The sequence below is a fragment of the Coregonus lavaretus genome, assembly GCF_964263955.1.
Source record: "Coregonus lavaretus genome assembly, chromosome: 10".
In the NCBI taxonomy this organism is placed as follows: domain Eukaryota; kingdom Metazoa; phylum Chordata; class Actinopteri; order Salmoniformes; family Salmonidae; genus Coregonus; species Coregonus lavaretus.
This window is the reverse complement of record NC_139997.1, coordinates 13,652,412-13,796,590: the sequence shown is the minus strand read 5'-3', so window position 1 is coordinate 13,796,590 and position 144,179 is coordinate 13,652,412. Positions and strand designations below refer to the sequence as shown.

The window sequence follows — 144,179 nt, the reverse complement described above, 5'->3', positions numbered from 1 at the left end:
TCATGCTGAAACATGAGGTGATGTTGGAGGATGAATGGCACGACAATGGGCCTCAGGATCTCGTCACAGTATCTCTGCGCATTCAAATTGCCATCGATAAAATGCAGTTGTGTTCATTTTCCGTAGCTTATGCCTGCCCAAACCATAACCCCACGGCCACCGTGGGGCATTCTGTCACAATGTTGACATCAGCAAACCGCTCGCCCACACGACGCCATACGTCTGCCATCTGCCTGATACAGTTGAAACTGGGATTTATCCGTGAAGAGCACACTTCTCCAGCATGCCAGTGGCCAGCGAAGGTGAGCATTTGTCCACTGAAGTCGGTTACAATACCGAACTGCAGTCAGGTCAAGACCCTGGTGAGGACGACAAGCATGCAGATGAGCTTCCATGAGACGCTTTCTGACAGTTTGTACAAAAATTATTAGGTTGTGCAAACCCACAGTTTCATCAGCTGGTCTTAGACGATCCCGCAGGTGAAGCAGCCGGATGTGGAGGTCCTGGGCTGGCGTGGTTAAACGTGGCCTGCGGTTGTGATGCCAGTTGGACGTACTGCCAAGTTCTCTAAAACGACATTGGAATCGGCTTATGGTAAAAAATATATGAACATTCAGTTCTCTGGCAACATCTCTGGTGGACATTCCTGCAGTCAGCATACCAATTGCACGCTCCCTCAAAACTTGAGACATCTGTGGCATTGTGTTCTGTGACAAAACTGCACATTTTAGAGTGGCCTTTTATTGTCCCCAGCACAAGGTGCACCTGTTTAATGATCATGCTGTTTAATCAGCTTCTTGATATGCCACACCTCTCTGGTGGCTGGATTATCTTGGCAAAGGAGAAATGCTCACTAACAGGGATGTAAACAATTTAGTGCTCAAATTTTTTGAGAAATACCCTTTTTGTGCGTATGGAACATTTCTTGGATCTTTTATTTCAGCTCATGAAACATGGGACCCACACTTTACAGTGTAGGATGAAAAATATTTTTTAGGTTTCTACGTGGAATTCAATGCAATTTCAAGGTATACATACAGTGGGGAAAAAAGTATTTAGTCAGCCACCAATTGTGTAAGTTCTCCCACTTAAAAAGTTGAGAGAGGCCTGTAATTTTCATCATAGGTACACGTCAACTATGACAGACAAAATCAGAAAAAGAAATCCAGAAAATCACATTGTAGGATTTTTAATGAATTTATTTGCAAATTATGGTGGAAAATAAGTATTTGGTCAATAACAAAAGTTTCTCAATACTTTGTTATATACCCTTTGTTGGCAATGACACATGTTTTCTGTAAGTCTTCACAAGGTTTTCACACACTGTTGCTGGTATTTTGGCCCATTCCTCCATGCAGATTTCCTCTAGAGCAGTGATGTTTTGGGGCTGTCGCTGGGCAACACGGACTTTCAACTCCCTCCAAACATTTTCTATGGGGTTGAGATCTGGAGACTGGCTAGGCCACTCCAGGACCTTGAAATGCTTCTTACGAAGCCACTCCATCGTTGCCCGGGCGGTGTGTTTGGGATCATTGTCATGCTGAAAGACCCAGCCACGTTTCATCTTCAATGCCCTTGCTGATGGAAGGAGGTTTTCACTCAAAATCTCACGATACATTGCCCCATTCATTCTTTCCTTTACACGGATCAGTCGTCCTGGTCCCTTTGCAGAAAAACAGCCCCAAAGCATGATGTTTCCACCCCCATGCTTCACAGTAGGTATGGTGTTCTTTGGATGCAACTCAGCATTCTTTGTCCTCCAAACACGACGAGTTGAGTTTTTACCAAAATGTTCTATTTTGGTTTCATCTGACCATATGACATTCTCCCAATCCTCTTCTGGATCATCCAAATGCACTCTAGCAAACTTCAGACGGGCCTGGACATGTACTGGCTTAAGCAGGGGGACACGTCTGGCACTGCAGGATTTGAGTCCCTGGCGGCGTAGTGTGTTACTGATGGTAGGCTTTGTTACTTTGGTCCCAGCTCTCTGCAGGTCATTCACTAGGTCCCCCCGTGTGGTTCTGGGATTTTTGCTCACCGTTCTTGTGATCATTTTGACCCCACGGGGTGAGATCTTGCGTGGAGCCCCAGATCGAGGGAGATTATCAGTGGTCTTGTATGTCTTCCATTTCCTAATAATTGCTCCCACAGTTGATTTCTTCAAACCAAGCTGCTTACCTATTGCAGATTCAGTCTTCCCAGCCTGGTGCAGGTCTACAATTGTGTTTCTGGTGTCCTTTGACAGCTCTTTGGACTTGGCCATAGTGGAGTTTGGAGTGTGACTGTTTGAGGTTGTGGACAGGTGTCTTTTATACTGATAACAAGTTCAAACAGGTGCCATTAATACAGGTAACGAGTGGAGGACAGAGGAGCCTCTTAAAGAAGTTGTTACAGGTCTGTGAGAGCCAGAAATCTTGCTTGTTTTTAGGTGACCAAATACTTATTTTCCACCATAATTTGCAAATAAATTCATAAAAAATCCTACAATGTGATTTTCTGGATTTTTTTTCCTCAATTTGTCTGTCATAGTTGACGTGTACCTATGATGAAAATTACAGGCCTCTCTCATCTTTTTAAGTGGGAGAACTTGCACAATTGGTGGCTGACTAAATACTTTTTTTCACCACTGTAGTTCTGCTCATTATGTTGAAATTAGATTGATGTAACAACCTGTTAGTCATGTTAAGCCATTGTATTTAAGTTGAAGTTTGACCCTAATTTCAGTGTTTACGCCGGTGGAAATGAGATGAAAACAGTACTGGTTGATTACTTTTTGCAGATCCAAATGTGTTTTCCACGTTGAAACAATGTTGATTTAACCAGTGTGTGCCCAGTGGGAGCTCTTACACCAAAACTGCATTTTCATCATTTTTACAATTTCACAGTTTTATTCCAACCTCATAATGTGGAAATGTATTTAAAACACAGGAAAATCATGTCATGACTGCACTGGGCCTTTAAAAGGTGAACAGTAAAATATCTAACTAATGTAATGGAGAATCATGGTTGGTTGAGCAATTTCATTTTGTCAGATACATTGACTAACAAGATCACTCTTTCCCAACCTGACTGTTGCATCCAGGGTGGTTCACAGTATGGTAATGTGGTAAGCCTGAGGTAAAAGAACAGTGTAAAATTGATGATCAGTGACTAGACACTCTTGTTACACACAATGAAACACAGTACTGTTTTTGCACAATGTATAGCATAACAAAATCAAATACTCAAAAGAGGCAGATATATTTGAATTTCATATGTATTTGATTTCACTGATTACTCTTCTTTTATATATTTGGAGGATACAAAACTCAGATATTCAGGGGTATTGCCTTAGGGGCCTTACAACAGAATAAAAACAGTTGAGAATTCTAGAGATCAGCACTACAAAGTGAACACTAATCCCTTGGGACCCTATGTTTCTACAGAGATACTACACCAATCATCTCTCTTTAGGAGAGTTTCTTCCAAGACCCAAGGTTGATGACAAAGGGGGGCATGTTGGTGCCACTGAGGTATGGATAGTGTGTGTACACATAGGCTCCCATAGGGTTGCTAAGAGGGCTAAAAGGGTTATAACCATAAGGGTTATAGCTATAGGGGTTCAAGTTGTATGGGTTAATGGCGGATGGGTTCAGGCCGTATGGGTTAACACCTAATGGGTTAAGACTGATTGGGTTCAGGCCGTATGGGTTAACACCTAATGGGTTAAGACTGATTGGGTTCAGGCCGTATGGGTTAACACCTAATGGGTTAAGACTGATTGGGTTCAGGCCGTATGGGTTAACACCTAATGGGTTAAGACTGATTGGGTTCAGGCCGTATGGGTTAACACCTAATGGGTTAAGACTGATTGGGTTCAGGCCGTATGGGTTAACACCTAATGGGTTAAGACTGATTGGGTTCAGGCCGTATGGGTTAACACCTAATGGGTTAAGACTGATTGGGTTCAGGCCGTATGGGTTAACACCTAATGGGTTAAGACTGATTGGGTTCAGGCCGTATGGGTTAACACCTAATGGGTTAAGACTGATTGGGTTCAGGCCGTATGGGTTAACGCCTAATGGGTTAAGACTGATTGGGTTCAGGCCGTATGGGTTAGCGCCTAATGGGTTAAGACTGATTAGGTTCAGGCCATATGGGTTAGCGCCTAATGGGTTAAGACTGATTAGGTTCAGGCCATATGGGTTAGCGTCTAATGGGTTAACTCCGAAAGGCTTCCTTGTGCATAGGGTTCAGTGGAGGCTGGTGAGAGGAGCTATAGGAGGATGGGCTCATTGTAATGGCTGGAATGGAATATTTAGAACGATATCAAAGGGGGAGCGGGGGTGCAGCAACTCAATATTAGGAAGGTGTCCTTAATGTTTTGTACACTCAGTGTATGTATGCTATCCTGCTTTTATCGAACCCCTAATCTTACCCCTTAAAGCACTCATAATCTTACCCCTTAAAGCACTCATAATCTTACCCCTTAAAGCCCTCATAATCTTACCCCTTAAAGCACTCATAATCTTACCCCTTAAAGCCCTCATAATGTTATCCCTTAACGCACTCATAATCTTACCCCTTAAAGCACTCATAATCTTACCCCTTAAAGCACTCATAATCTTACCCCTTAAAGCATTCATAATCTTACCCCTTAAAGCCCTCATAATCTTACCCCTTAAAGCACTCATAATCTTACCCCTTAAAGCCCTCATAATCTTACCCCTTAAAGCCCTCATAATCTTACCCTTTAAAGCCCTCATAATCTTACCCCTTAAAGCCCTCATAATCTTATCCCTTAAAGCCCTCATAATGTTATCCCTTAAAGCACTCATAATCTTATCCCTTAAAGCCCTCATAATCTTATCCCTTAAAGCACTCATAATCTTACCCCTTAAAGCCCTCATAATGTTATCCCTTAAAGCACTCATAATCTTACCCCTTAAAGCACTCATTATCTTACCCCTTAAAGCCCTCATAATCTTACCCCTTAAAGCCCTCATAATCTTACCCCTTAAAGCCCTCATAATCTTACCCCTTAAAGCCCTCATAATGTTATCCCTTAACGCACTCATAATCTTACCCCTTAAAGCACTCATAATCTTACCCCTTAAAGCACTCATAATCTTACCCCTTAAAGCACTCATTATCTTACCCCTTAAAGCCCTCATAATCTTACCCCTTAAAGCCCTCATAATCTTACCCCTTAAAGCACTCATAATCTTACCCCTTAAAGCCCTCATAATGTTATCCCTTAACGCACTCATAATCTTACCCCTTAAAGCACTCATAATCTTACCCCTTAAAGCACTCATAATCTTACCCCTTAAAGCATTCATAATCTTACCCCTTAAAGCCCTCATAATCTTACCCCTTAAAGCACTCATAATCTTACCCCTTAAAGCCCTCATAATCTTACCCCTTAAAGCCCTCATAATCTTACCCTTTAAAGCCCTCATAATCTTACCCCTTAAAGCCCTCATAATCTTATCCCTTAAAGCCCTCATAATGTTATCCCTTAAAGCACTCATAATCTTATCCCTTAAAGCCCTCATAATCTTATCCCTTAAAGCACTCATAATCTTACCCCTTAAAGCCCTCATAATGTTATCCCTTAAAGCACTCATAATCTTACCCCTTAAAGCACTCATTATCTTACCCCTTAAAGCCCTCATAATCTTACCCCTTAAAGCCCTCATAATCTTACCCCTTAAAGCCCTCATAATCTTACCCCTTAAAGCCCTCATAATCTTATCCCTTAAAGCCCTCATAATCTTATCCCTTAAAGCCCTCATAATCTTATCCCTTAAAGCCCTCATAATCTTACCCCTTAAAGATCTCATAATCTTTGACCAAGTGCTTTATGCTAAAAGGATTTAGCTAATCCTATAGAGCAGAGTTTTCCTAACTCGGTACTGGGGCCTCCAATGGGTGCACGTTTTTGTTTAATCCCTAGCAATACACAGCTGATTGAAATAATCAACTCATCAACTCATTAAACCATAATTCCTGATGAATTTGGGCCCACAGGTGATTGGATGTTATGGTGCTACTGAAGCGTTTATATTGATTTATGTTGAGAAGACTCAAACATACAGATGTAGGATCTTAATTTGATCACTATTTGGTTGTGGAGAAATTAGGCTTCCAAAGTTGGTAATTTCTACTTTAAAATGTCAGACTTGATTTCCTGTAATAAAAATATTATTAACAGCTACAAAAAATGTCCATTAATTATAATCAACATAATTATTTTACATTTCCTGTTGCTGCATGGTTATTTTTCTGCTGTATCAAACTGGCTCAAATTAACATCCTACATCTGTAGGCTACTGTTGTTGATAGCCAGCTAATTTAAGCAGCAAACTTGTCCAGCAGAAGTAAGATACCCTACCTTTTATATAAATTACTTTTTATATGTACCTCTCACTAAATCATAAAGGTGTATAGCAATCAACAGATAATTGTCACTAAGTCTGTGTCATTTTGCTTCTCACAGAACAAACTTACTGAAGAAACAACATGAGAGCACTAGCTTCTGTGCTTGGTGTTCTCAGTCTATGTCTTGCTGCTCCTGTAAGTCTCATGAATTCTGTATAATAACTACAAAAAAATTACTTAGTATTGCCATCTGTCTGATACCAAGGAACACACGTGTATACAGATGTAGGATCTTAATTTGAGCCAGTTTGCTACAGCAGGAAAATAATCCTGCAGCAACAGGAAATGTGAATTATTATTTAGATTTTTTGTAGGGGTTGATACATTTTTCGTAAGGGGAAATCAAGTCTGAGATTTTAAAGAGGAAATTACTAACTTTATGTGACCGGTGTAGATTGCCTCTGTGTTGTGTTATGATTGGCTTACATATGACCAAAGGATCAGGGTTGGTGTTGATCTTGTATTCTCTGATAATGACAGGAAAAACTTCCATAAACAAGCGCTGTGCTGCCCTTATACGCCAAAACTCCTCTCTTCCACATGGGTACAATAGACAGGGCAATATAACAATAATCTTGTTTCACATTACAGTACAATATAAGGTCAATGCAATGCACAGTATGAAATAGAAATGTACAGTATAGCCTATGGACCTAGGCTAGCCAAATTTCTCAATGACAGCGAGGCGTTATGTACAGTACGTGAGGTGCACTTGCAAACTACTAAGAGTAAAATATCTTCAAAATATCTTAACAAACAAAAACACACTGTGAGTAAAATATCTTCAAAATATCTTAACAAACAAAAACACACTGTGACCGGTGTAGATTGCCTCTGTGTTGTGTTTTGATTGGCTTACATATGACCAAAGGATCAGGGTTGGTGTTGATCTTGTATTCTCTGATTATGACAGGAAAAACGTACATAAACAAATGCTGCGCTGCCCTTATATGCCAAACTCCTCTGCAAAGTAGAAATGAATGACAATTTTTCAGTAACTTACCTCTTCGACATGGGTACACTAGACAGGGAAGAGGTAAGGGTGCAGGGGATGTTTATGACTGCAGAAGGAGAAGGACGTGTGCAACATTAAAAAGGGCACTTACAATGACAAAAGGAATGTACAGTAAGGCATGGAACTATTCAGATGTGTTGTAATTATACAACATCAAATCCAACACTTGTAACATTTAGAAGCCTTTTTGAACCTTGAATACACTACAAGTTTGCATTTCCTGCTGTGCAGGAAAATTATCATCAACAAAAGAGTGATCAAATTAAGATCCTACATCTGTAAGATAAATATTATGTTTAGAATATTATAGGTGGATCAACAAGACCCTGAAAATAGTTAAAAGTTTGAGGTAAAAGAACATTGCCATGTCTTCTTCTTCATACAGTCTATAGTTACATGGCCATAGTTGTATTATCTTTTAGGAGGAGAGGGTGTTGGGAAAAGTATATTTCTCATATAATTGATGATGTCTTCTTCTCTCCCAGAGTCCGGCCCAAACCAGTAGCGCTACAGCTACCACCCGGACCATCTACTACCCTGTGCCCAGATCAGATACTGTCTTCAACAACCCCTACAAATCCTACTACATGTACCCCATCTACTACAACCCTTACAACATGTTCAATAAGTTGGGAAAAGATCATGCAGGAAAAGATCATGCGACGTCACAAAGTTCACTTCCACTGCTACAGTATGCAGATGACACCCATCTCTACCTCTCCACCAAACCCACCACTCCCCTCCCTCCCGCCTCCCTCATCAGCTGCTTCCAAGACATCCAGAGCTGAATGAGCATGAACCTCCTAAAACTTAACAGCAACAAGACAGAGATCATGCTCATCGGCTCCAAATCCACGCTCTCCAAACAGCAGAACCTCAGCATCACCATAGATGGTTTCCCAGTCCCTCTGTCAAAACAAGTCAAAAGCCCAGGTGTCACCTTGGACAGTTCAGTCTCATTCGAACTCAACATAAAATCCATCACCAGAACAGCATTTATTCACCAACGCAATATCTCCAGACTCCGCCCCTCATTGTCACACTCTCACTCCGCCCCTCACTGTCACATTCTCACTTCCTGTTTGGACTATTACAACAGTCTCCTCACTGGTATCCCCACCAAACTCACCAACAGACTTCAACTGGTCCTCACCTGCAGCAGATCAACCGAACACATCACACCAATCCTAATCAACTGGCTGGCTCCCTGTGCAATCCCGTATTAACTTTAAGACCCTCCACAACCTGGCACCCACCGACCTCTCTGACCTTCTCCCAATCTATGCCACCTCCCGCTCCCTCCGCTCCTCCTCTGCTGGTCTCCTTGTCTCCACCCCATTCAGCCTCTCCATCATGAGTGGCCGGGCCTTCAGCTGCTCTGCACCCAGGCTCTGGAATGCACTCCCTCCACACATACAACATGCAGACTCAGTCAACTCATTCAAAACCTCTTAAAAACACACCTCTTCAAGGATGCCTATAACCTATAGCCTGTGTTCTATGATTGACTCTGTCCTAGCCCCCCCCCCCCCCCCCCCCCCCTTCTGTGCATTCCCAGTATACCTATGTGTCCCCCCAACCCACACCCTTACCCTTACCCTAAACCGGGTCCGTATCCTATTCCCAACCCACACCCTTAACCTTTACCCTAAACCGGGTCCGTATCCTATTCCCAACCCACACCCTTAACCTTTACCCTAAACCGGGTCCGTATCCTATTCCCACCCCTACCCCTTTTACCTAAACCCTTCACCTATACTGGGTTTGAATCCTCTACCCAACCCCTCCATCCTCTTTTATCTGTCCTTTTTTGTCTGGTCCTTTGATTAAAATTGTACTTTGATTGATGCAATTGATTTTATGATCGTATGTACTTCGCTGGCTTTTATGTAGGCCTACTTTTAATGTAGGATGTCCTTGAGTAGCCTACCCTGAAAGGTGTCCGCCAAATAAAATGTATTATTATTATTATTATTATTATAACTATGGCTTGAACCCTAGTCTTAACAACCTTCTCCTCAGTGCCTACACTCTGCCCTCCATCATCATCAGTCTGCCCAAGCTTACCAGCTGAGGGGATAGTACTAGTAGTACTGAATTTAACCATCATGTGCAAGTCTCATGAGCTGCAAAGCACCTGGGGCCAATCACTTGGTATCAAAGTATGTGAGCTGTGTTAAGCGATCGGAAATCCCGCTCATCGTTCATGGAGCGGTGCTTGCTTACAGCTCTTGCACTTCACGTCATTTCCAACAGCTCCGTTAAAAACAGCTCTGTGCTCACAGGAAAAAAAACTGATGCTCCAAATTCGCTCCATTCATTAAAATCACAATTGAACCAACACCCATCTATTTTTGTGACTACCTGGACCTACCATTTGGTTTTGTAGTATTGAAACCAAACCATATTATTTGAATGAAAAGTATTTTAATAAATATGAAAAGGTGAATGTAAGAAGCGCTCATCATGTCATATTAAACAGCAAACACTCTAAATAGGTCAGGAGCCAGACAGGAGGCCTAAGAAGGAACGGAAATGAATTATTTAGGCTATATTATTTATATTATTTCAAGGCTATAGCCTACAAATAAATACTTTCGGGATATGTGTCTTTTCAGATTCAACAATTATTATTTAGTTGTGGACATTCCATCACCGCACTCCCTCTCTTGCTCTACATCTTTGTAAGTCACCTTGATTTTGCACCTGTGTGTTTTATCAGTTTCTTTATGGAGCGGGCAAGAAGGCCGAAGCTCCAGCCTTTCGCTCCACGCTCCAGTGAAATTGGTCAGGCTCCGGATCCAGCTCTGCTCCCGCTCACATACTCTGCTTGGTATCTCTATATGTAATTTCGGCCATTTCTCAATCCAATAAATACTTCAATCTAAATCCACATGAAACATGTAGTTGCTTCATTCTAGGGGCAGGGAACTGACACTGGAGAGCAGTTCCTGCATGAGTCAGGTCCACTACATGGCCAAAGGTATGTGGACACCTGCTCGTCGAACATCTCATTCCAAAATCGTGGGCATTCATATGGCTGCTATAACAGACTCCACTGTTCTTGGAAGGCTTTCCACTAGATGTTGGAACATTGCCGCGGGGACTTGCTTCCATTCAGCCACAAGAGCATTAGTGAGGTCGGGCACTGATGTTGGGCGATTAGGCCTGGCTCGCAGTTGGCGTTCCAATTAATCCCAAAGGTGTTCGATGGGGTTGAGGTCAGGGCTCTGTGCAGGCCAGTCAAGTTCTTTCACACCAATCTCAACAAATGCTGAAACAAGAAAGGGCCTTCCCCAAACTGTTGCCACAAAGTTGGAAGCACAGAATCATCTAGAATTTTATTTTAATTGTATTTTACCTTTCTTTAACTAGGCAAGTCAGTTAAGAACAAATTATTATTTACAATGATAGCCTACACCGGCCAAACCCGGACGACGCTGGGCCAATTGTGCGCCGCCCTATGGGACTCCCAATCACGGCCGGTTGTGATACAGCCTGGAATCGAACCAGGGGGTCTGTAGTGACGCCTAAAGCACAGAGATGCAGTGCCTTAGACCGCTGCGCCACTCAGGAGCCCAATGTCATTGTATGCTGTAGTGTTAAGATTTCCCTTCACTGGAACTAAGGGGCTTAGCCCGAAAAATGAAAAACAGCCCCAGAAGTTATTCCTCCTCCACCAAACTTTACAGTTGGCACTATGAATTGGGGCAGGTAGCGTTCTCCTGGCATCCGCCAAACCCAGATTCGTCCACCGGACTGCCAGACGGTGAAGTGTGATTCATTTCATTTCATTTACGTCATTTAGCAGACGCTCTTATCCAGAGCGACTTACAGTTAGTGAGTACATTACATTTTATTTTATTCTTACTGGCCCCCCGTGGGAATCGAACCCACAACCCTGGCGTTGCAAACGCCATGCTCTACCAACTGAGCTACATCCCTGCCGGCCATTCCCTCCCCTACCCTGGACGACGCTTGGCCAATTGTGCGCCGCCCCATGGGTCATCACTCCAGAGAACCTGTTTCCACTGCTCCAAAGTCCAATGACGGCGACGCTTGGCACTACGCATGGTGATCTTAGTCTTGTGTGCGGTTGCTCGGCCATGGAAACCCATTTAATGAAGCTCCCGATGAACAGGTCTTATGCTGATGTTGCTTCCAGAGGCAGTTTTGAACTTGGTAGTGAGTGTGGCTGAAATAACCGAATCAACTAATTTGAAGGGGTGTCCACATACTTTTGACCGTGTAAATGTCACTGTTAGTGTATATTACTAGTGGCTAACGACATCTAGTGTTTGAAAAGTGTATTTACTAAAAGACAAACCGTTCCGGGAGGAAGTTTCTGTGAACAAGAACTGAAGGAAACAGGCGGGGAAGGTTGAACAGCAGGTTAGATATGTAGGTACGGTATGTCCAAAAACACATGTAGTCCTGAAGATCGCGCTTACCCCTATACATAAAAACGAGTGTATACATACCATCAGAGCACTAATGTCCAAACAAGCTCAACAGCGTGCACCATGGGTATTGACCTCAAGGAAACAAAAAAGTGAATTTGTTGCTATTGAGAGAAAATCTGTGTGTGTTTCTGTGTCTGTATGTCTGTGTATAGGCGGCCTACAAGCAGACAGTTATGTGGACAGGTGTGTCCCATAGGTGTGTCGGGGCATGACAATAATACTACACTACCCACAACACCATGCGTTAGACAGACACAGCCATGTTGTAGGAAATCCGTTTGTGGTGGATTAGCTACAGTAATCCGACAGCAATCTGGACGATACATTTGATCACGACTAAAACCCAAACCTAGAGGCCTGGATCAGATTAGGTACAGCCAAGAACAAACAGATGAAAGTAAGACATGAACTGAGGTGCGGTGTGTAAACCTGAGCAAAGTGGCTAACAGTGAGATTGGTTGGAAATCGTTTCCTGGACCGGAGCGGTCTATTCATCTGACAGAGAATTTGACAGCAGTTGGCTAACTAGCTACCTCAGGCTCCGCAGCGCAGGGCAGGGAGACAAGGCTGGAAGAAAGCTGTAATTTAGTGGTTAAAGTGATCTTCCCCTCCCCTCCCCCCTCGCCACATCTAGCTAGCTAAATTACGTTCCTGCCCAGTTGATCTGCGCTGCCCCAGTGTGCTAGCCCGCTGCCGGAGAGGACGGCTGCGGATTCAGAGGTGTTGTTGGAGCTAGCACGGCTAGCTCATTTCACTAGCTAGCCTGCTAGCTACGCCGAGGAATTCACACCATTAGCTAGCTGTTTCCTGCTGGGGCAGATACACCGAGATGTCGGTGACGAAAGACCAAATACCAACCAAACTGTCTACCACGGAGCGGCCCATTAAAGGTAGCTATGCAATCTTATCTCTTAATTCAGCAAGTGGTTGCAGGAAGTTAGCTAGCTAGCAGCTAATACACGATGATTACAGCTAACTAGTAATCAAGCTAACTAACTAACTAGCTAGCTTGGCTGTAGATGCACCAGTAAGGAAAATATGCTTCGTGCCAACTAACTAGCTACTTAGATCGTTAAGTTGCTCATTGTATTTGGCTTGATTGGAACAAGTGGGATAATGTTAATGGTATTTGTTCATTTCCTAGTTAGCTTGTTAGTATGCAGTACTAGGATGACATGTCATGATAAAATGAAGTATACTAGACAGCTAATAAATATTTTACACCAAATAACTTAGATTTGGCCATCAATCTTGTAGTAACAAACTAGCTAGGTAGTCAGATGTTTTTGAGCCTCCTAGCTAGATTAAATTTTTTGTTTTATCTGACTGTCACACGTGTGTGTTCTCAAGTGTCTGTCTTTTATGTGTGTCTGGCTCAGTAGACCAGGGAGGTGTGAGAGAGAAAGAGTGTGTGTCAGTGGAGGATGGCTCATAATAATGGCTGGAAGGGAGCAAATGGAATGGCATCAAACACATGGAAGCCATATGTTTGATGTATTTGATACCGTTCCACATATTCTTCTCCAGCGATTACCACGAGTCCATCCTCCCCAATTAAGGTGCCACCAACCTCTTGTGGTGGGTAATACCACAGCATGCACACACCCAGGGTTCCTGCTGCATATGCTGAATGACTGTCAGTGGATTGAGTGGCATGGAGAGGGTCTTTTGATTTACAACCTGGGCGACCTATTGGGGGGGGGGGGGGGGGGGGGGGGGGGGGGGGATAGCTACCAACTTGCAACAGTTGCTTTTGAAATATAGGCTTCTATTTGACATTTGTAATGGACTTGTACAGCATGCAGATGGCAAGCCTAACAGTGCATAACTACAGCTCTGTCTCAACTGTAGCAGGTATTTATGAATGGTAGCAGGTAGACTTACTGTATGTAGCCTGATCTAACCCTAACTGTAACCCTGTTATGTTATGAAAACAACAACAGGACTGAGGGTTTGGACTTACGCTCCACAGGGAGTGAAGAGGACCAAGTAGGATTGAGGAGCTCCAAGAACTGTGATGACCTCTTTCAAGTCAAATGTTATTTGTCACAGGTGTTGACCTTACAGTGAAATGCTTACTTACAAGCCCTTAACCAACAATGCGGTTTTAAGAAAACGAAGTGTTAAGTAAAAAATAGATAACAAAAAAATTATTAAAGAGCAATGCAAATAGTCCGGGTAGCCATTTGATTAGCTGTTCAGGAGTCTTATGGCTTGGGGGTAGAAGCTGTTAAGAAGCCTTTTGGACCTAGACTTGGCGCTCCGGTACCGCTTGCCGTGCGGTAGCAGAGAGAACAGTCTATGACTAGGGTGGCTGGAGTCTTTGACAATTTTTAGGGCCTTCCTCTTTAGGGCCTTCCTTTCTTTATGACAATGTCCTTTGTTGTGGACCCAAAGTGTGTGAGTGTGTGATAGGTTCAGTGGGTTAGTGAGGCTTAGGAGCATCAAGCTGATGAGGTCATTAAACCTGCCTCTCTCAGATGCCGCCAGGTTAACCATCCTACAGACAGCACTGGGCTACACACACGATCGATCACAATGCTAGCCTACACACACACACACACACACTCACACTCACATAGGCCTACAGTTTGACTCTATGACCACTGACCTCCCTGGCTGTGACTGACCAAGATACTCTCCTCGCCCTGGCTGTTACTGTGACCAAGATACTCCCCTCGCCCTGGCTGTTACTGTGACCAAGATACTCCCCTCGCCCTGGCTGTTACTGTGACCAAGATACTCCCCTCGCCCTGGCTGTTACTGTGACCAAGATACTCCCCTCGCCCTGGCTGTTACTGTGACCAAGATACTCCCCTCGCCCTGGCTGTTACTGTGACCAAGATACTCTCCTCGCCCTGGCTGTGACTGTGACCAAGATACTCCCCTCGCCCTGGCTGTGACCAAGATACTCCCCTGGCTGTGACTGTGACCAAGATACTCCCCTCGCCCTGGCTGTGACTGTGACCAAGATACTCCCCTCTCCCTCCCTGGCTGTGGCTGACCAAGATACTCCCTTCTCCCTCCCTGGCTGTGGCTGACCAAGATACTCCCCTCTCCCTCCCTGGCTGTGGCTGACCAAGATACTCCCCTCTCCCTCCCTGGCTGTGGCTGACCAAGATACTCCCCTCTCCCTCCCTGGCTGTGGCTGACCAAGATACTCCCCTCTCCCTCCCTGGCTGTGGCTGACCAAGATACTCCCCTCTCCCTCCCTGGCTGTGGCTGACCAAGATACTCCCCTCTCCCTCCCTGGCTGTGGCTGACCAAGATACTCCCCTCTCCCTCCCTGGCTGTGGCTGACCAAGATACTCCCCTCTCCCTCCCTGGCTGTGGCTGTGAATCTCCCTCCACCAATCAGACTGGTCTACCTCCATTCTTTCAGACTGGTCTACCTCCATTCTTTCAGACTGGTCTACCTCCATTCTTTCAGACTGGTCTACCTCCATTCTTTCAGACTGGTCTACCTCCATTCTTTCAGACTGGTCTACCTCCATTCTTTCAGACTGGTCTACCTCCATTCTTACCTCAACTCCCTGACGTTTAGATTTTGTTGTATCTTATTCATTGAAAATGTGTTTATTGTATGTGTTTCTGTAATTCAGCTTTTAGCTGCCATAGTACACATGAAATTAAATGGAAAAAAACATGAAATGACACACACGTCACTTGTGTAACAAGTCAAAATCATCTTAATCTGCTGACATTACCGGTAGAATAAAAAAAGGATTCCTGGGGCATTTAGTATTTTATTGGGATCCCCATCAGCTGCTGCCAAGGCAGTCGCTACTCTTCCTGGGGTCCAAACAAGAACAAAACAATAGTCTACATCATAGTCTACATCAGACAAGACATTGTGCACTGTACAAAATGTACACTGCTCCACCATTACACATTTACAATATAAAATGTACAGTATTACAACAGTACAATATTACAGTCTTTGTGTGTGTGTCCAAAGTACGTTTTTTATCTATTATTTGGGGGGGGGCGGGGATTTTACTGCTAGCTTGAGTTACTTGATGTGGAATAGTTGTATGTACAGTCGTGGTCAAAAGTTTTGAGAATGACACAAATACTAATTTTCACAAAGTCTGCTGCCTCAGTTTTGATGATGGCAATTTGCATATACTCCAGAATGTCATGAAGAGTGATCAGATGAATTGCAATTAATTGCAAAGTCCCTCTTTGCCATTAAAATTAACTTAATCCCCCAAAACATTTCCACTGCATTTCAGCCCTGCCACAAAAGGACCAGCTGCCATCATGTCAGTGATTCTCTCATTAACACAGGTGAGAGTGTTGACGAGGACAAGGCTGGAGATCACTCTGTCATGCTGATTGAGTTAGAATAACAGACTGGAAGCTTTAAAAGGAGGGTGGTGCTTGAAATCATTGTTCTTCCTCTGTTAACCATGTTTACCTGCAAGGAAACACATGCCGTCATCATTGCTTTGCACAAAAAGGGCTTCACAGGCAAGGATATTGCTGCTAGTAAGATTGCACCTAAATCAACCTTTTATCGGATCATCAAGAACTTCAAGGAGAGAGGTTCAATTGTTGTGAAGAAGGTGTCAGGGTGCCCAAGAAAGTCCAGCAAGCGCCAGGATAGTCTCCTAAAGTTGATTCAGCTGCGGGATCGGGGCACCACCAGTGCAGAGCTTGCTCAGGAATGGCAGCAGGCAGGTGCGAGTGCGTCTGCACGCACAGTGAGGCAAAGACTTTTGGAGGATGGCCTGGTGTCAAGAAGGGCAGCAAAGAAGCCACTTCTCTCCAGGAAAAACATCAGGGACAGACTGATATTCTGCAAAAGGTACAGGGATTGGACTGCTGAGGACTGGGGTAAAGTCATTTTCTCTGATGAATCCCCTTTCCGATTGTTTGGGGCATCCGGAAAAAAGCTTGTCCGGAAAAGACAAGGTGAGCGCTACCATCAGTCCTGTGTCATGCCAACAGTAAAGCATCCTGAGACCATTCATGTGTGGGGTTGCTTCTCAGCCAAGGGAGTGGACCCACTCGCAATTTTGCCTAAGAACACAGCCATGAATAAAGAATGGTACCAACACATCCTCCGAAAGCAACTTCTCCCAACCATCCAAGAACAGTTTGGTGACGACCAATGCCTTTTCCAGCATGATGGAGCACCTTGCCATAAGGCAAAAGTGATAACTAACTGGCTCGGGGAACAAAACATCGACATTTTGGGTCCATGGCCAGGAAACTCCCCAGACCTTAATCCCATTGAGAACTTGTGGTCGATCCTCAAGAGGCGGGTGGACAAACAAAAACCCACAAATTCTGACAAACTCCAAGCATTGATTATGCAAGAATGGGCTGCCATCAGTCAGGATGTGGCCCAAAAGTTAATTGACAGCATGCGAGGGTGGATTGCATAGGTCTTGAAAAAGAAGGGTCAACACTGCAAATATTGACTCTTTGCATAAACTTCATGTAATTGTCAATAAAAGCCTTTGACACTTATGGAATGCTTGTAATTATACTTCAGTATACCATAGTAACATCTGACAAAAATATCTCATAACACTGAAGCAGCGAACTTTGTGAAGACCAATACTTGTGTCAGTCTCAAAACTTTTGACCACGACTGTAGTCATGGCTCTATGTAATACTGTGCGTTTCCCAGCCTCTGTTCTGGACTTAGGGACTTTGACGAGACCCCTGGTGGCATGTCTTGTGAGGTATGTAGGGTGTCTGAGCTGTGTGTTAGCTGTTTGAACCGACAGTTCGGTGCTTTTAACACATCAATACCCCTCACAAAGTAGTAATGCAGTCAATCTCTCCTCTACTTTGAGCCAGGAGAGTTTGACATGCATGCTCTTGATATTAGCCCTCCGTGTACATTTTAAGGGCCAGCCGTGCTGCTCTGTTCTGGGCCAACTGTAAATTCAATAGATCTAGCAAGCCTGCGCTTGCTTAATGTTGTATAGGCCTAGGCCTGTTGCACCAAATGTTGTTCTGCCAACTTTTTAAGGGAAATGAGTCAGTGTGGAAGCCTGCCGAGGCATGTCAGATCTACAGCACTAGAAGATTCACACATTTTCCCACCAATTGTTTTGTTTGTCATTTACACTAACCGGGTAGTTAGGCCTACTGGTCACAAAAACAACTTATTTCTATCCCATTCCCTACAATCAAATTAAAATGGCCAAAATGTTGTCTTATTACTTTCAACCATATAACAAACTGCTTTTTAGGCCAATAAGGTTTACCCAAACTTCTGTGTACCAAAACAGTGGCAGCATGGAGGTGATGATAAATTGGTATTACAATAGAATCCATAAATTTTTGCAGAACACATCTCATGCTAATATTGTTGATTAGTTACACACTGTTGTTTGTCAAAAGAAAGCAACCTATGCCGCAGTATGGGGAAACGACGCCACTGGCCGACCCCACCACCGTTGTTATTGTTTTTGTAGCCGAGCTGAGGAGTGTCGCAAAAATGTTTATTTTTTCAGTATATATTGTGTGCAATGATGTCCGAGGGGGAAAAACAGTGTTCGTTGTTTGCAGTAACTTCTTTGTTGTTGTAATATTCCAAATGGACGTGGAAGTTTCACCATTAAGGATTCCATCTTTAAATGTTTCTAGTACCAGGCGAGCATGCATTTTAAAATTCTTTTTTATTTTAAAGAGTTACAGTTCATATAAGGAAGTCAGTCATTTGAAATCAATTCATTAGGCCCTAATCTATGTATTTCACATGAATGGGAATACAGATATGCATCTGTCGGTCACAGATGCCTTAAAAAAAAAAAAAAAAGTAGGGGCGTGGATCAGAAAACCAGTCAGTATCTGGTGTGACCACCATTTGCCTCATGCAGCACGACACATCTCCTTCGCATTGAGTTGATCAAGCTGTTGATTGTGGCCTGTGAAATGTTGTCCCACTCCTCTTCAATGACTGTGCGAAGTTGCTGGATATCGGTGGGAACTGTTACACGCTGTCGTACAGGTCGATCCAGAGTATCCCAAACAGGCTCAATAAGTGACATGTCTGGTAAGTATGCAGGCCAGAACTGGAGACATTTTCAGAACTGGAGACATTTTCAGCTTCCAGGAATTGTTTACAGATCTGTGTGACATGGTGCCATGCATTATCATGCTGAAACATGAGGTGATGAATGGCACGACAATGGGCCTCAGGATCTCGTCACGGTATCTCTGTGCATTCAAATTGCCATCGATAAAATGCAATTGTGTTCGTTGTCCGTAGCTTATGCCTGCCCATACCATAACCCTACCGCCACCATGGGGCACTCTGTTCACAACGTTGGCATCAGCAAACCGTTGGCATCAGCAAACTGTCTGCCATCTGCCCGGTACAGTTGAAATAAGGATTCATCCACGATGAGCCCACTTCTCCAGCATGCCAGTGACCATTGAAGGTGAGCATTTGCCCACTGAAGTCAGTTATGACGCCAAACTGCAGTCAGGTCAACACCCTGGTGAGGACAACAAGCACACAGATGAGCTTCCCTGAGACTGTTTCTGACAGTTTGTGAATAGCTGTCCGGGTAGCTGGACTCAGACGATCCCGGAGGTCCTGGGCTGACGTGGTTACACGTGGTCTGCGGTTGTGAGGCCGGTTGGACTTACTGCCAAATTGTCTAAAATGATGTTGGAGGTGGCTTATGGTAGAGAAATGAACATTACATTTTCTGGCAACAGCTCTGGTGGACATTCCTGCAGTCAGCATGCCAATTGTATCTGTGGCGTGTGACAAACAGCACATTTGTGGCCTTTTATTGTCCCCAGCACAAGGTGCACCTTTGTAATGATCATGCTGTTTAAGCAGCTTCTTGATATGCCACACCTGTCAGATAGATGGATTATCTTGGCAAAGGAGAAATGCGCACTAACAGGGATGTGAACAAATTTGTGCACAACATTTGAGGGAAATAAGCTTTTTGTGCGTATGGAACATTTCTGGTATCTTTTATTTCAGCTCATGAAACATGGGACCAACACTTTACATGTTGCGTTTATATTTTTGTTAAGTGTCATTTGCTGCGATCAATAATCAGTTTTGGTCAGAGACGTGTGTGTTTGTTGTCAGTGCTCTGTGAGGATTGACGTTTTGACCTTTTGGCTTAGTTACCGATGGCAACCTGATCAGGCCAGCCAGCTGCATCGCTCTGCCTGTGTAATGACACTGGCTTCATACATGTATGGAAATGGGCCCTGTCGAGGAGCTCTGCCCTGTGCCCCATCGTATACAGGAGCTCTGCCCTGGGCCCTGTTATATACAGGAGCTCTGCCCTGGGCCCTGTTATATACAGGAGCTCTGCCCTGGGCCCTGTTATATACAGGAGCTCTGCCCTGGGCCCTGTTATATACAGGAGCTCTGCCCTGGGCCCTATTATATACAGGAGCTCTGCCCTGGGCCCTGTTATATACAGGAGCTCTGCCCTGGGCCCTGTTATATACAGGAGCTCTGCCCTGGTCCCTATCGTATACAGGAGCTCTGCCCTGGGCCCTGTTATATACAGGAGCTCTGCCCTGGGCCCTATTATATACAGGAGCTCTGCCCTGGGCCCTGTTATATACAGGAGCTCTGCCCTGGTCCCTATCGTATACAGGAGCTCTGCCCTGGGCCCTGTTATATACAGGAGCTCTGCCCTGGGCCCTATTATATACAGGAGCTCTGCCCTGGGCCCTGTTATATACAGGAGCTCTGCCCTGGGCCCTGTTATATACAGGAGCTCTGCCCTGGGCCCTGTTATATACAGGAGCTCTGCCCTGGGCCCTGTTATATACAGGAGCTCTGCCCTGGGCCCTGTTATATACAGGAGCTCTGCCCTGGGCCCTGTTATATACAGGAGCTCTGCCCTGGGCCCTGTTATATACAGGAGCTCTGCCCTGGGCCCTGTTATATACAGGAGCTCTGCCCTGGGCCCTGTTATATACAGGAGCTCTGCCCTGGGCCCTATCGTATACAGGAGCTCTGCCCTGGGCCCTGTTATATACAGGAGCTCTGCCCTGGGCCCTGTTATATACAGGAGCTCTGCCCTGGGCCCTGTTATATACAGGAGCTCTGCCCTGGGCCCTGTTATATACAGGAGCTCTGCCCTGGGCCCTGTTATATACAGGAGCTCTGCCCTGGGCCCTGTTATATACAGGAGCTCTGCCCTGGGCCCTGTTATATACAGGAGCTCTGCCCGGGACTAGTGTGTGTAGTGTGGATATGATGAACCAGTATGTGGCGTATGGGTTAGATAAGATTAACCTTTTTGTTTGACATGATTGGCTCCGTCTGTCTGTGTGACCTGCTTCTGTGTTGAAGTTTTACACTAACTGGGCCGATAGAGGTAGAGAGATGGAGAGAAGAAATACACTATATAAACAAAAGTATGTGGATACCCCTTCACATTAGTAGATTTGGCTATTTCAGCCACACCCATTGCTGACAGGTGTATAAAATCGAGCACACAGCCATGCAATCTCCATAGACAAACATTGGCAGTAGAATGGCCTTACTGAAGAGCTTAGTGACTTTCAATGTGGCACCGTCATAGGATGCCACCTTTCCAACAAGTCATTTTGTGAAATGCTAGAGCTGCCCAGGTCAACTGTAAGTGCTGTTATTGTGAAGTGGATACGTCTAGGAGCAACAACGGCTCAGCCGCGAAGTGGTAGAACACACAAGCTCCCAGAACGGGACTGCCAAGTGCTGAAGCGGATAGTGCATAAAAATGGTCTGTCCTCGGTTGCAACACTCACTACCGAGTTCCAAACACCCCTTCAAATTAGTTGATTCGGCTATTTCAGCCACACTCACTTCCAGGTTCCAAACTGCCTCTGGAAGCAACATCAGCATAAAAACTTCATCGGGAGCTTCATTAAATGGCCGAGCAACCTCACACAAGCCTAAGATCACCATGCGCAATGCCAAGTGTCGGCTGGAGTGGTGTAAAGCTCGCTGCCATTGGACACTGGAGCAGTGGAAACGCGTTCTCTGGAGTGATGAATCACACTTCACCGTCTGGCAGTCCGACGGACTAAACTGGGTTTGGCGGATGCCAGGAGAACGTTACCTGCCCCAATGCATAGTGCCAACTGTACAGTTTGGTGGAGGAGGAATAACGTCTGGGGCTGTTTTTCATTTTTCGGGCTAAGCCCCTTAGTTCCAGTGAAGGGAAATCTACAGCATACAATGACATTCTAGACAATTCTGTGCTTCCAACAGCATGACAATTCCCCTGTGCACAAAGCGAGGTCCATACAGAAATGGTTTGTCAAGATTGGTGTGGAAGAATTTGACTGGTCTGTACAGAGCCCTGACCTCAAACCCATCGAACACCTTTGGGATCAACACCCACAAGGCAGCGGGCCCTTACGGTATTCCAGGGCTCGTTCTCAGAGCATGTGCAGAACAGCTGGCAGGCATATTCACTGTAGTTTTCAACCTCTCCTTGTCCCAGTCTGTAATCCCCACATGTTTTAAGATGACCACCATCATCCCTGTTCCTAAGAACTCCAAGGCTTCATGCCACAATGACTACCGCTATGTAGCGTTCACTTCTGTAATCATGAAGTGTTTTGAGAGGCTGGTTATGGCACACATTCACTCCACCATAGACCCACTCCAATTTGCATACCGCCCCAACAGATCCATAGATGACGCAATCTCTATTACTCTACACACTGCCCTCACCCACCTAGATAAGAGGAATACCTATGTGAGAATGCTGTTCATTAACTACAGCTCAGCGTTCAACACCATTGTCCCATCCAAGCTCGTCACCAAGCTTAGGACTATGGGTCTGAACACCTCCCTCTGCAACTGGATCCTGGACTTCCTGACGGGCCGACCCTAGGTGTTGACGGTAGGCAATATCACCTCCGCCACGCTGACCCTCAACACGGGGGGCCCCACAAGGGGTGTGTGCTTAGTCCCCTCCTTTACTCCCTGTTCACCCACGACTGCGTGGCCACGCACGACTCCAACACCATTATCAAGTTCGCTGACGACACAACGGTGGTGATCACCAGTGACGATGAGTCAACCTACAGGGAGGAGGTCAGTGACCTGGCAGTGTGCTGCCGGAGCAACAACCTCTCCCTCAACGTCAGCAAGACCAAGGAGCTGATCGTGGACTACAGGAAAGCGGGGGGCGAGCACGCCCCCATCCACATCGACGGGGTGGCAGTGGAGCAGGTAGACAGCTTCAAGTTCCTCGGTGTCCAAATCACTAAAGACTTAAAATGGTCCAAACGCACAGTCGTGAAGAAGGTGCGGCAGTGCCCCTTCCCCCTCAGGAGGTTGAAAAAGTTTGGCATGGGCCCTCAAATCCTGAAAAGGTTCTACAACTGTACCATTGAGCGCATAAGTCACCCAAGTCATAGACTGTTCTCTCTGCTACCACACGGCAAGCAGTACCGAAGTCCCAAGTCTAGTACCAAACGGGTCCTTAACAGCTTCTACCCCCAATCCATAAGACTGCTGAACACTTAATAAAATGACCACCCGGACTATTTACATTGACCCCCCCAGCCCCCCCCCCCCCCTCCATTTGTTTTTACACTGCTGCTACCCGCTGTCTATTATCTATGTATAGTCACTTTACCCCTACCTACATGTACAAATTACCTCGACTAACCTGTACCCACGCACATTGACTCGGTCCCGGTACTCTTAATAATATAATAATATGCCATTTAGCAGACGCTTTTATCCAAAGCGACTTAGTCATATGTGCATACATTTTTACGTATGGGTGGTCCCGGGGATCGAACCCACTACCCTGGCGTTACAAGCGCCATGCTCTACCAATTGAGCTACAGAGGACCACCCATACTCCCTGGATATAGCCTCGTTATTGTTATTTTATTGTGTTACTTTTTATTATTTTTTACTTTAGTTTATTTGGTAAATATTTTCTGTTTCCATCACTGCTTGGCATGGCAATAGCACCGCCCTGGATCACATGGCGCTACAGAGGGTTGTGGGGACAGCCCAGTACATCACTGGGGCCGAGCTCCCTGCCATCCAGGACCTCTATATCAGGACAGCCCAGTACATCACTGGGGCTGAGCTCCCTGCCATCCAGGACCTCTATATCAGGACAGCCCAGTACATCACTGGGGCCCAGCTCCCTGCCATCCAGGACCTCTATATCAGGACAGCCCAGTACATCACTGGGGCTGAGCTCCCTGCCATCCAGGACCTCTATATCAGGACAGCCCAGTACATCACTGGGGCCCAGCTCCCTGCCATCCAGGACCTCTATATCAGGACAGCCCAGTACATCACTGGGGCCCAGCTCCCTGCCATCCAGGACCTCTATATCAGGACAGCCCAGTACATCACTGGGGCCCAGCTCCCTGCCATCCAGGACCTCTATATCAGGACAGCCCAGTACATCACTGGGGCCGAACTCCCTGCCATCCAGGACCTCTATATCAGGCGGTGTGAAAAGAAGGCCTGGAAAATCAAAGACTCCAACCACCCAAGCCATAGACTATTCTCTCTGCTGGCGTACGGCAAGAGGTACCGGTGCATCAAGTCTGACACCAACAGGCTCTTGGAACAGCTTCTATCTCCAAGCAATACGGCTGATAAATAGCTAACAAAATAGCTACACGGACTATCTGAGTTTACCTTGTATATTTATTTACCTTTTATTTCAATCTTTGCACTGTCTATATGCACACTCACAGGGCCCTACACATACACACTGTCACGTCAACATACACGCACACAAACACTCACTCACCGCATAATTTGCTCACTCGCACATACATTTATACTGACTCTACACACTCACATGCAAGCTGCTGCTACTCGGTTTATTTTATCCTGTTGCCTAGCCCCCTTATCCCTATACATATCTACCTCCATCTGACTTTTTAAAATATTTCCTGTATATAGTATGCTTACTTACTTAATTGTGTATTTCATATTTCCTGTTCTTATTTCTCGTGTTTTTTTCTAGTAATACATTGTTATTGATTATTGCATTGTTGGGTTTTGTGTTGGCAAGAAAGGCATTTCACTGTACTTGTGCATGTGACATTGACATTTGAATTGGAACGCCAACTGCAAGCCCAGCCCTAATCGCCCGAAACATCAGTGTCCGACCTCATTAATGCTCTTGTGGCTGAATGGATGCAAATCCCTGCAGCAATGTTCCAACATCTAGTGGAAAGCATTCCCAGAAAAGTGGAGGCTGTTATTTTTATTTATTTTATTTCACCTTTTATTTAACCAAGTAAGCCAGTTGAGAACAAGTTCTCATTTACAACTGCGACCTGGCTAAGATAAAGCAAAGCAGTGCGGTAAAAACAACAACAACACAGAGTTACATATGGAATAAACAAAACGTACAGTCAATAACACAATAGAAAATATATATACAGTGTGTGCAAATGTAGCAAGTTATGGAGGTAAGGCAATAAATAGGCTATAGTGCAAAATAATTACAATTATAATTTAGTATTAACACTGGAGTAATAGATGTGCAGAAGATGATGTGCAAATAGAGATACTGGGGTGCAAATGAGCAAAATAAATAACAATATGGGGATGAGGTAGTTGGGTGGGCTAATTACAGATGGGCTGTGTACAGGTGCAGTGATCGGTAAGCTGCTCTGACAACTGATGAGTAAAGATAGTGAGGGAGATGAGTGTCTCCAGCTTCAGAGATTTTTGCAGTTCGTTCCAGTCATTTGCAGCAGAGAACTGGAAGGAATGGTGACCAAAGGAGGTGTTGGCTTTGGGGATGACCAGTGAAATATACCTGCTGGAACGCATACTACGGGTGGGTGTTGCTATGGTGACCAATGGGATTTGCCTAGAAATGATTTATAGATGACCTGGAGCCAGTGGGTTTGGCGACGAATATGTAGTGAGGGCCAGCCACAATGGTGGGTAGGATATGGGGCTTTGGTGACAAAACGGATGGCACTGTGATAGACTACATCCAATTTGCTGAGTAGAGTGTTGGAAGCTATTTTGTAAATGACATCGCCGAAGTCAAGGATCGGTAGGATAGTCAGTTTTACGAGGGCATGTTTAGCAGCATGAGTGAAGGAGACTTTGTTGCGAAATAGAAAGCCGATTCTAGATCTAACTTTTGATTGGAGATGCTTAATGTGAGTCTGGAAGGAGAGTTTACAGTCTAACCAGACACCTAGATATTTGTAGTTGTCCACATATTCTAAGTCAGACCCACCGAGAGTAGTGATTCTAGTCGGGCAGGCGGGTGCAAGCAGCGTTCGATTGAAGAGCATGCATTTAGTTTTACTAGCGTTTAAGAGCAGTTGGAGGCCACGGAAGGAGTGTTGTATGGCGTTGAAGCTCGTTTGGAGGTTTGTTAATACAGTGACAGTGTCCAATGAAGGGCCAGATGTATACAAAATGGTGTCGTCTGCGTAGAGGTGGATCTGAGAGTCACCAGCAGCAAGAGCGACATCATTGATATACACAGAGAATAGAGTCGGCCCGAGAATTTAACCCTTTGGCACCCCCATAGAGACTGCCATAGGTCCAGACAACAGGCCCTCTGATTTGACACATTGAACTCTATCTGAGAAGTAGTTGGTGAAGCAGGCAAGGCAGTCATGTGAGAAACCAAGGCTATTTAGTCTGCCAATAAGAATGCGGTGATTGACAGAGTCAAAAGCCTTGGCCAGGTCAATGAAGACGGCTGCACAGTACTGTCTTTTATCGATCTGGGTTATTATATCATTTAGGACCTTGAGCGTGGCTGAGGTGCACCCATGACCAGCTCGGAAACCGGATTGCATAGCGGAGAAGGTACGGTGGGATTCGAAATGGTCGGTGATCTGTTTTGTTAACTTGGCTTTCAAATACTTTGGAAAGGCAGGGTAGGATGGATATATGTCTGTAACAGTTTGGTCTAGAGTGGCACCCCCTTTGAAGAGGGCGATGACCGCGGCAGCTTTCCAATCTCTGGGGATCTCAGACCATACGAAAGAGAGGTTGAACAGGCTGGTAATAGGGGTTGTGACAATTTCGGCGGCTAATTTTAGAAAGAAAGGGTCAATATTAATCCCCATGATTTTGGAATGAGATGTTCGACGAGTTGGTGTCCGCATACTTTTGGTAATGTAATGTATTTTAGCTATTTTCAGAGGGAATTATGGATGCAATACCTGGCACCACCCCGACGGTAACATAAAAGACTGGGTTCTGATGAATGAATGGTAGACTATTCATGTGGCTAGGACTTAATATAGCCCAGAGGGAGGGAGACCGATACAGATGTTTTTTTGCCAGTCAAATCTGATCTTCCTGATTCCTGCCAGTCCTCATGCAAATATGATTCTCTATTTTTACCCACTCACTCAGCCATGCAACACACTCACACACAGTCTATCTCTAGAGCCACCACATCTTCATGTGAAAGGATGGGCACCCTGAGGCCTCCAGAGGGTGTGTCCTGAGCACAATTGACCAATAGATGCTAGAGGGTGTGTCCTGGGTTTTAATGAACCAATAGAGCTGCTAGAGGGTGTGTCCTGGGTTTTAATGAACCAATAGAGATGCTAGAGCAGGGGTGTCAAACTCATTTTAGCTCAGGGGCCACATGGAGGAAAATCTATTCCCAAGTGGGCCGGACCGGAAAAATCATGGTATATATAACTTAAAAACAACAACTTCAGATTGTTTTCTTTGTTTTAATACGATCAACATACAACATAAAGCTGGAGCCTGAGGACAGTGTGTCCAAAATAGTACAAGCACAACATCACTATTAATCATAAAACACATCAAGTTTATTTGAAAATTCTAAAGAAAAAGAACACACAAACACACAATGCCTCAGTGATTAACAGAACTGTTTCACAGATCACAGAACTATATCAGGGTGTCATTTCTCAGGCAGAAATGTAGATAAAAATAATGAAATCCTGTTCCCCAAACAAGTGCAAGAACCACAGAGTCAAGAATAGGTTAAATATACAAATAAAATAAAATCAATTAAAAACAATAGCACATCAACATAAAAACATATAAACATAAAGCTGGAGCCTGAGGACAGTGTCCAAAAGCACAACATCACTATTAATCATAAAACACCTCAAGTTATTTGAAAGTTCTGAGGACAAAGAACACACAAACACACAATGCCTCAGTGATTCACAGAAGTATATCACAGATCACAGAACTATATCAGGGTGTCATTTCTCAGGCAGAAATGTAGATAAAAATAATGAAATCCTGTTCCCCAAACAAGTGCAAGAACCACAGAGTCAAGAATAGGTTAAATATACAAATAAAATAAAATCTATTAAAAACAATAGCACATCAACATAAAAACATATAAACATAAATCTTGAAAGCGTTGCTCAAACTCCCGTAACAGTCCCGTTATTTTATCTTTGAACCGCTTCATGTCTGCCACATGGGTCGCGCACACATTTTTCAGACAGGGGAAGTGAGCTGCATCACCACCGGCAAGTTGCGTCTCCCACAATGACAGCTTCAACTTGAAAGAACGTATGCTGTCATAATACTGCGTGACAACTTTGTTGCGCCCTTGCAGCTGTTTGTTCAAGTTATTCAGGTGCTCTGTAACATCCACCATAAATGCAAGGTCCTGCATCCATTCTGCGGAATGAAATTCTAACACTGGTTTGCCCTTTTCTTCCATGAACTGTTCAATTTCTTCTCGTAAATCAAAGAAACGCCTCAGCACAGCACCTCGGCTTAACCATCTTACCTCAGTGTGGTATGGCAGGCCATAGATGTGGTCTTGCTCTCTGAGAAGGCTGTCAAACTGACGGTGATTCAGGCTTCTGGATCGGATGAAATTAACAGTTTGGATGACCACCTTCATGACGTTATCCATCTTTAATGACTTGCAACACAAAGCCTCCTGGTGCAAAATACAGTGAAAAGTCAAAAAATCACGTCCTCCATATGCAGATTGCACTTTCTCTCTGAACTTTGTCACAACGCCTGCTTTTTTCCCGATCATTGAGGGCGCACCATCTGTAGCCAGGCTGACAGCGCGGGACCAGTCCACTCCGACCCTGTCCAGCGCGCCGACGAGTGCGGTAAAAATATCAGCTGCTGTCGTTGTATCTGTCATCGGCACCAACTCCACGAACTCCTCGGTGACGGTCAATGTGTCATCAACTCCGCGGATGAAAATTGCCAGTTGTGCAACATCTGTAATGTCCGTGCTTTCATCAATTGCAACCGAAAACGCAATAAATGACTTTACTTTTTGCTTCAACTGGCTGTCCAAATCCACTGAAAGATCGGAAATCCTGTCTGCAACTGTGTTTCTTGTCAGGCTGATATTTGCAAAATCCTGCCGCTTTTCAGGGCACACAATCTCCGCTGCCTTCATCATGCATGTTTTTACAAATTCACCCTCACTAAATGGTTTTGAAGCCACTGCGATTTCATTAGCAATGAGGTAGCTAGCTTTCACTGCAGCGTCACTGATGTCTCGGCTGTGAGTAAACACAGACTGCTGTTTCTTCAGACCCGCCAACAGTTCATTCACCTTCTCTCATCTCCGCTGTCCTTGAAAGTTGTCATATTTGTTGGCATGAAGACTCACATAGTGGCGCCGAAGGTTATATTCTTTCAGCACTGCAACATGCTCTGAACACACCAAACATACAGCTTTCCCATTCAATTCCGTGAATAAATAGGATGACCATTTTTCTTTGAACACTCTGCACTCTGCGTCCACTTTTCTCTTTTTTGACAGAGACATATTGGGGCAATGAGGGTGCCAAAGCACATAATGTTAAAAGTAGAAGCCGTAATAAATATCGCGGGCAAAACAAAGTAGCTCATTGGCTGCACGTGCTTGACCTACTTGCTCTGCCCCGGTATAAACAGTTTGCTTGCTTAACACAATTGCTATTGCGCCATCCAGTGGACGCAATTGGAACAGCAGTTTATTTAATTGAAAAATTGCAGCGCATTTTTATACTTTACAAAATGTTTTTTTTTTTTCTTCATTTTCTTTAAATCATCTCGCGGGCCGGATTAAACCCGTTTGCGGGCCGGACGTTTGACACCCCTGTGCTAGAGGGTGTGTCCTGGTGTTTGATAGATCAATTAGTTAGTGTTAGTAGTGTATATTCTGTATAATAATGTTGTATTGTGTTGTAGCGGTGCCCTACCCCCCTGGCTCCAAGCTGACGGTAAAGGACCTGTATGTAGACGGGAAGCCCAGTGTTGAGGTGCTCAAGACCCATCTCGTTAAGGAGGGCCGCCTGGAGGAGGAAGCAGCTCTACGCATCATCACTGATGGAGCCAACATCCTGCGGCAAGAGAAATGCATGCTGGAGGTGGAAGCACCTATAACAGGTAACCTCTGACCTGTTACTAATCCCTAACATCCTCCGACAGACGGACCTCTAACTCGTGTGTGTGTGTGTGTGTGTGTGTGTGTGTGTGTGTGTGTTGCAGTGTGTGGGGATGTCCATGGCCAGTTCTTTGACCTGATGAAGCTGTTTGAGGTGGGCGGCTCCCCCAGCAGCACCCGCTACCTGTTCCTGGGGGACTACGTGGATCGAGGATACTTCAGCATCGAGGTCAGTGTGTGTTTCTGCATCTGCTGTTTCATCTGACATTTAGAGCCGTGGCCTGTTACCCGGGGCTTAGGAGCACGTCTTTAAATAGTCAGCAGCAACCCCCACACACACACACACAATATTGGGTTTTGTGTCCCACTTTTAAAATATTGTGCGAGGGTTCTGATTTAAGCCAGTGTATTCTAATGATATCATTACATATCCATTGGCCTTTATCCTAGATGTCGTGATCATAGCTAGTGTTAGCAACATGAGGGATCTCACACTCTCTCTCTGCAGTGTGTGTTGTTCCTGTGGACTCTGAAGATCAACCACCCCACCACTCTGTTCCTACTCAGAGGAAACCATGAGTGTCGACATCTTACAGAATACTTCACCTTTAAACAGGAGTGTGAGTGGTCTTGTGTATTTAGTGTGTGGGTGTGTGTGGGTGCCTGTGTGTGTGGGGGGGGAGGGGGGGAGGGTGTGGGTGCTTGTGTGTGTGTGGGGGGACCTGTGGGGAGGGGGGGGGGGGCTGTGTGGGTGCCTGTGTGTGGGGGGGGGACCTGTGGGGAGGGGAGGGGAGGAGGAGGGGGGGGGGGGGCTGTGTGTGTGTAATAGTAATAAAGATGTCCTCTTTGTTGTGTTCTAGGTAAGATAAAGTACTCTGAGCGTGTGTATGATGCGTGTATGGAAGCGTTTGACTGCCTTCCCCTGGCTGCACTCCTCAACCAGCAGTTCCTGTGTGTCCACGGAGGCCTGAGCCCCGAAATCACCTGCCTGGACGACATACGCAAGGTACGACCCCTGACCTGCTTTGGGTTAACTCTCTCGAACTCTGTCTTAAATCGTTTTAACTGGTTAAGCTGACTATGTTATTAAGGGTTTTGACTGGTCTAAGGAGCGCCTGGCGTTATTTAACTGTGTTTAACCGGATTAACCCTGTAGATTAACTGTTTTTTAACTTTGTGTTGACCAGCTGGACCGGTTTAAGGGGCCCCCAGTGTTATTTAACTATATTTAACTCTTTGTTGACCAGCTGGACCGGTTTAAGGAGCCCCCTGCATTCGGACCCATGTGTGACCTTCTGTGGTCGGACCCTGGAGAAGACTACGGCTCTGAGAAGTCCCAGGAACACTTTGCCCATAACTCCGTTAGAGGTTGCTCCTACTTCTACAGTTACCCAGCAGTATGTGACTTTCTGATGAACAATAATCTGTTGTCAGTAATAAGAGCACATGAAGCCCAGGACGCTGGGTGAGTATTATTAATGACATTAATTAATTAATGAATAATAATATTAGTAGTAGTAGTATGATACTGTTTTAAGAGCACATGAAGCCCAGAACGCTGGGTGAGTATTATTAATGATATTAATTAATAATAATATTAGTAGTAGTATGACACTGTTTTAGGAGCACATGAAGCCCAGGACGCTGGGTGAGTATTATTGATATTAATTAATAATAATAATAGTAGTAGTAGTAGTAGTAGTAGTATGATACTGTTTTAGGAGCACATGAAGCCCAGGACGCTGGGTGAGTATTATTAATGATAATAATTAATTAATAATAATAATAGTAGTAGTAGTAGTATGATACTGTTTCGTGATATAAACTGTGTATTTCCTGTATAATGTGTATTTCAGGTATAGAATGTACAGGAAAAGCCAGACGACGGGTTTTCCTTCTCTGATCACGATCTTCTCTGCTCCGAATTACCTGGACGTGTACAACAACAAAGGTAAACAAACACAAAGGTTACCCACATTTCAAACCATGACAACAGGGTAGAAACCATGGCAACACAGGGTAGATAGATAATGTGTGTGTCCTTGTAGCGGCGGTGCTGAAGTATGAGAACAATGTGATGAACATCCGTCAGTTTAACTGCTCCCCCCACCCCTACTGGCTGCCCAACTTCATGGACGTCTTCACCTGGTCTCTGCCCTTCGTAGGCGAGAAGGGTGAGTGTGTGTGTTATACTGGTGTGTATGATAACTTTGGGCTTCATGTTACCTTTGCAAAACTGACCTCCATGTGAGATAATGTGAATGTGTGTGTGATAACTGTGTATGTGTGTGTGTGTGTGTGATAACTGTGTGTGTGTGATAATGTTGTGTGTGTGTTCCTACAGTGACAGAGATGCTGGTTAACGTGCTGAACATCTGCTCTGACGACGAGCTCATGTCTGAAGGAGACGACACCTGCGAGGGTAAGAAACACACACTCACACACAACTCTTTTATATTGACTTCCAATGTATGAAAATTATGATATAGCAGCAACGTGTTTCTTCAAAGAGGAAATTAAACCTTTAAGGAAGTGAAAGTTGTTTTTGACTGAAGTGCAGTGTAGCTCACAGAAAACAGAGCAAAAATAGATGTGAAGAGGTGATGGAGTTAACACCCGTAACGGATCCAACAACAGATACAGTGGAGGAAAAAAGTATTTAGTCAGCCACCAATTGTGCAAGTTCTCCCACTTAAAAAGATAAGAGAGGCCTGTAATTTTCATCATAGGTACACGTCAACTATGATAGACAAAATGAGAAAAAAAATTCCAGAAAATCACATTGTAGGATTTTTAATGAATTTATTTGCAAATTATGGTGGAGAATAAGTATTTGGTCAATAACAAAAGTTTCTCAATACTTTGTTATATACCCTTTGTTGGCAATGACACAGGTCAAATGTTTTCTGTAAGTCTTCACAAGGTTTTCACACACTGTTGCTGGTATTTTGGCCCATTCCTCCATGCAGATCTCCTCTAGAGCAGTGATGTTTTGGGGCTGTCGCTGGGCAACACAGACTTTCAACTCCCTCCAAAGATTTTCTATGGGGTTGAGATCTGGAGACTGGCTAGGCCACTCCAGGACCTTGAAATGCTTCTTACGAAGCCACTCCTTCGTTGCCCGGGCAGTGTGTTTGGGATCATTGTCATGCTGAAAGACCCAGCCACGTTTCATCTTCAATGCCCTTGCTGATGGAAGGAGGTTTTCACTCAAAATCTCACGATACATGGCCCCATTCATTCTTTCCTTTACACGGATCAGTCGTCCTGGTCCCTTTGCAGAAAAACAGCCCCAAAGCATGATGTTTCCACCCCCATGCTTCACAGTAGGTATGGTGTTCTTTGGATGCAACTCAGCATTCTTTGTCCTCCAAACACGACAAGTTGAGTTTTTACCAAAAAGTTCTATTTTGGTTTCATCTGACCATATGACATTCTCCCAATCCTCTTCTGGATCATCCAAATGCACTCTAGCAAACTTCAGACGGGCCTGGACATGTACTGGCTTAAGCAGGGGGACACGTCTGGCACTGCAGGATTTGAGTCCCTGGCGGCGTAGTGTGTTACTGATGGTAGGCTTTGTTACTTTGGTCCCAGCTCTCTGCAGGTCATTCACTAGGTCCCCCCGTGTGGTTCTGGGATTTTTGCTCACCGTTCTTGTGATCATTTTGACCCCACGGGGTGAGATCTTGCGTGGAGCCCCAGATCGAGGGAGATTATCAGTGGTCTTGTATGTCTTCCATTTCCTAATAATTGCTCCCACAGTCTTCCCAGCCTGGTGCAGGTCTACAATTTTGTTTCTGGTGTCCTTTGACAGCTCTTTGGTCTTGGCCATAGTGGAGTTTGGAGTGTGACTGTTTGAGGTTGTGGACAGGTGTCTTTTATACTGATAACAAGTTCAAACAGGTGCCATTAATACAGGTAACGAGTGGAGGACAGAGGAGCCTCTTAAAGAAGAAGTTACAGGTCTGTGAGAGCCAGAAATCTTGCTTGTTTGTAGGTGACCAAATACTTATTTTCCACCATAATTTGCAAATAAATTCATTAAAAATCCTACAATGTGATTTTCTGGATTTTGTCTGTCATAGTTGACGTGTACCTATGATGAAAATTACAGGCCCCTCATCTTTTTAAGTGGAAGAACTTGCACAATTGGTGGCTGACTAAATACTTTTTTCCCACACTCTATTTATCAACACCTCTATTGTTGCCACATGGCAGCTGAGTATCAGCTGAGCTGTGTGTGTGTGGGTGCATTCGACATTGCAGCAGACTTTAAAGTCGACTGACTGATCTAAAAATCACCTTTCATCATAAATAACTACTCAATATTATTTACTCGATTTGATTTGTAGATCAGTCAGTCACAATTTACCCATAATACATCACGGTTTTGGATGCTCTCGAACACGGCCGGTGTGTGTAATGTGTGCTGGTAGTTTAGGGTGAGTTTCACCAGTCCCTTACCTCTCTCTCCCCCTTCTTTCTCCCTCTCTCCTCCCTTCTCTCGCCCTTTCTCTCTCTATCCTTCCTTCCCTCTCTCACTTTCTCTCTATATATATTTCTCTCTCTACCTTTCTCTCTCCCTCTCTCACTTTCTCTCTCTCCCTTTCTCTGTCTCTCAGCTGGAACTTCTGCTGTGAGGAAGGAGGTAATCAGGAATAAGATCCGAGCGATCGGGAAGATGGCCCGCGTCTTTTCTGTGCTCAGGTACATGTGTGTTTGACTCTCCCTGGTTTCATTGATTAGATGTTATCAACCTCTGTAAAGGTATTGATAAGAAGACCTGTATACAGATTCTATCTGGACTTGGTTATGTTCAGCTTCCAGTCCAGTCTTTGTACGGTGCCCCCCTTGTAACAACCATGCTTTTGACAGAGAGGAGAATGAGAGCGTGTTACAGCTGAAGGGGCTGACCCCCACCGGGGCCTTGCCTGTGGGAGTTCTGTCTGGAGGACGGCAGACCCTGGAGAGCGGTACGTATGCATACCTACACACACACACTCTAACCTGAACTACTCTGGCATCATGAGAGAATTGTTTTATCCTTTGCCTGCACTCAAACCCACCAACAGACTTAACCCTCCTCACACCCCCCTCTCTCGGGCTCCCTGACTCACACACCCACACTACTCTCTCGGGCTCCCTGACTCACACACCCACACTACTCTCTCTCTCTCACTCACTCACACACCCGCACTACTAAATCACCCTCTCTCTCTCTCTCACTCACACACCCGCACTACTAAATCACCCTCTCTCTCACCCGCACGACTAAATCACCCTCTCTCTCTCACTCACTCACACACCCGCACTACTAAATCACCCTCTCTCTCTCTCACACACACACTCACCTATCCCTAATCCACATTCTCATTTAACCTGCAAAATTCTCTTTAAAACTCAATCAATCTCTTAAACCCAGAACATTCCTGCACCCCTTTCTGCACTAATCACAGTCATGTGTAACTCCTGTGTCAGGGTTGAGAGGGAAGTGGGTTGGGGGTGGAGTTGAATGATCTTATGACTGACTGCATTGATAACAACTCACTGACTATAGATGATGTTTAACACTCTGAATACATTGATAACACAACTCACTGACTATAGATGATGTTTAACACTCTGAATACATTGATAACACAACTCACTGACTATAGATGATGTTTAACACTGAATACATTGATAACACAACTCACTGACTATAGATGATGTTTAACACTCTGAATGCATTGAGTACTCACTGATCTGGGTCTGTTGGTAATGTTAACTCTCTCTCTGTATGTTTTGGGCATGGCTCTACTACTCACGCTTACACAGCTACCGTACAGGCAGAAGAGGCACGAGGTACGCAAGTCATTTCTCATCTCTCTGTGTCTCTGTCTCTGTCTCCTCCCTCTCCAAAGTTAGTGTATTATTGTTGTTTATATACATATTACTAAGTTAAGAGGAGTTTTGTGGACATACCATGTTGCCCATTAGTCAGTATTGATCTCCAAAACCACTATGTAAACAGGGTTTCACATAAGCACATAGGAACATGCTAGCTGAAAAGTTAGCTTAACTAGCAACACAAAATATCAGGCTATTGACCTTAAAGTATCAGACTGTTTATGCCAGTTACCAAAAAGTCAGACTTCGTTCCACTCCCTCTCTCTCTCCTCCACCTGTTCTCAATCGCTTTCTCTCGTTTGTTTGCCCATGCTGCCTTGATGTTTTTGAAGTAAGTGTCTTACGTCTAACCACCAAAACCTTCTAACAACCAAACCTACATTGTATTAGACTAAACATTACCATATTATACTTATATTACCCCTACCAACCACTACCTAGTACCTACTAGACTGTAGACTAGAGCCTAAACCTTCCTCTTCACCCCCATACCTCCCTGAGGTGTGCTGTATTCCTGCACTGATGCTAAACTCTACATCTCTCTCCTTCAGCCATCCAAGGGTTCAACCCGCAGCATAAGATCCAGTCCTTTGAGGAGGCCCGAGGTCTAGACAGGGTCAATGAGCGGATGCCCCCCCGCCAAGACGCTCCTCCCCCTCCCAACAACCTCCCAGCCAGTGGCCCACCCGACAAGAACGGGACCAACACACAGGCCTAGGCACCTGGCTCACCTCCCTCTCTATCCCTCTCTCACTCTCTGTATCCCTCTCGCTCTCTGTATCCCTCCCTCGCTCTCTGTATCCCTCTCGCTCTCTGTATCTATCCCTCTCGCTCTCTGTATCCATCCCTTGCTCTCTGTATCCATCCCTCGCTCTCTGTATCCATCCCTCTCGCTCTGTATCCATCCCTCGCTCTCTGTATCCCTCTCGCTCTCTGTATCCATCCCTCACTCTCTGTATCTCTCTCTCGCTCTCTCTCTGTATCCATCCCTCGCTCTCTCTCTGTATCCATCCCTCGCTCTCTCTCTGTATCCATCCCTCGCTCTCTCTCTGTATCTATCCCTCGCTCTCTCTCTGTATCCATCCCTCGCTCTCTCTCTGTATCCATCCCTCGCTCTCTCTCTGTATCCATCCCTCGCTCTCTCTCTGTATCCATCCCTCGCTCTCTCTGTATCTATCCCTCGCTCTCTCTCTGTATCCATCCCTCGCTCTCTCTCTGTATCCATCCCTCGCTCTCTCTCTGTATCCATCCCTCGCTCTCTCTCTGTATCCATCCCTCGCTCTCTCTCTGTATCCATCCCTCGCTCTCTCTCTGTATCCATCCCTCGCTCTCTCTCTGTATCCATCCCTCGCTCTCTCTCTGTATCCATCCCTCGCTCTCTCTCTGTATCCATTCCTCTCTCTCTGTATCCATTCCTCTCTCTCTGTATCCCTCCCTCTCTCTCTGTATCCCTCCCTCTCTCTCTGTATCCCTCCCTCTCTCTCTGTATCCATCCCTCTCTCTCTGTATCTCTCTCTCTTTATCTCTCTCTCTGTATCCTCTCTCTCAGCGTTTTCCCCTCTTCTCCTGCTCTGCTCTTTTCTGCCTCTCTCCTCTTCTCCCTCTCTGCTCTCCTCTCTTGTGCCTCTTCTCCCTCTCTCTGCTCTCCTCTCTTGTGCCTCTTCTCCCTCTCTCTTCTCCCTCTCTCTCCTCTCCCCTCCTCCTCTGTGAAGGACAGTAGGATGGGTCTTTGTTACTTGGCCTCCAGAGAAACAGTCCTAACATCATGTTTATTTATTTCATCATCTAGAATGAATCTGTCATCGGAGTTTAACAGTGGATCTGAACAAATGACACATGATTAAATCTACAGTGTACATTTCTATAAATGATACATGACGATTGAATCTACAATGTACATTTTTGTTGACTGTCCCTAGGCTGGCGCATCACTGCCGTATTAAATAAAAGGCAAATCCATTTTGTAATTTTGAGTTGATATTTGGGATAATAGTCAGACCACCTTTTTATCTATTACCTGTTTGTGTGCTTGGCAAAGGAAGACCTACGCTGCAACTCATAAAGGTCTTTACTAAGATATAAAGTACCTAGGCTATGGTATCTAATATATAAAGTACCTAGGCTATGGTATCTAATATATAAAGTACCTAGGCTATGGTATCTAATATATAAAGTACCTAGGCTATGGTATCTAATATATAAAGTACCTAGGCTATGGTATCTAATATATAAAGTACCTATGCTATGGTGCCTAAGATATATAGTATATAAAGTACCTTCGCTGTGTCTGTTTGTGTCCCACCCAAAAAGAGCAAACAAGAGCACTTGAATAAAAAAAGAGAAATCAGTTGGAACCACCATTACATTAAATCCATCCTTTCTAATGCCAACGATAGTGTGATGAGTATTGACATTTATATTATATGTACATTATAAATGTTCCCGTCTCTCAATGTGATTGACAGTTTGTTTTATTTTTACGAAAAATAGAATTAGGCTTCATACCTAGATCAGCGAGGGAAGAGGGGGTGAGGGATGAGGGGGTGGGGGAGGGAGAGATGAGTTCTCTCTCTCTGAAGATGTTAGTCTGTTACCAGTGGAGAAGTAGAAGCTAGATGGTGAGTGTGTGAGGAAGAGGTATGAATGAAAGGTGTTTGAGTGTGTGTGTGTGAGGGGAGAATGGTGATAGTTGGATGATGACTAAGTGGAGGCTGTTTGGAGTGTGGGTGTTTGCATTGGTGGTGGTATTGAGGGTCAATAGAGAATGGGGTTGACGTGTCGTGGAAGTGTATGTGAGCGGGGATGGGGCCTCGTCTTGTTTCTGACTTCTGTTCCAGCTCCTCAACATATCTCACAGAATGTACAGAGATTGTGTAATCAAGGTTTTTCTTAATAGCTGAATTTCAAAACTTTTTTTTGTCAAGTATTTGTACGGCGAGGCCTCTGATTTATGTAGATGTAACCATTCAATAAAAAACTGAAAAGAAACACCTTTGTTATCTTATAGAATTTGTTGAATGCCAATGGACAGTGTTTTTTATACAGCTAGATTTTTTGTAGTATGCAAAATGTATTTAAAACATAAAATACAACACTTATTTTATTCATTTTCCAAATTCAGCATATACACTAGGGTTGGGAGGTAGGGGTTACGGTTCTGGGTTGGATGTGGGATTTGGAATGTTAATCATTTCTGCTGTTCTTGACGCCAGGCATGTCCTACTGGTCACAGAACGTTTTTCTGATTTGAGAAGAACCACAAAAAGAAAAGAACGCTCTTCTCTTTTGCAGGACTAAGAGAGAATCATTTTCAAATAAAAATAATAAACCTCTGTCAACCTCAGTCATGGTTCACACCAAGAAATACATTAACATTAATAAAAAGCTGTACTTAATACATGACAATATTTCTATAAAACATGAACCACGGTTGATCATAAATCATGTAAAAACATATCACAGTGATAATGTGAAGTTTGAACATACAGTGCATTCCTAAAGTATTCAGACTTTCTCCACATTTTGTTACGTTACAGCCTTATTCTAAAATTGATTAAATTGTTTTCCCCCCTAAATCTACACACAATACCCCATAATGACAAAACAAAAACAGGTTTTTAGAAATGTTTTCAAATGTAATAAAAATAAAAACAGAAATACCTTATTTACATAAGTATTCAGACCCTTTGCTATGAGACTAGAAATTGAGCTTAGGTGCATCCTGTTTCCATTGATCATCCTTGAGATGTTTCTACAACTTGATTGGAGACCACCTGTGGTAAATTCAATTGATTGGACATGATTTGGAAAGGTACACTCCTGTGTATATATATATATATATATATATATAAGGTCCCAAAGTTGACAGTGCATGTCAGAGCAAAAACCAAGCCATGAGGTCGAAGGAATTGTCCGTAGAGCTCCGAGACAGGATTGTGTCGAGGCACAGATCTGGGGAAGGGTACCACAAAATGTCTGCAGCATTAAAGGTCCCCAAGAACACAGTGGCCTCCATCATTCTTAAATGGAAGAAGTTTGGCACCACAAAGACCAATCTGAGCAATCGGGGGAGAAGGGCCTTGGTCAGGGAGGTGACCAAGAACCCAATGGTCACTCTGACAGAGCTCCAGAGTTCCTCTGTGGAGATGGGAGAACCTTCCAGAAGGAAACCATCTCTGCAGCACTCCACCAATCAGGCCTTTACGGTAGAGTGACGGAAGCCACTCCTCAGTAAAAGGCACATGACAGCCCGCTTGGAGTTTGCCAAAAGGCACCTAAAGGACTCTCAGACCATGAGAAACAACATTCTCTGGTCTGATGAAACCCAGATTGAATTATTTGGTCTGAATGCCAAGCGTCATGTCTGGAGGAAACCAGGCACCGCTTATCACCTGGCCAATACCATCCCTACGGTGAAGCATGGTGGTGGCAGCATCATGCTGTGGGGATGTTTTTCAGCGGGAGATGGGAGACTAGTCAGGATCGTGGGAAAGATTAACAGAGCAAAGTACAGAGAGATCCTTGATGAAAACCTGCTCCAAAGCGCTCAGGATCTCAGACTGGGGCGAAGGTTCAGTCTGTAGTAAGACATGGCAGCTCTGCTTCTAGCTCCTAAGCAACTTTGCAGTATTTTGTTTTTTTGTGTGTTATTTCTTACATTATTAGCCCAGAACGTTTTTTGTGTTATTACATACAGCCGGAAATACGTTTTGGATATCAGAGCAGCGGTAACTCACCAGCATTACGACCAGGAATACGACTTGGATCCTTTGTTCGTACCCCCCAGGGCAATTGAGCTTATCCCAGAGGCTGCTCCAAGTCACCGCCGGCAGAGAAGAGGTAATCGGAGTGGACTTCTAGTCCGACTAAGGAGGCGGGCACACCATCCACCACTTCAGAGTATATTACTCGCTAATGTTCAGTCTCTGGACAATAAAGTAGCCCTCAGGACCTCAGACTGGGGCGAAGGTTCACCTTCCAACAGGACAACGACCCTAAGCACACAGCCAAGACAACGCAGGAGTGGCTTCGGGACAAGTCTCTGAAGATCCTTGAGTGGCCCAGCCAGAGCCCGGACTTGAAACCGATCGAACATCTCTGGAGAGACCTGAAAATAGCTGTGCAGCGACACTCCCCATCCAACCTGACAGAGCTTGAGAGGATCTGCAGAGAAGAATGGGAGAAACTCCCCAAATACAGGTGTGCCAAGTTTGTAGCGTCATACCCAAGAAGACTCAAGGCTGTAATCACTGCCAAAGGTGCTTTAACAAAGCACTGAGTAAAGAGTCTGAATACTTACGTAAATGTGATATTTCCGTTTTTTTATTTGTAATACATTTGCAAAAATATATATATATTGTTTTGTCATTATGGGCTATTGTGTGTAGATTGAGGGGGAAAAAACAATTTAATCAATTTTAGAATAAAGGCTGTAAAGTAACAAAATGTGGAAAAAGTGAAGGTCTGAATACTTTCCGAATGCACTGTAGATTTACTATGAAAATAAATATATTTGAAATTTCTAGGTGTATTAAAAGCTGTGATAATTATTGTGTGGCCAGATAGTGTGTGAATGGGGTGGGGAGGCAGTAGATACTAGGAGATTCTCATTGCTTATAATAGGGTCGATTAGGGTTAGGATCAGGGGTTAGAGTTGGGTCAGGCTTGTCTCTGTACTGATGCTCTATATCAAAGCCAGTGAAACTAGGGCCTAGATTCCATAAGATCAAGCATTAACCGGCGATAGCCGACACCCGCATAGCTGATATTTTGGCAGTGTCGGAGGTGTAACCACGTTGAAGCTGCCAAATTGGTGAGCAGCTGCTCTTGATCATTGTCACGAAGCCACACCCGTCCCACTCGCGTTAGAAGTTCAGAATGAGAAAGTGCAGGCTATATAGAAATAATGCTCAAATTGAAAATCATTAAACAAAATAATGAGGATTTCTATCAGCCTAATGGAAGTGTAGATTACATCTCACATTCCAGTGTTCCAACTTGTAAACAAGGCTACATGGGATTTCTCTTAATGCGACTCCGAGCAGCCAATGGCAATGTCCGCTTTAGGTATAATGCCAGGAGCCGCTTGTAGATTTGACAGCTCTAGCGCAGTTCTACCTCCGACACCGCCAAAACAACCACTATGCAGATGTCGGCTAAAGCACATCTGATTGAATAGAGCCCTAGAGGACACGACGGAACATACAGGTAGAATATGGCTACAGTGATATAGGATTAGAGTTAGGATGTGACATGGATATATGGTTAGTTCGGGTGTGATAGTTTGGTGTTGTGGGGTATTCTTCGCTAGGCAGTGCAGCGGTTCCTGTTTCCTCAGACAGATAAGGTCACTTTCTGCTAGAAAAGTTGAACGTTCTTCTTCAAATTATTTCGTTTCCATAGTGACAGACGGTCGAACTCGGCGATGGGCATTCCGAACAGACGCTCAAAGTCCTCAGGAGACAGGTGTCTCTGAGGAGAAACACAGGCTTAGTAACACATTGGCACACACACAGATACACACATACATACATTTGAGTAGTAACACACATATGACATCGTATGTACACACACACACACACACACACACACCTCCAGTCTGGTACGGTCCACGCCCGGCGGCAGCTTGCAGCGCCCTCTATGGGTGACTATGAGCATTTCATATGGGTAGATCTGAGGAGAAAACAGTGCAGGCTGGGTCTTTATTTGAAATGATAGGTTTTTTTGTTTTTTTTGTTTACATGCCTGTGTGCATGCGTGCATGGTGCGTGTTCACCAGTGCTCACCTTCTGTTCCAGCATACTTGGCAGTGAGTTTCCTCTGTCCATCCTTTCCCGCTGTGCCTCTCCGTTCTAGACACACACACACACACCGTTAGTGTAATCAAATTGCCTTGGAGGTAGATAGATATGACTTGAGCAGAGGGAAGAATGGGTATGAAAATAAGGCCGGGATTCAACCTGACTGCGCTTGTAGACAACACAGATTTTTTAAAGGCAATGTTAACGCTTTCGTGGAGATCGCATGTCAAGGCTGCAGATGTCGGCTCAGTTAGATATTAACGCGGATCTAGTGCTGATCGGAATGAATCCTGGCCTAAGAACACCCTTACCTGTTCAGCTGCACAACAGGGAGAGACAAGAGAAAATAAGATAATTAAATAGTTATATTCAACATATAAAAGGCTGCAGATACAGTGCATTCGGAAAGTATTCAGACCCCTTGACTTTTTCCACATTTTGTTACGCTATAGCCTTATTCTAAAATTGATTAAATAAATAAAAATCCTCAGTAACTCATAATGACAAAGCAAAAGGTTATTATTATTATTTTTTTATTACATAAGTATTCAGACCCTTTGCTATGAGACTCGAAATTAAGTTCAGCTGCATCCTGTTTCCATTGATCATCCTTGATGTTTCTACAACTTGATTGGAGTCCACCTGTGGTAAATTCAATTGATTGGACATGATTTGGAAAAGCACACACCTGTCTACATAAGGTCCCACAGTTGACAGTGCATGTCAGAGCAAAAACCAAGCCATGAGGTCGAAGGAATTGTCCGTAGAGCTCCGAGACAGGATTGTGAAGAGGCACAGATCTGGGGAAGGGTACCAAAACATTTCTGCAGCATTGAAGGTCCCCAAGAACACAGTGGCCTCCATCATTCTTAAATGGAAGAAGTTTGGAACCACCAAGACTCTTCCTAGAGCTGGCCGCCCGGCCAAATTGAGCAACCGTGGGAGAAGGGCCTTGGTCAGGGAGGTGACCAAGAACCCAATGGTCACTCTGACAGAGCTCTAGAGTAGAACCTTCCAGAAGGACAACCATCTCTGCAGCACTCCACCAATCAGGCTTTTATGGTAGAGTGGCCAGACGGAAGCCACTCCTCAGTAAAAGGCACATGACAGCCTGCTTGGAGTTTGCCAAAAGGCACCTAAAGACTCTCAAACCATGAGAAACAAGGTTCTCTGGTCTGATGAAACCAAGATTGAACTCTTTGGCCTGAATGCCAAGCGTCACATCTGGAGGAAACCTGGCACCATCCCTACGGTGAAGCATGGTGGTGGCAGCATCATGCTGTGAGGATGTTTTTCAGCGGCAGGGACTGGGAGACTAGTCAGGATCGAGGCAAAGATGAACAGAGCAAAGTACAGAGAGATCTTTAATGAAAACCTGCTCCAAAGCGCTCAGGATCTCAGACTGGGGCGAAGGTTCAGTCTGTAGTAAGACATGGCAGCTCTGCTTCTAGCTCCTAAGCAACTTTGCAGTATTTTGTTTTTTTGTGTGTTATTTCTTACATTATTAGCCCAGAACGTTTTTTGTGTTATTACATACAGCCGGAAATACGTTTTGGATATCAGAGCAGCGGTAACTCACCAGCATTACGACCAGGAATACGACTTGGATCCTTTGTTCATACCCCCCAGGGCAATTGAGCTTATCCCAGAGGCTGCTCCAAGTCACCGCCGGCAGAGAAGAGGTAATCGGACTGGACTTCTAGTCCGACTAAGGAGGCGGGCACACCATCCACCACTTCAGAGTATATTACTCGCTAATGTTCAGTCTCTGGACAATAAAGTAGACGAGCTCAGGGCGAGGATCTCGTTCCAGAGAATACAGGGACTGTAACATACTCTGTTTCACGGAATCATGGCTCTCTCGGGATATACTGTCTCCGTCCACACAGCCAGCTAGGTTCTCAGTTCATCGCGCAGACAGGAATAAAGAACTCTCCGGGAAGAAGAAAGGCGGGTACACCCCGTATGCTTCATGATTAACTACTCATGGTGTGATTGTGATAACATACAGAAACTCAAGTATTTTTGTCCACCCGACCTAGAATACCTCACAATCAAATGCCGACCGTATTACCTCCCAAGAGAATTCTCTTTGGTTATAGTCACAGACGTGTATATTACCCCTCCAGCCGATACCACGACGGCCCTCAAGGAACTACAATGGACTTTATGCAAACTGGAAACCACATATCCTGAGGCCACATTTATTGTAGCTGGGGATTTTAACAAAGCAAATTTGAGGAAAATGCTACCGAAGTTTTATCAACACATTGACTGTAGTACTCGCTTAGGGAAAACACTAGATCACTGCTACTTGCCTTTTTGAGATGCCTACAAGGCCCTCCCCCGCCCTCCCTTCGGCAAATCAGATCACGACTCCCTAGCCACGTCCTCAGAGCATGCGCAGACCAGCTGGCTGGAGTGTTTACGGACATATTCAATCTCTCCCTATCCCAGTCTGCTGTCCCCACTTGCTTCAAGATGTCCACCATTGTTCCTGTACCCAAGAAAGCAAAGGTAACTGAACTAAATGACTATTGCCACGTAGCACTCACTTCTGTCATCATTAAGTGCTTGGAGAGGCTAGTTAAGGATCATATCACCTCCACCTTACCGGACACCCTAGACCCACTTCAAAGTTGCTTACTGCCCCAATAGATCCACAGCCGATGCAATCACCATCGCACTGTACACTGCCCTATCCCACCTGGACAAGAGGAATACCTACGTCAGAATGCTGTTCATTGACTATAGCTCAGCCTTCAACACCATAATACCCTCCAAGCTCATCATTAAGCTCTGGGCCCTGGGTCTGAACCCTGCCCTGTGCAACTGGGTCCTGGACTTCCTGACGGGCCGCCCCCAGGTGGTGAAGCTAGGAAACAACACCTCCACTTCGCTGATCCTCAACACAGGGGCCCCACAAGGGTGCGTGCTCAGCCCCCTCCTGTACTCCCTGTTCACCCATGACTGCGTGGCCACGCACGCGTCCAACTCAATCATCAAGTTTGCAGACGACACAACAGTAGTAGGCCTGATTACCAACAATGATGAGACAGCCTACAGGGCGGAGGTGAGGTCCCTGGCAGAGTGAGGCCAGGAAAATAACCTCTCTCTCAACATCAACAAAACAAAGGAGCTGATTGTGGACTTCAGGAAACAGCAGAGGGAGCACGCCCCTATCCACATCGACGGGACCGCAGTGGAGAAGGTGGAAAGCTTCAAGTTCCTCTGCGTACACATCACTGACAATCTGAAATGGTCCACCCACACAGACAGTGTGGTGAAGAAGGCGCAACAGAGCCTCTTCAACCTCAGGAGGCTGAAGAAATTTGGCTTGGCCCCTAAGACCCACAGAAACTTTTACAGATGCACAATTGAGAGCATCCTGTCGGGCTGTATCACCGCCTGGTACGGCAACTGCACCGCCCGCAACCGCAGGGCTCTCCAGAGGGTGGTACGGTCTGCCCAACGCATCACCAGGGGCACACTGCCTACCCTCCAGGACACCTACAGCACCCGATGTCACAGGAAGGCCAAAATGATCATCAAGGACATCAACCACCCGAGCCAAGGCCTGTTCACCCTGCTATCATCCAGAATGTGAGGTCAGTACAGGTGCATCAAAGCTGGGACCGAGAGACTGAAAAACAGCTTCTATCTCAAGACCATCAGACTGTTAAATAGCCATCACTAGCCAGCTACCACCCGGCTACTCAACCCTGCGCCTTAGAGGCTGCTGGCCTATATATATATATATATATAGACATGGAATCACTGGCCACTTTAATAATGTAATACTAGTCACTTTAATAATGTTTACATACTGCTTTACTCAACTCATATGTATATACTGTATTCTATTCTACTGTATTTAGTCAATGCCACTCCGACATTGCTCGTCCTAATATTTACACTGCTCAAAAAAATAAAGGGAACACTAAAATAACACATCCTAGATCTGAATGAATGAAATAATCTTATTAAACACTTTTTTCTTTACATAGTTGAATGTGCTGACAACAAAATCACACAAAAATTATCAATGGAAATCAAATGTATCAACCCATGGAGGTCTGGATTTGGAGTCACCCTCAAAATTAAAGTGGAAAACCACACTACAGGCTGATCCAACTTTGATGTAATGTCCTTAAAACAAGTCAAAATGAGGCTCAGTAGTGTGTGTGGCCTCCACGTGCCTGTATGACCTCCCTACAACGCCTGGGCATGCTTCTGATGAGGTGGCAGATGGTCTCCTGAGGGATCTCCTCCCAGACCTGGACTAAAGCAGCCGCCAACTCCTGGACAGTCTGTGGTGCAACGTGGCGTTGGTGGATGGAGCGAGACATGATGTCTCAGATGTGCTCAATTGGATTCAGGTCTGGGGAACGGGCGGGCCAGTCCATAGCATCAATGCCTTCCTCTTGCAGAAACTGCTGACACACTCCAGCCACATGAGGTCTAGCATTGTCTTGCATTAGGAGGAACCCAGGGCCAACCGCACCAGCATATGGTCTCACAAGGGGTCTGAGGATCTCATCTCGGTACCTAATGGCAGTCAGGCTACCTCTGGTGAGCACATGGAGGGCTGTGCGGCCCCCCAAAGAAATGCCACCCCACACCATGACTGACCCACCGCCAAACCGGTCATGCTGGAGGATGTTGCAGGCAGCAGAACGTTCTCCACAGCGTCTCCAGACTCTGTCACGTCTGTCACATGTGCTCAGGGTGAACCTGCTTTCATCTGTGAAGAGCACAGGGCGCCAGTGGCGAATTTGCCAATCTTGGTGTTCTCTGGCAAATGCCAAACGTCCTGCACGGTGTTGGGCTGTAAGCACAACCCCCACCTGTGGACGTCGGGCCCTCATACCACCCTCATGGAGTCTGTTTCTGACCGTTTGAGCAGACACATGCACATTTGTGGCCTGCTGGAGGTCATTTTGCAGGGCTCTGGCAGTGCTCCTCCTGCTCCTCCTTGCACAAAGGCGGAGGTAGCAGTCCTGCTGCTGGGTTGTTGCCCTCCTACGGCCTCCTCCACGTCTCCTGATGTACTGGCCTGTCTCCTGGTAGCGCCTCCATGCTCTGGACACTACGCTGACAGACACAGCAAACCTTCTTGCCACAGCTCGCATTGATGTGCCATCCTGGATGAGCTGCACTACCTGAGCCACTTGTGTGGGTTGTAGACTAAACGTCTCATGTTACCACTAGAGTGAAAGCACCGCCAGCATTCAAAAGTGACCAAAACATCAGCCAGGAAGCATAGGAACTGAGAAGTGGTCTGTGGTCACGACCTGCAAAACCAGTCCTTTATTGGGGGTGTCTTGCTAATTGCCTATAATTTCCACCTGTTGTCAATTCCATTTGCACAACAGCATGTGAAATGTATTGTCAATCAATGTTGCTTCCTAAGTGGACAGTTTGATTTCACAGAAGTGTGATTGACTTGGAGTTACATTGTGTTGTTTAAGTGTTCCCTTTATTTTTTTGAGCAGTGTATATTTCCATTCCATTCTTTTACTTTTAGATTTGTGTATTGTTAGATACTACTGCACTGTTGGAGCTAGGAGCACAAGCATTTTACTAAATCCGCAATAACATCTGCTAAATATGTGTATGTGACCAATACAATTTGATTTGATTTGAGGTTTACCTCCCAACAGGACAACGACCCAAAGCAGACAGCCAAGACAACGCAAGAGTGGCTACGGGACAAGTCTCTGAATGTCCTTGAGTGGCCCAGCCAGAGCCTGGACTTGAACCCGATGGAACATCTCTGGAGAACTGAAAATAGATGTGCAGCAACGCTCCCCATCCAACCTGACAGAGCTTGAGCGGATGTGCAGAGAAGAATGGGAGGAACTACCCAAATACAGGTGTGCCAAGCTTATAGTGTCATACCCAAGAAGACTCGAGGCTGTAATCGCTGCCAAAGTTGCTTCAACAAAGTACTGAGTAAAGGGTCTGAATACTTACGTAAATGTGATATTTCAGTTTTATATTTTAAATAAATTAGCAAACATTTCTAAAAACCTGTTTTTGCTTTGGATTAAATATATTTTTTTCACCCATCTACACACAACACCCCATAACGACAAAGTGTAATACAATGTTTAGAATCTTTTGCAAATTCTGTGAGTCAATCAATACATGTTAGAATAACCTTTGGCAGCAATTACAGCTCTGAGTCTTTCTGGGTAAGTCTCTAAGAGCTTTGCACACCTGGATTGTACAATATTTGCACATTATGATTTATAAAATTCTTCATGCTCTGTCAAGTTGGTTGTTGATCTTTGCTAGACAGCCATTTTCAAGTTTCAAGTCTTGCCATAGATTTCCAAGCTGATTTAAGTGAAAACTGTAACTAGGCCACTCAGGAACATTCAATGTCGTCTTGGTAAGTAACTCCAGTGTACACTGGTATCAAAGGACCTAACGTGTGACAGGAAAACATTCCCCACACCATTACACTAGACAGGATGGAGCTATGGATTCATGCTGCTTACGCCAAATTCTGACTCTGCCATCAGCAACAGGAACCAGGATTCGTCGGACCACGCAATGTTTTTCCACTCCTCAATTGTCCAGTTTTGGTGATTGTGTGCCCACTGGAGCCGCTTCTTCTTGTTTTTAGCTGATAGGAGTGGAACCCAGTGTGGTCGTCTGCTGCAATAGCCCATCCGTGACAAGGACCGACGAGTTGTGCATTCCGAGATGCTGTTCTGCACACCATTGTTGTACTGCACCGTTGTTTGCCTGGGTGTATATGTTTTAGGTTATTGTCCTGCTGAAAGGTGAATTTGTCTCCCAGTGTCTGTTGGAAAGAAGACTGAGACATGTTTTCCTCTAGGATTATGCCTTTGCTTGGCTCCATTCCGTTTCTTTTTATCATAAAAAACTCCCTAGTCCTTGCCGATGACAAGCATACCCATAACATGATGCAGCCACAACCATGCTTGAAAATATGAAGAGTGGTACTCAGTGATGTGCTGTGTTGGATTTGCCCCAAACATAACGCTTTGTATTCATGACATTGCCTTTTTTTTTTGCTGTTTTACTTTAGTGCCTTATTGCAAAAAGGATACATGTTTTGGAATATTTGTATTCTGTACAAGCTTCCTTCTTTTCACTCTGTCATTTAGGTTAGTATTATGGAGTAACAACAATGTTATTGATCCATCCTCAGTTTTCTCCTATCACAGCCATTAAACTCTGTAACTGTTTTAAAGTCACCATTGGCCTCATGGTGAAATCTCTGAGCGGTTTCCTTCCTCTCAGGATGCATGTATCTTTGTAATGACTGGGTGTATTGATACACCATCCAAAGTGGAATTAATAACTTCACCATGCTCAAAGGTATATTCAATGTCTGCTTCTTTTATTTTTACCCATCTACCAATAGGTGCTCTTCTTTGCGAGGCATTGGAAAACCTCCCTGGTCTTTGTGGTTTAATCTTTGTTTGAAATTCACTGCTTGACTGAGGGTCCTTACAGATAATTGTATGTGTGGGGTACAGAGATGAGGTAGACATTATGGGGTATTGTGTGTAGGCCAGTGACACAAAATCGTAATTTAAACCGTTACAAATTCATACCGTCACACAACAAAATGCGGAAAAAGTCAAGGAGTGTGAAAACTTTTTGAAGGCACCGTATATGTTGGCAAAACTGATTGTGTGGGTCCTACTTCACTACTACAACTGTTTTTGTAATACATGATGCCTGTAACCTACCTGTTTTGCCCTGCTCTCCCTCTGTAGTGAACTCTGCTGACTGCATCTGCACAGAGGTAACACATATAAATCATCACGCGCACCCACACACACACACTTAATGCAACACATGCAAACACACATACTGTACACTCACCCTGGCTAGACCTGAGCGGGAGGACGACTTCAAGGAGAAACCTGTAGACATCAGAGCAACCAATCAGAATCAGGTTCTAACACACACACACACACACACACACTGGACTGTTACTTACTGGTGTGCATGTGTGTTCTGTCTGGCAGTGACTGAGTCTTCCTGCGGCCAATGCCAAGTAGAGCCTTCTCCTTCTCCTCCTTCAGGATCAGCCTGCCCAGGTTAGACTTGATCTGGCACACATGCCCCACACACACACCCACACACGCACCCATGTGCATACAGACACATACACACCATCAATCGATAAATATTGATTAGTGAAGACGGTAACACTTCCTATGATAATATACTTTATATACTGAATAAGCATTATAAAAGCACTTATAGAATACATTATGAAGAAGGTATCCATGGCAAGAGTTACCTTGTGGAGCTCCAGCTCCTGCAGTGTCTTGGAGTCATCAGTCAGGTTTTCAAACTCATCTTTCCCATCTTCATCTTCCTCTTTCCTCTTCCTCCACTCGATCTCTATGGCAACAACAGGAGAGATCAGACCACACACTACCAGTACCTATCCAATCACCTGTGTGTGTGTGTGTGTGTGTGTGTGTGTGAGTTTGGTTTAACTATCCTTGTGGGGACCAGAAGTCAGAAGGATGGTAAAACAAGGACATTTCGGACAAGTGGGGACATTTTGCCGGACCCCACAAGAAAAAAGGCTATTTGAGGCTTAACGCTACTACAAGCTTCACTCCATTCAGCTACGTGCGTGTGGGTGGAGTGGGATTTTTGGAGAAGCAGACACCTTTTGGTAACATGATATCCTCACCGGTCCCACTCCCATTCAGAAGGAGGTGATAGGAAAGTTTTTTCTTTTTCTCATTTCATTTTGTGGAGTCGCCTTCCCTTGCTAGTAGTAGCTAGCTGGTAGCCTGGCTAAAAACATAGCAAGCTAGCTGGGATACACTCTTTTCACGCCACTTCGATACAAAGTGATTTTCGTAGCAGGTTAGGAGAGCATTTTTGTTTACCCTAACCCTTTTCCTAACCTTAACCTCAGTCTCCTAACCTGCTACGTTAATTCTCCTAACCTGCTACGTTAATTATCCTAACCTGCTACGTTAATTGTCCTAACCTGCTGCGTAAGTTCTCCTAACCTGCTACGAAAAAGTCACTTCGGTTTCGAAGTGGCGTGAAAAGAGTGTTTCCCCAAGCTAGCTAGCTTCATGAGAAATAATCAGATTTATCATTTTAAAATATGCCTTGGCAAATGTACTTATACTTGCCAGTGTAACCTAAAACATTCTCCCAGTTTGATATGCTGCTTGTGTATTCATTCTGATATCAGCAAAAAATAGAAAGACATGTTTTGGTCACAGAGAAAAAAGCATATGGCTAGCTAGTTGGCTACAGCAGGTTATACCATTTCACAATAGCCTGGAATCACTAGTTATTACTTCTTAACAAAATACATTTTTGGGTGGATTCTTATTGTTTGGTTTACTGTTTCAACAGTCGGTGAGATTACTACTACACTGATGAATAGCCTATGAATACTATTTTGATGAATAGCCTATATAGCCTATAGATCAGATCAAGGAACCAAGCGACAACACTGCCCCCATGGCTGCGGAAGGAATGATAGGGCGTGTCTCAATTTTCAGGTAGTACAAAAGTAAGTTGAATGCAGGAGCGTATTCCAAGAAGCCGGCCCATTTGTGACTAAAAACGACATTGCAACACTGCGCTACACTCCATACCTTCCTTCTTATTAGTGTGTGAATTTACCTTTGGAGGTTTAGGGTTAGAATTAGGGTTAGGTTTCGGGTTGGGAGTTTGGGGTTAGGGTAAGGGTTAAGGCTAGGGTTAGGTATAGGTTAAGGGAAAATAGGATTTTGAATGGGAATCAATTGTTTGGTCCCCACAAGGATAGTAAAACAAACGTGTATGTGTGTGTGTGTGCGTGAGTGTGTCCGTGTATCTTACCCATGGCAGCCAGTGAGGGAGGACAGGGCCAGTACTCGGTCTCTATCTTTGAGGGCAGGTTGGGGTCTGGTTTCTGAGCTGCTGGGAACTTAGATGACTGGATGATGCTGCCCATCACCTTCTGCTTGCTGACCTCTACAGACAGGGAGATAATTATACACACACATACATGTACACACACACCCTTACACACATCACACACTCTTATGCACACACACACACACACAGACACACACACACACAAACAGACATACACGCTTACACACATCTCACACCCAAACAAATATACTGTTCAGTACCCTGTTTAAAATTAGGCAGCTTCTTGTAGATGTTGGCACCATTATCTGAAATAAAACACAGAATTAGAAAAGTATGTGTGTGCGTGTGCGTGTGTACCCATACATAAAAATGTATGCACGCATGACTGTAAGTCGCTTTGGATAAAAGCGTCTGCTAAATGGCATATTATATTATTATATTACCTGGCCTGTGGAAGTGCTGCTGTATGGGGATGGCTGTCTTTCGGAGCTGCAGTGTGGAGCCTCCTGGAGACCCTCCATCCTCCCTACACTCCTTCAGCTGAGAGAGAGAATAGAGAGAGGAGAGATAAATATATGGAGAGAAAGGGAGAGAGAGAGAGTTAGTACTGCTGGGTAACTGGATGAAGAGAAACTCCTACCCAACGCAACACAGAGAAATAAAGGGAGGAGAGAGGGGGAGAGAAGAAGGGGAGATAAGGAAAGGAGAGAGGGCCTGCAGAAGTGTCTTACCTCAGGAGAGGGAGGAGGAGAGATGGAGGGAGGAGAGAGGGATCTCTGGAGAAGGAAGAGGAGAACAGTCACATCACACTTCTCCCTTCCTATACAGCCTTTACGAGTTACTTACTGTAACATGAATTGTGTGTGTACCTCTCTACAGGGCGTACGCACTGCATCTAGTGCTGAGTAGGTGAAGTGAGGTTGGTAGGTCATGAGATCTGGTCTCTCCACCTGCAGAATAGCACAGTCAGTGGTGAATCACAAACACGCATGCTCCACACACACACACACAACCCCCACAGAAACCACACACACACACACACACCAACCTCACCTGAAGAATACTTTTGTCTCTGGGCAGAGCAGCCAGATCCCTGTACTCCACCACCTCATCATTCACACGGGCCTGGAGGGATAGAGAGAAAGAGCATGTTGGTGTAGTGTGCGTGTATATGTGTGTGTGTCACAGGAGGTTGGTGGTAATGGCTGGAGCGGAATCAGTGGAATGGTATCAAATACATCAAACACATGGTTTCCATGGTTTCCATGTGTTTGATGCCATTCCATTCGCTCCGTTCCACACATTATTGTGAGCCGTCCTCCCCTCAGCAGCCTCCACTGGTGTGTGTGTGTGTGTGTGTGTATTTTACCTTGATGCTGGGTGAGCCAGGAGCACTTGGACCCCGCAAGGAGGAGGATATTCTGCCCGGGGCTGGCCGTCCCTCCACCTACACACACACATCATAGTCACACCTAACCCTAACCCCTCCCTCCATATACACAGAGGAAGACGTACAGTGCCTTCTGAAAGTATTCATATCCCTTGACTTATTCCACATTTTGTTGTGTTACAGCCTGAATTCAAATTGATTTAAAAAAAAAAATAATCTCACCCATCTACACACAATACCCCATTATGACAAAGTGTACTAAATGGTTTTAGACATAATTCCACTTTTACATTATGGGGTATTGTGTGTAGGCCAGTGACACAAAATCTAAATTTAATCAATTTTAAATTCAGGCTGTAACACAACAAAATGTGGAATAAGTCAAGGGGTGTGAATACTTTCTGAAGGAACTGTATGTGTGTGTTTGTGTGTGTGTTACCTTCTGCATGATGGTGAAAATCCTTCCTTTGGCTTAAACCAGATGGCTTTGAGAGAGGCAGGGAGGAGGAAGAACAACTCAGACGTAGAACAGTGATGTAGATAAGGAACAAGGTTCATAAAGCCCATCTTTCTGATGGAGGATATTGTTGCCACTGTAAACTGTGTCCATATGCTCCTCACAACATCAATCACACTAACCAACTCACACTAACCACGTTTCCATCCACAGTTTTTATGTTATTAAAGTCACACAAAAAAAAATCAAAAAAAAAAAATCAGGACAGCTATGGAAACAGGAAGTTTCGGTACAATTTTATAAACGCCAACAGATAATTTGTTCGTTCAACATGGTGGGATCTTTTTGTGTCGGTAAAATTAATTATGCGAGAAATGGCAGTGGAAACACCTTTAAGTGCAAATATTGATATAAAAACCATCATATTGAAGTAAACTTGGAGTTACGCAATGATATGGTGTGTGGTCCTCCCACTGCAACTCGGGAAATCATGCAGTTTATTAGGCTACAGATGAAGTCAGTTATGATGAACTTCACAGGGTGGTGAAAGTGCACGGTGATGAGCTTGATGCTCCATTCCAATAAATATCAAAGGTCTTATTCTGGTGACATGATCATCGATGCTTGACTGCCGGTTGACAAATAAAAATATTCTTGCTCTTATCCATAATAATCTAATTATGTTGACCACCCTACCCGCACTGTAACTGCAAGCTGTTGGCAAGAGCGCACGTGCCAAGACCAGAGTAGGCACATTTGCTATTTAACTCAACAGTTTTTGTGACAAAACTATCCGTAGAGTTGAAAATGTGATGGAAACACATTGAACTTTAGATTTTTATTCAGTACAGGAAAACTTAAGTGAAAAAGTAATCATGCACTGATTTTTATTTGCAACAAGTCAGTTTGGTGGAAACACCACTGGTGGGAAAATGCTTATATTTTCTTTGTGTAGATTTTAAAATATTTTCATGAAAATCTGTCACCAATTGGATGGAAACCTAGCTAGTGTCACACACACAGCACAAAACCACTGCCTTCAACAGTGTCACACACTCTACGTGGTGTGTGACACACACATACAGACAAGTGCATGGAACTCCCTTCCATCTTATATAGCGCAAGTGAACAGCAAACCTGGTTTCAAAAAACGTATAAAGCAACACGTCACGGCACAACGCCTCTCCCCCATGTGACCTACCTGTTGTGTGTATGTACTAACATGTATGTGTAACTGATATATGCACACACACACACACACACACACACTACATGTTCATGTTTTCAAATGTATGTAAATGGTAAAGTATTTTGTTTGTAATGTCTTTTTCGTTATGTGTCAGATCCCAGTAAGACTAGCTGTCGCCATTGGCGTCGGCTAATGGGGATCCTAATAAATAAAATAAAATAAAAACACACACCCTCTGTCTGTATGTGATGAAAACAAAGATCATCTTTAAACCAATGAGAAAGTCAGACTATATGATAGTCTTCACATGGGTGTTAAAGAAAGAGAGGGAGGGAGAGAGAGTATCTCCTCCCTCCTCCTCCCTCCTCCCTCTCTTCCTTCTCCCTCTCTTCCTCCCCTCCTCCTCCCTCTCTTCCTTCTCCCTCCTCCCTCTCTTCCTCCTCCTCCCTCTCTCCCTCTTTTCCTTCCTCCCCGTCTCCCTCTCTTCCTTCTCCTTCCTCCCCTTCTCCCTCCTCCCTCTCTTCCTTCTCCTTCTTCCCCTTCTCCCTCCTCCCTCTCTTCCTCCTCCCTCTCTTCCTTCTCCCTCTCTTCCTCCCCTCCCTTCTCCCTCCCTTCCTCCTCCCTCTCTCCCTCCTCCCTCTCTTCCTCCTCCCTCTCTCCCTCCTCCCTTCTCCCTCTCTCCCTCCTCCCTCTCTTCCTTCTCCTTCCTCCCCTCCTCCTTCTCATTCCTCCCCTTCTCCCTCCTCCCTCTCTTCCTTCTCCTTCTTCCCCTTCTCCCTCTCTTCCTCCTCCCTTCTCCCTCTCTTCCTTCTCCCTCCTCCCTCTCTTCCTCCCCTTCTCCCTCCTCCTCCCTTCTCCCTCTCTTCCTCCTCCCTTCTCCCTCCTCCCTTCTCCTTCCTCCCCCCTCCCTCTCTTCCTCCCCTTCTCCCTCCTCCTTCTCTCCTCCCTCTCTTCCTTCTCGCTCCTCCCTCTCTTCCTTCTCCCTCTCTTCCTTCTCCCTCCTCCCTCTCTTCCTTCTTCCTCCTCCCTCTCTTTTTCCACCTCCCTCTCTTTTTCCTCCTCCCCCTCCTCCCTCTTTTTCCTCCCCCTCCCTCCTTTTCCTCCCCCCTCCCTCTCTCTCCCCGGCTAGGTTGATTCTCCCCACCTTCTCCCTAAAGTACAGATTTCGTACACCAGTCCATTCCTTAATGATTCAATAGCCCTCCCAGGCGCCCACCTCCCTCCCCCTCCTCCCCCTCTATTTTTCTCTCTAACTGAACTGTTTATCAGTCCAGCCAGTCAGGCTGACGCCCAGCCAGCCATCACCATGGTTACACTCCCCCCACTAGGGAACATCACTTTGGAGAGGCCTCCTCTCTTTCGCTTTCTCTCCCTCTCCCTATTTGCTCAGTACATTGTTTTCACTGAGGAAATGTACGAGTCTGCTGTTAATGATAATGCAGAGGATTTTCCCAAGGTTACTGTTGACACATATCCCACGGTAGTTATTGGGGTCTCTCTCTCTCTCTTTCTCTCTCCCTCTTTTGCACCCAGTCCCTCCTTCCACCTTTCTAAGACACACACATTTATTAAATGTACATTATCCAGAGCGACTAACAATTGTGCATTCACCTTAAGATAGCTAGACATACACACACACACACACACCACATTGGTACAGTGTGTAACCAGCAGTGTGTGGCAGCTCTGAGCTCTCTGCCAGCTGTGCGAGTAGATTCAAATTGATCTCCTGGGATCTAGCCTGGGATCTGTTTCTCTGAGAGTAGTTCCTGGGTTAGGAGATCTATCGGGAGCAGACAGGCCACAGACACTACAGTAAAATATAGATCTAGTCTAGTGGGTAATAGAAGGCAAATAGCTTCACCTTGCCATTTTATATGCAAGTGGGATTGTTTTTGCAACATTGCTTATACCTATTCAATCTGTTCAAATTGTATTTGTCACATGCACAAGTACTGTGAAATGTTTAGCTAGCAAACTCTTACCTAACAGTGCAGTATTCAATATCAACAAATTATAACTAATAAGAAAATAAAAACATTTAAAAACACGAGAAATAAGAAAGGAAGCTACATACAGGGTAAATGTACAATGTGCAGGGATACTGGAGTATTTGAGGTAGATATGTGCATGTAGGCTGGGATTAGGAGAAAGTGACCGGTACCAGGATAAATAATAATAATAATAATAATAATAGTAAACAGTATGGCAGCATCTTAAGTGGTGGGTGGGTGTGTATGGTAGTGAGTGTGTGTATGTAAGTGTAAGTGTGTGGGTGTGTGTGTGTAAGAGTTTCAGTGTAGGCGTGATAGGTGGATATACACTTCCAGTCAAAAGTTTGGACACACCTACTCATTCAAGGGTTTTTCTTTATTTTAACAATTTTTACATTGTAGAATAATAGTGAAGACATCAACACTATGAAATAACACATATGGAATCATGTAGTAACCAAAAAAGTGTTAAATAAATCAAAATATATTTTATATTTGAGATTCAAATAGCCACCCTTTGCCTTGATGACAGCTTTGCACACTCATGGCATTCTGTTAACCAGCTTCATGAGGTAGTCACCTGGAATGCATTTCAATTAACAGGTGTCCCTTCTTAAAAGTTAATTTGTGGAATTGATTTCCTTCTTAATGTGTTTGAGCCAATCAGTTGTGTTGTGACAAGGTAGGGGTGGTATACCTATTTGGTAAAAGACCAAGTCCATATTATGGCAAGAACAGCTCAAATAAGCAAAGAGAAACAACAGTCCATCATTACTTTAAGACATGAAGGTCAGTCAATACAGAACATTTCAAGAACTTTGAACGTTTCTTCAAATGCAGTCGCAAAAACCATCAAACGCTAAGATGAAGCTGGCTCTCATGAGGACCGCCACAGGAATGGAAGACCCAGAGTTACCTCTGCTGCAGAGGATAAATTCATTAGAGTTACCAGCCTCAGAAATTACAGCCCAAATAAATGCTTCACAGTTCAAGTAACAGACACATCTCAACATCAACAGTTCAGAGAGGACTGTGTGAATCAGGCCTTCCTGGTGGAATTGCTGCAAAGAAACCACTACTAAAAGGACACCAATAAGAAGAAGAGACCTGCTTGGGCCAAGAAACACGAGCAATGGACATTAGACCAGTGGAAATTTGTCCTTTGGTCTGGAGTCCAAATTGGAGATTTGTGGTTCAAACCGCCATGTCTTTGTGAGACGCGTGTGGGTGAACGGATGATCTCTGCATGTGTAGTTCCCACCATAAAGCATGAAGGAGGAGGTGTTATGGTGTGGGGGTGCTTTGCTGGTGACACTGTCTGTGATTTATTTAGAATTCAAGGCACACTTAACCAGCATGGCTACCACAGCATTCTGCAGTGACACGCCATCCCATCTGGTTTGGACTTAGTGGGACTATCATTTGTTTTTCAACAGGACAATGACCCAACACACTTCCAGGCTGTGTAAGGGCTATTTTACCAAGGAGAGTGATGGAGTGCTGCATCAGATGACCTGGTCTCCACAATCCCCCGACCTCAACCCAATTGAGATTGTTTGGGATTAGTCGGACGGCAGAGTGAAGGAAAAGCAGCCAACAAGTGCTCAGCATATGTGGGAACTCCTTCAAGACTGTTGGAAAAGCATTCCAGGTGAAGCTGGTTGAGAGAATGCCAAGAGTGTGCAAAGCTGTCATCAAGGCAAAGGGTGGCTATTTGAAGAATCTCAAATATAAAATATATTTTGATTTGTTTAACACTTTTTTGGTTACTACATGATTCCATATGTGTTATTTCATAGTTTTGATATCTTCACTATTATTCTACAATGTAAAACATAGTAAAAATAAAGAAAAACCCTTGAATGAGTAGGTGTCCAAACTTTTGACTGGTACTGTACATGTAAACAAGGCTGAAAAGTGATTGGTAGCAGGAATATATAAATACTTATAGTAATATACTAATGATAATATATACATGTAAAAGGGAGTAATACTGACCAGTATCAGGATAAAGATAGATACTAATGGTAATGTTAATCAATAATTAATGAACAGCAGCGTAGTGGTAATAATAAATCTAATCAATAATCATTTTAGCAGCAGCGTAGGTGTGAGGGGGAGCAGTAGTTATTAGCCATTTAACAGATTTACATAATGTAAGTGCCTATGGGTTAGGGGTTAAGGGTTGTTTGTCGACCGTGCCCTAGTCACGGACTCAAGTCCCCAACTTTGCTCACAGAGGAATTTCCTTTAAAATAGCATCATTTCATGCACTGCCACCAAAACAACTCTCTCTCTCTCAATTCAAATAAATTCAAAGGGCTTTATTGGCATGGGAAACATATGTTTACATTGCCAAAGCAAGTGAAATAGATAAACAAAAGTTAAATAAACAATAAAAAATGTACAGTAAACATTACACTTACAAAAGTTTCAAAGGAATAGAGACATTTCAAATGTCATATTATGTCTACAGTGGCTTGCGAAAGTATTCACCCCCCTTGGCATTTTTCTTATTTTGTTGCCTTATAACCTGGAATTAAAATTGATTTCTTGGGGGTTTGTATCATTTGATTTACACAACATGCCTACCACTTTGAAGATGCAAAATATTTTTTATTGTGAAACAAACAAGAAATAAGACCAAAAAAATGAAAACTGGAGCGTGCATAACTATTCACCCCCCCACAGTCAATACTTTGTAGAGCCACCTTTTGCAGCAATTACAGCTGCAAGTCTCTTGGGGTATGTCTCTATAAGCTTGGCACATCTAGCCACTGGGATTTTTGCCCATTCTTCAAGGCAAAACTGCTCCAGCTCCTTCAAGTTGGATGGATTCCACTGGTGTACAGTAATCTTTAAGTCATACCACAGATTCTTAATTGGATTGAGGTCTGGGCTTTGACTAGGACATTCCAAGACATTTAAATGTTTCCCCTTAAACCACTCGAGTGTTGCTTTAGCAGTATGCTTAGGGTTATTGTCCTGCTGGAAGGTGAACCTCCATCCCAGTCTCAAATCTCCCTCAAGAATTTCCCTGTATTTCGCGCCATCCATCATTCCTTAAATTCTGACCAGTTTCCCAGTCCCTGCCGATTAAAAACATCCCCACAGCATGATGCTGCCACCACCATGCTTCACTGTGTTCTCGGGGTGATGAGAGGTGTTGGGTTTGCGCCAGACATTGTGTTTTCCTTGATGGCCAAAAAGCTCAATTTTAGTCTCATCTGATCAGAGTACCTTCTTCCATATGTTTGGGGAGTCTCCCACATGCCTTTTGGCAAATACAAAACGTGTTTGCTTATTTTTTTCTTTAAGCAATGGCTTTTTTCTGGCCACTCTTCCGTAAAGCCCAGCTCTGTGGAGTGTACGGCTTAAAGTGGTCCTATGGACAGATACTCCAATCTCCGCTGTGGAGCTTTGCAGCTCCTTCAGGGTTATCTTTGGTCTCTTTGTTGCCTCTCTGATTAATGCCCTCCTTGCCTGGTCCATGAGTTTTGGTGGGCGGCCCTCTCTTGGCAGGTTTGTGGTGGTGCCATATTTGTTCCATTTTTTAATAATGGATTTAATGGTGTTCCGTGGGATGTTCAAAGTTTTTTTATAACCCAACCCCGATCTGTACTTCTCCACAACTTTATCCCTGACCTGTTTGGAGAGCTCCTTGGTCTTCATGGTGCCGCTTGCTTAGTGGTGTTGCAGACTCTGGGGCCTTTCAGAACAGGTGTATATATACAGTGAGGGGAAAAAAGTATTTGATCCCCTGCTGATTTTGTACGTTTGCCCAATGACAAAGAAATGATCAGTCTATAATTTTAATGGTAGGTTTATTTGAACAGTGAGAGACAGAATAACAACAAAAAGATCCAGAAAAACGCATGTCAAAAATGTTATAAATTGATTTGCATTTTAATGAGGGAAATAAGTATTTGACCCCCTCTCATTCAGAAAGATTTCTGGCTCCCAGGTGTCTTTTATACAGGTAACGAGCTGAGATTAGGAGCACACTCTTAAAGGGAGTGCTCCTAATCTCAGCTTGTTACCTGTATAAAAGACACCTGTCCACAGAAGCAATCAATCAATCAGATTCCAAACTCTCCACCATGGCCAAGACCAAAGAGCTCTCCAAGGATGTAGACCTACACAAGGCTGGAATGGGCTACAAGACCATCGACAAGCAGCTTGGTGAGAAGGTGACAACAGTTGGTGCGATTATTCGCAAATGGAAGAAACACAAAAGCACTGTCAATCTCCCTCGGCCTGGGGCTCCATGCAAGATCTCACCTCGTGGAGTTGCAATGATCATGAGAACGGTGAGGAATCAGCCCAGAACTACACGGGAGGATCTTGTCAATGATCTCAAGGCAGCTGGGACCATAGTCACCAAGAAAACAATTGGTAACACACTACGCCGTGAAGGACTGAAATCCTGCAGCACCCGCAAGGTCCCCCTGCTCAAGAAAGCATATATACAGGGCCGTCTGAAGTTTACCAATGAACATCTGAATGATTCAGAGGAAAACTGGGTGAAAGTGTTGTGGTCAAATGAGACCAAAATCGAGCTCGTTGGCATCAACTCAACTCGCCGTGTTTGGAGGAGGAGGAATGCTGCCTATGACCCCAAGAACACCATCCCCACCGTCAAACATGGAGGTGGAAACATTATGCTTTGGGGGTGTTTTTCTGCTAAGGGGACAGGACAACTTCACCGCATCAAAGGGACGATGGACGGGGCCATGTATCGTCAAATCTTGGGTGAGAATCGCCTTCCCTCAGCCAGGGCATTGAAAATGGGTATTCCAGCATGACAATGACCCAAAACACACGGCCAAGGCAACAAAGGAGTGGCTCAAGAAGAAGCACATTAAAACCCTGGAGTGGCCTAGCCAGTCTCCAGACCTTAATCCCGTAGAAAATCTGTGGAGGGAGCTGAAGGTTTGAGTTGCCAAACGTCAGCCTCGAAACCTTAATGACTTGGAGAAGATCTGCAAAGAGGAGTGGAACAAAATCCCTCCTGAGATGTGTGCAAACCTGGTGGCCAAGTACAGGAAACGTCTGACCTCTGTGATTGCCAACAAGGGTTTTGCCACCAAGTACTAAGTCATGTTTTGCAGAGGGGTCAAATACTTATTTCCCTCATTAAAATGCAAATCAATTTATAACATTTTTGACATGCGTTTTTCTGGATCTTTTTGTTGTTATTCTCTCTCACTGTTCAAATAAACCTACCATTAAAATTATAGACTGATCATCTCTTTGTCAGTGGGCAAACGTACAAAATCAGCAGGGGATCAAATACTTTTTTCCCCTCACTGTACTGAGATCATGTGACAGATCATGTGACACTTCATGTGATCATGTGATCATGCACACAGGTGGACTTTATTTAACTAATTATGTGACTTCTGAAGGTAATTGGTTGCACCAGAACTTATTTAGGGGCTTCATATCAAAGGGGGTGAATACATATGCACGCACCACTTTTCCGTTATTTACATTTTAGAATTCTTTGAAACAAGTAATTTTTTTCATTTCACTTCACCAATTTGGACTATTTTGTGTATGTCCATTACATGAAATTCAAATAAAAATCCATTTAAATTACAGGTTGTAATGCAACAAAATAGGAAAAACGCCAAGGGGGATGAATACTTTTGCAAGGCACTGTACATACAGTGTTGTAACGATGTGCAAATAGTTAAAGTACAAAAGAGAAAATAAATAAACATAAATATGGGTTGTATTTACAGTGGTGTTTGTTCTTCACTGGTTGCCCTTTTCTTGTGGCAACAGGTCACAAATCTTGCTGCTGTGATGGCACACTGTGGTATTTCACCCAATAGATATGGGAGTTTATCAAAATTGAATGTGTTTTAGAATTCTTTGTAGGTCTGTGTAATCTGAGGGAAATACGTGCCTCTAATATGGTCATACATTTGGCAGGAGGTTAGGAAGTGCAGCTCAGTTCCACCTCATTTTGTGGGCAGTGTGCACATAGCCTGCCTTCTCTTGAGAGCCAGGTCTGCCTACGGCGACCTTTCTCAATAACAAGGCTATGCTCACTGAGTCTGTACATTGTCAAAGCTTTCCTTAATTTTTGGTCAGTCACGGTGGTCAGGTATTCTGCCACTGTGTACTCTTTGTTTAGAGCCAAATAGCATTCTAGTTTGCTCTGTTTTTTTGGTAATTCTTTCCAATGTGTCAAGTAATTATCTTTTTGTTTTCTCATGATTTGGTTGGGTCTAATTGTGTTGCTGTCCTGGGGCTCTGTTTGTGTTTGTGAACAGAGCCCCAGTACCAGCTTGCTTAGGGGACTCTTCTCCAGGTACATCTCTCTGTAGGTGATGGCTTTGTTATGGAAGGTTTGGGAATCGCTTCCTTTTAGGTGGTTGTAGAATTTAACGACCCTTTTCTGGATTTTGATAATTAGCGGGTATCGGATGAATTCTGCTCTTCATGCATTTTTTGGTGTTTTACATTGTACACGGAGTCTCAATTTGGTGTTTGTCCCATTTTGTGAATTCTTGGTTGGTGAGCGGACCCCAGACCTCACAACCATAAAGGGCAATGGGTTCTATAACTGATTCAAGTATTTTTAGCCAGATCCTAATTGGTATGTCGAATTTTATGTTCCTTTCGATGGCATAGAAGGCCCTTCTTGCCTTGTCTCTCAGATCGTTCACAGCTTTGTGGAAGTTACCTGTGACACTGATGTTTAGGCCAAGGTATGTATAGTTTTTTGTGTGCTCTAGGGCAACAGTGTCTAGATGGAATTTGTAGTTGTGGTCCTGGTAACTGGACCTTTTTTGGAACACCATTATTTTTGTCTTACTGAAGTTTACTGTCAAGACCCAGGTCTGACAGAATCTGTGCAGAATATCTAGGTGCTGCTGTAGGCCCTCCTTGGTTGGGTACAGAAGCACCAGATCATCAGCAAACAGTAGACATTTGACTTCAGATTCTAGCAGGGTGAGGCCGGGTTCTGCAGATTGTTTTAGTGCCATCGCCAATTCGTTGATATATATGTTGAAGAGGGTGGGGCTCAAGCTGCATCCCTGTCTCACCCCACGGCCCTGTGGAAAGACATTTTAGTTTTTTGACAATTTGAACCGCATACTTGTTGTTTGTGTACATGGATTTTATAACGTTGTGTTTTTCCCCCAACACCGCTTTCCATCAATTTGTATAGCAGACCCTCATGCCAAATTGAGTCAAAAGCTTTTTTGAAATCACCAAAAGCATGAGAAGACTTTGCCTTTGTTTTGTTTGTTTGTCAATTAGGGTGTGCAGGGTGAATACGTGGTCTGTCGTACGGTAATTTGGTAAAAAGCCAATCTGACATTTGCTCAGTACATTGTTTTCACTGAGGAAATGTGCGGGTTTGCTGTTAATGATAATGCAGAAGATTTTCCCAATGTTTCTGTTGACGCATATCTCACAGTAGTTGAGGTCGCTATTTTCAAATCAAATCAGATTTGTCACGCGCCGAATACAACAGGTGTAGACCTTACCGTGAAATGCTTACTTACAAGCCCTTAACCAACACTGCAGTTTTAAGAAAATAGAGTTAAGAAAATATTTACTAAATAAACTAAAGTTAAAAATATATATATACAAAAATAATAATAACACAATTAAATAACATTAGTGAGGCTATATACAGGGGATTGTCATGCCCTTTTCACTACTTTCTTGGTGTGTTTGGACCATGATAGTTTGTTGGTGATGTGGACACTAAGGAACTTGAAACTCTCGACCCGCCCCACTACAGCCCCGTCGATGTGAATGGGGGCGTGTTCGGCCCTCCTTTTCCTGTAGTCCACGATCATCTCCTTTGTCTTGCTCACATTGAGGGAGAGGTTGTTGTCCTGGCACCACACTGCCAGGTCTCTGACTGTCTCATCGTTGTTGGTGATCAGGCCTACCACCGGTTTCATCAGCAAACTTAATGATGGTGTTGGAGTCATGCTTGGCCACGCAGTCGTGGTTGAACAGGGAGTACAGGAGGGGACTAAGCATGCACCCCTGAAGGGCCCCCGTGTTGAGGATCAGCGTGGCAGATGTGTTTTTGCCTACCCTTACCACCTGGGGGCGGCCCGTCAGGAAGTCCAGGATCCAGTTGCAGAGGAAGATGTTAAGTCCCAGGGTCCTTAGCTTAGTGATGAGCTTTGTGGACACTATGGTGTTGAACGCTGAGCTGCAGTCAATGAATAGCATTCTCACATTCACTGTTCCTTTTGTCCAGGTGGGAAAGGGCAGTGTGAAGTGCGATTGAGATTGCGTCATCTATGGATCTGTTGGGGCGTTATGCGAATTGGAGTGGGTGTAGGGTTTCCGGGATGGTGGTGTTGATGCGAGTCATGACCAGCCTTTCAAAGCACTTCATGGCTACTGACGTGAGTGCTACGGGGCGATAGTCATTTAGGCAGGTTACCTTTGCTTTCTTGGGCACAGGGACTATGGTGGTCTGCTTGAAACATGTAGGTATTACAGACTCGGTCAGGGATAGGTTGAAAATGTCAGTGAAGACATTTGCCAGTTGGTCCACGCATGCTCTGAGTACACATCCTGGTAATCTGTCTGGCCCGCGGCCTTGTGAATGTTGACCTGTATAAAGGTCTTGCTCACATCGGCTACTGAGAGTGTGATCACACAGTCGTCCGGAACAGCTGGTGCTCTCATGCATGCTTCAGTGTTGCTTGCCTCGAAACGAGCATAAAAGGCATTTAGCTCGTCTGGTAGGCTCACGTCACTGGGCAGCTCGCGGCTGGGTTTCCCTTTGTATTCCGTAATAGTTTGCAAGCCCTGCCACATCCGACGAGCATCAGAGCCGGTGTAGTAGGATTCAATCTTAGTCCTGTATTGATGCTTTGCCTGTTTGATGGTTCATCTGAGGGCATAGCGGGATTTCTTATATGCGTCCAGATTAGTGTCCCGCTCCTTGAAAGCGGCAGCTCTAGCCTTTAGCTCGGTGCGGATGTTGCCTATAATCCATGGCTTCTGGTTGGGATATGTACGTACGGTCACTGTGGGGACGACGTCTTCGATGCACTTATTGATGAAGCCGGTGACTGAGGTGGTATACTCCTCAATGCCATTGGATGAATTCCAGAACATATTCCAGTCTGCGCTAGCAAAACAGTCCTGTAGCATAGCATCCATGTCATCTTATGAGATATGGCGCCAGAGAAGATGGCTGCCGTTTTACAGCCCTCTAACCAATTGTACTATTATGTGTGTTTTTCTGCGTTATTTGTAATTTATTCTGTACATAATGTTTCTGCCATCGTCTCTTATAACCAAAAAGAGCTTCTGGATATCAGGACAGCGATTACTCACCTCGTATTGGACGAAGATTTTTTCTTCAACAAGTCGGACGCGAAGGATATCCTACAGACACCCGACAAGGCCCAAATCCCCGTCATTCACATGAGAAAGAGACAGAGATATCGTGGACGTAGGTCGGGGTGCCTTGTAAGAATCTGACGGCGAGTGAGTAAACTGCCTTTTCCATCAATCCTATTAGCCAATGTTCAATCATTTGAGAATAAATTAGATGACCTAAGATTACAGTTATCCTACCATCGGGACATTAAAAACTGTAATATCTTATGTTTCACTGAGTCGTGGCTGAACGACGACATGGACAACATACAGCTAGCGGGCTATACGCTACATCGGCAGGATAGAACGGCTGACTCCGGTAAGACAAGGGGTGGCGGTCTGTGTATATTTTTAAACAACAGCTGGTGCACAAAATCAAATACTAAGGAAGTCTCGAGATTTTGCTCGCCTGAGGTAGAGTATCTTATGATAAGCTGTAGACCACACTATTTACCAAGAGAGTTTTCATCTATATTTTTCATAGCTGTCTATATACCACCACAAACCAATGCTGGCATTAAGATTGCACTGAATGAGCTGTATAAGGCCATAAGTGAACAGGAAAACGCTCATCCAGAGGCAGTGCTCCTAGTGGCCGGGGACATTAATGCAGGGAAACTTAAACTTAAATCCATTCTACCTAATTTCTACCAGCATGTTAAATGTGCAACCAGAGGAAAAAAAACTCTAGACCACCTTTACTCCACACAAAGAGACACATACAAAGCTCTCCCTCGCCCTCCATTTGGCAAATATGACCATAACTCTATCCTCCTGATTCCTGCTTATGAGCAAAAACTAAAGCAGGAAGCACCAGTGACTCGGTTAATAAAAAAGTGGTCATATGACGCAGATGCTAAGCTACAGGACTGTTTTGCTAGCACAGACTGGAACATGTTCCGGGATTCTTCAGATAGCATTGAGGAGTACACCACATCAGTCACTGGCTTCATCAATAAGTGCATCGATGACGTCGTCCCCAAAGTGTCTGTACGTACATACCCCAACCAGAAGCCATGGATTACAGGCAACATCCGCACTGAGCTAAAGGGTAGAGTTGCCACTTTCAAAGAGCGGGACTCTAACCCGGACGCTTATAAGTCCCGCTATGCCCTCCGACGAACCATCAAACAGGCAAAGAGTTAATACAGGACTAAGATTGAATCGTACTACACCGGCTCTGACGCTCGTCGGATGTGGCAGGGCTTGAAAACTATTACAGACTACAAAGGGAAGCACAGCCGCGAGCTGCCCAGTGACACAAGCTAAACCACTTCTATGCTTGCTTCGAGGCAAGCAACACTGAAGCATGCATGAGAGCACCAGCTGTTCCGGATGACTATGTGATCACGCTCTCCGTAGCCAATGTGAGTAAGACTTTTAAGCAGGTCAACATTCACAAGGACGCAGGGCCTGACGGATTACCAGGACGTGTACTCCGAGCATGTGCTGACCAACTGGCAAGTGTCTTCACTGACATTTTCAACATGTCCCTGACTGAGTCTGTAATACCAACATGTTTCAAGCAGACCACCATAGTTCCTGTGCCCAAGGACACTAAGATAACCTGCCTAAATGACTACCGACCCGTAGCACTGACGTCTGTAGCCATGAAGTGCTTTGAAAGGCTGGTCATGGCTCACATCAATACCATTATCCCAGAAACCCTAGACCCACTCCAATTTGCATACCGCCCCAACAGATCCACAGATGATGCAATCTCTATTGCACTCCACACTGTCCTTTCCCACCTAGACAAGAGGAACACCTACGTGAGAATGCTATTCATTGACTACAGCTCAGCATTCAACACCATAGTGCCCTCAAAGCTCATCACTAAGCTAAGGATCCTGGGACTAAACACCTCCCTCTGCAACTGGATACTGGACTTCCTGACGGGCCACCCCCAGGTGGTAAGGGTAAGTAACAACACATCTGCCACACTGATCCTCAACACGGGGGCCCCTCAGGGGTGCGTGCTCAGTCCCCTCCTGTACTCCCTGTTCACCCATGACTGCATGGCCAGGCACGACTCCAACACCATCATTAAGTTTGCCGATGACACAACAGTGGTGGGCCTGAACACCAACAACGATGAGACAGCCTATAGGGAGGAGGTCAGAGACCTGGCCGTGTGGTGCCAGGATAACAACCTCTCCCTCAACGTGACCAAGACAAAGGAGATGATTGTGGACTACAGGAAAAAAAAGAGGACTGAGCACGCCCCCATTCTCATCGACGGGGCTGTAGTGGAACAGGTTGAGAGCTTCAAGTTCCTTGGTGTCCACATCACCAACGAACTATCATGGTCCAAACACACCAAGACAGTCGTGAAGAGGGCACGACAAAGCCTATTCCCCTCAGGAGACTGAAAAGATTTGGCATGGGTCCTCAGATAATCAAAATATTCTACAGCTGCACCATCGAGAGCATCCTGACTGGTTGCATCACTGCCTGGTATGGCAACTGCTCGGCCTCCGACCGCAAGGCACTACAGAGGGTAGTGCGTACAGCCCAGTACATCACTGGGGCCAAGCTTTCTGCCATCCAGGAACTCTATACCAGGCGGTGTCAGAGGAAGGCCCTCAAAATTGTCAAAGACTCCAGCCACCCTAGTCATTGACTGTTCTCTCTGCTACCGCACGGCAAGCGGTACCGGAGCGCCAAGTCTAGGTCCAAAAGGCTCCTCAACAGCCTCTACCCACCAAGCCATAAGACTCCTGAACAGCTAATCATGGCTACCCTGACTATTTGCACTGCCCCCCCACCCCCACCCCATCTTTTTACGCTGCTGCTACTCTGTTAATTATTTATGCATAGTCACTTTATCTCTACCCACATGTACATATTACCTCAACTAGCCGGTGCCCCTGCACATTGACTCTGCACCGGTACCCCCCCTGTATATATAGCCTCCCTACTGTTCTTTTATTTTACTTCTGCTCTTTTTTTCTCAACACTTTTTTCTTCTTTTATTTTACCTTTTTATTAAAAAATAAATGCATTGTTGGTTAAGGGCTGTTAGTAAGCATTTCACTGTAATGTCTACACCTGTTGTATTGTTCAACCACCTGCACATGTGGCCAATAAAATTTTATTTTATTTTATTTGATCTGACCCCTTCCGTATTGAGTGGGTCACTGGTACTTCCTGCTTTAGTTTTTGCTTGTAAGGAGGAATCAGGAGGATAGAATTATGGTCAGATTTTCCAAATGGAGGGCGAGGGAGAGCTTTGTACGTGTCTCTCTGTGTGGAGTAAAGGTGGTCTAGAGTTTTTTTTCCTCTGGTTGCACATGTGACATGCTGGTAGAAATGAGGTAAAACGGATTTAAGTTTGCCTGCATTAAAGTCCCCGGCCACCCAGCCATTTTGTGCAACCTAATTCAGTGATTGCCATGAATTCTGTTTGGGTTGACAATTAGACTATAGTTGCTATATTTTACTGTCAAAATAGGACTCCAGAGAGATTAATTACATACATCTTTATGTGCACTAACTAATTTAATAGGCTAATTAATCACCTGAGGGAGTGGAAACTCAAAACACATCAACTAGATCGCTAACTATAAATATAATACCCACTGCTAGTGGCCATGTATTCATCCAACAGTAAATGTAATGTCCTAAAAAAACTTTGCAGTTGTAGGCTACTACCCATGAGAACTATAGGGCTATGCCCTCGCGCACGCCACTCCATATCTCTAAGCCATATAAAATATATTGGTTGTAAATAGTTGCTATTGAGCTGAATATTGAGAAATCAATGATACCTACAGAAAGCTGAGGCCCTCCTCTCTTCGATAGGGACAAGCGGATGAAGCTTCCAAAGCCGTGTTTTTCCCGCAATTGCATTTTGAAACATTATACGATCAGAACACATTTTTCTCTTGAGCGCATAGTGTTTTCACGATACCAGTATTGCGATACTACGATAGCAGATGTCTTGAAAATAAATAAAAAACAAGAAGCAGACTTCACTCTATGAACCTTTAAAACCAACTGTTGTACAATATTGTGTGCTAAACCTTCAAAATAAACAAATGTGATTCTGGGTGGCAACATAAGGCTTTTTTTCCCTACATGAAGACTGTTTTCCTCAAGAAATTAGGTCCGCTTCATGTTTTGTTTCCTTTTCTTCCTTAATTCTGAGTATTTTGATCCTGGTATCGTGACAACCCTATGAGTGCATGGGGGAGAGGAGAGTGGCTCGCTCATTACAGCAGCAGGCCTCAGCAAAGCAGGGCACACATTACAGGAATCATAAGGATAATGCACTTTACTGTTTGACCAAATGTAGAATGACCAAATGTAGAATGTACTCTTTGTACGTTAATAGGCATCCTTTCCGTTTTTTACGATCCATGATCTTGGCTGTCTAAATGATGACAGAGTCGGAGCAGGTCTCTTTGCTGATGCCACTTTTGACTTTGAATGTGAGTTTGCGTGACATCAGCTCAGCCTATCAGAAAACCGTTGCCCAATGATCAGCCAAAGGCTCGTTATAGATTATTATAACATAGAAATTGCGCAAAAATCGTACAAAATCTAAACAGGTCCATGGGCCACCGACCATGTCACCTTTTTATTATTTTTATATATATAAAAAACATTTTGTGTGTGTCAATTCCGACCAGCCCACCCACCAAAAAAATGGTCCAGCCTATCTGGCCTTTGTCAGAATTGCCAGATGGCCTATCCCACTCTGGCTTGTTATTGGTGTGGCTTTCATGGAGACATATTTGCTTTATTGTTATGATAAAGCTTTATAACAATATAGCCTCATAATAGACAAACATCGACGCACCAGATGAACATAGGCTCATATAGGCTATAGCCAATTTATTAGTACTACATCACATACTGTTCAAGCCTATCATATTATAGCCTCCCTATCCAATAGGACTATAATAACCACGTCATGCGGCTTTCCATCGATAAATTCGCACGAGGGGGAATGAGAGGCGGTCTAGAAGACAAGATCTTGATAATAATAATAATACAATAAAATAAAATGATCTGATCTTACCTACCAATCAATCCGATCGTCATCAACAAAATAACACTCCAGCTAGTGACAGCAACAGATCGAGCATGCCGGAATCACATCAGTCGCGTGCCATGGGCAGGAGCCTGTCAGTTTTAGGGCGCTCCTAGATATCGAGGAGACTGGAGGAAGGGAGGGTGTGCGCGTGCGTGCGTTTGAAGACGGTGCTTGGGCTGCAGAGACTGCCTGTTGTCTGCATTTCCATAAAGTAGCTTCCTCCTCTCCTCTCCTCTCCCCAATTTAATCTCCTCCTCTCTTTTACTCTCCTCTCTCCCCAGCTCCATCCCTCCAATCCCCTCCCCTTTCCTAGCCTATCTGTCAACAAGTGGATAAGAAGAAGCAACATGGTGAAAAATGAATATCACCATTTAGCTTTCACCAGTCCCAGATGTCACAGCAGATGTAGGAAAGGAGACAAGACGTGGGCCCTTTAAGCAGAACGATATGACGTCATCAGGTCAAAGTTTACAGCATGGCGTCGGGAAATGGACTTGCTTCTCTGGTGAGAATCCACACGGTTAAATAACTGTATTTGAACTTAATGTACATGTCATATACGGGTAGATTGTAGCTGTATATGTAAATTAATTCTTAAAGTATATGCTGCATTTTTTATTTGTACAAATGCCTCTGGCTATACGGGAACAACATTGATTGAACTAAACATGTTTTAATACCATTGTTAGACTTCAGCAATAACAGTAATATTGAATTGATAATGCCAATGACAACATTTCGTCGTGTTATTTAGGGTGTGAACTGTGAAGTAGCTTTTGGACACAACATCGGTAGACTGTGTATTAGTGGGACTCCCTGAGTTGTGAATCGTTCTGGTGGGTGGCGATGGAAAATAACCCTACCACAATATAGAGCCCCACAGTGGATGTGTCATAATACCCATAAAACCTAGCGGTCAAACAGGGAAATGGTTCCAATCGTTTTTCCACAATTTTTCCCAAAGGGAATTTTAGAAACACTTAAAATAAGGGCTGTGTTTCTTGTAGGCTTACCCTGTCGTGATGGTTTGATAACCATGTAAATCTCTCTCGGACAAGGTGACTTATCAATATATATTCGGCTCTATTTACTCTGATTCGAAAATGCTAATTAGCATCAAAGTAGACATGCAAAACTACAAATCCCTGCAAGCTCCTAGTCATCTCTAGCTGACATTTGCTAACAGGTGTTGTCACATTAAAACTTGCACAAGACAGTTTGCAGAATTTAAAATAAATATTGCCAACATATTACTACATTTAGCTAACATTATATAGTTAATCCAGAGATTCTTACCTTTGCCTCAATTCTGTAGTCTCGTCCAGATCATCATGGCATTTGTAGTTCTTTATGATAGCAGCTAATTTGCATTTCAAATACAGGTAACTATATTGATAAAAATCACCTTGTCCTAAAGCGATTTACACGGTTATCAAAACTTCACGCCAGGATAAGCCTACACGAAACACACTAAAATCCTCTATGGGAAGAATTAATTGTGGAAAACGATTGGAACCATTTCCTTGTTTGACCGCTAGGTTTTATGGATATTATGACTCATACTGTGGTACTCTATAGCTGGCTTCACCAAGACAACGTTTCCTGTCAGCAAAGGCATATGTATAATCTCTTGGAACTCTTATTTACCAGATGTAAAGTGAAATGTGTCCCTCGCTATCAAATAAATGTCTGAATCAAACTTTTATTTCGGTTGAGTTAGACAGTGGGCTGCCATTAGATCACGCACTTGGTGTGGTTCGGACAAAAGTTGGATTCAGACGTTTATTTGATAGCGAGGGTCACATTTCACTTTACGTCTGGTAAATACAGTTCCTAGAGATTATATGCTTTTGTTGACAGTAAGTGTTTTTTTGGTGTAGCCGGCGATATTGTGGTAGGGTTATTTTCCATCGCCACCCACCAGAACGATTCACAACTCAGGGAGTCCAACCAATACACAGACTCCCAATGTTGTGTCCCAAAGCTACTGTGAAGGAGCAATTGTAATACTCTAATGATTCTGTTATATGTTATTCAGGGCGTGGAGGGAGCTACAGCAGCCGCACAGGCTCTGTCTCTACCAGCTGAGGCTTATGGGAATGATGTGAGTAGCCAACACACACACACACACTGTCTATTGAGGTTTTCCATCTTCTGACACACACTAACACAGTATAATTATAGTGTCAGTTAGCTAACCTGTGTGTGTGCATGTGTTTCAGCCTCAACTGGAAGTGATGTGGGCAATGAAAGCTTACAATCACGCAGAGATCTACTTCAATGTGAGTATCTCTTGCTCACAAGTACTTGCACCAGGTGGAGCATATTATCAATACTAGCAGCCACATTGCACTGATCTAGTCCTCTCCCCTCCAGCTAATCGTGTGTGTGTGTGTGTGTAGCTGATCTCATCAGTAGACCCCAGTAATCTGAAGCTGACCAAGGTGGATGACCAGATCTATACATCCTTCAGAGAATCCTTCTCAGACCTCAACATCAAGAACTTGGACCCAGACATGCTCAAAACGGCTGAGGCCAAAGAGGTAGGGGACAATGTGTGTTACAGGAGTCACAGATACAAAGAGGGACAGAGGAAGAGTGGGGGTGTGTGTGAGAGAGAGAAACTAACCTTGTCTCTGTGTTGTTGTCAATAGAAGTGGCGTCCATTCTGTAACCAGTTTGACGGAGTGGTGGAGGACTTTAACTACGGGACTCTGCTACGACTCGACTGTGTGAAGGACTACACAGAAGAAAACACCATATTTGGTATTGTCAGTCACTATCGCACAAGAAATGTCACTAATTAGGAACATAAGTGTGCGGGCCTTCAGTCTTTTTTTATGAATATTCATCAGGATTTTTAGTGATCAGGTGTATTTAACTATGACCTTATTGTCCCTGCAGCCACCAGGATCCAGTTCTTTGCCATCGAGATCGCTAGGAACAGAGAAGGATTCAACACCCCTGTTTTCCAGGCTAAAAAGCAGCCTTCGTAACCCATACCCTATAACCCAACCTGCTATTACCTGTAACCCAGTAAGATAAAGTTTAAATCAGTCCTATGTACCAGGCTAAACACCCTTTGTTACACCCTTTATAAATCCTATTTCTGACCTAGGTATGGGATACCCTGAACCCCACCCCATAACCTCTAACCCAGAAACAGAACGTTTCAACAGCCCTGGTTACCAGGCTAAACATTCCCAATGCTTGTCACCCACCATCTCCTTACACACTTTTCCTGTGGTTGCCCACCTTGTTGACAACATAGGTATACTGGAAACTAGACATGGGGCACGTTCAGCAGGGGTATATTCTTTACGTCTTGCAACTGAAAACGTTTAAGAACCAAACAAGTGAGCGAAATGGGGAGGGACCTACCTGAATTTGTACAATAGAAACTTGTTTTCCGTTTGGAGTAAATGGTTTGTGTAATGAATACACCCCAGGTCACGTTCAGATAAATATGTACAACAAACAATTCACAACATTTCTATCTGCAACATTTGCTTACTGAACATGGCCCAGAAGTCTCCCCCCCTCCACACACACCAGCCTGCATCCCACAAGTGTGTGTGTACTGATGTCTAAACTGAGCATCGTAGCTATATGTAATTAGGTTTCCTCTTTTATTTGTGCCAAGCATTTCTGGGATTGCGTATGTCCTTGTTTTTGTACAAAGTTGTAAACGTCTTTCAAATGGCACCATATTCTCTATAGTGAACCACTTATGACCACAGCTCTGGCAAGCAGTTGTGCACTATATAAGAAATAGGGTGTCCTTTCAGATTTGAACAGAGTGTATCCGACTGCATTTGGTTTCTACCGTCGGACTGGTCTCGTCATGTGATATTTTATTTATACCTGAATCTGAATAAATGGACGTCTGGAATCAACCTGTAGCCTGTGTTTCAGATAAATCCTTATGAAGACAATACATTTGCTAGTCTTCACCACACACTAAAGACATGACCCATGTTGTGCAGTGAAACACAGTGACAGCACGGTATACAAATCAAATAACGTTTATTTGCAGTCACAATGCCGACACTATAATATGTAGCAGACATCCACACAACTCAACCAAGCTACCGATCCAACACACACTCACATCAGAGAACCAAGGTACCGATCACACACACACACACACTTTAGGGAACCAAAACAATACACCAGGAAGTCAAATCAACATCGTTAGATGAGCTAGTCGTCACAAACAGTTAGCAGCAACACCTGTAGAGTAGCACAAGTTGCTAATGAACTCTTAATACACAGTTGTCTTTTTCTTACCACCCATATCCCTGTAATACACATCTCTCTGTTCTACCAAAGGTTGCATTATTCTTCTTTAGTTTCTCAATTAGAAATAAACAATCCTTCAGGGAGCTAAGAGACGAGAGCTGAACGTTCTAGAATGTCCGGGTAGGTTCTGTCTGGAGCACACCACTCCTTTACAGCACCACGAGAGGCCATGCGCACACACACACTCAGTCACGCACACACACACTCAGTCACACACACACACCAGAGAGAGACTGCAGTCACGCTCCTTTCCGTTATCAGATCTGTGACACCTACACACTAGCCTGCTGAGACACTTCACCCTCCCCTAACCCAACCGACTCCCCTAAGGTTAGTGTCAGCTCCAACCAGCCTACCAGAGGGTAAAGTGGAGCATGACCTTAACCCAAACCGACTCACATAACCCTGCCCCACACCTACACCCAACCAATCCTAATGGAACAAGCAATTATTTTCAAGGAAAAGTGTCTAGGGGCTAAGGGTGGTGTCTAGGGGCTTTGGGCAGTGCATAGAGAGTAAGGGTGGTGGCTAGGGGCAGTACCTAGGAAGTAACAGTGGTGGGTATTTACATCACTCAAATCAGAGGGCCAGAGGAAAATGTACAAAACAACCAGTTCATCTCTCTGCCCCGTCGCAGCTCTAGTGCGCTCTACTTTCTCGCTCCTCTCATCCCCTGTAGAAAGTTTGCTCCCCACACACAGACAGGTGCACTGACTCACTACACTGTAAAAAGTTCAATCACACGTCTCATTTTGTGTTTTAAATTCAATCAATATAAACATTGTTCAAAATGTTATGAAAAAAATGTACACTTGATTTGTTGTGTTTCTATACAAGGCAGGCAGAAGCAGAGAACTACATTTACCAGCTTCTCCCTTTTCACCTTCTCCCCTCCTTCATCCCCCCACTCCTCCTCCTCTGCAGATTATCTCCCTCAAGAGTGTGTAGCGGTATCCTCCCTCCATCCTCATCCACCTCCTCTTCCCCCTCTCCTCCCAGTGAGCAGCAGAGCGACCTCCGGTGACCTCTACAGACTGGCTTTAAAATAGATCTGTATATTTATATAGGCTTCTATAAAAAGGAGGGTGGAACCACAAGGGAGAGGGAGAGAGGAGAGGAAGTGGATGGGGTGAGAGGAGGAGTGGAGAGGAAGAGGATGGGGTGAGTTTTGGGAAGCTGCTCTGTGTGGAGCAGGTGTGCGTGTGTGTGGAATGTCAGCTCATCATGTCATTGGTGTTGACTCCGTAGGAAGAGTTCTTCATGCTGTCGTTCACCTCCCTCCGGAACACCGAGAGGTTCTGGGTGAACCTGCACAGATTAATATACACAGAGTTAAAACACACACAGTTACCACACACACACACAGTCAATGGTATTGTGTGTACCTGTCTCTGTTCTTGGTTAGCAGGTTGCGTTCTATCCCCTCCATCAGGTTCTCAAAGCAGAGATGCATGGCCTGCTGCTTCTCTGGAGGCTGGCTGTTCACAATGCTGTTCCTCAGGTCTGCAAAATACTACACACACAAGCGCACAAAAATTATGTTCTCTGATCGGCAAAATACTGCAGGAATGGAGACACACAGGACGAGGCTGGTGTGTTAGGTTTTCTCTTTCCTTTTTTTAGCCAGGATAGTCCACTCAGCAACAATTGTCACGTCTTCCAGGGAATGGTTGGATAATGGGTGTGTGGATGTGGTTGTGTACCTGTACCTTCTCGTTGAGCAGGATGAGGCCCAGTAGAGGTCTGGACATGGACCACTGGTTCCTGCAGTCCTCAAAGATGATGATGTTCAACACCGTGGACAACATCTGTAGGACAAACACACAGATTGATTAGTGTGTGTGAGAGCGATCGGTGTGTGTGTGTTTGGGGGGTGTGTGTACCTGTTGGATCATCTCTGGGTGTTGCTGCATGATGTGTAGGAAGCGGTCGTCTGTTGCCATGGCAACAGGTCGTTTCTTAGTGGAGCGAGAAAGCTGAACAGAAACAACAATAGATTAGATTTACATTCGCATCAATCTAGGAACATACAGGTTTAAGATGATATGAATAGATTATAGATGAACAGAGGGAGAGGTTACCTGTTTGAACAGGTAGGTGGCGATGTGGTCCAGACTGGAACAACACCCAGTACACACCATAGTATCTACAACACACAAACACACGTTTGTCATTTTAAAAGAAATTATAAATATAGTTTATTTATTTATTGTCCTATCATGATGAAACAGTCCCCAACGTTATACCCTAGACACCCACCTGAGCGACCCATACACTAAGGAGAAGTCCTTATCTGTTTTATGGGCCTGCTGTCAGTAGCCAATATGCAGCCAAAACAGAAAGATAAATGTGGTCAGAGACTCACTAAAGCAGACCGCCCCCTCAAGATTCTGAGCCTGCCCGGCAGGTTTGGTCCTACAAAGCCAAAGCCCCCGGATGGGTGATCATATACAAGGAATTTCTCAAAGCTGCTAATGAGAACCTTGATGACCTTGTACCTAGCCGGTGTGGATTCCGGTGGGGTGCCCCCACCCAGGTAGTGGCAGTGCTGGCAACACTAGCTGCAGTAACCCATGGGGAGGGGGGGGGTCACACTCGGACAATCAGAGAGGGGGCAAATTATTGTGGCCCTGGTGGCACAAAATAATCAATGGTCTGACTGCACTGAGATGCTTGGGAAAATGGTCACAACGGGGGACCAGCATGTGTGTGTTTCAGGGGAAGGGGGTGTATCTGAGCTCCATCAGCTAGGAATTGACATTGGTTAATCAAATCTCGCAATTTTTGCTCAATTTTGCATGCCTTCTCAAACAACTGCAACTATATATGCATTCGCACATCAAGTACTTTCTTGAGTTGGGCTTGTGAATGGAACAACTGTTGAACATTGAGCTTGTGGTTGTTTGTAGGGTAAAGGGGTCGAGGGAGGGTATATGAGTATGTGTGTGTGTATCCCACATCTGTTGCTATGGGGTAATGATGTTAGGGACAATATAGGATGAATCACAATAATTGTTGGCTAAAATAATAATTGCTTGCCAAAAATGTAATTTCTGTAATGGCAATCCTGGTTTTAGGTAGCAATCCTTCGCATGAACTGCCTACATTATTATGCATATTATTAGTTAATTGTGGAAATTAAGATACCGAAGATTTCTAAATACATATTTAGGCAATAAGGCCTGAGGGGGTGTGGTATATGGCCAATATACCATGGCTAAGGGCTGTTCTTATGCACAATGCAGCGTGCCTGGATACAGCCCTTAACCGTGGTATATTGGCAATATACCACAAACACCTAAGGTGCCTTATTGCTATTATAAACAGGTTACCGCTTTTGGCGGCTGATCTGCTTCTATTCTGTGGGTGGCACTGTGTGCTCTTTTCGAAGGATGGGTCCCGGTCTCTCGGGGGCCCAGGGATCTGTGGGGACGGCGGTGGTCTGCCGGTCACTGGGATGACAACCCAACTTGTGATGGGGGGGGTTAGCGGGTGGAATAGTGGAAAACAATTTGAGGTTTACTTAGTAGCATTGCAAATATCATGGTACAGCTATATGGACTCTCAATCACTATGGTACTTTTAAATGCTAAGTTTACAAACATATATTATGATAAATAGAATTTAAACTTGTATCTCATTATGGTAAATGGTCAAATAAGTATAGCCAGTTATAATTGTAATGGCTTAGCAGATAATAAGAAAAGACTATCAGTATTTACCTGGCTAAAAGAGAAGGAATATAATATCTACTGTTTACAGGAAACTCATTCAACAATTTTAGATGAAGTTGTGTGGAAAAAGGACTGGGGGGGGCGAAATATACTTCTCCCATGGGCAAAGAAACTCAAAAGGGGTGATGATATTAATTAACAATAATTTTGATCCGAATGTGCAAATTGTCCAAACAGATCCGCAAGGTAGATGGATGATTTTAAATATGTTATTGGACCATAAACAGATATGGTTCATTAATCTATATGGTCCAAATAATGATGATCCACGCTTCTTTGAAAATATACACTGCTCAAAAAAATTAAGGGAACACTAAAATAACACATCATAGATCTGAATGAATGAAATAATCTTATTAAATACTTTTTTCTTTACATAGTTGAATGTGCTGACAACAAAATCACACAAAAATTATCAATGGAAATCAAATGTATCAACCCATGGAGGTCTGGATTTGGAGTCACCCTCAAAATTAAAGTGGAAAACCACACTACAGGCTGATCCAACTTTGATGTAATGTCCTTAAAACAAGTCAAAATGAGGCTCAGTAGTGTGTGTGGCCTCCACGTGCCTGTATGACCTCCCTACAACGCCTGGGCATGCTCCTGATGAGGTGGCGGATGGTCTCCTGAGGGATCTCCTCCCAGACCTGGACTAAAGCATCCGCCAACTCCTGGACAGTCTGTGGTGCAACGTGGCGTTGGTGGATGGAGCGAGACATGATGTCCCAGATGTGCTCAATTGGATTCAGGTCTGGGGAACGGGCGGGCCAGTCCATAGCATCAATGCCTTCCTCTTGCAGGAACTGCTGACACACTCCAGCCACATGAGGTCTAGCATTGTCTTGCATTAGGAGGAACCCAGGGCCAACCGCACCAGCATATGGTCTCACAAGGGGTCTGAGGATCTCATCTCGGTACCTAATGGCAGTCAGGCTACCTCTGGCGAGCACATGGAGGGCTGTGCGGCCCCCCAAAGAAATGCCACCCCACACCATGACTGACCCACCGCCAAACCGGTCATGCTGGGGGATGTTGCAGGCAGCAGAACGTTCTCCACGGCGTCTCCAGACTCTGTCACATGTGCTCAGTGTGAACCTGCTTTCATCTGTGAAGAGCACAGGGCGCCAGTGGTGAATTTGCCAATCTTGGTGTTTTCTGGCAAATGCCAAACGTCCTGCACGGTGTTGGGCTGTAAGCACAACCCCCACCTGTGGACGTCGGGCCCTCATACCACCCTCATGGAGTCTGTTTCCGACCGTTTGAGCAGACACATGCACATTTGTGGCCTGCTGGAGGTCATTTTGCAGGGCTCTGGCAGTGCTCCTCCTGCTCCTCTTTGCACAAAGGCGGAGGTAGCAGTCCTGCTGCTGGGTTGTTGCCCTCCTACGGCCTCCGCCACGTCTCCTGATGTACTGGCCTGTCTCCTGGTAGCGCCTCTATGCTCTGGACACTACGCTGACAGACACAGCAAACCTTCTTGCCACAGCTCGCATTGATGTGCCATCCTGGATGAGCTGCACTACCTGAGCCACTTGTGTGGGTTGTAGACTCTGTCTCATGCTACCACTAGAGTGAAAGCACCGCCAGCATTCAAAAGTGACCAAAACATCAGCCAGGAAGCATAGGAACTGAGAAGTGGTCTGTGGTCACCACCTGCAAAACCAGTCCTTTATTGGGGGTGTCTTGCTAATTGCCTATAATTTCCACCTGTTGTCTATTCCATTTGCACAATAGCATGTGAAATGTATTGTCAATCAATGTTGCTTCCTAAGTGGACAGTTTGATTTCACAGAAGTGTGATTGACTTGGAGTTACATTGTGTTGTTTAAGTGTTCCCTTAATTTTTTTGAGCAGTGTATATAATAATTTATCAAACCTACAAGCAATACAAGACTCTATTATTATGGTGGGAGATTATAATACGGTTTTAAATACCTCAATGGACCATAAAGGAAGTCAGACTACAAACTATCACCCTCATGCACTTAAGGAAATCAATAATGTTATGGATATATTGGAACTAGTGGATATATGGAGGCTTACATATCCTGACCTAGTGAGATATACATGGCGGAGGCTCAATCAAGCTAGTCGTCTTGACTACTTTCTTATGTCATTCTTGCTGGCACAAAAACTTTAAAAAGCTTGATAGGGGACAGAATGCAGTCGGACCATCAAATAATTGCAATATACATTACTCTTACTGAATTTCCAAGTGGTCAAGGATATTGGAAATTGAATCAAAGCCTATTGGATGATAACTTGTTATTAACTAGGAAAGAAGAATTTATAACTAACTTTTTCGGGCGTAACATAGGTACAGCAGATCCCCATATTGTATGGGACACTTTTAAATGTGCCTTTAGAGGCCATGCAATTCAGTACTCATCTCTAAAACAAAAGCAATTCAGGTCAAAAGAGTCCATATTAATAAACGAAATGGAAGGACTAACAGTACAGATAAATAGCAATAAAAACTGTACCATAGAGGCACAGAATAAGTTTGAGGAAAAACAAAAAGAAATGGAGGAACTTATTCAAGAAAGATCAAGTGTAATATATTATAAAAATAAAGCGAACTGGATGGAATACGGGGAAAAATGCACCAAATTATTTTGTAATCTTCAACATAGAAATGCTACCAAATATAATTTACTAAAACTTGTTGTTACAAATGACGGAGTCACCCCCATGATTCACCAAATTATATTTTGAAAGAGGAAGCAAAGTACTTTAAGCATATGTTTTCGTTTCTGTCTCCTCCATCTCCACTAACCGAAGTTAATTGTATGGATTTTTTTTCTATGAATAATGTAAAATTAACAGCTGTACAGAAAGACTCACGTGAAGGCCAAATTACAGAGGAGGAACTTCTTGATGCAATTAAAGCCTTTAAGTCTGGGAAAAATCCAGGGCTGGATGGCATACCAGTGGAGGTATACCAAACCTTTTTTTATATACTCAGAGGACCGTTACTAGCATGTTTTAACCACTCCTATAACAATTTTAGATTATCAGATACTCAACAAGGTCTGATTTTGTTATTACAGAAACAGGATCCAAGTGGTAAATATAAAGACTCAGTCCATTTAAAAACATTGGAGGCCCCTTACACTTTAGTGTTGTGATGCAAAATGCATAGAATTAAAAAAGTATTGTCGGATATTATTCATCCTAATCAGACACGTTTTTTACATGGACGATACATTGGAGATAATATAAGACAATACAGGAAACAATAGAACACTATGAAAAATCTGGGAAACCAGGCCTGGTATTCATAGCTGACTTTGAAAAGGCTTTTGATAAAGTACGACTGGAATTTATATATAAATGCATGGAATATTTAAATTTTTGAGATTCTCTTATAAAATGGGTTAAAGCTAGTAACCCTAGGTGTAATATAGTAAATAATGGCTACTTCTCAGATAGTATTAAACTGTCAAGAGGAGTGAAACAAGGTTGTCCACTATCGGCATATCTATATATTATGACCATCGAAATGTTAGCTATTAAAATCAGATCCAACAATAATATCAAGGGGTTATAAATCCAGGGCTTAAAAACAAAGGTGTCATTGTACGCTGATGATTAATGTTGTCTTATAAATCCACAATTTGGATCACTCCACAGCCTAATAGAGGTTCTAGATACTTTTTCTAACCTCTCTGGATTACAACCAAAGTATGATAAGTGTACTATATTACGTATTGGGTCACAAAAAAATACAACTTTGCATTACCGTGTAGTTTATCAATAAAATGTGGACATACTCGGTATACATATTCCGAAAGAAAGAAATGATCTCACTACAATACATTTTAATAAAAAATAGCTAAGATCTTGCTACCATGGAAAGGAAAATACCTGTCTATTTGTGGAAAAATCACCCTCTTTAGTCATATCCCAGTATACCTATTTGCTTATGGTCTTGCCTACACCTACCAACCTGTTTTATTTATTTATTATACGAGCAAAAAATATTTAAATGTTATTTGGAACGGCAAGCCAGACAAAATTAAACAGGCCTATTTATATAATGAAAATGAATTCGGAGGGCAGAAATGACTAATTATTAAAGCTTTAGACCTCTCACTAAAAGGCGTCAGTCATACAAAAGTTATACTTAAATCCGAACTGGTTCTCTAGCAGATTAGTAAGAATGTCTCACCCCATGTTCAAGAATGGCCTTTTTCCCTTTATTCAGATTACAACCTCTCACTTTGTTATTTGAAAATGAAATCTCCCAAATGTCGCTATTTTTTAATCAAGCCATAGAAAGTTGGTTGCAAAATCAGTTTAATCCACCAGAAAAGACAGAATAAAAAATAAAACAAATATTGTGGTTAAACTCAAATATACTAATTGACCCACAAAAAAAAAAATATGGTGGACTGGTGGAGTTGTCACACATGCAGCTAACAAAAATATATGGAAATGTCTGCTCTACCACAAAATTACAACCAACTAATTGCTGCATTACCGCAAAAATGGAAGAGGCAAGTGGAAGGGGGAAAAAGTAAGGAACTTGTCTGTCTGCCCTGCATTAAAGACCAAAATTGGTTAAAGAAAATTGTGATAAAAAAAAGTTTCATTTAACGACCAAAAAATGTACAGCTGTGCCATATAGATTGCAAAATAGTTGGGAAGAGAACTTCGATGTACCAATTCCATGGCACCTGGTTTATGAACTGATACGCAAAACGACGCCGGATTCAAAACTTCGAATTTTTCTATTTAAATGATACAACATTCTTGCAACCAATATAATGCTATATATATATGGGGGATACAACCAGCCCAGCGCTACAGATTTTGCTGTTACAGCCTTATTCTAAAATTGAATGAATTCAATTTTTCCTCATCAATCTACACACAATACCCAATAATGACAAAGCGAAAACTGGTTTATAGAATTTTTTGCAAATGTATTAAAAATAAAAAACAGAAATACCTTATTTACATAAGTATTCAGACCCTATGCTATGATACTCAAAATTGAGCTCAGGTGCATCCTGTTTCCATTGATCATCCTTGAGATGTTTCTCAACTTGATTGGAGTCCACCTGTGGTAAATTCAATTGATTGAACATGATTTGCACAGACACGCACCTGTCGATATAAGGTCCCACAGTTGACAGTGCATGTCAGAGCAAAAACCAAGCCATGAGGTCGAAGGAATTGTCCGTAGAGCTCCGAGACAGGATTGTGTCGAGGAACAGATCTGGGGAAGGGTACAAAAGAAATGGCTGCAGCATTGTAGGTCCCCAAGAATACAGTGGCCACCATCATTCTTAAATGGAAGAAGTTTGGAACCACCAAGACTCTTCCTAGAGCTGGCCGCCCGGCCAAACTGAGCAATCGGGGGAGAAGGGCCTTGGTCAGGGAGGTGACCAAGAACCCGATGGTCACTCCGACAGAGCTCCAGAGGTCCTCTGTGGAGATGGGAGAACCTTCCAGAAGGACATCCATCTCTGCAGCACTCCACCAATCAGGCCTTTATGGTAGACTGGCCAGACGGAAGCCACTCCTCAGTAAAAGGCACATGATAGCCCGCTTGGAGTTTGCCAAAAGGCACTTAAAGGACTCAGACCATGAGAAACAAGATTCTCTAGTCTGATGAAACCAAGATTGAACTATTTGGCCTGAATGCAAAGCATCACGTCTGGAGGAAACCTGGCACCATACCTACGGTGAAGCATGGTGGTTCATTTTCCAACAGGACAACGACCCTAAGCACACAGCCAAGACAACGCATGAGTGGCTTCGGGATGTCTCTGAATGTCCTTGAGTGGCCCAGCCAGAGCCCAGACCTGACAGAGTTTGAGAGGATCTGCAGAGAAGAATGGGGAAAAACTCCCCAAATACAGTTGTGCCAAGCATGTAGCGTCATACCCAAGAAGACTCAACCTGTAATCGCTGCCAAAGGTGCTTCAACAAAGTACTAAGTAAAGGGTCTGAATACCTATGTAAATGTGATTTCAGTTTTCTTTATTTGATACATTAGCCAACATTTCCAAAAACCTGTTTTTGTTTTGTCATTATGGGGTACTGTGTGTAGATTGATGAGAAAAAAACAATTGAATCAATTTTAGAATAAGCCTGTAACGTAACAAAAATTTGAAAAAGTCAAGGGGTCTGAATACTTTCCGAAAGCACTGTATATACAGGTAACTGCCAAAATAAGTTATATAATAAATTGCATGGACTCACTGTGTGCAATAATAGTGTTTAACATTATTTTTTAATGACTACCTCATCTATGTACCCAACACATACAATTATCTGTAAGGTCCCTTAGTCGAGCAGTACATTTCAAATACAGATTCAACCACAGACTCAACCTCAGCAGGACAATAACCTAAAACACAAGGCCAAATCTACACTGGAGTTGCTTACCAAGACGACGTTGAATGTTCCTGAGTGGCCTAGTTACAGATTTGACTTAAATCAGCTTGAAAATCTATGGCAAGACTTGAAAATGGCTGTCTAGCAATGATCAACAACCAACTTGACAGAGCTTGAAGAATTCTAAAAGAATAAATGGGCAAATATTGTACAATCCAGGTGTGGTAAGCGCCCAAGAAACGTACCCAGAAACATTCACAGCTGTAATCGCTACCAAATGTGATTCTAACATGGGGGTTGAATCTAATCAAGATATATTAGCGTGTAATTTTTTATTTTTTTATTTTTTTACAAATGTTCGAATTTTTCTTCCACTTTGACATGAGTATTTTGTGTAGATCGTTGACCAAAAAATGAGAATTAAATACATTTTAATCTCACTTTGTAATACAACAAAAGTCAAGGGGTGTGAATACTTTCTGAAGGCACTGTATATATTACCCGGTGTAGTGGTATACTGTGTATATATAATTTCCCGGTGCAGTGTGTGTGTATATACACATTACCCAGTGCAGTGAGTCCCTCGGAGATAGATGACAGTATGTACATGACAACATGTGGCTCTAGAGAAGCAATGAAGTTCATGTGATCCTGAGTCAACACCTCCAACAGACTGTAGAATGACTGGCTCAACTTGGGATAGTCCTGGAGTGTGAGAGAAAGAGGGAGAAAGAGAGGGAAAAAGAGAAGGAGGGAAAGAGAGCGAGCGAAAGAAAAGGAGGAGGGAGAAGGGGGAGAGGGAAAGAGAAGGGGGAGGGAGAAAGATAAGGGGGGAGGGGAGAAGGGGGGGAGGGAGAAAGAGAAGGGGGGAGGGAGAAAGAGAAGGGGGGTAAGTCTGCTGAAACTGCCATTGTCAGATATATTTAGAATGTTCAGGAAAGTACTTCGCTGTGAGGGATGGAGAGGAGTGTGTGTGTACCAGCAGGTCGCTGTGTGGTATGGACAGCAGCAGTTTGATGAAGGTCTGTAGTGCGTTGTCCAGTGCGTCATCTCCATAGAGACGGAACACCCCGAAGTTGACGTAGTTCCCAGAGAGCACAGCCTTCAGCATGGAGAAACACACACTGACACCTTTCAGCTTCACACTGTACATCTGGTCCTTAGGCACCTCCCCGATGGTCAGGATACGGTTACCTGGAGAAGGGGAGAGCGAGAACCAAGGAAATGAATATATAAAAAAAATGTGTGGTTGACCAACCAACTACATTGCTCCAGTGAGTGCACAGCAACTGTTGCAAAAGGACACGAGTGTAGTACCGTAGGTGGTGATCATCTTGCTGGTTTCTCTGAACAGCAGGATTCCGTTGGGTGACGACACGTCAAACTGTAACCTCTGTGACCTGGAAACAGAGTTAGGGATTTCCATTTACATCCTGAGAAAATTACAAGCCTTTCCCAGGTATCCCGAGATCCATTTCAAACCAGAAATGCTATCTAAAAGCATATAATACCCGCAAAGGGGTAACGGACATAATTATATCACTATAAATTGAGAAACACTTGCAGGTATCTAACGGTTTGTTGTTGTATTTGTTGTAATTGAATCAACTCAAATTTCTCTCAAAGTCCTCACACTATTTAGTTGATGTAGCCTATAGTTTTAACGTAGGCCTATGAAAAACTGTTTGCTCGACTGGTAAAATATTATGAGGTTATTACAGCTAGTGAAAATGACAGGGTCGTTTTACCGTTGACTGAAAGACGTCACCCAGCTTGTTGGCTCTGTCCACTCCCCTTGCAGAGCAGCTGTCTGGCTATCAGGGGAATTTGGAAAGATTATGGCTGTTTTTACTATGAAAACTCGCTTATGTGGTGACTGTTTGTTTAGCGCAGCATTGGATATTTTCCTTGTGACAGACAAGCAAACAGCGCCAAATAGCATAGAATCAGCACCATGGACAGCTGCCGATCAATTATCTGTGAATCTGACCTTCTAGTCAAGCCAGTGCTCTCACATTTGTTAGTGTAACAACACGGAACAATGTCGCAAATGTCAACTTCCTTGAGCACTTTTGCAGACACAATGTATTAGTCGTTTTGTTAGCAGTCAGCAGCCGCAGTTTATATTTTGGAGCCTCTGTGGTGCAACACAGCTGAAGTTTGGGAAGTTATATGAATGAACAAACTGTAGAGGAGAAACCTGGGACGGAAATTACCTACCGTGATTCCGTCGAGAAGTCGTGTGTAACAGTGTAAGTTATAGAAGCCATATAGACGTTTTCTATTGGCCTAAATAATGTAGGTTTCTAGCGTCACATATTTTCTATTTTTGCATTAGTGCGGCACAGAAATGTTATATTATTGTTCGAGATACCATTACACATGTTTGTTTTTTTTGGGGGGGGGGGGGGATCAGGAAGGCGCTTGGTTGGGAAATTGGTGTTAATCCCTACACAGGGTTAGAAGTCAGGGGTTAGAGGTCGAGGGAGAAGTGTCAGGGTTCTGACTGTGTGCATGTTTGTGTACCTGTTGTGGACTAGCTCGGCCATGAGCTTTAGGACAGGAGTGGTGCATGCTGGTACGTGGTACCAGAGTTCAATAGCTCTCTGCAGGATGGGCATGTAGGCTGGGTAGCTGGGGGAGGGGTTAAGGACAACACTGTCGACCAATGAGACTCTTTGCTTCAAGTGAAGGACAACACTATCTGCCAATCACAACTCTACAGCGATTTCCTATTCTACGATAGACAGTCATATCTCTTCTACACAATGCATTTCTATCTGAACATTCTTCAACCTTTCAACCTCCTAAACAGGCCCCTGGTCCGTAAAGGTCAGGGATAAGGGGTCAGGTTAGAGGTCAGGGGTCAGTGTAGGATACATCCAGTCGAAGAGCATCATGAAGCTGGTCTTGGCGTTGAAGGCGAAGGCGATACCTCTCAGGTCTCTGACCAGCCCTACCAACGTCCTCTTGGCCTCCTGCTCGTTGAACGTGTTGGTGCTGAACATCTGAGCCACTGCTTCAAACGCTGCCGTCAGGGGAAGCATGAATTGTTCAAACTGGTCCTCATCCTCACCTACACACACACACAACATGAAAATAAGGTGAAAGTAGGGCTGGGACAATACCAGTATCACGATACTCGTTAGTATCGTGGCAAGGAAACAAAACAGGAAGCGGATTTAACTTCTTTAGGAAAACAGCCCTAATGTTGGAAACAAACACCATTATGTTGTCATCCAGAGTTAGATTTATTTACTTTCCAAGCTATAGCGCACAATATTTTACATACAACAGGTTTTTAAAGGACCAAAGAGTTTGGTCAGCTTCGTGCTTTCATTTTTGCCATGGAAACAATCTCATGATACTGGTATCATCACAGCCCTAGGTGAAATAATGAAAAGTTTGTAATTATCCAAATAAGAACATTACTGATCATTTTGTAGACTGGAGATAGATAGGTGTGTGTGTGTGTCTACCTAGGTCGACCATCAGCAGGCGTCCCAGTGCGGTGTAGAACGTGGTGCGACACCTCATGTCGCTGAGGTTTGATTGGTTGTTCACGCCCAGGAAGGAGAAGTGCTCGCTCTGACATCATAGGAGAAAGGATAAGGGCATTATGGGAAAATAACTGGATCAAAAAGCATAAATTGAGTTTCAGGCGGTTAGTGTTAGGGGTCAGGGTGAGGGGTCAAAGGTCAGCATACTTACTGTGTGGTTGTTCAGCATGAACTGAACTGCACTGAGTTTCACCAACTTCCTCACACTGCTGTACGTACACACACACACACACCGTCAAGGAGACAACACAGGATCTGGAATTTAACAGAATATAACACCACCACCACCCTTTTCTCACACACACACACAAACACACAAAAGGATATCCTATGGAGAGGTCGTTGAGTAACTGAAGTGTCTTGGAGGTGATTGGTTCACACTGGCCCCAGTACTTCAGATTGGTGATGCTGCAATCACAAATGGTAATCAATCAATCAGTGGTTACTCCATAGAACCAGTAGTAGTAGTAGTAGTAGTAACACAGGAAGTGCTGAAACTCACATTTTTCCGATGAAGACGCTGAGTACCATGGTCTCATCATTCAGCCCCAGAACCTCTGACAGCCGCCGGTATAGCTGGGACACACACACAGACACACACAGACACACACAGACACACACAGACACACACCATTAACCATTGGAAGATCCCCTGGAGAGAGAGTAGCTACACAGTAGGACAACTATGACATAATCACAAACCGTAACAGCTGCCAGTAGCGTAACACCAGCCATACATCTCCACAGGGTTAAAGAAAAACACACACACACACACCAATCAGCTCTGCTCTCATCTCCCCAACATGGCTGTACATTCCACCAAACCCTGAGCTCTGAGGTACAGTAGTGTGTGAGGTAGAGAGTGAGTGAGATCAAGAGAGTCTGTGTGATAGTTAGTGTTAAATTGAGCAGAGCTGAGGATGGTTTGCCTAAGAATCAGGGGGTTTGGGTGGGGGGTGTCATAGAGGGGAGTGTATCTCCTGCAGGTCTGGAGTGTTCTTTATTCTGACAGCTCAGACTGTCCATCTCATACAGTCCATCTCACACATACACACCCAGAAATGACATTCCAGAACCCTCATCATATTAACTATTCTACAACTCCCCTGCCTCCACCCAACTTCATATTAACTATTCTAGAACTCCCCCCACCTCCAAACCTCATCATATTAACTATTCTAGAACTCCCCCCACCTCCAAACCTCATCATATGAACTATTCTAGAACTCTCCCCTTGCCTCCAAACATCATCATATTAACTATTCTAGAACTTTGCCCTGCCTCTACCTCACTTCATATGAACTATTCTAGAACTCCCCTGCCTCCACCCCACTTCATATGAACTATTCCAGAACTCTCCCCTGCCTCCAACCCACTTCCATGGGGAGCTCTCTGGTTAGCCATGATTCCACCTACATTATCCACCATGTTAACAGTAACACTGACCATGCCACTAGGAAGGGGTAGGGGAGGATAACTATAAGACCAAACCAAACAGACACGTTGGGGGAGGGCTGCTCTCTCGACTGTCACCACTTATCTGGGCTGTTCACATTTTGCAGCCTCTGCCCAGCACAAAGAAAACCCACTCAGTCAGTCAAAGTTGTAAGGCTGTGTCAGCACTAACACACCCACAGACAAAAGAGCTACTAGTTCAAATATAACATAACTCCCACTAGTTACAGGCATAGAGAGGAAGGGATAGAGAGCGATACAGTAACAGAGTTAGTCATGCTTAGAGAGGAAGGAGGAGGGCATTGCCTTGCTACTGAGAGTGGTCGCTGTAGGCAGACCTGGCTCTCAAGAGAAGACAGGCTATGTGCACATTTCCCACAAAATGAGGTGGAAACTGAGCTGCACTTCCTAACCTCCTGCCAAATGTATAACCATATTAGAGACGCATATTTCCTTTAGATTACACAGACCCACAAAGAATCCGAAAACAAATCCAATTTTGATAAACTCCCATATCTACTGGGTGAAATACCACAGTGTGCCATCACAGCAGCAAGATTTGTGACCTGTTGCCACAAGAAAATGGCAACCAGTGAAGAACAAACACCACTGTAAATACAACCCATATTTATGTTTATTTATTTTCCCTTTTTTACTTTAACTATTTGCACATTGTTACAACACTGTATATAGACATATGACATTTGTTTATTATCTATTTCACTTGCTATGGCAATGTAAACACATGTTTCTCACGCCAATAAAGCCCTTTAAATTGAGATAGTAACAGAGTTAGTCATGCTTAGAGAGGAAGGGGGAGAGAGAGTGATAGTAAGAGTTAGTCATGCTTTGAGAAGAAAGGAGAGATATAGTAACAGAGTTAGTCATGCTTAGGGAGGAACAGAGAGAGATAGAGATAGCTGTCGATCTAAACAAAAGACGGTATGACATGTGGACTCATCTCAACATTAAATTGTGTGAGGTCTGAAACATAACTGTGTGTGTGTGGTAACAGTAAAATGATTTACCTTGGAGGACTTTTGCACCTGGTCTCCGATGTAGATTTTCCTGAACTGGTCGAAGAAGCTGAGCATGGCCAACTCCAACCGCTCGTTACCCGCCTGGGCCAGACGCGAGTCTGTTAGGTTCATCAACTGGAGCACCCTGAGACACACACACTTGTGATTGATTCATCTGCTGCAGCATCCTGAGGTATATTTACAATAGGACATATTCACTGAGTGTACAAAACATGCTGATATTGTGAAGTAAACGCTGCTAAACTGGAACCTAGTCGTTGTGTCATTTGGAGTTCACATTGGTTTCAGAAGATTGTATTTATTAACTATGTGCCACCTCACTTCGACGAGAAGAGGTCGTATGAGAGTTGGAAAAAGTCACTTGGAATCTGAACACGGGTTACCAATCTGGACAAGAAAAAGCAAGCACGGTGCTTCCCGAGTGGCGCAGCGGTCTAAGGCACTGCATCTCAGTGCTAGAGGCGTCACTACAGACCCAGGTTCGATCCCGGGCTGTGTCACAACCGGTCGTGATCAGGAGTCCCATAGGGCGGCGCACAATTGGCCCATCGTCATCTGGGTTAGGGGAGGGTTTGGCCAGCCGGGATGTCCTTGTCCCATCACGCTCTAGCGACTCGTGGCGGGCCGGGCACATAAACGCTGACTTCGGTCACCAGTTGTACGGTGTTTCCTCACACACATTGGTGTGGCTGGCTTCCGGGTTAAGCAAGCAGTGTGTCAAGAAGCAGTGCGGCTTGGCAGGGTCGTGTTTCGGAGGATGCATGGATCTCGAACTTCGCTTCTCCGAGTCCGCACGGGAGTTGCAAGTTACAAGACTGTAACTACCAATTGGATATTACGAATTTGGGGAGTAAAAGGGGTAAAAAGTACAAGCAAAAAAACTAAACAAAAAAACAACATACTAATTGCTGTGCAGCGACGCTCCCCATCCAACCTGACAGAGCTTGAGAGGATCTGCAGAGAAGAATGGGAGAAACTCCCCAAATACAGGTGTGCCAAGCTTATAGCGTCATACCCAAGAAGACTCGAGGCTGTAATCGCTGCCAAAGGTGCTTCAACAAAGTACTGAGTGAAGGGTCTGAATACTTATGTAAATGTAATATTTCAGTTTGATATTTTTAATACATTTGCCAAAATTTCTAAAAACCTGTTTTTGCTTTGTCATGTTGGGGTAGTGTGTGTAGATTTATGAGGGGGAAAAAAACATTTAATCAATTTTAGAATAAGGCTGTAACGTAACAAAATGTGGAAAAGTCAAGGGGTCTGAATACTTTCTGAATGCACTGTACCTCGTACCCCTGCACATCGACTCGGTACTGGTACCCTGTGTATAAAGCCAAGTTATCATTACTCATTGTGTATTTATTATTGCTTTTGTATTATGTGTTATTACTTTTCTGTTATTTCTCATTGATCCCCAGAGGCACTTGTGACTTGGAATACTTGGTGTTGCCATGCCAAGCAGTCTGCTGCCATTTTTATATATCCAGACAAAGGTGTTTGAGTGTATATGGTGGGCATACTGGATTCCTAACGTACACTACATGACCAAAAGTATGTGGACACCTGCTTGTCGAACACCTCATTCCAAAATCATGGGCATTAATTTGGAGGTGGTCCCCCCTTTGCTGCTATAACAGCCTCGACTCTTCTGGGAAGGCTTTCCACTAGATGTTGAAACATTGCTACGGGGACTTGCTTCCATTTCAGCCACAAGAGCATTAATAAGGTCGGGCACTGATGTTGGGCAATTAGGCCTGGCTCGCAGTCGGCGTTCCAATTCATCCCAAAGGTGTTCGATGGGGTTGAGGTCAGGGCTCTTGTGCAGGCCAGTCAAGTTCTTCCACACCAATCTCGACAAACCATTTCTGTATGGACCTCGCTTTGTGCACGTGGGCATTGTCATGCTGAAACAGGAAAGGGCCTTCCCCAAACTGTTGCCACAAAGTTGGAAGCACAAAATCGTCTAGAATGTAATTGTATGCTGTAGTGTTAAGATTTCCCTTCACTGGAACTAAGGGGCCCAAGCCCAAACCATGAAAAACAGCCCCAGACCATTATTCTTCCTACACAGGAAGTTGGCACTATGCATTGGGGAAGGTAGCGTTCTCCTGGCATCCACCAAACCCAGATTCGTCCGTCGGACTGCCAGATGGTGAAGCGTGATTCATCACTCCAGAGAACACATTTCCACTGCTCCAGAGTGCAATGGCGGCGAGCTTTACACCACTCCAGCCGAAGCTTGGCATTGCGCATGGCTGCTCGGCCATGGAAACCCATTTCATGAAGCTCGCGACGAACAGTTCTTGTGCTGACGTTGCTTCCAGAGGCAGTTTGGAACTCTGTTGTGAGTGTTGCAACCGAGGACAGACGATTTTTACGCGCTTCAGCACTTGCCGGTCCTGTTCTGTGAGCTTGTGTGGCCTACCACTTCGCGGCTGAGCCGTTGTTGCTCCTAGACGTTTCCACTTCACAATAACAGCACTTACAGTTGACCGGGGCAGCTCTAGTGGGCAGAAATTTGACAAACTGACTTGTTGGAAAGGTGGTATCCTATGACGGTGTCACGTTGAAAGTCACTGAGCTTTTCGGTAAGGCCATTCCACTGCCAATGTTTGTCTATGGAGATTGCATAGCTGTGTGCTCAATTGTATACACCTGTCAGCAACAGGTGTGGCTGAAATAGCCGAATCCACTAATTTGAAGGGGTGTCCAAATTATTTTGTATATATAGTTTAGTTGAAGTACACAAAAATAGTATTGAGTACAAGTCATAAGTACAGTACACAAATCTGAAAAATTTATAATTTAAAAAGTTTACATATACAGGTGACTAAACCACAATTTAAATGGTAATGTGGCAGCCATATTGAATTTTGGACTTGGAGTCAAATCTAGGGGGGCCCCCAACTAAATTGCAAGAGTAGGGGCTAAACATAAAATCCACAGAGGAACCTTTGACTGGAAAAAATTACGGTTTTCAGTGTCTGAGCCCACCTGCTTTAGAGCAGATTAAAAAATCCACATCATCAAAAAAACATGTGTAACTGTATGCATTTTTGTAATGCAAGACCACACAGCACTGAATAACAGCAAATGTGACTTGGAAAGTTGTCTATTGAACAGCTACCAAAAACTGAAGTTTACAATAACCAGATTTCCATTCAACCTTTTTAATGCGAGTAAAAGTACATGTCGGGAAAATAAATGTAATGACAGGCCTGATCGGAATTTTTTTTTTGGGGGGGGTAAACATTCCAAATGTCGACAAAACAAAAGGTGAGATCTTTTTGTGTCGGTATAATTAATTATGCAAGAAATGTCAGTGGAAAAGCTTTTATGCGCAAATATTGATATAATAACCATCATATCGCGATGACATGTTGTGTGGTCCTCCCACTACAACTCGTTGAGAAAGCATGCAGTTTATGAGGCTACAGATGAAGTCAGTTATGATGAACTTCACAGGGTGGTGAAAGTGCAAGGTGATGAGCTTGATGCTCCTTTCCAATAAATAGAGGGTTTTATTCTGGTGACATCAATGCTTGGCTGCCGTTTGCCAAATAAAAATGATTGCTCTTTTATCCATAATAATCTCATCATGTAGGCTATACGTGCGTTCTAGCCAACAGTGCACAGATAGCGCTGTTGGCTAGAGCGCACGTGCCAATACCAGAATGGGCACACTCACTATACAACGCAAAATGTTTTGTGAGAAAACCATCATAGAGTTAAAAATGCAATGGAAACCCATTTAACTTGTATTTTTTATTCAGTACATGGGAATTTAACCGCAAAATGTATTTTAAATGTGCACAACGTCATCATGCACAGCCTTTTACCTGCAACAAGTCAATTTGATGAAAACACATCTCTGGTAGGAAAATGGGCATATTGTTTTATGCTAAAAAAAATATATATTCTCATGAAAATCTGTCGCCAATTGGACGGAAACCTAGTTAGTCTGTGTTTACAGGTCTATATTTCCAAAATTCTTTAAGATATCCTAATGTTGTTTGTTTGTTTGTTTGTTTGTTTATGTAGGGTAGACAATGACTACTTGTATTCTACATTTTTGCAATATCCGAGCTTGCATTATTGGGTTACATAAGCTTATGTGGTGTGTGCCTTTCCAAATCATGTCCAATCAATTTAATTTACCACAGGTGGACACCAAACAAGTTGTAGAAACATCTCAAGGACGATCAATGGAAACAGGATGCACCTGAGCTCAATTTCGATTCTCATAGCAAATGGTCTGAATACTTACGTACAGTGAGGGAAAAAAGTATTTGATCCCCTGCTGATTTTGTACGTTTGCCCACTGACAAAGAAATGATCAGTCTATAATTTTAATGGTAGGTTTATTTGAACAGTGAGAGACAGAATAACAACAAAAAAATCCAGAAAAACGCATGTAAAAAATGTTATAAATTGATTTGCATTTTAAATGAGGGAAATAAGTATTTGACCCCCTCTCAATCAGAAAGATTTCTGGCTCCCAGGTGTCTTTTATACAGGTAACGAGCTGAGATTAGGAGCACACTCTTAAAGGGAGTGCTCCTAATCTCAGCTTGTTACCTGTATAAAAGACACCTGTCCACAGAAGCAATCAATCAATCAGATTCCAAACTCTCCACCATGGCCAAGACCAAAGAGCTCTCCAAGGATGTCAGGGACAAGATTGTAGACCTACACAAGGCTGGAATGGGCTACAAGACCATCGCCAAGCAGCTTGGTGAGAAGGTGACAACAGTTGGTGCGATTATTCGCAAATGGAAGAAACACAAAAGCACTGTCAATCTCCCTCTGCCTGGGGCTCCCTGCAAGATCTCACCTCGTGGAGTTGCAATGATCATGGGAACGGTGAGGAATCAGCCCAGAACTACACGGGAGGATCTTGTCAATGATCTCAAGGCAGCTGGGACCATAGTCACCAAGAAAACAATTGGTAACACACTACGCCGTGAAGGACTGAAATCCTGCAGCGCCCGCAAGGTCCCCCTGCTCAAGAAAGCACATATACAGGGCTGTAAGTCGCTCTGGTTAAGAGCGTCTGCTAAATGACTAAAATGTAAATGTAAATGTATGTCTGAAGTTTGCCAATGAACATCTGAATGATTCAGAGGAGAACTGGGTGAAAGTGTTGTAGTCAGATGAGACCAAAATGGATGGGTATTCCAGCATGACAATGACCCAAAACACACGGCCAAGGCAACAAAGGAGTGGCTCAAGAAGAAGCACATTAAGGTCCTGGAGTGGCCTAGCCAGTCTCCAGACCTTAATCCCATAGAAAATCTGTGGAGGGAGCTGAAGGTTCAAGTTGCCAAACGTCAGCCTCGAAACCTTAATGATTTGGAGAAGATCTGCAAAGAGGAGTGGAACAAAATCCCTCCTGAGATGTGTGCAAACCTGGTGGCCAACTACAAGAAACGTCTGACCTCTGTGATTGCCAACAAGGGTTTTGTCACCAAGTACTAAGTCGTATTTTGCAGAGGGGTCAAATACTTATTTCCCTCATTAAAATGTAAATCAATTTATAACATTTTTGACATGCGTTTTTCTGGATTTTTTGTTCAGATAAACCTACCATTAAAATTATAGACTGATCATTTCTTTGTCAGTGGGCAAACGTACAAAATCAGCAGGGGATCAAATACTTTACTTTACTAATAGGTAGCGGTATTGGTTAGGGTGAGGTTACTTGTGTGTGGACGTACCGACAGACTAGTTCTCCATCCATGGCGTCTTGTTCATCTGTGGAGGCGAAGGACACTCTTCCTCCAATGACCGCTCCGATTATATACACCAACCATGTTAACCTCCCTGTAGATATAGAAATATAATTATATAAACCAACCATAAAAACCTGCCTGGTAACAAAAACATGTGTTGTTAAAAGCTATATTTTGACATATTTCATTGATTGATTGAGAGGGAAAGAGACGTACCCTCCTGGACAGTGATGTCGATGGTACTAGAGTTGGTAGACTGCAGTAGTTCCTGGTAGGTCTGTGCTGATTGGTCAAAGAGCTGGACCAATAGGGCACAGGTCTTCTCGTATTCACAGCGACCGATGGTGGAGAGCTGGTCTAACTGCTGCTGGACTAACCCTGCGTCATCTAGAGGGTCCTCTAACCCATCCCTACACACACACGTGAAAATGATTTCAACGTTTCATCATTTGATCTGTTAGTGTGTGTGTGTGTGTGTTACCTGAGGATGATGCAGACAGACTCGAGGCGTGAGGTGATGTAGGCCTTGGTGACTTCAGGTGTGTAGGTCTCTAGCAGGTGAGGCTCGGTGGCTTTAACATAAGGGACAGACGCTGCCAGGCGCTGCCACAGGCTCAACAGGTAGTGGACAGAGTTAGGGGCAAACTCCCAGTGCTGCAACACACACACAATATAAAAAAGTGAACATATAACAATGACAATAAGGTTTTCTGCAGAACGTTAACGCTTGCATTTAACAAGATCATTGAGAGGTATAGGAGGACAGATTTAAGAAGGACTATTTATGAAATGTCTGTCTGTTTACCAAGACACGCACCAATCTACCCTTGGGGTCTCACACACACACATAGTACCTGTAGACTGGTGACAGTGAAGTTGGCTATAAGCCTGATGACTTCTGGGTAGTTTTCTACTTTGACCAGCTCTCCCAGCTGGTAGTTACTCTTCAGTCGCGCCAACAGACGACAAAACTCATGGTAGTTGTTAGGGTCTGAGAGGCTCTGGAACACAAACACAGCATTGTTGACGCTATGCTACGCTACAGAACCGTTTTGCTAGCACAGACTGGAATATGTTCCGGGACTCATCCAATGGCATTGAGGAGTATACCACCTCAGTCATTGGCTTCATCAATAAGTGCATCGACGACGTCGTCCCCACAGTGACCATACGTACATATCCCAACCAGAAGCCATGGATTACAGGCAACATCGGCAATGAGCTAAAGGCTAGAGCTGCCGCTTTCAAGGAGCGGGACACTAATCTGGACGCTTATAAGAAATCCTGCTACGCCCTCAGACGAACCATCAAACATGCAAAGTGTCAATACAGGATTAAGATTGAAACCTACTACACCAGCTCTGACGCCAGTCAGATGTGGCAGGGCTTGAAAACTATTACGACTACAAAGGGAAACCAAGCCGCGAGCTGCCCAGTGACGCGAGCCTACCAGACGAGCTAAATGCCTTTTATGCTCGCTTCGAGGCAAGCAACACTGAAGCATGCATGAGAGCACCAGCTGTTCCGGACAACTGTGTGATAACGCTCTCGGTAGCCGATGTGAGCAAGACCTTTAAACAGGTCAACATTCACAAAGCTGGCCTCCCGAGTGGCGCAGTGGTCTAAGGCACTGCATCGCAGTGTTAGCTGTGCCACTAGAGATCCTGGTTCGAGTCCAGGCTCTGTCACAGCCGGCCGCGACCGGGAGACCCATGGGGCGGCGCACAATTGGCCCAGCGCCGTCCAGGGTCGGGGAGGGTTTGGCCGGTGTTATGATGTCTTGTCATAGTGTTGTGGAAACAAGGTTATATTTTTTAGATGCCACAGAGTCTGGATTCCAGTATGTCAAGGGAGCTTACTGGTGGTTTATCTTAGAATGATTGATAGATATAATATACTGACTTGGGTACAGGGTAATACCATCAAAGAAGGGAGTGCCCACTGATGGTTAACAGATGTTGTGGAAGCAATATGTAACATGGACTATAAGAAGAGATATTTTCTTTGTCTAGTAGTTCGGATGACAAGAGGCAAAGCATGCGCTTTTGTTAGACGAACCACGGTACCGTGTCTATTAAATATTTATATCAACTCTCCATCTAAGTGTTAAATATCTTCTTGCATCATGAACTACTTGATACCCGAGAAACTCATCATAACAGATTGGTGTCTAAACTAACAGGATGCAGTTTACAGCCGAACTAACAGGTAAGCAGACTTTCATTTTTTTATTATGTCAAATTCTGCTTATCTGTGGTAAGGCTGAGCAGTAAAGAACGTTTAAGATTCAATATTTTTAAAAGGGGGACGATGAGTGGTGTTGAGTTGTGTAGAAGGGATGTAAGGAGAATGATCAAATTAGACAATAACATGGTGCTATGATTCTAAGAAGGGTTTGTTCAGAGTAATGACTAAAAACAACAGAGAAGGAGAATGGGTTTAACAAGATTGGGTGTAGGTAGGGTCTTTTAATGGGTACGACATTATAAAATAGGTCAGAGGTTCGAGTCCTAAGATATGACGACATTATAATGTGAAACGTTGTGAGGTTCAAGTCCTCAGCAAGCTTAGGGATGAATGTTAGAGTCCTTTGTTATGATGTTTAAGTCATCAACAACATTTGTTAAGGTTTACGACATTTAAAAATAGGTCAGAGGTTTGAGTCCTAAGATATGACGACATTATAATGTGAAAAGTTGTGAGGTTCAAGTCCTCAGCAAGCTTAGGGATGAAGTCCTTGGTAGAAGGTTATAAAAGCCCTATGAGAAAATTAGTATTTTGGTGAAGATTAAAGTCCTTGGTAGAAGGTTACAGTTAAAATAAGACAATTGATTAAGGGAGTAACAACACTATAGAGGAGAAGTCCAAATTAATGAGTAGAGTACTGTGGTGAAGAAAGAATTGGTCCTGTGTGAATTACTCAGAATGGAGAGAGAGAAAACAATAAATCATACTGCATAAAGAATCAGAGCAGATACAAGTGAGCCTGTTGAATCATAGCACCAAAGACAAAATAGGCAAACTAAATTTTAATAAAGATCAAGTTGGGGATTTTATTTAAGTATTCATTGCATGAACTAATAAAAACAAAGGGGAGTCAACAGAATTAGGTAATATAATATCAAGGAGTGGTATGGAGAGAGTGATATTATTTTAGAGAGTAGCGGAAAAGTCTGTATTTTCGGGGAGGATCCAATGAAAGGCGGGGTAGTGTCCGGAAAACTAGTCTTTTTTTTTTTGGTTCCGCTGGGAGTATGGTTGAAGAAGTTGATGTGTTGAGTGAGGATCGTAAAAAAAAAAAAAAAGTATTATTTGATGTGAGTACCTAGAAGTTTCTAACGTTCTATATGGAGTTTGTGATGATGCGAAAATAGGAAGAAGTTTGTGTGTAATCGATTACTAGAGAAGTGAGAAAATAATAGAGTTGTATGTATGAATTAACTTGCTCACCCAAACGTAGACGTACGTTGGGTGTGAGACACAATAAATACACGTTTTCTGAGTTGGTGCCGTTTATGGATCACGTGATAGAGATAAGGTTTAAGAAATAAACTGCCCATAAGGACTGGAATTTATAAATATAGTACAAAGCCAATTCAGGGTTTCCATTAAACTAATTATCATTGAGGAGCTATGGTGAGGAAGTGAAGGGATTTCATTATGGATCAGATGTTAAGACGACAAACCATTGTAACTGCGCTATTTGTGGGATGTCTGTGTCATTTCAATAGCATTGGGGCAATGGCATAGAGTAAACAAATCTGGGTTTCTGAGTGTAATTCTACTGTTGGTATGTGTTGCTTAGACAGATACTACAAAGTATTTGGTTTGGTGATGTAGAATCGAAGATTTATCAGCGTGCTTGGTTCAAATTGAATGACCATTATTTAACAGGAATAGCGAGACGATTGTGTGGTAGTAATTTTTTTTGCGTTGCCTACGGGTTTGCTAGATTAAACGAGTGAGAATGGGGGTGTAATGTCAATCCATATATTGGATATTGATACTATGGATATAAATTCAAAATAATGTAGTCAACTACAGCAAGTGTTTGGTTTATTGCTTGTAGCCTACTTAGAAAGGACAGTTACCTAGATCTGCTGTATTCTAATAATGACGGATTGGTGGTTTCATAAGCTGTGGCTATGATCTTAGTTGATAACAGGGGAAAATAAGGGTGTAGTGCCGAAGCACAGGGAAGCGAGTGTCTTATCTTAATGGGAAATGAAGCAAGGGAACTCAGAGAATAAAATGAATATAAAAAATACAACAGGGATTATGAAGCCTTGTTGGAAGGGAGCAGAGTATGAAAGATAACATTAACTGAGGAATATAGGAACTTGTAGCTGAGGTCACTACAGAAATATTACTGACACAATATCGTAACAGATAAACTGAACCAAACATGAAGCTACTACAGCAATTGATTGTTCATGTTGTTAAGTTAGTTTTTAAACCCTACGATAGAGGTAAATGCAGAACGCATTTTGAGAATAGTTTTTATTTGTTGTCTGGAGAATTTCTAGGTGTTGATCTGCGGGTGTTAGCAACTGGGGCTCGCTGAACGTGAGAGAGCTGTAAGTGTCATAATGGGTTAAATGTGGTGTACCCGGATCACTGATTGCTGCGAAGAAGGAGGAAGTCAAAGGGGGGTGAATGTTACCGGTGTGAAAGGGCTAGCTAGTTAGTGGTGCAAACTAGTAGCGTTTAGAGTGGTGACGTAACTTGCTCTGTGACCTGGAAGTAGTTGTAGTTGTTTGCCTTGCTTTGCAAGGACCGCGGCTTTTGTGGAGCGACAGGTAACGGTGCCTCGAGGGTGACTGTTGTCGATGTGTGCAGAGGGTCCCTGGTTCAAGCCCAGGTAAGGACGGAAGCGAAACTGTTAAATTGATGCTGTTGACCTGAATCACTGGTTTAATTGATACGATTATATGAAAGAGATTATCTTACCAACCCATGGTGGATAGTATAACATAGTAATTAAAGTTGCATCTCTGTGAATAGATGTTTTGTTTGTTTTCACTATAACGTCACAATCATTTGTAACCTGCTAAAGTACCGTTAGATGGAAAGACAGCGGTAGAGGATAAAATAGATTGTAGAGGGTTTTCTGTGTTAGAAGGAAAGTAGGTTAATTGGGAGATGAGAAATGTTGAATTGGATTGTTTGAATAGACTGGTATTAAAATTATTATTTCTAGTAAGGTCAATGAAAATATGTTATTAGGTAGTAGTGGTTTGTGGATATAATTTACTAATGCCATGATTTAGTAAACGGGTGAAAGAGTCGTGCTGGCTGTGCTATATCGGGATGTAAAGGACGCAGAGGGTAATGTGGAGCAGATATCTAGATAGTTGAATAGGGAACGTTCTTTGACAATTTGTAATTATTATTATTAAATTCTATAGTTTGTTTAAACAGTGGGTTATGCAGACAGTTCATTAATTCTAAAAACGATAATCTGTTTCTGGAATGTTGAACAATGGGAGATAGTTTTTATTATTAGGCTGGTGGAGTAGTAAAATTGTTTTGTAAGTTAAGAAGTTATTAAACAATAGGTTGTTATTTTAAAACATAAATGCAACAAGTGGAGATGATTACATTACCAAAAAGGGGTTATAGGTTTATATTGGAAGGTGTAGTGAACTTAATGAAACGTGGTATTATCTGATGTGTTTTGAGTGGGAGTTGTTTTTCCCAGGATTGATGGAAGTCCCCTACAGTATATGTTAAGGGAAAGTAGGAGACAATGTCTCAAATTTTTTTTAAATAGATGCCTGGGATAAAATATCACGGCTTCCTTACGCGGAGTAATTGATTATATTGGCGAATGAATAAAATATGACATTTGGAGGGGTGACAGGAACAATATAAGGGGAAACAGATATTTCCTGTTGTTGATCAAGTAACGATACTAGGATAATTTGATATGGGATCAAAAGGAGCAGATTTAGGGGTTGAATAATCATTGTGAGAATTACAGAGGATGAAGTCTGAAGGGTAATCAATAAAAAAATACTCATTGTAAACTCAAGAGAAACTTGAGTGGTTTTCATCTTTTGAGAGATTTTATGTAATCTTCTTCTGGAGTAGTTATGAGGAATTAGATTGAAACAAACGATTATTGATGTGAGGTAGGACAGTGTATATCTGCATCATGTTTTGTGTAATTACTATTTGTTAACGAAATGTATACTTTCTCTTCCAGGAGAATGGGGATTTCCTTATCTCTCATTGGAATGTTTCCCAAGGCTGGGGGGAGCAGTTAGTAAAATTTGGCAGTCTTATAATTAGGCCATAAGAGGGAGCTACCAAATTAAATAAGGCCTGGCTATTTTTGTTTGTTGTTTTCCAATTGGGTTTTTCAAATAACCACACACAACCCACCTATTACAATGGTAATATAGGGTTGTTATTTTGATTTTAGGGGGTTTTAACGGGTCAAAGATGATAAGTCTTAAAGGGGCACACACGGAGCTTTATTAAGTTTTTTTCTTTTATGAGTGAGTTTTGGGTAAACACGATTTCTTTTGAGAAGTAATGTCATGAGGACTTACTGTACGCTTGGGATACATAACATTTATGAAATGTTTTGACTGTTGTTAATGATTAGTTTATCCTATAGAATAGAACGCTTCTTTGAAGGGTTTGAATGACCTCTGAACTCTGTCCTGACTTTCTAGTGTGAATTGATCACCCACACTGAGTGGCGCAGTGGTCTAAGGCACTGCATCGCAGTGCTAACTGTGCCACTAGAGATCCTGGTTCGAATCCAGGCTCTGTCGCAGCCGGCCGCGACCGGGAGACTCATGGGCGGCGCACAATTGGCCCAGCGTTGTCCAGGGTAGGGGAGGGAATGGCCGGCAGGGATGTAGCTCAGTTGATAGAGCATGGCGTTTGCAACGCCAGGGTTGTGGGTTCGATTCCCACGGGGGCCAGTATAAATTTTTTTTTTATTTATTTTTTTACAACGAAGATAAAAATATGAAAAAATAGAGGCAAAATATATTAACTAAAAATCAAACAAACAAAAAAGAGAAAAAATACAAAAAAGGAATCACTAACTGTAAGTCGCTCTGGGTAAGAGCGTCTGCTAAATGACTAAAATGTAAATGTAAAAATGTGGTCAAAAGTTGAGAATGACACAAATTTTCACAAAGTCTGCTGCCTCAGTTTTGCCATGAAAATGAACTTAATCCCCAAAAAACATTTCCACTGCATTTCAGCCCTGCCACAAAAGGACCAGCTGCCATCATGTCAGTGATTCTCTCGTTAACACAGGTGAGTGTTGACGAGGACAAGGCTGGAGATCACTGTCTTGCTGATTGAGTTAGAACAACAGACTGGAAGCTTTAAAAGGAGGGTGGTGCTTGAAATCATTGTTCTTCCTCTGTTAACCATGGTTACCTGCAAGGAAACACGTGCCGTCATCATTGCTTTGCACAAAAAGGGCTTCACAGGCAAGGACATTGCTGCTAGTATGATTGCACCTAAATCAACCATTTATCGGATCATCAAGAACTTCAAGGAGAGAGGTTCAATTGTTGTGAAGAAGGTGTCAGGGTGCCCAAGAATGTCCAGCAAGCACCAGGACCGTCTCCTAAAGTTGATTCAGCTGCGGGATCGGGGCACCACCAGTGCAGAGCTTGCTCAGGAATGGCAGCAGGCAGGTGTGAGTGCATCTGCACGCACAGTGAGGCGAAGACTTTTGGAGGATGGCCTGGTGTCAAGAATGGAAGCAAAGAAGCCACTTCTCTCCAGGAAAAACATCAGGGACAGACTGATATTCTGCAAAAGGTACAACGATTGGACTGCTGAGGACTTGGGTAAAGTCATTTTCTCTGATGAATCCCCTTTCCGATTGTTTGGGGCATCTGGAAAAGACAAGGTGAGCGCTACCATCAGTCCTGTGTCATGCCAACAGTAAAGCATCCTCAGACCATACATGTGTGGGGTTGCTTCTCAGCCAAGGGAGTGGGCTCACTCACAATTTTGCCTAAGAATACAGCCATGAATAAAGAATGGTACCAACACATCCTCCGAGAGCAACTTCTCCCAACCATCCAAGAACAGTTTGGTGACGACCAATGCCTTTTCCAGCATGATGGAGCACCTTGCCATAAGGCAAAAGTGATAACTAACTGGCTCGGGGAACAAAACATCGACATTTTGGGTCCATGGCCAGGAAACTCCCCAGACCTTAATCCCATTGAGAACTTGTGGTCGATCCTCAAGAGGCGGGTGGACAAACAAAAACCCACAAATTCTGACAAAATCCAAGCATTGATTGTGCAAGAATGGGCTGCCATCAGTCAGAAGGTGGCCCAGAAGTAAATTGACAGCATGCCAGGGCAGATTGCAGAGGTCTTGAAAAAGAAGGGTCAACACTGCAAATATTGACTCTTTGCATAAACGTAATGTAATTGTCAATAAAAGCCTTTGACACTTATGGAATGCTTGTAATTATACTTCAGTATACCATAGTAACATCTGACAAAAATATCTCATAACACTGAAGCAGCGAACTTTGTGAAGACCAATACTTGTGTCATTCTCAAAACTTTTGACCACGACTGTAGAGGCATGGGATGAGGAATTTAAGGTAATTTATTATACCGGGTTGAAGGTAATTTATAATACTGATAATTATGAAGAAGTTTATAATTTGGCAATAGTCATATATATGAGTCGGACCATAATAAGGTCAGAGTGAGAGAGCTAGTCCTGAATGAGGAACACCTGGCGCTAGTCAATGTTGATATTACTTGAATTACTTTATGGGATACAAGTAAGTGAAGGTATTATCAAATGTTGTCATTTTAATTTCATGTATTATTTTGGTTTAACAGGCAATGTTGTTGTTGTAGTTTATGAACGCATGAATCACAATGTGAGTCATGTGTCCAAAGAGGGGTAGTATTGATCGCATGAGGATTTTTGGGTAAATATGCAAATTGTAGTAAGAATATGAGCAGTAGTAATTAATGTGTTATGGGTTAGACTACATTTATTTAGGTGAAAGTGTATTTGTGGTATAAGGCAGGATGTAGAGGAGGCCTGTCTATGAAACTAGTGACCTATAACAAGCTGCAAGATGTGCAATTCCTAATATCAAGGCTTCTCCTGACTGATGAGAAGACAGGGTATAGTAGCATAAGGTGTCTCACCTAACAATGTTGCTAAGACTTTCTTCCTAAGGGTGAAGGCAACTCTGCCTAACCTAACAGGAGAATCTGGGCATTTTCTGCACCTTGGAGGCTTTGGATTGCAGAGGTAAGAGCTGGACAAACTCTAGATGGGGAGGTCAGTACTAGGTGTTGCTGGATACCTCAATGGAGGGGAAAGTAGCAGAGACAGATTCCTAGATCTATGTGTCCCACTGTAAGAGTATTCTAACTCAGAGGAGGAAGACGGCACCGCCACGGCGGAGAATTGTTTTATTTTGTGTCTGTGTGTCTTTGCAGTAGGGACTCTCAACTTCCCTTTTAGTACGTTGACAGAAGGACACACTACACAGAGCGATGTTGATAAATGGAGAAGGACTCTGTATGATCCTAAACCCTAGTGAAGGAAGAAGGTTCAGACCTCCAAGAACTTCAAGATCTACCAGAACTTCAAGAATCACCTGACTGTCACACCATTCACTTATCTGTATTTGGAGGGTTTACCTAACAGAAATTGGGGAGTATATTAGAAATTGGTATTAAGAATAATTGGTAAAACATAATAATTTGTAATCTAGTCAATGCTTATATGGATTGCTTGAAATCAATTAAACTGTTATGATCTGTCTTCTAGTGAGGTAAATACAGATGGTGTCTTGATGCATAGCAGGGATAATTTGGCCTAGAATGGTGTGAACCTTAAAAAAGAAACAACCTCTGAACCGGCTGAAGATGAACATCAGAGGCGTTGAAGACGTTCCTGTAAAGCACCACTTCTACATGCAACCGGTCTACAACAGCCAATTGAAGCCATCAACGGATTTTATCTCATGTTTTTATATCGAGGGAGTGGGACAGGAGTCCACCATTGAGTGAGAATGGAGAAATATCTGTTCAAATACAACATTTCTCATGTTGTTGGTATACTGGTTGGCAAATGGACAAGACACAATGAGGTTGTAGGGATGGTGGTGACTCGGATGAGACATTGAAGTCGTGACATTGTCATGGGCAATTCATTTTCAAATATGAAGCTGTCTGAAGAACATAATGAAGAGACGCCAGAAGATTAACGTGCCGGAGAAAAAGGGGATTACTTAGCTGTGTTGATAATACATTTGGATGTATCTAAAATTGCTAATTTGGGAAGGAGGTATATACACTGCTAAATTAATAGTATTAAGAATGCATTGAGATAATGATCTGTAGTTATTCTCGGGATTAGGAAGGTCATAATATAATTATGGATATTTATACTGTATGTTAATATAAGTGTACATTTTGACAGTTATAATGGGTGCTAAAAGTTAAGGGTTTTAATTTTGAGTGATAGGACCAATGTGAATCACTAAGAATTGTCATTCTAAATTTGGTTTTGGTTATATTTATAAGATGACAGTGATTTAAGTAAATCATTAGTATAAATATTTTCAGCATGAAGGATATTGCTTGTACAATTGAGATAACTGTCTTATATAGATATTAGGTTTAAAACAGCGATACATTATGGTAATGTCTTAGGATACACTTATATTATTTATTTTGAGTAGACATTTTTGAATTATACTGTTTGGAACATGTAAGTTAATGTAAGGATTGTGACTGATATCATGAACATGTTGATTATTAGGTTAACGTATTAACATATTAGTCAATATATACATTTGAAGTATTTGGAGGTATTGATAGGTGACTATGTATTCCCAAAGAGGGAAGGTTGATATGGATGTTTAGAGTGGTATATATATATATATATATATCTTTGTTTCTAGGCAATAACTTAATTGGTTTCCATCTTGTGGTTTTAGTATTTGAGACATAGGAATGTTTATGCTATTTTCATCTGATCTGACTTTTGGTTGAATTTCTCAATCCTAACTAGTTCAGGGCTGTACTGATTTAACAGGGACTGAAAACAGAGTGTTATCCTGTGTATCTCTCCTCAGGCATATTATCAGAACAGAGTCAGGGTTGAAAAGAGTTGAATATTGTACCTATTAACAGTCTTGGATTTTCAAGCAATTGGGTCTGAAATGTCACTCATTGGCCACTATGCAATTGATAATCACATAGCATTGGATGCTATTATTGTAGATAGAGGGGGAATGTATGGGATTATATGGGGAGATGCATGTTGTACATACTTGCCATCAGGATTAGGAAGGTCTTGTGAATTTAACTAAATATATGGGAAATATTAGAGACATACAGGAAGGTTTAAGAGTACTAATTCTTCATCTATATCATATTATTCCAGTGTAGAGTTCAATGACAATGTTGATTGAGGAATGGGGAATGTTAAATTGGAACTGTATAACGTGGAAGTTAAGGTTTACAGGATTGAAGATGTGGAAACAAGACTAACTCAGTCGATCAGATAGCGCCCCAAGTGACCAGAGAAAAGTTTGGGGTTCCTCTGAATGAACATGGATGAAGAAGACTGACGTTATTTATATTGAGATATATTCATTTGAATATATTATAAGCTCCATGTAACTTAGAGTGTAATGTATCATTGTATTTGTGTGGAAGAATGTATATGTATGTTTTTCTTGGTAGCATGTCTAAGATGATGGGTATATTTTGTATCTACCTCTCTGTCAACCGGACGGGACCACCTAGTGTTGACATGGAGCCCCGCCGATCCTACACGACTGGTCTGCCGACGAAATCGTCTGATGTGGTTACGACGTTAACCACGAAGATTCCATCTGCTAGCCCCGGCCCGCTAGCACACGCTAGCCGTGGCCTCTTACTCGAACTATCCTATTGCTGTTCACCGGACCTTATGATAACTCAGCTATACAGTTGATGTCTGCTGGACTGTTCCTTTTTACGGTACTACATCCTGTTTATGTTTAGCCTCAGCCCAAACATGGTTAGCTTATTGTTGTTTCGGTTATTTCTAATTGTACTATTTCACTGTAGACCCCCCAGCCCAGCTAAACCTGCATTAGATAGCTTCTTTGTCCCACCCCCTATACACGCGGAGACCGACTCAATTGATGCCTCCAGCGATGCTATCTCTTTCATTGTTACCCAACGCTTAGGTTTACCCCCACTTTACTCATATCCTTCCATATCCTTGTCTGTACATAATGCCCTGAATCTTTTCTATAACACCCGGAAATCTGCCCCCTTTATTCTATGTACCCAACGCACTAGAAGACCAGTTCTTAAAGCCTTTAGCCGTATCCTTATTCTAGTCCTCCTCTGTTCCTCTGGTGATGTAGAGGCTAACCCAGGCCCTGCAGCCCTCAGTATCACTCCTACTCCCCATGCGCTATCATTTGCTGACTTCTGTAATCGCAAAAGTCTTGGTTTCTTGCACATAAATATCAGAAGTCTACTTCCTAAGTTTGAGTTATTCACTGCGTTAGCACACTCCGCCAACCCTGATGTTCTAGCAGTGTCTGAATCCTGGCTCAGGAAGGCCACCAAAAATTCTGAAATTTCCATCCCCAACTATAACATTTTCCGTCTAGATAGAACTGCCAAAGGGGGTGGAGTTGCAATCTACTGTAGAGATAGCCTGCAGAGCTCTATCATACTATCCAGGTCTGTGCCCAAACAGTTTGAGCTTCTACTTCTAAAAATCCACCTTTCCAGAAATAAGTCTCTCACTGTTGCCGCTTGCTACAGACCCCCCTCAGCCCCCAGCTGTGCCCTGGACACCATATGTGAATTGATTGCCCCCATTTATCCTCAGAGTTCGTACTGCTTGGTGACCTAAATTGGGATATGCTTAATCCCCCAGCCATCCTACAATCCAAACTAGATGCCCTCAACCTCACGCAAATTATCAACGAACCTACCAGGTACAACCCTAAATCCGTAAACATGGGTACCCTCATAGATATCATCCTGACTAACATACCCTCTAAATACACCTCAGCTGTCTTCAACCAGGATCTCAGCGATCACTGCCTTATTGCCTGTGTCCGTAACGGGTCCGCGGTCAAACGACCACCCCTCATCACTGTCAAACGCTCCCTAAAACACTTTAGCGAGCAGGCCTTCCTAATTGACCTGGCCCAGGTATCCTGGATGGATATAGATCTCATTCCGTCAGTAGAGGATGCCTGGTTGTTCCTTAAAAGTAATTTCCTCTCAATCTTAAATAAACATGCCCCATTCAAAAAATACAGAACTAAGAACCGATATAGCCCCTGGTTCTCCTCAGACTTGACTGCCCTTGACCAGCACAAAAACATCCTGTGGCGTACAGCATTAGCATCAAATAGCCCCCGCGATATGCAACTTTTCAGGGAAGTTAGGAACCAATATACACAAGCAGTCAGGAAAGCAAAGGCTAACTTTTTCAAACAGAAATTTGCATCCTGTAGCACTAACTCCAAAAAGTTTTGGGACACTGTAAAGTCCATGGAGAATAAGAGCACTTCCTCCCAGCTGCCCACTGCACTGAGGTTAGGAAACACTATCACCACCGATAAATCTACAATAATCGAGAATTTCAACAAGCATTTTGCTACAGCTGGCCATGCTTTCCATCTGGCTACCACTACCCCGGCCACCAACTCTGCACCCTCTGCTGCAACTTGCCCATGCCCCCCCCGCTTCTCCTTCACACAAATTCAGACAGCTGATGTTTTGAAAGCGCTGCAAAATCTGGACCCCTACAAATCAGCTGGGCTAGACAATCTGGACCCTTTCTTTCTAAAACTAGCCGCCGAAATTGTCGCAACCCCTATTACTAGTTTGTTCAACCTCTCTTTCATAACGTCTGAGATCCCCAGAGATTGGAAAGCTGCCGCGGTCATCCCCCTCTTCAAAGGGGGTGACACTCTAGATCGAAACTGCTACAGACCTATATCCATCCTGCCCTGCCTTTCGAAAGTATTTGAAAGCCAAGTTAACAAACAGATCACCGACCATTTCGAATACCACCGTACCTTCTCCGCTATGCAATCCGGTTTCCGAGCTGGTCATGGGTGCACTTCAGCCACGCTCAAGGTCCTAAACGATATTATAACCGCGATTGATAATAGACAGTACTGTGCAGCCGTCTTCATCGACCTGGCCAAGGCTTTCGACTCTGTCAACCACCGCATTCTTATTGGCAGACTAAATAGCCTTGGTTTCTCAAATGACTGCCTCGCCTGGTTCACCAACTACTTCTCAGATAGAGTTCAGTGTGTCAAATCGGAGGGCCTGTTGTCTGGACCTATGGCAGTCTCTATGGGGGTGCCACAGGGTTCAATTCTTGGGCCGACACTTTTCTCCGTGTATATCAATGATGTCGCTCTTGCTGCTGGTGACTCTCAGATCCACCTCTACGCAGACGACACCATTTTGTATACATCTGGCCCTTCATTGGACACTGTGTTAACAAACCTCCAAACGAGCTTCAATGCCATACAACACTCCTTCAGTAGCCTCCAACTGCTCTTAAACACTAGTAAAACTAAATGCATGCTTTTCAATCGAACGCTGCTGGCACCCGCCCACCCGACTAGAATCACTACTCTCGACGGGTCTGACCTAGAGTATGTGGACAACTACAAATACCTAGGTGTCTGGTTAGACTGTAAACTCAACTTCCAGACTCACATAAAGAATCTCCAATCCAAAGTTAAATCTAGAATCGGCTTCCTATTTCGCAACAAAGCCTCCTTCACTCATGCTGCCAAACATGCCCTCGTAAAACTGACTATCCTACCGATCCTTGACTTCGGCGATGTCATTTACAAAATAGCCTCCAACACTCTACTCAGCAAATTGGATGTAGTCTATCACAGTGCCATCCGTTTTGTCTCCAAAGCCCCATACACTACCCACCACTGTGACCTGTACGCTCTTGTTGGCTGGTCCTCACTACATGTTCGTCGTCAAACCCACTGGCTCCAGGCCATCTATAAATCACTGCTAGGCAAATCCCCGCCTTATCTTAGCTCATTGGTCACCATAGCAGCACCCACCCGTAGTCTGCGCTCCAGCAGGTATATCTCACTGGTCATTCCCAAAGCCAACACCTCCTTTGGCCGCCATTCCTTCCAGTTCTCTGCTGCCAATGACTGGAACGAATTGCAAAAATCTCTGAAGCTGGAGACTCTTATCTCCCTCAATAACTTTAAGCATCAGTTGTCAGAGCACCTTACCGATCACTGCACCTGTACACAGCCCATCTGAAATTAGCCCACCCAACTACCTCATCCATATATTGTTATTTATTTTGCTCTTTTGCACCCCAGTATCTCTATTTGCACATAATCTCTTGCACATCTAGCATTCCAGTGTTAATACTATTGTAATTATTTTGCACTATAGCCTATTTATTGCCTTACCTCCATAACTTGCTACATTTGCACACACTGTATATATATTTTCTGTTGTATTTTTGACTTTATGTTTTTTACCCCATATGTAACTCTGTGTTGTTTTTATTGCACTGCTTTGCTTTATCTTGGCCAGGTCGCAGTTGTAAATGAGAACCTGTTCTCAATTGGCTTACCTGGTTAAATAAAGGTGAAATAAATCAAAAAAACAATTATGTATACAAGGGTGTCATTTAAAAAAGAGTAAGGTTGACTACATAGATTTTTTTAGCATGAATATATAGTAGTTAATCATGTATCTATCTTTTACTCAGACTGACTACATAAAGGTTTGAGAGGTTTGATGGTGCATGAGCTAAGTGACTGGGAATGTATACCTTTGTTTATTAAATATATTGAAAATCTGTTTGGTTTCAGGTATAGAAGAAGGTAGAGGGGGATGAATTCTCAGTTATCTAGCATAGTTTAGGCTCTAATCATATATCTATACTACTTTTTGGAGAACATTTTATTTTATATGAGGTTATATGTGAATTGTTGGGGTTAAGTAAAGTTATATTTGAGGAGTGTTACTTACCACAAAGGGCAAAAAATGAAGGATTGTTATGATGTCTTGTCATAGTGTTGTGGAAACAAGGTTATATTTATTAGATAAGTGATTCTTGGTGCCACAGAGTCTGGATTCCAGTATGTCAAGGGAGCTTACTGGTGGTTTATCTTAGAATGATTGATAGATAGAATATACTGACTTGGGTACAGGGTAATACCATCAAAGAAGGGAGTGCCCACTGATGGTTAACAGATGTTGTGGAAGCAATATGTAACATGGACTATAAGAAGAGAGATATTTTCTTTGTCTAGTAGTTCGGATGACAAGAGGCGAAGCATGCGCTTTTGTTAGACGAACCATGGTAACGTGTCTATTAAATATTTGTATCAACTCTCCATCTAAGTGTTAAATATCTTCTTGCATCATGAACTACTTGATACTTGAGAAACTCATCATAACAGCCGGCAGGGATGTTCTTGTCCCATCGCGCACTAGCGACTCCTGTAGCTGGCCGGGCACAGTGCACGCTGACTCGGTCGGCAGGTGTACAGTGTTTCCTCCGGCACATTGGTGCGGCTGGCTTCCGGGTTAAGCGGGCATTGTGTCAAGAAGCAGTGCGGCTCGGTTGGGTTGAGTTTCGGAGGATGCACGACTCTCGACCTTCGCCTCTCCCGTGTCCGTACGGGAGTTGCAGTGATGGGACAAGACTGTAACTACCAATTGGATACCACGAAATTGGGGAGAAAAAGGGGGTAAAATACCAACAACAAAAAAAAACATTCCCAAAGCCGCAGGGCCAGAGATTACCAGGATGTGTACTCAGAGCATGCGCGGACCAACTGGCAAGTGTCTTCACTGACATTTTCAACCTCTCCCTGACCGAGTCTGTAATACCTACATGTTTCAAGCAGACCACCATAGTCCCTGTGCCCAAGAATGCGAAGGTAACCTGCCTAAATGATTACCGCCTCGTAGCACTCACGTCGGTAGCCATGAAGTGCTTTGAAAGGCTGGTCATGGCTCACATCAACAGCATCATCCCGGATACCCTAGACCAGGGGTGTCAAACGTCCGGCCCGCATCAGGCCCGCAAACGGGTTTAATCCGGCCCGCGAGATGATAAAAAAAGATATAAAAAAATTATAATAATTTGGTAAAGTATAAAAATGCGCTGCAATTTTTCAATAAAATAAACTGCTGTTCCAATTGCGTCCACTGGATGGCGCAATAGCAATTGTGTTAAGCAAGCAAACTGTTTATACCGGGGCAGAGCAAGTAGGTCAAGCACGTGCAGCCAATGAGCTACTTTGTTTTGCCCGCGATATTTATTACGGCTTCTACTTTTAACATTATGTGCTTTGGCACCCCCATTGCCCCAATATGTCTCTGTCAAAAAAGAGAAAAGTGGACGCAGAGTGCAGAATGTTCCAAGAAAAATGGTCATCCTATTTATTCACGGAATTGAATGGGAAAGCTGTATGTTTGGTGTGTTCAGAGCATGTTGCAGTGCTGAAAGAATATAACCTTCGTCGCCACTATGTGAGTCTTCATGCCAACAAATATGACAACTTTCAAGGACAGCGGAGATGAGAGAAGGTGAATGAACTGTTGGCGGGTCTGAAGAAACAGCAGTCTGTGTTTACTCACAGCCGAGACATCAGTGACGCTGCAGTGAAAGCTAGCTACCTCATTGCTAATGAAATCGCAGTGGCTTCAAAACCATTTAGTGAGGGTGAATTTGTAAAAACATGCATGATGAAGGCAGCGGAGATTGTGTGCCCTGAAAAGCGGCAGGCTTTTGCAAATATCAGCCTGACAAGAAACACAGTTGCAGACAGGATTTCCGATCTTTCAGTGGATTTGGACAGCCAGTTGAAGCAAAAAGTAAAGTCATTTATTGCGTTTTCGGTTGCAATTGATGAAAGCACGGACATTACAGATGTTGCACAACTGGCCATTTTCATCCGCGGAGTTGATGACACATTGACCGTCACCGAGGAGTTCGTGGAGTTGGTGCCGATGACAGATACAACGACAGCAGCTGATATTTTTACCGCACTCATCGGCGCGCTGGACAGGGTCGGAGTGGACTGGTCCCGCGCTGTCAGCCTGGCTACAGATGGTGCGCCCTCAATGATCGGGAAAAAAGCAGGCGTTGTGACAAAGTTCAGAGAGAAAGTGCAATCTGCAAATGGAGGACGTGATTTTTTGACTTTTCACTGTATTTTGCACCAGGAGGCTTTGTGTTGCAAGTCATTAAAGATGGATAACGTCATGAAGGTGGTCATCCAAACTGTTAATTTCATCCGATCCAGAAGCCTGAATCACCGTCAGTTTGACAGCCTTCTCAGAGAGAAAGACCACATCTATGGCCTGCCATACCACACTGAGGTAAGATGGTTAAGCCGAGGTGCTGTGCTGAGGCGTTTCTTTGATTTACAAGAAGAAATTGAACAGTTCATGGAAGAAAAGGGCAAACCAGTGTTAGAATTTCATTCCGCAGAATGGATGCAGGACCTTGCATTTATGGTGGATGTTACAGAGCACCTGAATAACTTGAACAAACAGCTGCAAGGGCGCAACAAAGTTGTCACGCAGTATTATGACAGCATACGTTCTTTCAAGTTGAAGCTGTCATTGTGGGAGACGCAACTTGCCGGTGGTGATGCAGCTCACTTCCCCTGTCTGAAAAATGTGTGCGCGACCCAACATGTGGCAGAAATGAAGCGGTTCAAAGATAAAATAACGGGACTGTTACGGGAGTTTGAGCAACGCTTTCAGATTTATATGTTTTTATGTTGATGTGCTATTGTTTTTAATTGATTTTATTTGTATATTTAACCTATTCCTGACTCTGTGGTTCTTGCACTTGTTTGGGGAACAGGATTTCATTATTTTTATCTACATTTCTGCCTGAGAAATGACACCCTGATATAGTTCTGTGATCTGTGATATACTTCTGTTAATCACTGAGGCATTGTGTGTTTGTGTGTTCTTTTTCTTTAGAATTTTCAAATAAACTTGACGTGTTTTATGATTAATAGTGATGTTGTGCTTGTACTATTTTGGACACACTGTCCTCAGGCTCCAGCTTTATGTTGTATGTTGATCGTATTAAAACAAAGAAAACAATCTGAAGTTGTTGTTTTAAAGTTATATATATACCATGATTTTTCCGGTCCGGCCCACTTGGGAATAGATTTTCCTCCATGTGGCCCCTGAGCTAAAATGAGTTTGACACCCCTGCCCTAGACCATGGGTTCTCAAACCTTTTTGCTTTGTGACCCACCATAAGGGTTGTGCGGTGGAAAAAAAACATACACAGACTAAAGAATAAGTAAAAAATATGATCTTGGCAGCTGCTAGTAAAATGTGCGGTTTCAAAGCTAATCTCTTGCAATTCCACACATCCTGCCATGGACCTGAAAGTCGAGCAAATTTCCTTCAATTATATACATTTAGTCATGGAGCTTGAGAGAAAATGTTGCAGTTTTTAAGCTATTTCCTAAAATTCTATTTCCTAAAATTCATTAGCCATGTCATTCTGACATGGCTAATGAGGTGTTCTTATGCTCAAACATAACAAAATCAACGGGGGCCTGATTGTCTAGCTTTTATTTTGTTAATTCTCAAAGACTATAGGATATTATTTAAAAATGTATAGGTTCATTATCTTTTATACATACTATTTGGTTTATTTATTTAGGTTATTTAGGAAAGCGTTTTTCTATCCCAAAAATGTATAAAAATAAAAACATGACCCACAGTTTGGGAACCACTGCCCTAGACCCACTCCAATTCGCATACCGCCCCACAGATGACGCAATCTCAATTGCACTCCAAACTGCCCTTTCCCACCTGGACAAAAGGAACACCTATGTGAGAATGCTGTTCATTGACTACTAAGTGTACGTAAACTTCCGACTTCAACTGTATATTCTAGGCGGTGTCAGAGGAAGGCCCAAAAAATGGTCAAAGACTCCAGTCACCCAAGCCATTGACTGTTCTCTCTGCTACCGCACGGCAAGCGGTAAGTCTATGACCAAAAGGCTCCTTAACAGCTTCTACCCCCAAGCCATAAGACTGCTGAACAATTAATCAAAATGGCCACCCGGACTATTTACATTGACACTGCTGCTACCCGCTGTCTATTACGTATGTATAGTCACTTTACCCCTACCTACATGTACAAATTACCTCGACTAACCTGTACCCCCGCACATTGACTCGGTACCGGTACCCCCTGTATATAGCCTCATTATTGTTATTTTATTGTGTTACTTTTTATAATTTTTTACTTTTGTTTATTTGGTAAATATTTTCTTAACTCTTTCTTGAACTGCATTGTTGGTTAAGTGCTCGTAAGTAAGCATTTCACGGTAAGGTTGTATTCGGCGCATGTGACAAATAAAGTTTGATTTGATTTATTACCTGTGGGTTTTCTAGTATCCTCTTGACTCCGTCCACCAGGTGAGAGAGGAACTTGGCTCGCTCTGCGTTGTTGAACAGAGACCTCCTCACTGACGCTATCTGGACTAGACACGACAACACCTGCACACACAGAGCATTGAACACTACACTCATCCTGTACTGAAGTGAACATACAAGCCACACACACACACACACACACACACACTCACACACTCCGCTTTACTCACCAACGGGGAGAGAGAGGGAGGGATGGAATGATACAAATCAAAAAAGAGCTGGAGAGTGGAGGAATCCAAAAATGCTGAGAGAGAAAGAGAGAGACAGATTAGGTTACTACACAGTAATAGGCAGTGTTGGGATTAGTTACTTGAAAAAGTAATACATATTACTCGTTACTTTACAATATTACTTTGTTTGGAAAGTAATGTTATATTACTTTGCGTTACTTTCATGAACAAATCTCAAAATCTCACCGTTTGTTTGACAGTCGGAGGGAGCAAGGTGAACCGGGCGCGCTCTATCATAGATACGCTACTTATTACCTCAGGTTTGATCACTAGTTTCTCCTTTCATCTGTAGCGACGCTTCCCTGTGCTAGTCTACATGTGCTGCGCTATCATATGGGCTGCTTAATTAGCCATATGTAATCCAAACAGCTGTACAGATTTCCTATCTTTTCATTCAAAATCTTTCTCTTGAGCCACCAGTTCTGGTTATAGACCGCACGTACACGGACCCATAGAGATGTATAGAGGGCACACTTGCCACTAGACGGGAAAGCCTTCTATGGGCTTTGCCATCAAAGAAACAATAAATGGCAAAGATCAGAGGTGCGCCCTCAATACTTTTCTTCAGCCTTTCTCCATTCGCTCGAGAATTAAATGAGGAAACAAGTCGAGATCGGATCATGGAAACACGCAGCCGGTAGAGATATGATTCTGAAAGTAACGCACTCGTTGTTTGACATTGTAATTGTAATAATATTACCCAATTTGAAAAAGTAACACGTTACTTTACTCCATTACTCATAAAAGTAATCTGATTACGTAACGCATTACCCCCAGCACTAGTAATAGGTGGTGCAGTACTGCTATTTTACAGAATTTACAGAATGTGTTACCTGATCTCCAGGAAGTGGGGATCTGAACAGTGCAGAGGTCATCAGAGGACTCGTCTGTGGACGTTCCAATGAAGTCATAGTTCAGACAGTTGTGACTGAGCTTCAGTAGCTGCATCAGCAGACCATGCTGACTCTCATCATTCAGGTTGAGGTTCTTACCCGACGCCTAGACACACACACACACTAAGTTCACAAGAATGACTGGAAATGGATGTCAATAGGTATGTCAACACATTAATACAATCTCTCTCACATACACACACACGGCCATACTACTACTACCATCTCACACACACCTGTTTGAGGAGATTGCAGGATAGGGTGAATATGTCGAAGAGGGATGAGTCTCTGAACGATGACGCAATCTTCCTGTGTTTGGTCAGAGGATGGCTGGTGTCTGCCTGCACACACAACAACAAACACAGATTTAACACACAACTACAACACTTTCAAAAACACATAACAGCAACACCACCACTTCAGATTAGAGGGGAGAAGGGGAAATAAGAGGAGAGGAGAGAGATGTGGAGTAGAGGAAAGAGGGAGGAGAGGTAGTGTACCTGGTTGATCTCGTTGGTTAGTTGGGATAGGATGGTGACTCCTATGATGCAATGTTCTACACTGTCCTGCTGACAGACAGACAGACAGGCAGATTTGATCAGTCCACTACCTACTTCAAGGAAACGCATTATATTGGCTACACACAAACACGTTTGTACCTGTAGGAAGCGTGTGACGTCTGCGATGACGTTTCTGAAGACATAGTCGTCTTTCTGACAGTCGAACCAGCCAAGCTTGGTAATCCTGAAACACACACACAAAAACACATATAGCTTGATGATCCTGGAGAAGACAAAAACAAGGGAGAGAATCACTCACATGGAGGAGAGAGGGATGAAGATAAGAGAGGAAGATAGAGGAGCGGAGAGAGGTTTACCTGGAGTACAGCTGGATCAGAGCCTGGGTAACAAACTCTGCCAACTTCGGCCGCGTCGCCAGATAGTTCAGTACATAGTTCCCTGCATGCACACACACACACACACACATGAGCCTTATGGACTGACTTGTAGAGCATGAATATACACTGGTGGGATGTGTGTGAGTGAGTCTTACGGATGTCGATGCGCTGCTCCAAGGGAAGAGGGTTGCTGGTGCGTGAAACCAGTTTAGACAGACAGGTAGCTGCAAGGAGTTGAGAGTAGGAAGACTAGAGAGAGAGAAAGAGAGAGGGAGTTAAAAAAATAAAATTGTGGAGAAGAGAGGGGAAGATGGGAATAGAAGCATGGACAGAGATGGCGACAACATCAGCTGAGCTAAAATAGCAAGTAATATAGTAAATATTGTCAGTCATTTTTATATTTGAGTCATTTAGCAGACGCTCTTATCCAGAGCTACTTACAGGAGCAGTTATGTTAAGTGCCTTGCTCTAGGGCACATCAAAATATTTTTCACCTAGTCGGCTCAGGGATTCGAACCAGCGACCTTTTGCTTAACGGCCCAACGCTCTTAACTGCTAGGCTACCTGCCACCCTTTTTATCAGGTAATATGGTAAATATCAACAGCTTATTGATACCATGTCAGTGTGTGTACTACTCACGCTGCCTCTCTCCAGTAGTAGCTGACACTTGATGAGACAGTCTGGGCTGTTAGTGAACTCCACCAGAGCTTTCTCTGCCTGCAGCCTCACCCCCGTCTCTGTTGTCTCGTACAGCTGCTTACACAGGATCTCTAGCTGGGCTAGGCTCTACTCACACACACAGGAGAGAGAGAGACCTAAGTGAGTAGAGCGCCAGAAAATATCCCTCGTTAACAGCCAGGATACAGGTGTAGACAGTTGTATTGGGCTGTGTGCAATCAGTACGGCACAATGTTGCAGAACATTCTAACAGAAATAAGAAAGACTATAAGCCTGTTTCGTACAACAGACATGCCTCGCTCACATTTTTTTCAATGACAAGAAAATTCACTAAAATAAAACATTCAGTGGCACTCTAATGAACATGACCTTTGTTAGATAGAAACACAGGGGCTAAACACCAGACAGAGACAGACAGACAGACGTAGTGGCTATAGGGCAGTGGAGGCTGCTGAGGGGAGGACAGCTCATAATAATGGCTGGAATGGAGTCAATGGAATGGCACCAACAACATGGAAACCATGTTTGATGTGTTTGATACCATTCCATTGACTCCATTCCAGACATTATTATGAGCCGTCCTCCCCTCAGCAGCCTCCACTGCTATAGGGGCTGGGTGGGACCGGATACCACACAGATAGTTAACTTACCCCAATACCCCACACTAACTAACATAAGGTTTAACTAACTAACTCACAAACTAAATCCATACAGCTAATGGACACTAAATCCACCAGTAACAATGCAGCCAACTATTCACCTCAGCTAGCATTAGTAACACCATTGTTGTAAAGAACTACATAACCACTCATGCATGCACACCCCAGCTAGCCTGACCAACACCATATTGTTTAAAGGACTAGTCAGCAGAATCCCGGAGCCAGTCTGATGCTAGCTACTGATATAATACAGGATGTACTAGTCTAGGGAGGGCGTTGGGTGGCACATGGCTAGGGAGAAGAGGACTGCTAGACATAGATAAAGAGCTCAATAACCCAGCACTGCTGCTGTGCTGAGCCTGACACAGTGTGCCACACACCTACTAATATTACTACTACTACAACAGTCCTGATGCTGTGCAGTACATCTGACTACGGATGTGGGTGGGCTAGCTAGATCATCATGTCATGCTGATAGTTCCTGAGAACCTTGGCAAGAGCTGATGTTCTGAGCAGGCCTACACAGAATGTGTGTGTCTGGAGCATGTTGTGTGTGTCCCGTGCTGTGCATGATGACTTTGCAAAAAGAGACAGTCACGTCACGCGGTCAGGCATCCTGACCAGGAAGCGCTGCCTCAGTGCGCGTGCATCTGTAGTAATTATTAATAAACTAGATATCTATCTGGGTATCTCACCACCAGCCTGCTAAGCTAACGTTAAAAAAAATTCTGACACCACAGATCTCTAAAATAGTTTATATAATGCACAGAATTAGCCACCTGGGTGGGGTGAAAATTTATAATTTAATCAACACGTACATAATAAACTATCTGACTTAGCGAAAAAATAATTAGCTACCTACTCGCATCAGCAGTCGCCGACACTTTCAGGCCAAGTTGCTATAAACACAAACTGTAGCTACGGAAAGGTTGAGGCTGATAAAGTTACAGTTAATCTATCGTCTGCTTGATGTGACAGTTAGCTGCAAGTGCTAGCTAGCTAGCTAACAGTAGCTACCTAGCTAATGTCAGTCAGTTGTACAAAAATGTGCCCACATGACAGCCAGCATCCCAGCTAAGCTACTTTACGTTAGCACATTGGCTGGAAAGACGAAGCTAACGTTAGTTGTTTGGCAAAGTAAAGTATTAGCTAGCTAATGGTAGCTATATTCTCACAGATATACTGATAGTTAGTTATAAATATGTTATGCTCCATGCCAGATAACGTTAGCTAGTTAAGTTGCTAGGTGTGTCCGTTTCGGAATGGCACATTCTTGGTTTGGTTGGAAAATGTGCTTGGTGGGGTTTAATAAATATAATAACGACCACACCGTGCACGAGCCAGGTTCCAAGCTAGCTACATTCCAGCTCACAGCGTGTGAAAAAACGAAAGTGGGTCGCGCGGGAGAATGTTGTGCTGCTATATACCTGCAAGCTAGCAACCGCTAACCTAGCCTGGTATATTACCAATAGCGGTGCATTTGAAAGGTCTGATCAAACAAACAAAGCATAATCAATAATGACATTTGGACATTAGATCGGATTTCGGCGAAGGGTGAAGCAAGGGTGAAACATGAGAGTTGCTAACCAATGAATTAGTGCTAGCTAGTTAGCTACTGTCAACTAACTAGCTGGCATTTCCCCCATCCTCTCCTAGCTAGCAGATAGGCCGACCCATTGAACATATATGTTAAAGGTGTTCTTTACTTGGTAAAAAAGCATGAGATAAAACACAATGACAATCTGGATAGTTGCTACAATCAATATATTCGCCCAGCAGAAACAGTCCTAGTTAGTTAACAGTTAGCTATGTTTCATAAACACCAATGTTTTGTTTTCGGTCCGCATCTTTAAACGGCGAAAGCTAACGTTACATGATGACAGGCCACAAGTCAACACTGCACCTCGCATCCTAGCTACATATCGCACACAACCTGTACCGCGACCGCTTTATGCATGCATTTGGGATGCATTCACTCTCTATATATTAAATAACGCATCTAAATATATATTACAGGTCATTCAAAGGCTTATTGTGGATTGATATATTGCAAAAACATAAAGCTGTGGTTACCTGCACATGATCCGCCATTTTGCTCCATTCATGCTCCTCTCTCACTCCCATTGAGCTATCTCACTCCCCCTGACAAAGTGCATGCGCGCAGATTTTCACATTCAGAAAGCATTTACGCTCGCGCAATCGTTGGAAACCCTTTTGGAACCCCGTGCAATTTCACAGAATAAAACGTGCGTAAAATAAAATACCTCTCATATAAAGCAAACCCGCTCTTTGTTTACATGGCTCTTAAAGGGAAACTGCTTAATTCCGCTAGTTTCTGTTCTGGAATGGGTTTAAGAACAGATTATCCATTATATTGACCAGATACTCAAGGGGCCGCTCTAACAATGGAAATAAAAATTGTAACAAATGGAAGGCAGTCGGGACCATTCTAGCCAATAAGAGGGCAGATACGCATGTGAACAACCTGCACAACTCCGATATAAAGTGTTTTTTTTTTATCAAAATCGCCGGGATGTCACGCGTCCTACTTATATCAGTACACTCATAACATACATTCACATTTACATCATTTAGCAGACGCTCTTATCCAGAGCGACTTACAAATTGGTGCATTCAATTTATGATTGCAAGTGGGACAACCACTTTTTTTTCTTCTTTTTTTTTTATGGGGGGGGGTAGAAGGATTACTTTATACTATTCCAGGTATTCCTTAAAGAGGTAGGGTTTCAAGTGTCTCCGGAAGGTGGTCAGTGACTCCGCTGTCCTGGCGTCGTGGGGGAGCTTGTTCCACCATTGGGGTGCCAGAGCAGCAAATAGCTTTGACTGGGCTGAGCGGGAACTGTGCTTCTGTAGAGGTAGGGGAGCTAGCAGGCCATACTAACAACCTTAGTATTACGAAACTTCTATTCGATCAAATAAGCCACACGTAGCAAATAAGACATTTAATTGTTTGCTGATGTTGGGATTTGTTTTCTAATAATTGGATTGAAGTGATGAATAGCTTAGAAGGAATGCATTAATGAGGAGCATAGGTTTGTACTATACTGATATAAATTGTTTCACATAACAGGCTGTGATTCATGTGTGGAACGTTAGGGGAAGGACAGATAAGACTTGTATTTCTTACAGATACGAACACTGCCTCTTTGTTGTCTGTGAACCGTTGTCTGTGAACCGTCCTTGGATGTAGGAACGTACAGTCTTTTGGGTGCTGACTCTACAGGTTGTTATGATAAACTTATGCCTGGGAACGGTGGAGCGCCAAGGGGTGGGACTAACCCATGCGCCAACGGATTGGCTGAGTAAAGTCTAAACCACACTCAGTCCTTTACTCTGATTGGCCAACAGAAGAGGTGGGAACTCTCTGTCAGAGTATTTGAGAAATAACCTGTAAACAATGGATCAGTTCTCTGAGTGCCCTGCGTGGTATCTCAGCGGACCCGTATATACGAACCTTCATACTTATCATACATACATTTTGCATATAATAAATTTAGCTTGGATTGAAGATCTCTTGATTCTTATTCCAATACCAGATTTGAATTACGCAATTTCTAACACTGACTAAATTCGACACTCTCTTGTTGACCTCCATACAAAACGCCTCGCTTGGCAAGCAATTTCTTTGGCAAGTGATTATAATTTTTAAAAATTCGCCACCTGCTGGAGAAAACAGATTTTGGGCCCAGTTATCCCTCTCGCTTTGCCTCTTCCTCTCTGGTTTAATCAAATACAGTAAGAAATGTTTATGAATTGTTTATGTATATGAATGGCACTGCATGCTAAATAGACTTAGATGTGAAGTATTCCAGTCCTATTTGTCTGCTTTGGTGATTGGGGACATAAATGTAGTAAATCTTTGCTTCCTTAATAATGCTTTGTTTCACAGTCTAGAAGAGCGCGTTAGCCCACGGAGGGAGCCAACGGAAGTGTTCAGGTCTCAGGCACAGTTACACATCACGCAAGCGTGGTTTAAAACGACCTACATTTTATTACACTTAATCCCCATTTTGACCTCCTTCTTGCAGATATCAATCTGAGTTACAGCCCCAATGTGACTGACATGATTCAAATCTGGGTTTCGGGAGCCAACGCAATTCCTCAGCTCTCAGGTAAGGTTACTCAATCCAGTGTTTCCCCTATGATTTTTTTCAGCAGTGGTGGCAAGGCGCATCTTGGCAGAAATATATCTATTTTTAAAAGTTACATCATATTTTTTGCAGCAGTGGCAACAATCTTGAAATGAATATAGGGGAAACACTGCTCAATCCGATCACATCCGTTACTCTATTATATCACAGATGGACCAGTAGGCTTAAATGACCTCATTCTGAGGTGTGTATATACCTTTATATATATACAGTCATTGGTATATACGGACATGCCAGTGGCGTTCTCAGGAATATGGATTTCCAGGAGAGTTCTATGTTTTACACACACAGAGAGCATCTGAACAACATTTAATGAAGCAATAAGGCAGCTAAGAGCTGTATCCAGGCACTCCGTGTTGCATTCTGCCTAAGAACAGCCCTTAGCCGTGGTATATTGGCCATATACAACAAACCCCCGAGGTGCCTTATTGCTATTATAAACTGTTTATAAATGTAATTAGAACAGTAAAAATACATGTTTTGGCATACCCGTGGTATACGGTCGGCTATACCACGGCTTTCAGCCCATCAGCATTCAGGACTCAAACCACCCAGTTTATGGTTGAATCCTTTGGTTGAATTCTGTATTTAAAAAAAATGACTACAGGATAATACATTGTAAATGTCATCGAGTCTCAATGAGAAGGCCTGCAGATGAAATGGGAGGGGTACCCTGGTCTTGTCCAGCCCCAGTCTGATCCGACCTGTCTGCAGCAACAGGAGACTGGCTGGGAGGAAGAGAGATGGCTGGTCTGATGAATGTCACCCCCCTGTTTATTTTTCCCCCACACTACTAGCCTCTCTCTCATCAACCTTTTCTCTCTCTTTCTCTCATAATATTTGCCATTTAGCAGACGCTTTTATCCAAAGCGACTCACAGTCATGCGTGCATACATTTTAAGTATGGGTGGTCCCAGGAATCTATCCTGGTGATGCAAACATCATGCTTTACCAACTGAGCTACAGAGAACAGCCTCTCATCATCTCTCTTTCCAAAGTAAACATATAGGAACATATAAAATAGATGACAGGGCAATAATCTCACTCTTTCTCTCCATCCCTCGCTCTCTTTTGCCATTAAGGGTATGTTTACACTCCAAACATCAACAAAACAGATTGTGGAGTGGTTGGTCATTTTAGAGATTCATGGCATGGGTGGGGGTTGATGGACAAGACATACATTATTGGTAATCCCCCATAATCCTTCAGTGCTGCCTCTGTCCACTGAGGAGAGAGAGAGAATGCCCCTACAAGACCACTATCTCTGTCTCTCACCTCTTCTAATATCAACGGTGGTCACTTAAAAATACATTCAAAAGAAACAAATTCTGTTTCTGTTTCTTTGGTTATTTCCTGTGTCTGCTGCTGAGACGGTCGCTGTCCACCAACATGTGGTGCTGAACCAACGCTGTCGTCTTCAGTGGTGCTGAATCGCCGGTAGTCAAGTGCCACAGCAATTCAGCACCACTGTGATGACAATGGCGGTACCGGAATTCCGCAGTTCAGCACCACAGGACAGTGGACAGTGAACATCTCAAGGTCAGCCACAACCAACTGAGCGAATGGGAGGTACGCCTTGGGCTTTACCAGGAAGTAAGAAGCCTACAAGCTTGGAAGGGGAAGGCTCCCCCATGTACTCTAGTCTGATTCGAGCATATTTACTTTTCCAACCAAACTTTAGAATTCTAAATAATAAGGAATAAATTGCCACTAAGCTAAAATATAACTATCCATTGTTCCTTTGAAATCCCGTCATACAGCCATGCTCTGACTGTATGTTTGGCCCACATTGTAGGAGACCAGCCATGCTCTGACTGTATGTTTGTGCCCCATTGTAGGAGAATAGCCATGCTCTGACTTAATGTTTGGCCCACATTGTAGGAGACCAGCCATGCTCTGACTGTATGTCTGGTCCCCATTGTAGGAGAACAGCCATGCTCTGACTGTATGTCTGGTCCCCATTGTAGGAGAACAGCCATGCTCTGACTGTATGTCTGGTCCCCATTGTAGGAGAACAGCCATGCTCTGACTGTATGTCTGGTCCCCATTGTAGGAGACCAGCCATGCTCTGACTGTATGTCTGGTCCCCATTGTAGGAGACCAGCCATGCTCTGACTGTATGTCTGGTCCCCATTGTAGGAGAACAGCCATGCTCTGACTGTATGTCTGGCCCCCATTGTAGGAGAACAGCCATGCTCTGACTGTATGTTTGTGCCCCATTGTAGGAGAACAGCCATGCTCTGACTGTATGTCTGGTCCCCATTGTAGGAGAACAGCCATGCTCTGACTGTATGTCTGGTCCCCATTGTAGGAGAACAGCCATGCTCTGACTGTATGTCTGGCCCCCATTGTAGGAGAACAGCCATGCTCTGACTGTATGTTTGTGCCCCATTGTAGGAGAACAGCCATGCTCTGACTGTATGTCTGGTCCCCATTGTAGGAGAACAGCCATGCTCTGACTGTATGTCTGGCCCCCATTGTAGGAGAACAGCCATGCTCTGACTGTATGTTTGTGCCCCATTGTAGGAGAACAGCCATGCTCTGACTGTATGTCTGGTCCCCATTGTAGGAGAACAGCCATGCTCTGACTGTATGTTTGTGCCCCATTGTAGGAGAACAGCCATGCTCTGACTTAATGTTTGGCCCCCATTGTAGGAGACCAGCCATGCTCTGACTGTATGTTTGGCCCCCATTGTAGGAGACCAGCCATGCTCTGACTGTATGTTTGGTGTTAGATGGTTGTTTCTTACTGACCCTAGCCTCTGCCTGTCTCCAACCTCTCTCAGCCCTACAGTAGTAGCCTTGTCCCACTGTCTCCGACCCCCCTCTGCTCGTGACACCCTCTCCCACTGTCACTTGTCCCCTTTTCCCTCTCACCCTGTCACACTCTCCCCATGGTTCCCCTGCCGCCCTGGCCCTTGTCAAGCTTGCTCTGACTGTATGTCTGGTCCCCATTGTAGGAGACCAGCCATGCTCTGACTGTATGTCTGGTCCCCATTGTAGGAGAACAGCCATGCTCTGACTGTATGTTTGTGCCCCATTGTAGGAGAACAGCCATGCTCTGACTGTATGTCTGGTCCCCATTGTAGGAGAACAGCCATGCTCTGACTGTATGTCTGGTCCCCATTGTAGGAGAACAGCCATGCTCTGACTGTATGTCTGGTCCCCATTGTAGGAGAACAGCCATGCTCTGACTGTATGTCTGGTCCCCATTGTAGGAGAACAGCCATGCTCTGACTGTATGTCTGGCCCCCATTGTAGGAGAACAGCCATGCTCTGACTGTATGTTTGTGCCCCATTGTAGGAGAACAGCCATGCTCTGACTGTATGTCTGGTCCCCATTGTAGGAGAACAGCCATGCTCTGACTGTATGTCTGGCCCCCATTGTAGGAGAACAGCCATGCTCTGACTGTATGTTTGTGCCCCATTGTAGGAGAACAGCCATGCTCTGACTGTATGTCTGGTCCCCATTGTAGGAGAACAGCCATGCTCTGACTGTATGTTTGTGCCCCATTGTAGGAGAACAGCCATGCTCTGACTTAATGTTTGGCCCCCATTGTAGGAGACCAGCCATGCTCTGACTGTATGTTTGGCCCCCATTGTAGGAGAACAGCCATGCTCTGACTGTATGTCTGGCCCCCATTGTAGGAGAACAGCCATGCTCTGACTGTATGTTTGGTGTTAGATGGTTGTTTCTTACTGACCCTAGCCTCTGCCTGTCTCCAACCTCTCTCAGCCCTACAGTAGTAGCCTTGTCCCACTGTCTCCGACCCCCCTCTGCTCGTGACACCCTCTCCCACTGTCACTTGTCCCCTTTTCCCTCTCACCCTGTCACACTCTCCCCATGGTTCCCCTGCCGCCCTGGCCCTTGTCTGGCTGTAGCTAGCCTCTCCTCTAACTATAGTAGAATTCTTTGTCTCCATATGCCTCTCTGTCCCCCCTCAACCTCTGTTATGGGATATTAAGTCGCTATAATTAAGCAAGGGGGGTGTGGCATATGGCCAATATACCACACTCCCTCGGGTTGCATCATGCCTGGATACAGCCCTTAGCCGTGGTATATTGGCCATATACCACAAACCCCAAGGTGCCTTATTGCTATTATAAACTGGTTACCAATGTAATTAGAACAGTAAAAATAAATGGTTTGTCATACCTGTGCTATACGGTCTGATATACCACGGCTGTCAGCCAATCAGCATTCAGGGCTCGAACCAACCAGTTTATACGATTTTTTTAATCTGTCTGCTGTTGTACATTGTTTAGCTGGATGGAGGGTCAGGTCAGGGGAATACAGTACAGTAGGAGGAGGAGGAGCAAGTCTGTACAGGAGAGTGGTTGCATTATTCTCTTCCGGGGTTATCGTCTTTGTTCATCCATGCATCGCCTTCCTTCCCTTAGAGTCTGTATCAGAACATTAGTCAGAAGCTTTGAGTGTGTGTGTGTTTTAGCTGAGGAGCTCTTGAGCGTAGGAGGGTTGGGTTGGTGAGTGGGCACTGCTGGGGATCTCTAACACTTTATCTCATCTGTATTCTCTTACACTCTATTCGAGGGGGTTCCTTTACTATGCTCTATTGTACTGTGTGTGAATCCCCACCTCTGGCAGATTCAGCTCAGAGAGCAGAGCAAGCAGTCTGTTAACAATTAACAGAACCCTCCCTCCGTTTCTCAATCATCCATCCATCTGCTTGTTCTCTCAAGCTGGCTGGAGTTTCAAAACAAACAACTGCATTTTGAAATCAACCATTGATCTGCATCACAGAAGCATACCACTTCTGCTTTTTATCAGTCTCATGATCTATAATCAGGGCTGCAGAAACGATCTATAAACATTTATATGAACGTGGAGCGAGAGAATGAGAGAGAGGGAGAGAGAGACATCATCATAGAAAAGGCTATTTATGTTTGATAATTTCCATTCCATTTCACAGCAACACTGTGAGGTCCAGCTGAGTAAAACCATGGGTGGAATTGGGCCATCGGGCAATTCTGGCAAATGCCAGATGGGCTGGACCATTTTTAAGTTGGGTGGGCTGGTAAAAACTGACAAAAAAATAATAATAATTACATTTTAATTTTTTATGAAAAAGGTGACATGGCCGGCAACCTTTGGCTGATCAGTGGGCAATGGCCTGCCCCCCTACTAAGATGGGCTGGTGCGGTTTTCTGATAGGTTGAGCTGAGGTCATGCTAACTCACGTTCAAAGTCAAACATGGCATCCGCATAGAGAGCTGCTCCAACTCATCGGTTAGACAGCCAAAATCACGTATCGTAAAAAACGAAAAGGGTGCCTATAATGAATTCGGAAAGTATTCAGACCCCTTGACTTCTTCCACATTTTGTTATGTTACAGTCTTATTCTAAAATGGATTAAATAGTTGTTCTCCCTCATCAATATACACACAATACCCCATAATGACAAAGCAAAAACCGATTTTTAGAAATTTCAGCAAATGTATTAGAATGTGGAGCGTCGCTGCACAGCTATTTTCAGGTCTCTCCAGAGATGTTAGATCGGGTTCAAGTCCGGGCTCTGGCTGGGCCACTCAAGGGCATTCAGAGACTTGTCCTGAAGCCACTCCTGCGTTGTCTTGGCTGTGTGCTTAGGGTCGTTGTTCTGTTGGAAGGTGAACCTTCGCCCCAGTCTGAGATCCTGAGCGCACTGGAGCAGGTTTTCATCAAGGATCTCTCTGTACTTTGCTCCGTTCATCTTTCCCTCAATCCTGACTAGTCTCCCAGTCCCTGCCGCTGGAAAACATCCCCACAGCATGATGCTGCCACCACCATGCTTCACCGTAGGGATGGTGCCAGGTTTCCTCCAGATGTGACGCTTGGCATTCAGGCCAAAGAGTTCAATCTTGGTTTCATCAGACCAGAGAATCTTGTTTCTCATGGTCTGAGAGTCCTTTAGGTGCCTTTTGGCAAACTCCAAGTGTGCTGTCATGGCCTTTTACTGAGGAGTGGCTTCCGTCTGGCCACTCTACCATAAAGGCCTGATTGGTGGAGTGCTGCAGAGATGGTTGTCCTTCTGGAAGGTTCTCCCATCTCCACAGAGGAACTCTGGAGCTCTGTCAGAGTGACCATTGGGTTCTTGGTCACCTCCCTGACCAAGGCCCTTCTCCCCTGATTGCTCAGTTTGGCCGGGCGGCCAGCTCTAGGAAGAGTCTTGGTGGTTCCAAACTTCCAAGCTTACAAGCTTTGTCCCCTTATCCCTGTCAAAGAGAGGAGGGCCTCTGCTTTCTGTAGGTATATTTTGTATTTCTCAACTCTCAATATTCAGCTCAATTACTAATTTACAACCATGATAGCTTTGAGATATTGAGCGGCGTGGGCACGAAATGCGCACCGGCCTTTGCGAGGGCATAGGCCTATAGGTTTCATGGGTAGTAGCCTATAACTGCAACATTTTCTTAGGACATTGAATTTACTGTTGGATGAATACAAGGCCACTAGCAGTGGGTATTTTATTTAGAGTTAGCGATCTAGTTGATGTGTTTTGAGTTTCCGCTTCCTCAGGTGTTGAACCCCAAATTAATTAGCCTATTATATTAGTTAGTGCACATAAATGTGTATGTAGTTCAGCTCTACTGACCAAAAACAAATCAGGAAAGGAGTCTTATTTTGACAGTAAAATATAGCAACTATAGTCTAATTGTGAAGTCAAAATTCATGACAATCACTGGATTAGGTTTCACAAAATATATTGAGTCATGCATTCCTTCTTGGACGTGTTAGATTAAACAACTTATTTATTGAATACCTCAGTAGTCTATTTATTACATTCTTAATAAAGCACTATGAATTACTAATTATTTGGGTCTGACCAAATCACGGGCTGATGCCACCAACTGTTAAAGTATGTGGCACCAGTGACACCAGGGGAAAATGTTACTCTGGAGCTCTGTAATAGTAATTAACACTTAGGGTAGGTGTTGATCTTTTATTTTTATTTTTATTTCACCTCTTTATTTAACCAGGTAAGCCAGTTGAGAACAAGTTCTCATTTACAACTGCGACCTGGCCAAGATAAAGCAAAGCAGTGCGATAAAAACAACAACACAGAGTTACATATGGGGTAAACAAAACATAAAGTCAAAAATACAACAGAAAATATATATACAGTGTGTTCAAATTCAGGGGAACACATACACTACCGTTCAAAAGTTTGGGGTCACTTAGAAATGTCCTTGTTTTCGAAAGAAAAGCAAATTTTTTTGTCCATTTGTCACGCCCTGATCTAGAGAACTCTTGTTGGTTGGGTCAGGGTGTGAGTTTCTGTTGAGATCTATGTTATTGTATTTCTATGTTGTAGATCTAGGTTGTTATTTCTATGTTTGGCCGGGTGTGATTCCCAATCAGAGGCAGCTGTCGCTCGTTGTCTCTGATTGGGGATCATACTTAGGTAGCCTGGTTGCCTACCTTAGTTGTGGGATCTTGTTTGTGTTCCTGTTAGGCTTGTTGTGTGTATAGCCCATAGGACTTCACGTTTTCGTTGTTTTGTTATTTTGTCAAATGTTTATTCGTATTATTAAAGATGTACGCATATCACGCTGCACCTTGGTCTGAACCGTCTCTCAACGATCGTGACACCATTAAAATAACATCAAAATGATCAGAAATACAGTGTAGACATTGTTAATGTTGTAAATGGCTATTGTAGCTGGAAACTGCTGATTTTTAATGGAATATCTACATAGGTGTACAGAGGCCCATTATCAGCAACCATCAGTCCTGTGTTCCAATGGCACATTGTGTTTGCTAATCCAAGTTGATCATTTTAAAAGGCTAATTGATCATTAGAAAACCCTTTTGCAATTATGTTAGCACAGCTGAAAACTGTTGTGCTAATTAAAGAAGCAATAAAACTGGCCTTCTTGAGACTAGTTGAGTATCTGGAGCATCAGCAATTGTGGGTTCGATTACAGACTCAAAATGGTCAGAAACAAATAACTTTCTTCTGAAACTCGTCAGTCTATTCTTGTTCTGAGAAATGAAGGCTATTCCATGTGAGAAATTGCCAAGAAACTGAAGATCTCGTACAACTACTCCCTTCACAGAACAGTGCAAACTGGCTCCAACCAGAATAGAAAGAGGAGTGGGAGGCCCCGGTGCACAACTGAGCAAGAGGACAAATACATTAGAGTGTCTAGTTTGAGAAACAGACGCCTCACAGGTCCTCAACTGGCAGCTTCATTAAATAGTACCCGCAAAACACCAGTCTCAATGTCAACAGTGAAGAAGCGACTCTGGGATGCTGACCTTCTAGGCAGAGTTGCAAAGAAACAGCCATATCTCAGACTGGCCAATAAAAATTAAAGATTAAGATATGGGCAGTCTAAGATATGGCTTTTTCTTTGCAACTCTGCCTAGAAGGTCAGCATCCCGGAGTCGCCTCTTCACTAAGGAGAAGCAGCAGAGAGAGAGAGAGAGCTAGCTATATTTCGTTATATTTTTTACACTTTCATTTACTTAGTTGGCTAGCTAATGCAACTAGTTAATTTAGCCTACTCAAACACCAGGCTCAAACAGAGAGGAATGCTGTTTATGTTAGCTAGCTAGCTAAGGCTATCCAAAACTGGAACTCTTCCAAGTGCAGGTAAACTTTTGGTTTTATAAATGTATTGCCACTGGGGCCCACCAGTGTAACTGCTATACTGCTTGCTGTACACTATACTGCGTGATTGTAGCGGGTTTACTAACGCGTTTGTTCTAGTAGCTATGTTGTCTATGACATTAGCTAATATGGTGGCAATGATGTAGGCTGTGTGTAGCTGTTAGTGGTTATGGTATGAAGGTTTGGCTTGGAAAGGTTTTTTCACCTGATCACAGACAGCTGTTGTGTTGTGCACTGATGTCCACAAGTGAAGGGAAAAGGTGAGAGGAGGAGAGCGTGTAGATGCGAGAACGAATTATACAACAAGCAAAGTGATCATGCTGTTTGTATGTAGCTGCTATGAAAGTGAACTGTGTGCGGGTGACCAGGGGTGTTTTCATTCTGCCGATTCTGTTGAAAAACTTTTCTTAAACGGAAGCAAACGTAATGAAACAGGGATAAACCTACCTGAATTTGTCCAACATAAATTCTTGTTTGCAACAGTTTGGACTAATGATTACACCCTAGATCAGCTAGATGCAGGCAAGCGTGTGCAAGGTGTTATTGAATGTATCACTGTCTGTCACCTTGATTACTCCAATTTATCTCTCGACCTGTGCACCTACATAATAAACTTTCATTCGTAGGCTAGGTTGTAGCAACCTTATGATGGGTATAGGGAACATTTGAGTATCATGTAGTAGCCTAAACCTCTCGACGTTACAGTGAGGGAAAAAAGTATTTGATCCCCTGCTGATTTTGTATGTTTGCCCACTGACAAAGAAATAAGTCTATAATTTTAATGGTAGGTTTATTTGAACAGTGAGAGACAGAATAACAACTAAAAAATCCAGAAAAAAGGCATGTAAAAAATGTTATAAATTGATTTGCATTTTAATGAGGGAAATAAGTATTTGACCCCCTCTCAATCAGAAAGATTTCTGGCTCCCAGCTGTCTTTTATACAGGTAACGAGCTGAGATTAGGAGCACACTCTTAAAGTTCACTGTACATTAAGCTGGGTTAATGGAATATGCATGATAGCCATCTAATATGCTGTAATAGAAATAAGGCCATGCTCATGAAAAAAAAGGTAACATACACCCTCACGTCCTTAGCCAAGGTAGGTCACCTGTACTTTTCGGTCAGGCAGCGCACTGTACGACCGATACCTGGGTGACCAGAGGAGGGTGACGTGTGCCCAGTAGATCAGACAATCACAGATAAGAGCAGGCACGTACTGCAGCCCAGCTGGACACTGTGGTGGAGATGGATCTGTGCGTAATGCCTGCGCTATATCCGCGTCCATCGCCCATACTACCGGCGCCACAATGCATGAGTCTGGCAGTATGGGGGTATTGTCTCTGGGCCTCTCCTCTGTATCATACAGCCGGGACAATGTGTCTGCCTTCACGTTCTTCTAAAGGTCATTTTCCAACAGTCGGGCCAGTACTTTGCGAACCAGGGACACATGCTCGGCGCGCGTAGCGGAATACACCAAGATGTCATCGATGTAGACCACTACACCGCGACCAAGCATGTCCCGAAACACCTCGTTCACAAAGGACTGGAAGACTGAGGGAGCATTCATCAAACCATAGGGCATCACCAGGTATTCTTAATGCCCCGTGGTTGTGCTGAATGCTGTCTTCCACTCTTCTCCCTCTCGGATACGCACCAGGTTGTACGCACTCCTGAGATCTAATTTAGTGAAGAAGCGCGCTCCATGCAATGACTCAACCACTGACGGAATGAGGGGGAGATGATAACTAAATCTAATCGTCTCCTTGTTCAGTGGTCGATAGTCAATGCACGGGCGCAGACCGCAGTCTTTCTTCTTCACAAAAAAGAAACTTGAGGAGGTGGGTGAAGTGGAGGGACGTATGTACCCCTGGCGCAGGGACTCGGTGATGTATGTCTTCATAGCCTCCGTCTCCGCCTGCGACAGGGGATACACATGACTCCTGGGAGGTACAGCGTCTACCCGACGGTTCATTGCACAATCCCCCGCCCGATGAGGTGGCAATTTAGTTGCTTTATTCTTGGAGAAAACTTGTGCCAGATCATGGTATTCAGGGGGAATGCGCACGGTGGAGGCACCGTATGGACTTTCCACCGTGTTTGCACCAACGGAAACACCCAGACACCTACCCTGACACTCTCACGACCACCCCGTGAGAGCCCTCTGCGGCAATGAGAAAGTGGGGTTGTGGAGTGCTAGCCACAGAATACCTAACACCACATGGAAAGCAGGAGACTCAATGATGGAAAAAGTGACCTGCTCACAATGCGTCTCCTGTGTGATCATGGTGACTGGTACTGTGACTTCCTTTATCAACCCGGACCCTAATGGCCGACTATCAAGTGCTCTGATGGGGCGTGGAATGGATAGGGGGACTAATGAAATATCCTGGCGGCGTGCGAAAGTTTTATCCATAAATTTCCCAGCTGCGGGCCTCTCGACCCTCGGGCGGGTGATCGAAAACTCCCTGTAGTCCTCCAACGTGGCTCCTCCTTCTCTCCAAACCGCATTGGCCCACTCCAGGGCTTTCCCCGAGAGGCAGGAAATGAGGACGGACACCTGCTCTCGATCTGATGGTGCCGGCCTGATACTGGAGCAGTACAGCTCCAGTTGGAGAAGGAATCCCTGACATAGAGCCGGCGTCCCATCGAATGCCCGTGGTCGAGATATCTGGATCGCTCTGGGTGCTGTGATGTAGGTGGCTGGATCTGGTTGGCCAGCTGGTCTCGACGGATCGGTTCCTCTTCTCTCCAGGCGTTGGACGACCTGAAGAACCCGATCCATCGCTTCCCCCAAGCTGGCCAACATAGTGGAATGTTCCTGGACCCTTGCCACTATTCCAGGCATGCGCTCCTCTCCTGCTGACTCCATAGATGTGAGTGATTAAACCCTAATAAGTTCACATAACTAAAAAATTATTTTGTAACAGATTACACAAAAATATTTTAGTGATGTTTTTAAATGTTTTAAGTTTACATAAAATAAAAATTACATTTACAGTTGCCTTAAATTATCTCAATGTTATCTTATAAATATTGATATTCCTCAACTTATAATTAGGGAGTAATTCACTCAAAATTTTCAATATTTTTCAACTCATATAATGTGGGAAATACACTCAAAATTTTCAATATTTTTCAACTCATATAATGTGGGAAATACACTCAAAACTTTCAATATTCTTCAACTCATAAATGTGGGAAATACACTCAAAATATTCAATATTCTTCAACTCATATAATGTGTGAAATACACTCAACATTTTCAATATTCTTCAACTCATAATGTGGGACATGCAATCAAAATTAATTCTAAACTGAAATACTGATGTCGGTCCATTACACAATTATAATCAGCGAATAATGTTAGAAAACATGAAAGTGACACCACAGTGACAATTTAACTTTTTTTTTATTCAACACAATGTGCTTTTAAAAAGGCACGAATCAAAAGGAGCTCAGTCAAAACAAAGTGCTTGTCATAAATTAAAACAAAAAAGGAAAAGGAAATGACTCCATAAAAACAAAATGTGTTTTAAAGTACATTAAGTGTTAATAGTTCCATATTCTGATAGTGGTCATTGCTACAGAGGGTAGATTCAGTATTTTGGGTCTCCATATCACATTATTCAGTAAACATTATGATAAAAACTCACAAAGGCTTCATGATAAAATTCAATAAGATTCTAATTATAATCCATCCTCAACAGCAATGACAACTATTAGAATGTGGAGCCATTTAAAACGTTTTGGCACTTACTGTACCTTGAAGGCTGCAACTAGGTTTGGCAATACGTCAATGTTGTGATATTTATCTATTAACAATCAATGTATTAAATCTGAGGTAGAAGAGGCAAACAGTGTAACATATTAATCTTCAGTGTAATAATATGAAACGTTTGGGTGTTAAGAGCAATCTTCCATCTATGTTGTAAGCGCAGAGAGGTGTTTTGTCATTTAGCTCTGATGGGGTGTGAACAGCCAGATTGTTTGGGAAAAGTTTGTAAGATCTCAGGTGTTCAATGTAGTGTGATGTGTGCTCTTGGCAAAGAAAGACAACACTACTGTTAACCAGGAGAACCTGTTCAATTCTACAGTAATTAGGCAGTCCTCCCTCTTGTCCCACGGACAAAAACATTCCTACATCATAATCAGTTCCATCAATGCAGACCTTTGATGTGCTGTAAATAACATTGCTTGCTGTTATTTGTTCAATGTATGTCTTGGCAACATTTGGAAGCATTGATACCAGTACAGAAGAGACATTTGATGTCTGCTGGTGAGGTTTGAAGAATCCGGAGGCACTGAGATGGTATGCTACCATGTATTGATGCCTGTCTGCAAGTGTTTTTAACACATTTTTAAAGTTTTGTGTGTCGTGTACAACTCTGTTGAAAAAACGGTGTTTACCCTCAAACCTCATTGTCCACAAGTGTACAAGGGGCCCAAAACGGCGTACAAGGTCAGGATAGTGCTCAATGTAGTGATGCTTAGGACGGAGTTTGAAATCTGGAAAGGCTTCTTTCAGCATCTCTCTATGATCCTGTATCTTGGACTGTAAATACTGGATGGACTCCTCTGTGAATTCTGTGCACAGCGATAACTCTACTACCTCTTTTAAGTCCATTAGCACAGTCCATGCTCCATCCTCTTCAGGAACTGAAGTCCCAATAATCAAAGGGAGCAGTCTAAGCAATGTGGCATTTTCATGGCCGTTACCACCAATGCTTTTCTTTACAGCGAAGGTCTGTGGTATTTTATGAGGTTTGTCAAGCTTGTCTGTGTGCTGGTATGGAAACGATAGAATTCTCTCGTTCAAATATTCAAGGGTGAAGTATTTGCAACGGATCATCTCTCCGATACACAGGGCGAGCTCTACGGGCACAATGCCCTCAAAAAGATCGTGGAGGGCATCAGGTGGAAAGCCAGTGACCGTATGAAAATGCTCTAGATGCTGGCTCAGGACACAATCTGCCTGAACACCATTCTGACTCTGACTACCCCCATGCATTAAAGCATGCACATCACTATTATGGCTGTCTTTTGTCCTAAGACTGAACTCGCCACTTGCAACTTCATGAGTCTGAAGTTTAGCTTGTGTCGCTGTGCAGAATCTGCAAAAATATTCTGCTCTAAAAGACTTTGAAAAGCCTGCCAAATCATGGGCTGCAAGATTGTCAGACACCACACACATGACTGTTCCTTGAACTACCTTACCAATAGACTCAATGAATACCCCATCTTGTTCAAGGGTACGGAGGTCTCTCAACAAAGGACCAAGTGCTTTTTCATAGCCAAATGTCTGTATGTCAGCCACTTTACATAAAGCTGCAAGCTGAATTACATGCAGGGCTGATCGGTATTTACTGGCAAGATCAGCAAGAGTCCAGTATACTGAACAGATTTTGTGTATTTTCCGTGATGTGCCAAGTGGATTGGCTATTTCCAAATCATCAATGTACAAAATGAGTGTTATCATTAACTCATCTGAAGACAAGAATGTGTTCTCTTTGAAGTACAAGCCATCTTGGTGGCTTACATAATGACTGTTTTGTGCCACTTTTGTTTCTTTAATTTTGTCCAGAATATCTGTATGATTGAAGATTTTTTGTATCATCTCCAGAATGGGAACATGCACTGCTGTGTGTCCTGGCTGTAGCAGATACTGTACAGGCTTTACCACAGGGTAATTATTTTCGATGAAGGTTTTCCTTCTCTTGGTTGAGGATAACTGCTTCCCCTTAGCTGTGGCACTGACAATAATATTACTGTCCATAACAGTACTGACAACATCATTTAGAAGTGTTTCACTGACAGTGATGTCATGACTGATTATCTGATCAGTCCCTACACCCAAACGAGGGCATTGCGTTCATCCACCTCTGGCCTGCTGGCTCCCCTTCCTCTGCGGAAGCATAGTTCCCGCTCAACCCAGTCAAAACTGTTCGCTGCTCTGGCACCCCAATGGTGGAACAAGCTCCCTCACGACGCCAGGACAGCGGAGTCACTCACCACCTTCCGGAGACATTTGAAACCCCACCTCTTTAAGGAATATCTGGGATAGGATAAAGTAATCCTTCTACCCCCCCCCCCCCCCCATAAAGTGGTTATCCCACTGGCTATAGGGTGAATACACCAATTTGTAAGTCGCTCTGGATAAGAGCGTCTGCTAAATGACGTAAATGTAAATGTAAAATGACTCTGTGAGACCTCTCTAATATCTTGTTTGAGTAACGGTTGGGACAAGGAAAATATCTGAGTTAAATGTTCCACTATCTCCTGAGATGCCATGTCAGATACATAAAGAATAGATTGCATCTTTAGGAATAACGATGCCAAGTTATGCTTCAACTGGGCTCTTAAAGTGTCTGTGTCACACTGACCGTTCACCTCATCAAGATCAAATGTGTCCGCAGACCCTGCACTGTGACTTTCAGCGTGTTCCCCAAGACTTTCTGCTGCAACTACAACTGGGGCACTATCATTGTCTGCCAATACAACACATTCACCAAAGTCTGAATCACCACCATGTTTTCTACTTTTGTGTGCATTAAACGCTGAGTAGCTATTTGTTCTGTAATTACAATTCTTGAATGGGCATGCTACCATCTCATGACTTCGTAAATGACTTCTCAAATGACCCAATAGAATTTCCTCAGAAAAGGGCTCCTTGAAGTTACACAAAGGACATGTAAAAAAACCACATGCTCCTTCAGTTGCATCTACTCTACATGAATCATTATGACATCTTGACAGATGAGCTTTCATCGCTTCGAATGATGGAAAAGTACAAATGCAACTGTCATAGAGACATGGCAGGGGGGACACTCTTGAATATTGGCTATGCAGTACAGTATAGTGCCAAAATAATTGTCCCCGGGTATTTGAAGTTGCAGAACACAACTTGCACTTCCACTCCATTGGGCCAACTTCAGCCTGCAATTTAAATATTTTCGATTAAAGTCTAAACCATTTCAGCCCTGTTTTGCACTTTTGGCTATTCAAAAGTTGATTTAAAAAACAAACAAACAAAAAAAAATGATGCCAACCAGTTAACACATCAGTAATTTGATTAAATCTGTTCTGCTGCAAAAAAAATCTAAACATTGTGAATAACTCAAGGCGAAAATCTTTTTATTTATTTTTTATTAGTACACAATTTACAAAACTCACCTATTAGCACCTGTCTGATGGTGAAACGCTGGCTCTCTGTAGCACTCTTTGTAGTCCGATATCTGTACACAACATGCGCACAAAGATGATTTGTTAATGTTCAAAAACATTTTTAAAATAATAATGTGAATATATAGATAAAAAGTTTCCAAATCTATCAAAAACATTCATTGTACACTAATTATAGTAAAAATGAAAATGTTAAAAGATAAGCAAGTTAGTTATTAACAAGCAAAGCATCAAAGTTGTGTGCTTATAGATCTGCTATTTCTGTTGTTGTTCTTTGTATTTAACAAAGTATTAATAAAGGGTTCAAGTGATCAACTGTTGACCCCACAGTTGAGATAAAAACATTTAGAGAAATAGCAAAAGAATGACTGTGGAAACACATAAAATAAAACCAATTATTAGTAACACTATTTCATAATACATCCTACCTGAACTGTTAAAAGGATTTCGAGATGATCTCACAACCACACACTTGAGCCTAGGAAGAAATACAAACACAGGACTGGTTAGCATCATGATAACACACTCACATTATGTTGTTTAGCATTGTTCGTTTCACGCTAGCACACACGTACACACAGCTCGATAACGTAAAATATTTACTGTGTAAGGCAGACACTTATTGAAATAAGTATACTCACAGTACGCACTTGCATTACCGGCGAACAGCGAAAACTCATGGACCTTCCTCCACCGTCAATGTCCCGGGCAAACATGCATTATGGGAAATGTAGTTCATCCAGGAAACCCGCTGATAACGTTACACCGTTGTAAGATTAAGTAACGTAACGTATTTGTCACATATTTAACAACTTCTAAAGTTACAATTACTTGGATTTTTAAACTATTTACAACAAATATTCACTGTGCACATTGTACAAATGTATTCCCAGTTCCACATTTAAGACTATCGAAATTCAATTTAAAAAAAAACAACAAAAACAACATTAGAGTTACTTACCAAATCAAAGGTGATGATAAGATGGCGCTTAAGAAAACGAGGGCAATAAGACTAATGATAAAAACGGAGGTGGTGGTGGTTTCAAGCGGGCAGCATAAAAGTGCGCATTGCAAACAAATTAAAACAAATTAAACTGTGTTCCACATCCACACGGGCGGCCCAAACATCCCCGCATCAAGGCAAATTCAAGATGGCTGACTCAGCTTTCCTGAGGGAGAGATGACCCACCCACCAGAACGTCATGACGTCGATAACGTCATGACACTACCTAAACTTTTTGACCGTTCCACACAAATTACCTATAAAATATTGAGCCCTCTTCAATTAAAGTGGCATAAATCTCAACAGAGCTCAACACTTTATAGTTTGGTCAACTGCATAACGACATTTGACTGTTATGACCTTATTACTTATGAGCTAGTACAACTGTTTGGGATTACAGTGTAGCACAAAGGAAAAATCCACCTTGGCTACATACAAGGAAAGAGTAGCTCAACCGAGCTACTCACTCTCACAATGAACAATCACTCACAAAGGACAAGGGGGCAGAGGGAACCCTTATACACAGACTAATGAGGGAATGAGTACCAGGTATGTGTGATTGACAAGACGAGACAAGACAAATGTAGTGATGATAAATGGAGCGGTAGTGGCTAGTAAGCCGGTGACGACGAACGCCGAAACCTGCCCGAGCAAGGAGGAGGGGCAGCCTCGGCTGAATTCGTGACAAGCACTGATGTGTTTTATCTATAATTTCTCTTCATTATTTATCATCATATGACAAGGATTAAAAAGGATTTGCCAGTAGATTGTCGACTTGATTCATGATGATGACTGCTAGCTAAGATTTTGAAAGTAAGATGTTGACATGATCAGTCCAATCAATGCTACTGTAGATATAACATGATTTGACGTCATTGTATCTGTGGCCAATGACCTTGAGCCTTCTTGGAT

General features: G+C 43.6%; 4 protein-coding genes across 7 annotated transcripts; 2 read left to right on the top strand and 2 right to left on the bottom strand.

The window, feature by feature from the left end:
• Positions 1-12,184: 12,184 nt before the first annotated feature.
• On the top strand, positions 12,185-38,083 carry LOC311136169 (serine/threonine-protein phosphatase 2B catalytic subunit gamma isoform-like). Of its 2 annotated transcripts, XM_084170261.1 has the most exons (13): positions 12,649-12,794; positions 30,029-30,226; positions 30,329-30,453; positions 30,733-30,844; positions 31,085-31,230; positions 31,472-31,689; positions 32,081-32,175; positions 32,273-32,398; positions 32,569-32,646; positions 34,850-34,934; positions 35,103-35,200; positions 36,045-36,071; positions 36,668-38,083. In XM_084170261.1, the coding sequence occupies exons 1-13, from the start codon at positions 12,734-12,736 to the stop codon at positions 36,832-36,834; spliced, it is 1,536 nt and encodes a 511-aa protein (XP_084026387.1). In that variant the 5' UTR covers positions 12,649-12,733; the 3' UTR covers positions 36,835-38,083. The 2 variants fall into 2 exon arrangements, with proteins under 2 accessions (XP_084026388.1, XP_084026387.1); XM_084170262.1 differs by lacking the exon at positions 36,045-36,071 and having other exon boundaries at positions 12,185-12,794.
• Positions 38,084-42,403: 4,320 nt separating this feature from the next.
• Positions 42,404-54,650, bottom strand: LOC311135525 (dematin-like). Its single transcript, XM_084169535.1, has 16 exons — positions 54,640-54,650; positions 54,180-54,257; positions 53,864-53,935; positions 53,680-53,760; positions 53,542-53,586; positions 53,254-53,350; positions 53,071-53,115; positions 52,772-52,906; positions 51,210-51,313; positions 50,904-51,015; positions 50,786-50,826; positions 50,650-50,695; positions 43,228-43,235; positions 42,902-42,967; positions 42,708-42,788; positions 42,404-42,587 (listed from the first exon to the last, which is right to left on the bottom strand). Exons 1-16 carry the CDS (start codon positions 54,646-54,648, stop codon positions 42,474-42,476), a joined length of 1,134 nt encoding a protein of 377 aa, XP_084025661.1. The 5' UTR covers positions 54,649-54,650; the 3' UTR covers positions 42,404-42,473.
• An 18,073-nt stretch (positions 54,651-72,723) lies between these two features.
• On the top strand, positions 72,724-76,158 carry LOC311136030 (protein PBDC1-like). Its single transcript, XM_084170093.1, has 6 exons — positions 72,724-72,767; positions 74,301-74,366; positions 74,485-74,544; positions 74,665-74,805; positions 74,917-75,028; positions 75,167-76,158. Exons 1-6 carry the CDS (start codon positions 72,738-72,740, stop codon positions 75,256-75,258), a joined length of 501 nt encoding a protein of 166 aa, XP_084026219.1. The 5' UTR covers positions 72,724-72,737; the 3' UTR covers positions 75,259-76,158.
• A 113-nt stretch (positions 76,159-76,271) lies between these two features.
• LOC311136497 (exportin-7-like) lies at positions 76,272-124,515 on the bottom strand. 3 transcript variants are annotated; one of them, XM_084170642.1, is made up of 30 exons: positions 124,370-124,515; positions 121,599-121,745; positions 121,114-121,207; positions 120,938-121,019; positions 120,720-120,804; positions 120,561-120,629; positions 120,297-120,401; positions 120,001-120,166; positions 119,108-119,181; positions 118,881-119,000; positions 99,294-99,440; positions 98,921-99,093; positions 98,656-98,849; positions 98,425-98,530; positions 92,693-92,828; positions 90,712-90,785; positions 90,537-90,617; positions 90,361-90,424; positions 90,129-90,237; positions 89,530-89,725; positions 89,176-89,283; positions 88,398-88,463; positions 87,967-88,049; positions 87,629-87,843; positions 87,216-87,354; positions 78,646-78,710; positions 78,448-78,540; positions 78,268-78,372; positions 77,950-78,077; positions 76,272-77,872 (listed from the first exon to the last, which is right to left on the bottom strand). In XM_084170642.1, exons 1-30 carry the CDS (start codon positions 124,418-124,420, stop codon positions 77,779-77,781), a joined length of 3,369 nt encoding a protein of 1,122 aa, XP_084026768.1. In that variant the 5' UTR covers positions 124,421-124,515; the 3' UTR covers positions 76,272-77,778. The 3 variants fall into 3 exon arrangements, with proteins under 3 accessions (XP_084026768.1, XP_084026769.1, XP_084026770.1); XM_084170643.1 differs by lacking the exon at positions 88,398-88,463 and having other exon boundaries at positions 120,561-120,626; XM_084170644.1 differs by lacking the exon at positions 88,398-88,463 and having other exon boundaries at positions 78,274-78,372; positions 120,561-120,626.
• Positions 124,516-144,179: the final 19,664 nt, after the last annotated feature.

Excerpts from the sequence above, each read along its gene's own strand:
- LOC311136169 (XM_084170261.1), top strand. The coding sequence starts at position 12,734 with ATGTCGGTGACGAAAGACCAAATACCAACCAAACTGTCTACCACGGAG. Across the intron at positions 31,231-31,471 it reads GCCTGGACGACATACGCAAG|CTGGACCGGTTTAAGGAGCC; the intron begins GTACGACCCCTG and ends TTTGTTGACCAG. Across the intron at positions 31,690-32,080 it reads CATGAAGCCCAGGACGCTGG|GTATAGAATGTACAGGAAAA; the intron begins GTGAGTATTATT and ends TGTGTATTTCAG.
- LOC311135525 (XM_084169535.1), bottom strand. Across the intron at positions 53,936-54,179 it reads CTGGCTCACCCAGCATCAAG|GCCCGTGTGAATGATGAGGT; the intron begins GTAAAATACACA and ends CTATCCCTCCAG. Across the intron at positions 50,696-50,785 it reads CCCGCTCAGGTCTAGCCAGG|ATGCAGTCAGCAGAGTTCAC; the intron begins GTGAGTGTACAG and ends ACCTCTGTGCAG.
- LOC311136030 (XM_084170093.1), top strand. The coding sequence starts at position 72,738 with ATGGCGTCGGGAAATGGACTTGCTTCTCTG. Across the intron at positions 74,545-74,664 it reads ACGCAGAGATCTACTTCAAT|CTGATCTCATCAGTAGACCC; the intron begins GTGAGTATCTCT and ends GTGTGTGTGTAG. Across the intron at positions 74,806-74,916 it reads AAACGGCTGAGGCCAAAGAG|AAGTGGCGTCCATTCTGTAA; the intron begins GTAGGGGACAAT and ends TGTTGTCAATAG.
- LOC311136497 (XM_084170642.1), bottom strand. The coding sequence starts at position 124,420 with ATGGGAGTGAGAGAGGAGCATGAATGGAGCAAAATGGCGGATCATGTG. Across the intron at positions 78,541-78,645 it reads CCACCTACCTGTTCAAACAG|CTTTCTCGCTCCACTAAGAA; the intron begins GTAACCTCTCCC and ends GTTTCTGTTCAG. Across the intron at positions 78,078-78,267 it reads TGCTCAACGAGAAGGTACAG|TATTTTGCAGACCTGAGGAA; the intron begins GTACACAACCAC and ends TTGTGTGTGTAG.